This window comes from Phacochoerus africanus, chromosome 4 (genome assembly GCF_016906955.1).
Source record: "Phacochoerus africanus isolate WHEZ1 chromosome 4, ROS_Pafr_v1, whole genome shotgun sequence".
NCBI lineage: Eukaryota > Metazoa > Chordata > Mammalia > Artiodactyla > Suidae > Phacochoerus > Phacochoerus africanus.
In genome coordinates this window covers 13525028-13664995 of record NC_062547.1, presented here as the reverse complement: position 1 = coordinate 13664995, position 139968 = coordinate 13525028, and the positions used below count along the sequence as shown (strand labels likewise).

The following is a 139968-nucleotide window of genomic DNA, read 5'->3' as shown; positions in this document are numbered from 1 at the left end:
ACAGCCTGACAGCACCCCAACATAGAGCCTGCAGTCAGCTGCATCCCAAGGATGCTCAGGGGTTTCCAGGTCTCATCCCAGAAACCCACCAATCACCATATCGGTGCAACGTTTGTCTGAAGGTCAAGGGTCACCTCCATGCTCTTCAATCCTGGCACCTTGAGATCACTGTCCCCAAGCCCTGGGTCACTGCTGTCCCTGCTGCCAAAATCTTTTCTCTGCCAGAGAGACCTGACCCAGCTCACCCAGAGTGAAGCCTGGGTCTCCCTTGTCGTAAGAGGCCACTTCATCCACATCCTACAGGAAGACCTCTTGAACCTGTGGAGATATTCCAGACCCAGAAAAAGATTGCCAAAATTTCTTGGATGCCCTTAAACGTGGCCCAGATCTTCTCAGGGACCAGAAGAGGGGTTTCTCTTGAGTGTTTTTTATAAAGGGGGAAATCCAAGATTTTATTTTCTATTCAGTCGTGCATCCCGACCTTCACGAGGATGGAGGTCGAAGACAGAGTTCCCGCTGTGGCACAGTGGGTTAAGAACCTGACTGCAGCAACTCAGGTCACCGCAGAGGCTGGGTTCCACCCCCGGCCCAGTGCAGCAGTTAAAGGAGATGGCATTGCTGCCACTGTGGCGTAGGTAGACAGCTGAGGCTCAGACTCAATCCCTGGACCAGGGAACATCCATATGCTGTGGGTATGGCCATTAAAAATAATAATAATAAAAAAAAATAAATTCCCAGAAACTGCTTGACTCAGTGCTGGCTCAAGTTAGCTCACCAATAACTTCCCCCGGAAGTCAACCAACCCTGTACATCAACATCCAGCCAAAGCGATTCAAAGACATAATTTCCAAAACAAACACTTGAAATGGGTCATTGAAAAACTGTAACTTGACAAATTCTACTCACAAAGATATCAGCAGTGCCCCCAGAGCATGGTCCAAACCGTCCTGGGTTTTGTCTCTGTGGTTCCCCAGGGGCAACTCTAGGACGACAAGGCCGGTTGGTGTAATTGGGTCAGTGGTTAGGAATTTTAGTATTCATCAATCCCCACACACCTCCTCTGGCACCAGTATTTACTTCATCTTTCTGGGGTCTTTAAAAAGCAATCAATTTGGATGCTTTAAACAAAAATCAGGTTTTCTCACTTTCCTCCTACACTTTCTTTATCCAGCTGTCTAATCGTTTAAGCAAACATCCTTTAAGCACCTGCCACATTGCAGGCACTGTGAATACGAAGATGTGTAAACATCGCCCTATGTTAGGGGAAGTGCCCGCAGAGCAGAGGACACAGGTAAGTATCCAGGGCTGTTACAGTGCCGCCAAATATGGGCTCTTCTAGGAGCATTTTCCCAGTGCCCAGGGGACATCCAGTGGAGGAGTAGGTGCTGGCTGAATAAGGTAGTTCAAGCAGATTTGGGGAATCCATTTCTGATCACCCCTGTCCATGTAGGAAGTAGCCTCAAGTAGGCAAAACACGCCATCCAGCTGAAGAGTGAAGTACAGAGCAACACCAGGTAAGATGCTTGTTGAGCTCTATGCTTTTGTCTCCTGTCCCCAGGTTTCCAGCTGAATAAGAAAATGAGCCCTGGATGACCTTGGAGGTGGAATAGAATGTCAGATATTGAAACTCCAGTAGCCCTGAAGGTGGTGGACTCATTCTTTCTGCCAGTGCATTAGCCCTGCCTGTCATCACTCAGAGGTGTTTACAGTAAGACAGGTGTGTGTTTGCCCAGCATCCTGTTCTTCCTTGCAATGATGCTTACCACATTTTATTATTCATGGTTAAACTCCCAGAGAGCAGGAATAACTTGCATGTTATTTATCACTCTATCCTTATCATCTAGCAGGCGCCTGGTATGTAGAAACAAAAATAGACTTGTTAAAAAAGGACATGAAACAAAACACTGGACCAGTACTCCCCAAAACTCTCTGGGTTATGAAAAACAAAGCCTGAGAAATTCACAATCAAGAGAAGCTTAAAGAGACACAATGGCCAATGCTATGAGGTATCCTGGATGGTTTCCTAGAAGAGAAAAGGGACAGTAGGTAAAGAGTAAGGAAGCCTGGGAGTTCCTGTCATGGTGCAGCAGAAACAAATCCGACTAGGAACCATGAGGACTTGGGTTGGGTCCCTGGCCTTGCTCAGTGGGTTAAGGATCCCACGTTGCCATGAGCTGTGGTGTAGGTTGCAGATGTGGCTCAGATCTGGTGTGGTGTGGTTGTGGTGTAGGCCGGCAGCTGTAACTCTGATTCAACCCCTAGCTAGAGAACTTCCATATGCCACAAGTGTGGCCCTAAAAAGCAAAAAAAAAAAAAAAATTAATTTTTTTGTCTTGTGTCATTTTAGGGCCTTACTCGGGGCATAGGGAGGTTCCCAGGCTAGGGGTCTAATCAGAGCTATAGCTGCCGGCCTATGCCAGAGCCACAGCAATACCAGATCCGAGCCGCGTCTGTGACCTACACCACAGCTCACGGCAAAGCCGGACCCTTAACCCACCGAGCAAGGCCAGGGATCGAACCCAAAACCTCATGGTTCCTATTCACATTTGTTTCCACTGAGCCACGATGGGAACTCCAAAAAAATTTTAATTTAAAAATAAAAAATAAAAAGAAGGGAAACTTGGAGTTCCCCTCATGGCTCAGTGGTTAACGAATCCAACTAGGAACCATGAGGTTGTGGGTTCGATCCCTGGCCTTGCTCAGTGGGTTAAGGACCCAGCGTTGCCGTGAGCTGTGGTGCAGGTTGCAGACGTGGCTCGGATCCCGCATTGCTGTGGCTCTGGTGTAGGCCAGTGTCTACAACTCTGATTAGACCCCTAGCCTGGGAACCTCCATATGCTTCGGGTGTGGCCCAAGAAAAGGCAAAGAGACACACACAAAAAAAAAAAAAAATAGGGAAATTTGAATAAAGTGGACTTAGTTAATAGTGATATGTAAAATATTTGTTCATTAGTTGGGACAAGTATCGTGTCACGATAACACAAGATGTTAATGAGAAAAGAAACTGGGAGTTCCTGTCATGGCTCAGTGGAAACGAATCCGACTAGGAACCATGAGGTTGCGGGTTCGATCCCTGGCCTCACTTACTGAGTTAAGGATCTGGCGTTGCCATGAGCTGTGGTGTAATTCGCAGACACGGCTCAGATCTGGCGTTGCTGCGGCTGTGGTGTAGGCTGGCAGCGACAGCTCTGATTCAACCCCTAGCCTGAGAACCTCCATGTGCCTCGAGTGTGGCCCTGAAAAGAAAGGACAAAAAAGACAAAGAAGGCAAAAAAGAAAAGAAAAGAAACTGGATGTGGAATAAGTGTAAAATGAAAAAAAAAAAGGGACCTCTCTTTGCTAAGCTTGGACCCATGAAATGTGCTCTTGCCTAGCAATAAGAAGCCTAAGTTCCTCTGCATCACCCCACTGTATAAACTTGTATAAATCATTTGTCCTCTGAGGGCCTTAGTTTACCCACCCATCCAAGGGATGCTAAGATCAAAAATTCTTTCATTTTTCTGTGGAAAGGTTCATTTGTGCCTTATATTAGATTCCAGATGTAAGTGATATCATATCTAACTTACTTTCTGACTTACTTCACTCAGTATGAGAGTCTCTAGTTCCATCCATGTTGCTGCAAATGACATTATTTCATCCTTTTTTATGGTTGCGTAGTATTCCATTGTGTATATACCACATCTTCCTAATGAATAGACTTGTGGTTGCCAAGGAGGAGGGGAAGGGAGTAGGGTGGTTGGAGAGCTTGGGGTTAATAGATACAAACTATTGCCTTTGGAATGGAATAGCAATGAGATCCTGCTGTGTAGCAGTGGGAACTATGTCTAGTCACATAAGATGGAGCATGATAATGTGCGAAAATAGAATGTGTACATGTATGTGTAACTGGATCACCATGCTATACAGTAGAAAAAAAATTGTATTGGGGAAATAACTATTAAAAAATAATAATAATGACAACAATAAAAAAACACTCTTTCAAGTTGTTCCTTGACAACAAGAATGGTGTCTGGATCAACGTGGTGTCCCCAGCTTATAAGACAACCCCAGGCACATAGCAGGCACCACATAAAAGTTTCCATCGTGGCTCAGTGGTAACAAACTCAACTAGATCCTGGATCCTGGCCTTGCTCAGTAGGTTAGGGATCCAGCATTGCTGTGAGCTGTGGTGTAAGTTGCAGGCCCTGCTCAGATCCCACGTTGCTGAGGCTGTGGCTGGCAGCTTCAGCTCTAATTTGACCCCTAGCCTGGAAACTTCCATATGCCTCAAGTCAGCCCTTAAAAGTAAAAAAAAAAAAAAAGAGAGAGAGAGAGAGAGTTTGTTGAATGAATAAATCAATGAACATTGCTTGATCCTCTAACTATTACTGGAAACTTCAGCATCGGCTCAACATCTTCAAATCGTCTTTCTGGTGAACTTGATTTTAAGCTCCTCCTGAATCTTTCTCCACGTTGCTCACAGTGACTTTATAAGCTTTTGCACAGAAATTGAGAAAAGCAATTGAGAAGGTCAGAGCCAGCAAGCTTTAAAACTCCCTGGAGTTCAGAGACACAGTAGTACCAGCTGAGATGGCAGGAACGTCCCATCCTGGGCCTGTCCTGCTGAGTGTCACGTGGGCTTCGTGGGCTGGGATCCATCAGCCCTTTCTCAGCACATTTTTCCAACAGGCACGAGGGGGCGGAGAACCCCCAGCCTCTGTTTAGAAGACCCTGGCAGATCTCTTAGAAGAAGAGAGTTCAAAGCCACGGAGGAAAGAAACTGGAAGTCACCTCCCCAAATCGCTGGTTCCCCGAATCATCCCCAAACCCAGATTTTAGTCGCAGCCCCAAATCGGCTCCTCCTACACCCTTGGAGACCTGAGCAAGTTTTTCTCTGTGCCCCTGGCTCCCTTCCCAGAGCTGGGGTGGGGCTGGGGGTGGGGATGGGTGCAAACAAGAGTGAGAGCTCTGTATAGCTCCTCAGAGGGGCTGTGGTCTCTGCTACCCCTGGTCTCTGGGTGTTCCTCTGGCAGAGCCTTTTCCCCGCATCCCACTCACCCTCCACCCTCAAGAGAGCAGGCTCTTGGCATGTCATGTCCCCCTCTCTCTCGTTTCCCCCACTTGGACTCACCCATGGTCTCCACTAGGCCTTCGGAACTTTCTGCACACACCCCCTTCTGAGACTGACCCCACTCCATTATACCCCCGCTCCTCCAACACTCTCCACCACCCGATGGGAGCCTGCTACACTGGTTCCCCATTTGACCCTGTGTGTGCCCAGTGCACTGCTTGGCACACAGGTAATTAGGCATCGCTGAAAAAAACAGAGGAGTAAGTGAACAAATGAAGAAAGCTGTGAACGAACAAAATTGTGAAGAATTCTGCAACCTTACAATTTTGGATGACCTTCCTCCAGGCTCCCGGCAGAGCTGGTGAGGTTCTGCTATAGAGTCTGCAAAAATTTTTTAAATAGAAAAAAGAAATGGCTCCAATAGCTTGTCGTTAGAATTGTAAATTCCTGCAGGTTCTCCCTGGTGCGTTTCAGAGGAGAGAAAATCAGCCCAGATACCCAGTCCTGCAGCTCCCTCGTCGCTTCCCAATCCCCACCCCCACCCCCGCCTCCCCGGGTCTCTTGGTAGCTCCTTCTCTCCTTCCTGATTATCTCTCTGTTCTCTTTTGCTCTCTCCATTCCTCTCTCTCTTCTCTCTGAATCTTTTTTCTGCTGTTGCTCTCTCGTTTTCTGTCTCTCTGACTCTCTTTGTCTCTCCCTCTTTTTCTACTGTCTCTCTCTCTTCCCTTTCTCTCTCTCTTCTCTCTGTCCCTGTCTGTCTCTTTTTTTCTGCTGTCTCTGTCTCTCTCTTCCCTCTCTGTCTCTCTTGTCTTTCTGTGTCTCTTTCTTTTTCTGCCTCTCTTTGTCTCTCTTTGTCTCTTTTTCTGCAATCTCTGTCTCTCTCTCTGTCTCTATCTTTCTGTCCCTGTCTTCTGCTGTCTCTGTTTCTCTGTCTCTCTGCTCTGTCTCTGTCTCTCTCACTGTCTCTCTCTCTCTCATGAGTTTTCCACCCCTCCTCTCCCTGCTTCAGTCCCCCCTTCACTGAGCGCTCTCCAGGTGCGCCAGGCACCTCATAGACGAGACCTCATGTTCCTTTTCAACAACCTGGCACTGCCTCGCTTGGACATTGGGAGAAACGGTGGTCAAGAGTGTGGCTTTGGAGTTGGACAGACTCAGCTGGTTCCACGTTCTTCCATGTACTAGGTGTGCAAACTTGGTCCAAGTACTCACTAACCTCTCTAAGCCTCTGCTTTCTTATCAGCAAAATGAAATGCAAGTGCCCCTCTCTGAGGGCTGCAGGAGTTCAGTGAAAATGCTTAGCGCCACGGCGAGACAGTGTCATCTCTTCCACTACTTTGAGGTCATCTGCAAGCGCTATTAGTATCTGGAAGTCCTTGGGGAAGATGGTGACCACTCTGGACTGACTATGTCCCCCGGATCATTGCAGCCCCTTCCTCCCCCAAACCAGTGACTACCAGAGCCTGGCTTCCTTTGGCTCCGACTCTCCAGGTTTGAGCCCACTTTAATGTGGGCAGGATCTGTCTGGATGGACACATCCCATCCCCACACCAGGCTGCCCCCAGAAATCATCTGAGGATGATTAGTAACTGTGAACATCTGGGGTGATTTCAGCAGATTCTGACTCCAAAAATCCAGGGTGACACCCAAGAATGGGTATCGATACCCACACAGATTGATTCTGATTGGAAGACAGGTCTTTGTGGTGTTTTGTTTTGTTTTGTTTTGTTTTGTTTTGTTTTGTTTTTTTGTCTTTTCTAGGGCCGCTCCCGCGGCATATGGAGGTTCCCAGGCTAGGGGTCTAATCGGAGCTGTAGCCACTAGCCTACGCCAGAGCCACAGCAACGCGGGATCTGAGCCGCGTCTGCAACCTACACCACAGCTCACGGCAACGCCGGATCATTAACCCACTGAGCAAGGGCAGGGACCAAACCCGCAACCTCATGGTTCCTAGTCGGATTCGTTAACCACTGCACCACGACGGGAACTCCCAAAGACAGGTCTTTGAATGTCTGGTGTAAACTGAATGGATGCTCATGTAACACTGAATGAATGAATGAATCAATCAATCAATAGCAGATGATAATGAACAAAGGGACAAATAAATGAAGGAGTTATAATAGCAGATGATAAATGAATAAAATGATTGATTGATTGATTATTTAATTAATGAGTCATAGGTCTACCTATGAGGGTAGAAATGTTGGTATTCCGCGCCCGCACCCCCAGACCTATGCTCTGCACTCCAACACGTGTGCCCACTAGTTCCACAGCTTTTCGAGGACAAAAGCTTAGCTGCTCCCCTGTCCCTTTGTTTCCTTTGTTCTCCCTGAACTCACTCCCATCCTCTCCCTTCTCTGCTATTTCCTCCATCTTCTTGCTGCCTCCCCAGCTTCAGTTCCAGTTTCCTGCTCGGCTCCTTTGAGCTCCCTCTTCTTCCTGCTGCTCCCCTACGACCCGATCCCCCCACCTCCCACTGTAACATTTGCACACTGGGGGCCTCTTTCTCCTTCTAAGACACTTGTGTGAGAAAAAGCTTCGGACACAATAGTTACACACGCGCACACACACACAAAGGTTTATTTGATGAACCTCAGTGACTAACAGGGTTACAAAATAGCACAGACATTCCAAAGAAGGGGCAAGCTGCAGCCTCCTCCACCGTCAGTCCAGGACCTCCGAAGGGCCTCAGAGCCCTCTTCCCTTCTGGAAGCTTCCTCCAGCATTGACTGGAGACGTTGGGGACAGCCCCAGGCAGAGAAAGTGAGTCTGTGGAAGATTCTGGCTTGAGATGGGAAGGATAAGCTGAGAGAAGCCCCTTCTCTTCCCCCCCTCCCTCTGCTTCCAGAGCTGGCTCCATCCCAGCCATGGTCAAGACGCTCACTGACCTCAAGCTGGGCTCTTCCTGCCTCTGTGGGCTCATGTCTTGCCCTTCAGGTCCAGGGTCCTCCAAGAACAAAACCCGGAATACACACACCCCACCCTCAGCACACAAAGGCCCCGCCATCAGCTTTATCCTCAAGGCTTCTCTGGTGGCATGGCTGTCATGCCATCAGCCCTGCCACGGTAGCTCCGGTCCCCAGTTCCCAGCCCCCCAGGCCAGCAGGAAAAGCCAAGGAGTTCAGTCCTGGTGGAAAGTGAGAAAAAACCCACCCAGTGCTTTTCATCCCGTGGCAAGCAGGTGCCCTCCCCACCTCAGGAAGAAAGCCACTGACCTTGGAAAAAGAAGGAATGATGAGGGAAAAGCTTATAAAATCAAAGCAAGCTTGCTAGGTGTGGGAAAGGGGCCAAGGGAAGCTCTTCACTTGCCTCCCATTTTCATCGTGGAACTTGAGATGGCAGAGGGACCCCCCCCCCCCAGCTTTGGGCATGAGCTGCTTTGGGGAGTGCTCTCCCTGCAGAAAGCCTGGGTACCAACATAGACGTCTCTTTTACAGCACGGACCAGCCGTCAGAGCCCCCAAATCCAGTGGGGGGTGGATGCAGAAGGTCCCTTCTTCCCTCAAGGATACTGTGTGAAGGGCAGAGATGAGTGGGGGGAGGGGTGTTCATCCAAGTGACAGGTGACACAGGCACACGGCGCTCCATGTTATGCTCATGCACACTAACACATACATACATACACAAAGCAAGTCCCCACCCCCACCAAAGTGACTTGGCACCAACTCACATCAGTGCCCAAGGAAAACGTCCTGGAGATGTCGGGATGCAGTAGAGGGACAGGGAGAGAACTGCAGGTCCCAGTTCTGGAGGAAAGTGGAGGAATGAGGATTTGGGGAGGGAACCCAAGCAGCATGGAGACTAAATACAGACACCCCTCTTTCTCCCTCTTCCCTTCCCCACTCCCCAATGGTACAATGAAACCCAAGAGCCTGCTGCTTCATCAAACCCACTGCTTTCCAGTCCCCCCCACACAGAGGAGAGAGGGTGAATGAAAGGCTCTGAGAAAATTGGTAGAAAGCATATCTAGCTGGCCTCAGGCAGCGGCTGCAGGAAGGGAGTCCCCCTTCTGTGGACCACGCCACCTCCCATGCCCGAAATGACAGCAAACCGGTCCAGTTTGGAGGGAAGCTCTGGAGCTCCCAGCTGCAGAGACTTCGGAGCAGTAACTTTGCAGAGCTGCAGAGGATCAGAGCGGTAACTTTGCAGACACCCAGCCCACTTCCCTCTAGGGGCCCTCAGGGAACAGGATAAAGAGCTGGAACTGGGGCCCTGTTTGCAAGCTTCAGGATTCTTAACCCTTAGGAGCCCTTCAGAACAAGGAGGTAAAAGGGGGAAGGAGGGATTGAGAGAGAGGGACGAATTCTGAGGGAGGGGGTGGGAGACAGAAGGTAAAGATTCAGAGTAAAAATTGCGGGGGGGGGGAGTGGCTGGGGGGGAGTGGCGGGAATAGAAGGAGAGTGAGGGGCAAGAAAACCAAAAGGAAATGGGAGGGAAAAAAGAACTGGAGAGCAGAGAAGAATGAATTTCGTGGGGGAAATGAATTTTTATTGAGCCAAGATGCATCCATCATTTCATTTTCTCCGTTTTATACAAATGGAGAAACTGAGGCTCGGGGAGGTTAAGAGACCGGTGCAAGGTCCAGCTCACTGATACTGAGTGGCCAAGCCTGGGTCTGCAGGGCTCAATTCCTTGCCACTAAACCACAAACCTCTTAACCAGAACCAAGGGGGAGAGAGGACCATACAGAGGGCGGGGGTTGGGTAGTGATGGAGTCAAGTGCAAGAGAGAAGGTCTCCTGAGGACCCGACCTTCAGAGGGCAAGGGCCAAGCAGGGGACCCCAGCCTCCAGGGATCCCTGGCCCTAGTCAACCACGAGCGTCTCTTGGCTGTAGGGAATGGATTTCTCCTGCGTCTGCTCTCCGCCCTTCCCCAGGCCAGGGCCAGGCCCCTGGCTGTGGCCGGAGCTGTAGCTGGCTGACTTCTCCCCACTGCTGCTGGTGGAGGCGCCCCCGCACTGGCTCTGGCCCCAGCAGAGCACTGAGGTGCAGGCCTGGCGGAAGCGGGGGTCGAAGAAGGCGTAGAGGAAGGGGTTGAGGCAGCTGTTGATGTAGCTGATGCAGGTGCAGTAGGGGAAGACGTTCATGAGGAAGATGTCGAAGTCGCAGGGCCAGTGCAGCAGGCTGCCCAGCATGTAGAGCGTCTTCACCAGGTGGTAGGGCATCCAGCACAGGGCGAAGGTCACCACCAGCACCACGATGATGCTGAGCAGGCGGCGCCGCTTCCGCAAGCCCTCGATGCGCTCCTTGCGGAAGTGGCCGGCGATGGTCTGGGCGATGAAGAAGTAGCAGGTCAGCATGACGGTGAAGGGCACCACGAAGCCCACGGCGGTGGACGAGACCCCCAGGCCCACCTCCCAGGCCCACTCGGAGTTGGGGGCGGCCACCATGGAGTAGTCCATGTAGCATTGCACCTTGGTGCCGTTCTCGGCGTGCAGGATGGCACCGGTGGTGCGGAACACCATGACCGGCATGGCCAGGAGGGCGGCCAGCACCCACAGGACCGCCGTGGCCACGGCCCCGCTGACCCGCAGCCGCAGCCGAGCGTTGGCCACCGGCCTCACGATGGCCAGGTAGCGGTCGAAGCTGAGGCCGGTGAGGCAGAAGACGCTGGCGTACATGTTGACGAAGATGAGATAGCTGCTGAGCTTGCAGGCGAAGGCGCCGAAGGGCCAGTCGTAGTCCCGGTACGTGTAGGTGGCCCACAGCGGCAGGGTCACCACGAACGTCAGGTCGGCCACTGCCAGGCTGGCGATGAAGATGTCAGCGGAGCGCCTCTTCTCTCGGCTGCTTCGAAACACGGTCCAGAGCACCAGGCCGTTGCCCGTGGTGCCCAGCAGGAAAACCAGCATGTAGATGGCAGGGATGAGGGCCCCCGAGGACTTCCAGTCCGTGTACTCACACTCAGACTGGTTGTCCACCCCATAGTAGTTGTCGAAATCGCCGCCTTCCTCCATGCCTGGGAGCCGAGAGAGGACAGGGCAGGGGGTCCTGGGGTACCAGCTCCGTGGCTGTCACCCGCTCAGCAAGCACCCTGAGCCTCTGGCTGGAGCCTCCCAGCGCAGGCTAGGAGGGCTGAAGGTGTCCGGAGTCTTTTCCAGCAGCAGGAGGAGCTGCCTCTGAAGCCCCAGGACCCAGGAGGATGCCTGACTCCCCCAGGCTTCCCTCCACCGCCTCCTGCCCTGCCCCAGCCTCAGCTCAGGCACTTCCTCACCCTCCTGAGTCTCTGTCTCCTCCTTGGCTTGTCCCTCCCTCCTCCCACCTCCAGACCAACCCCTCACTTGTGAGTCTTAAGATCTTGAAGTTACAGCCCACTTTTTTTTTTTTTTTCCCTTCTTGTCACTGGGCAAGTGGACCAAATTGACCCCTGCCGTGCTGGGCAGAATGTTATCTGTGCTTCGCAGCCTGCTCTCCTCAGGGCCCAGCCCCTCTCCCTCTGGTCTCCTCCGGTGTTCCTCGGTCCTTTGCATCCTCCGGTTGTCACCCTCTCCCAGCCAGTCTAAATGGGACAAATTATGCAGATTGAAATCCAGCTGGAGCCAGAGCCAGGGAGGGTAGGGGGTGTGAGATTTCGCAGGATGGTCTGAGCATCTGGCAAGCCCTCCAGGCAGGCCAGTCTGTCCTCCACACACCGGCTCCCACTCTCCCAGCCCCCACCCAGTCCAGGCTTCACTGTGTCCCTCCCCCCACATCATCCTTCTTTACACCTCGGCTCTGACTCTCTGGATTTCTGTGGTTCACAGACCTGGTTATAGAGGAATTTCTCTAGAATTCCTAAGTAGAGTGCAGTTTGCAGATGGCATAGGACGTTTTAGAGGATCGAAGACAGTCACAGAAGAAAGAAACCCCAGCTTAAAGGATCTCTAATCAAGTCATTAATCTAGGGAGAAACTGAGGCCAAGCAGGTAAACGTCTTCCCTATGTTCACAAGGTAAATTTTGTTTGGGTTTTGCTGTTTGCCTTTCTTCTTCTCCAGGCACCTAAGCTGGTGCCTGGCATGTGGTGAGTGATCACTAAATGGTTGTTGAGTGGGATGAGTAAGTAGGTGGGTGAATTAGGGAGTGAATGAAAGGAGGAGTTCATATATAGGAGAACGGGTTATGAATTCCTACGCAGTGAGAACACATGTACATTTGAGTCCTCAAGTCTTTACTGCCCTACATGGACCAGGCAGTTTCTATAAGACCATGTGGGGGTCAGGAAGTTATAACTGAAGGGGGAGGCAGAAAAAAGAGGCCACTGAGCAGATGCCCTGGGCAAAGTCCCGGAGAAACTGACTTGACCCTCTCTGTTCACCTCTCCCAGGGCCTCTGGGCAAGAAGAAGGGGGCTATGCACAAGAAAAGATGAAAAATTGCACCCCCAAGAGGGACAGAAGCCATTGAAAGTTCGGCAAGAGTGGGATAAAACTAAATCAGGAAATGAGTCTTGGCCACATTCAAAAAGCTTATAAGGGAGTTCCTGCTGCGACACAATGGGCTAACTGCGGCAGCTCTGGTCTCAGCAGAGGCACAGGTTTGATCCCAGCACAGTGGGTTAAAGGATTCGGTGTTGCCACAAAGGATTCAGTTGTGGCTTGAATTTGATCCCTAGCCTGAGAACTTCCATATGCCATGGATGAGGCCATTTAAAAAATAATAATAATTTTAAAAAAAAAAGTCTTACAAAATTAGGATCCACTATCTTAAGGGAGTTTTGGTCAGAAAAACCTCCTGCAGTGGTCTTAAAACAGGCACCCCAAACTCAAATATTCTCAAGGACCAGGCTCAGAAGGAATATCGGTAAAACAACCAGTCTGAGACAATAGGGAGTGGTGAAGACTGTGGCAAACTGGAGCAAGCACACTCCATCAAGAGAAGGCCTCCTGAGCCATCCAGCCTCCGGTTGCCAGGCAGAAATGTAGAACCCAGCATATAACCATGCCTTGTGGTTTTTCCACATCATTTCAATTTCTGGATTTTGCGAGAACTTTCCAGATTTGTAAATTGGAGAATTAGTTCCATTTTGGGGGCAGAACAATTAAAACGTGTCCTCAGGCCCTCGGTTGAGGCTCTTTGAAGAGGAGCTTGAAAGATCAGAAGGGGGCAGAAAACCAGGGAGGAAGAACTAGAAGAAGCAAAGTTAGGGAAATGAAAATAAGCATGGCCAAATCCTCAGAGTGCAATGAGGAAAAGTAAGAAAGCAGTCTGGAGAGAAAGATAAGAGAGATCCTGAGGGTCTCAGGTGAGTTTTCCCTAAAGGCAATGTGCATATGAGAGCATGTTTCTCATGAGGATTATATATTGAATACTTACTCTGTGCTAGGCATTCTTCTAAATGTTGTTTGTTTGTTTTTTTATTTTTGTATGTCTTTATCGTCTCTTTTAATCAGCAGAACAATTTTAGAAAGTAGGTACCCTCATTCATCTGAATTGACAGATGCAGAAACCGGGTACAGGAAAGCGAAGTGACTTGGCCAAAGTCAAATCAGAATTTGAAGCAAGAATGTCTCGAGCCCATGAAATAAACCACTCCAACTCTTTTTCAAAAAAAAAAAAATGTATTATAGTTGATTTACAATGTTCTGTCAATTTCTCCTGTACAACAAACTGACCCAGACATACATATATATCTATGAAAAAAAAAAAAATGGAGTTCCCGTCGTGGCGCAGTGGTTAACGAATCCAACCAGGAACCATGAGGTTGCGGGTTCGGTCCCTGCCCTTGCTCAGTGGGTTAAGGATCCGGCGTTGCCGTGAACTGTGGTGTAGGTCGCAGACGCAGCTCGGATCCCGCGTTGCTGTGGCTCTGGCGTAGGCTGGTGGCTACAGCTCCAATTCGACCCCTAGCCTGGGAACCTCCATATGCCGCAGAAGCGGCCCAAAGAAATAGCAAAAAGACAAAAAAAATATATATATATATCTATGCTCTCTTTTTCTCATATTATCTTCCATCATGGTCTGTCACAAGAGACTAGATATAGTCTCTTGTGAGTCTCTTGTGCTGTACTGTAGGACCTCATTGCTCATCTATTCTAAATGTAATAGTCCGCATCCACTAACCCCAAACTCCCAGTCCACTCACTCCCTCCCCCTTCCCCCTCGGCAACCACAAGTCTGTGAACGCCAACTCTTTTTAAATTGGGGGGTTTGTCATCTGTTGAGCATTATAAAAATGCAGGACAGTGCTGGGATACCTATGATTTACTTTGAAATAAATTCCCTTGGCTGAAATTAAAAATAGATGGACTAAGGACTTCCCCTGGTGGCTCAGCAGTAACAAACCTGACTAGTATCCATGAGGACACGGGTTCCATCCCTGGCCTCGATCAGTGGGTTAAAGATTCGGTGTTGCCATGAGCTGCAGTGTGGGTCGCAGATGCGGCTTGGATCTGTTGTTGCTGTGGCTGTGGTGTAGGCTGGCAGCTGTGACTCTGATTTGACCCCTAGCCTGGGAACTTCCATATGCTGTGGGTGCGGCCCTTAAACAAACAAACAAAAAGCCAAAAAAAAATAGATTGACTAAACTACTTTAGAAATGCTCCCCATTCTGGCTTGAACGACATTTAAGAACCCTGCCAGAAATCAACTATACTTTAATTTAAAAAAAAAAAAAAAAAGCACAATGGAGTTCCTGTCATGGCTCAGTGGTTAATGAATCTGACTAGGAACCATGAGGTTGCAAGTTTGAGCCCTGGCCTCTCTCAGTGGGTTAAGGATCCGGCATTGCCGTGAACCGTGGTGTAGGTCACAGACACGGCTCAGATCCTGCATTGCTGTGGCTCTGGCATAGGCCGGCAGCTACAACTCCAATTAGACCTCTAGCCTGGGAACCTCCATATACCACAGGTGCGGCCCTAGAAAAGACAAAAAAAAAAAAAAGCACAACATTGTAACTCAACTGTACTTTAATCACAAAAAAAAAGAACCCTGCCAGGCAACAATCTATACCTCAGCCTGATGTAGACACTGCCCTGTGACCAGCCATTCCCAAGGAGGATCCCCAATTGCCTGATGCTAGCTGGTAAATTAACGGGACCAGCCTGAAGCATCACAGGAGTCTGCATAATGGTGGCTGGAGCTGCTTTGGTCTCACAGGACTGGGGTAGGAACCGCTTGGGACCAGCTTGCTCCTGCATGTTTGTCTAACAGAAGTCTGTGCAGATGGCAGGACGGCTGTCATTATAACCTGACAGCAAGCTTGAGCAGAAACATCTCCGCTGCAGCCGTGTTGGAGGTCTTCAATGATTACCTTGACCTACCAAACAGAACCCAACGGTTGTACAGGTGCCAGTTTGGGTCAGGTCACAAGAGATGGCCCCGTTATGAATACCAATGACTGCTCGGGACGTACCCCGAGAAAAGCCAAATTTGAGACCACTCCCCGGCCCCACCCCACCCACCCCGGGAGTCCAGATTTCCTCTGGTTCACCCAGAAACACCCTTTGCAGTTAGGATCGTAGAGAGGGGAGCACGTGGGCCGGGGGTGCCCCCAAAGTCAGGTCCTTCCCCCAGCTGTTCCCGGCTGCTCCCACTTGAATTCCGGAGCCTAGAGACCCTGCGGGAGAGGATATGGATTCGTCTCTTTAATCCTCTGGCCACCAGGCTCTCTGACTCAGAGCAACAGTTAATCTCACCAGAGGAACCAGGCTCACCCAAATGGGAGGGATTGGGAAGCCAAGGCTGGGAGGGGGCCACTGACTGGGGCCAGAGCGGGTGGAGTGCCGATAAGATCTGCCCCCTCCCTGTCCCCCTCCCCATCCCTCATCCTCCCTCCCACCACGAACCAGCTGGAACCAGAAGGCCTGAGTGCCCACTGCCATGGCAGCCTGACCTGAGCTGAGTCAGCCCGCCCTGCTCCCCACCCAGCCTGACACCCAAGGTGCCTGGGTGTCCAACCCAGAAGATGAAAGTTTAATACATGGGACCAGTAGCTGAAGGCGGACCGTCTGTTCTTCCCGGGCCCAGAAGCGAGCCCTTCCCAGAGAGAGGGTACCTGGGCAGGACCTGCTTTTCATCCCCATACTGCCTCTGCTTGGCACTAGTACACATCTGCTGAATGCCAGCCAAAGGAATGCACTCAGGGGAAAGGATAGAAAAGGCTGGGTCCTCACCCAGCTGCTCCACTGCGTTAACAAGGGCACCTTTTTTGCTAATTTGAGCCCGAGTCAGCTACCCTGAGCCATCTGGCAAACCAGCAGCAAGGCCGGACTCCTGGCCAGTGTCCCTGGGGCTGGCCAGCCCTAGAAAGGCCGAGCAGGTTTCCCAGGGGACCCCTCTTGCTCCTGGGCGACTGCCTTAGGGTATTATGATGATCTGGCAGACCGGCGCCCCAGACCTGCTGTGGGCCCTTTGAGGGGAGCCCAAATTGCTGGAGAGGAGGAGGTTTCTCTGCAGCCCTCACTCACCCCACCCCCAGGTTTGTCCCTGGCGGGGAAAGCAGAGACCGACTGGGCCCGGGCCTGTGCTGTGTGTGGCTGTGGGGCTGGCTTGGGAGCAGAAGGGACTTGTGTGTGGCAGGGTCTAAGGATCTGCATAAACAGCCTCCTCGGAGTCCAGGAGGGCGGTTCAGAATCTGCAAGGCCTCGGGATGAGGGAAAAAGCCCAGACCTGGCCCCGAGCCTGGGTGGAGCACATCAAAGTGGAGCTTGCCTTTCTCTGCCCCTCGCTGACTTCTCACCTCCGCCCCTCAGCTCGGGCTCCAGCCCCCTCACTTCACAGGTCTGCTTTGAACTCCAGGGCTTCGGAACTCTCCCAGGGCTTCGGCCCTTTTCTCCCCTTCCCTAGAGGACACAGCAGCTGTGTCCCTAACAGCTGGTGGTGTCATCTGAGGGGAAGGGGAGGGCAGGGCAGCGAAGAAGCAGGCGGGGTGCCCAACCCACTCCTAGGATTCCTCTTCCCTTCCTTAGCTGCACTCCCTTCCCCATTCCCCGTTTCTCTGACCCAAAGCAAATGGCCAGCTGCCTTCTGATCATTAAACCAGAGCCCCGCCCCGGGCCATTTGTTGCCCTTCAAGCTCCCAGGCCGTACTCTGGAACCCCTGGATCTCCTGGGCTCTGGGGAGAGCAAATGCACCAAGACCCACCAGCCAGGCAGCCAGGAAGCATGAGTTCCAGTTTCATCTTGGTTACAAATTCATTCGCTTAGCAAATACTTATTGAGTGGCTACTATTTTTTTTTTAGGGCCACGCGCACAGCCTATGGAAGTTCCCAAGCTAGCGGTCGAATGGGAGATACAGCTGCCGGCACCACAGCTCACGGATACAACCCACTGAGCAGGGCCAGGGATCGAACACACAACCTCATGGATACTAGCTGAGTTCATTACCTCTGAGCCACAGTGGGAACTCTTTGAGCAGCTACTACTGTATGAACCATTCCGGCCATGTTCCTGACCTCCTGCACGTACATGCTAGTGGTGAGGAAGGGACAAAATAGATGAGCAGTAAGTAAATGCAACGAACTGAGAAGGTTACGGATAATGACAGAGAATAAGTGGCAAGGGGACAGCTTTCAACAGACAGGGTGGACCCCAGGGCTGGGGTCCGGGGTGGGGCGTGCTCTTGGGAATCTCCCAATATTCTAGCTGAAACCTGAATGACTAGCTTGCTGTGTGACCTACCCTCTCTGAGCTTCAGTTTCCCTGTCTGTACATGAGGACACTGAACCAGACTGAGCTAGCTCTCCGTGACTCTAGGAATTATGCCCCTGTGGCTCCCAGAGGTGATTGGAGAAGTGGATTTCTGGCTGAAAGGGTCAAAAGAGGGAGGAAAGCTGGCTCACTCGGTGGACGTGGTCAGCGATGGGTAGAGTCAGGTCAGAATCTGTTCTCCCACCGTGGCACCAAACCCCACCCGGTTCGTTCAACTGTGAGTAATGGGGGTTTGGAAGCCTTTCTGAATCTCCTCACCCACCTCTCTACCCCTTCACCCCCCCCATTGCCCACCCCTTCATGACTTAGCCCAGCACCCAATAGGTGGTGGGCCTCCAACAAATACGTGGGGACCATGTGGCTGCAGCCATTAGAACCAGCATTTCTATGCCTTGGGATTGTGGGTTCAGGGGTCCCCCGGTGGTGCAGCAGGTTAAGGATCCAGCATTGTCACTGCTGTGGCTCTGGTGGCAGGTTCGATTCCTGGCTCTGGACCCTCTGCATGCCACGGACATGGCCATAAAAAATTAAAAAAAAGGAGGAGGGAGTGGGGACTTGGGGATAGTAGATGCAAACTATTATATTTAGAATGGATAAGCAGTGAGGTCGGGCTGTACAGCACAGGGGGCTATAGCCAGTCTCTTGGGATGGAACATGATGGAAGATAATATGAAAAAAAAGAATATATATATACGCACACATACATATATATGACTGGGTCACTTGGCTGTACAGCAGAAATTGGCACAACATTGTAAATCAACTATACTTTAATTTTAAAGAAATTTAAAAATACAGAAGAGAGCATAATGTGAGGGAAAGAATGTGTGCAAATATATTTATACGTATATATATACATATGTGTATGTATAACTGGGTCACTATGCTGTAAAGCAGAAATTGACAGAACATTGTGAATCAATTATAATAAAAAAATAAAAATCTTGGAGTTCCTGTGGTGGCTCAACAGAAACAAAACTGACTAGGAGCCATGAGGTTGCAGGTTCGATCCCTGGCCTCACTCAGTGGGTTAAGGATCCGGCGTTGCCATGAACTGTGGTGTAGGTTGCAGATGCAGCTCGGATCCTGCGTTGCTATGGCTGGGGCGTAGGCCAGCAACTGTAGCTTCGATTGAATCCCTAGCCTGGGAACCTCCATATGCCGTGAGTGCGGCCCTAAAGAGCAAAAAATAAAAAAATACAAAAATAAAAATCTTTTTAAAAAAATGCATTGATGCAAATTATTGCATTTGGAGTGGGTAAGCAATGAGATCCTGCTGTGTAGCACAGGGAACTATATCCAGTCACTTATGATGGAACATGATGGAGGATAATGTGAGAACAAGAAAATATGTGTGTATATATATGTGGGTATGTATATACATGACTGGGTCACTTTGCTGTGCAGTAGAAATTGACAGAACACTATAAATCAACCATAATGGAAAAAATAAAAATTATTTAAAAAAAAAATTTTTAAGTGTATTGGGACTGTTGATTCCCAAGCTGAGGCCAGGCACCCTAAGAAGGTAGTAATGGGAGAGGAAGTAGCCCCCGGCCAGCATCGGCATTTCGTGAAACCATTTGGAAACGGCCCTCTTCCCCGCCTCCCCCTTAATGAGATAACTCTTCTCCACGTCAGCTTGGATTTTCACACCTCCAAGTGGCCCAACTCTGGTGGCTCCACACTGGTCAGGATGCCTTTGATGAATAAAAGCTGAGAAGACGAATTCCTCATTATTTAATAAACGGAGGGGGCTAGATAAACAGAATCCTCCAAAGTGATAACTCATTCCTTGGGGGAGGACAGGAAAGCAGGCCAAGTGGCCTTTGCCGGCCAAAAGCTTGCAGCCACTAATGTGTTACACATACTTGACTCTGCTGATGAGGAAAACGAGGCCCAAGGAGGGCAAGGGAATGGCTCTAGGTGACCCCATGGGGTCCAGCACGCTGTCCCCCGTGCCACTCTGCCTTCCCCTCCCATCCCTAAAGATTGCATCCAGAGGCCGCCTCCCTTCTTGGCGTAAACGTTCCTTTGTGAGACAGAGAGGGGAGCCTTGGGCAGGAGGCAGCCAGGACAGGAAACAGAGCAGAGGCCGGAAGGAGGTCAGGAAGAAGCGGACGGGACCCTGACCCCTGCTCACACCCAGCCCCATCAGCCTTCAGGAGAGCAACACGGAGTTTCCAAAAATATTTACAGTGAGCCTAAATTAACAAGGTACTGTATCAGTGCTGACAATGGGAGGATGTGGGGCTGGGCCCTCCAGGGGAGAAGACCAACGCAATCAGCCCAGAGGCTGCACAGGGGTGACAGGGGCTTGGGGAAGGCCAGCCTTGCCCTGCTCACGCTCAGCCACAGAGGAAGTCAAGCCCTTCACCCCGAGGGCCAGAGGAGGAAGACCAGAGGCTGCACAGGGGTGACAGGGGCTTGGAGAAGGCCAGCCTTGCCCTGCTCACGCTCACTCACAGAGAAGGTCAAGCCCTTCACCCGAGGGCCAGAGGAGGAGACCGCGCTGCTGGTTCAGGCCGCCTGGAGTCCACCCTCCCCTGGGACGGGAAGATGGCCTAGATTCTCAGACTCGCAAAGAGCATCATCCACCCCGCCCCAGTCCAGTGCAGAAATCTCCTCGATTGCACCCCAATCCGGGGGCCATCATTCAGGGGTCTCTTGCATACCTCTGCTGGCCAGACACTCACTCCTGCCCCTGGCAGCCCCCCAACCCAGTCCACCTTGGGGACTTCCCTGCTCATTCACACAGTGTCACCTTCAACAGAGCAGAACGGTCCAGAGCACAGAATGATGGCTCACAAGTCACGTTGCCATGGGCCAGCAGCCCAATCATTTCAAGCCTCAGTTTTCCCACCTGTGCAATGGGAGTCATTGTAGTATCAACCTTATGGGGTTGGTATGAGAAGTCGACAAGACAATAGAGGCAAAGCACCCAACTTGGAGAGAATGCCACACAGCACGAAGACACAGGCTGAGGTGTAGAGATGAAAAAGAAAGAGCTTCACATGCCTTGGGAATAAAGCTAGATGAGGCTGGGAAAGCCAGCCACCTTTTGGTTGCCATTAAAGTGACAGTGAAGAGCCAGACCTGCAGTGCTCAGGGGGTTACCCACACACCATTGAGGCTACCAGGGGACCAGGGTGAGCAGGGACAAGCTGCACACTGGGGAGTTCCCATCGTGGCTCAGTGGTTAATAAATCTGACTAGGAACCATGAGGTTGTGGGTTCAATCCCTGGCCTCGCTCAGTGGCTAAGGATCCGGCGTTGCCGTGAGCTGTGGTGTGTGTAGGTTGCAGACTCGGCTTGGATCCTGCCTTGCTGTGGCTGTGGCGTGGGCTGGCGGCCACAGCTCCGATTAGACCCCTAGCCTGGGGACCTCCAAATGCCGCAGGTGCGGCCCTAAAGAGACAAATAAATAAATAAATAAAAATACACACTGGGTTTCAAAGGACGAAGAAAGGAAAGTAAAACAGAGCATTCGTAAGTTTTTGTATTGATCACATATCCAGTGATAATATTTTGGAGATATTGGGGTAAATAAAATATACTATTAAGATGAATTTTTTTTAATAAAAAAATTAAATGAATTGTCCTTGTTTCCTTTACTTTTTTACTGTGACTACCGGAAAAATTAGAATTACAGGTGGAGTTCCCTTCTTATTCCCATGGGGCAGTGCTGAGCCAAAGGATCAGACCTAAGATTTAAGATGTTCCATCTGCAGGCATCTTTGGGGGCGGGGGCGGGGGTGGAATGGGGACACTCAGCAGAAAACAGATGCAGTTGTCTGAACAAAAGCCCTGTTCTAAGGAGGACTCAGATTTTTTTTGGGGGGGGGAGTGTCACAAGGCAGAACGGTGAGGGATGTGATTTCTCACTAATATGTATGCTTATCACATCCTTTTTCTTCTCTTTTTCTTTTTTTTTTTTCTTTTTGGCCACAGCATGCAGTGGCTTGATATGGGATTTCAGTTTCCCGACCAGGGACTAAACCCAAGCCACAGCGGTGAAGGCATAGAGTCCTAACCACTAGACCACCAGGGAACTCCCTGTCACATCCTGATAGGTAAAGTTTATCAGGCACTGCATAAACACATTTAAATACTTTCCCCAATATAATTTCCTAAATATTTTTGAAATTCATAAACATTTTATTAGATAGTTTACATTATCGAAATAATCCCATTTTACAGATTAGTAAATCAAGGCTCCAAGAGATACCTCGCTGGCTCAGGAGCATGTGACTTACACGTAACAGAGAAAGGATTTGAACCCTTGTCTTTGACTCCAGAAGTCTGAATGCTCTACAGCCAGGATACACCCTCCTGATGCAGGGCACTGCTTCTGTACCCAAAGAGGGCCTGTTAGTGCTTCACTGAAGCAGAGCCTACTTTTTTCTGAGCTGGAGCATTAGCCCAACTGCAAGCAGCCTGTCTGCACCTTGAGGGTGAATGAAGAAAAACTCACCTAGAGATATCCTCCAGAGCTCCCTGGAATTTACATATAACAGCAAAACCATCATTCGCAAGACTTGCATGCCTTGCCATGATTAAAAAAGTAAACTCTGGGAGTCCCCTTATGCAGCAGGTCTAGGATCTGTCACTGTCATTGCAGCAGTCCAGCTTTCTCTGTGGCTTGGGTTTGATCCCTGGCCTGGAAACTTCCATATGCCGCAGGTGCAATTTTAAAAAAAGTAAACTCTGAGGTCAAAATATCTGGTTTCAAATGCTGGCTCTGCTACTGTACCTCTCCAAGCCCTGGTTTCACTGACCATAAAATGGGAACAATAACAGAGGTCAGAATCTGAGATACTAAAGAAAAAATTTCCGTCTGTGTCTGGCACAGAGCATTGGTTAAGTAAACATTGCCTATTATATCTCATTTTAACCTTACAATATGGGATAGGAAAGGTCCCATTATGATAAATGGGAATGATAATATTCCCAGTTTGCAGATGCAAAAATTGAGGCACAGAGAAATCTAAGTTCCTAAATTTCTAAATATTAGAAGTAAGACTCAGATCTAGGGTGGCCGGTTCCCAGATATGCAGTCTGAATCACCACGGCATATCGTTCACGATCTTGAACAATTCGTGAAGTCATTTTTTTTTTCCTGTTCTTTTTTAATGAGGCTTTCCTAGTTTCTTGAGGCAGGAAAGTGCCTGCTCTACCTGCCCAAGGCTTTTTTTTTTTTTTTTTTTTTTTGTCTTTCTTGGGCCGCTTCCACGGCATATGGAGGTTCCCAGGCTAGGGGTCCAATCGGAGCCGTAGCTGCCAGCCTACGCCAGAGCCACAGCAACACCGGATCCGAGCCACGTCTGCGACCTACACCACAGCTCACGGCAATGCCAAATCCTTAGCCCACTGAGCAAGGCCAGGGATTGAACCTGCAACCTCATGGTTCCTCGTCAGATTCGTTAACCACTGCGCCACGACGGGAACTCCACCTGCCCAAGGCTTTAAGAGCCGCTGGTGGGATAGTCAACAGCTTGATGCGAGCGCTGAGGGCAAACTACCTCCAGATGCCACTGATCAGCCCCAGGGCTCCATGGGTCCCACATGTATCCAAGAAGGCACAAAGCAGGTGCTGCAGCATCTCCCACCCTTGTGACTACTGGGATCCAGGGGTGGTTGGGGAGGTGGAAATAAGCACTGGACACGGGTGTCACTACCAGACAAGAGAACAGAACGTCCTCTCAAGTTAACGGCCAGGACCCAGAAGCAATGCTTCTGACTGCTGGGCGATGCTGACCTCTGGTGGACATGAGCTGGTACTCACCCTCGCCCATTCTCAGCTCTGGCTTCTGGGTCTTGCCTCGGGTGCAGAGCGTCCACAAGCTGAGCCTCCAGGGGGCGCAGGTAAGCCAGACCTCGTCTTCCTCTAGGCTCCCATGGCATCTGGAATTGCCAACCCCAGAATCCTCCAGCTCTGCGGCTGTGCTAAAAATCCTTAGCCAAGAGGACCTGGCCACAGGCAAATCAGCAGACGAGTCTGGGGCTGAACAGGTCTGAGAACCCAGCTCAGGCCCCCGGTCTCCTAGAAAATCCGGCACTAGGCCCCAGCTCAGTATTCTGAGCTATGCAGTCTCTCCTGAAATGTGGTGACACTGCGCTGCAATTATCCAATATCATATTATGACACTGATATAGGAAAAGAAGCATTCTTGTCATTTTCTCTTTGGATGGCGCAGGAGTAAAACCCAGACATTGAATCATCCTCGGTATTATTCATGACTTTGTCAAACGTGTCACTCTGTAAAGATGTACATAAAAGGGGGAAGTGTAGCTCTGTTTTATTAAAGCAAATTATGGACTAGAAAGAGACTAAAGAATCTTTGTTCAACAAACTGACAATTGATAAGGAAAAAAAGGTGACAGGCAAGACCCCAAAAGCAAGAATCTCATTGCTTAGCACTCAGCGCCACCTGGTGGTTACTTGCATGATAGCAGCCCCACCCTCCACTGTGGCTCACTTCCTCACCCACCACTTAAGACAGAGAGAGAATTTCTTTTGGGGGGCGCACTCCTGAAGTTCCCCGGGGCCAGGGATCAAACCTGCACCTTAGCAGGACCTGAGCCGCAGCAGTGACAAAGCCAGATCCCTAACCTGCTGAGCTGCCAGGGAACTCCCCGTACTGAGAATTCATCTTATCAGAACCTTTCTATCTGCATCAAATTTGTACTGAAATCTCTCCTATTACACCTACTAATTTTAGCATGAAAAAAAAGGTGGACACACAGTTGAGTGGGCCCAAGCCAGAAGTGCAAATTTAGAAATATTCTTCATTCATAACCCTTCCAAGCTATTCCAATCTTAGACCGGGGACACTGATAGAGATTGAATTGATCACATCTCTTAAAATGTGTGCATGCCTTCTCTCTTTTCCTCTTTCTCTCTCTGGAATTACATTTCCCTAGTTCTCAGGCACTAGCCGCTCAGTTAAAAAGTAAACTTCAGAGAGAATTTCTGTCGTGGCTCAGTGGTAGCAAAACTGACTAGTATCTACAAGGATGTAGGTTCCACCCCTCACCCCACTCAGTGGGTTAAGGATTCTGTGGTGCTGTGAGCTGTGGTGTAGGTCAGAGACGTGGCTCAGATCTGGCATTGCTGTGGCTGTGGCGTAGACCGGCAGCTGCAGCTCTGATTCGACCCCAGCCTGGGGAACTTCCATATGCTGCAGGTGTGGCCCTAAAAAGAAGAAAAAGGTGGGGGGGGGGAGAGAAGTTAACTGCAGCATAGACAGATGTGGGGACCGAGCTAGTAAGTGACTGAGCCAGGCTGAAGTCTCAGGCTCCTGTGATTCAGGCATTTAATGAAGGTTTATTGCATTTCTCCTCGGTGGGAGGCCCTGTGCTAAGCTCCTTGGTGAGTCAGAACACCACCTAGGCCTCTACGTTCAAAAGACTGAGAGCCTTGTGGGGGAGACAGACATCTATTAACTAATGATGTAAAAAAAGCAAAGCTGCAACTGTGGAAAGTCTTACAAGCAGAGTTATTTCCAGAACCAGAGTTTTCGAGTCTGACTCTTAGAGGCTTTAAGGACTGAAAAGATTATGACCTCTTCCAAAACCAATTTAGAATAAAAACGCAAAGTGTAGGGAGTTTCCTGGTAGCCTAGTGCTTAAGGATGCAGTGTTGTCACATCTGTGGCTTGGGTTCGATCCCTAGCCAGGGAACTTCCATGTGCTGTGAGTGCAGAAAAAAAAAGCAAGTGTAGTGAAATCTCCAAAGAGTCTTATCGTTCCCGTGGTGACTTCTCTGAAATTAGCATCTTAGGAAAACTGAGGAGTGACCGTGTTTTACAAAATCCTGAAATATAAACTACATACTTAGTCTGCCTCTTGGGGAATCCAGGACTGGATACCTATATAACAGGAGTTTGTCCCAGTTGAGGAAATCAGGAAAGACCTCCCTGAGAAAAGGGTAACTGCTCTGAGAGCTTCAAAATGAGAAGGCAGCTGGGAGGAAAGACTGGCAAGCACTGGGCAGAGCATGTGCCAAGGTCCTGTGGCAGCCCAAAGCTTCAGAAAGCCAAGGCCAAAAGGAGGCAGGTGAGGCTGCAACAGAAGATAATGGGGACCTTGTTCCAAGAGAAGGTGAGGAGCCAGGACACATAAGATTTTGTGGGCAACCTTGAGGCGTTTTGTCTTTATCCTCCAAGCAATGGAAAGCTGTCAGAGGATTTAAACGAGCAGGTCATGGTGACAAGATCCAGTAGGTTTACTCCAGCTGGGTGTGGAAAATGGATACGAAGGAGGACAAGAGCTCACTGAGGAGATATCTGTGCCCATGGAAGATAATAGGAGCTCTGAGTAAGCGCATCGTCCAAATGGAGAGAAGCAAATAGATGAGGGGCTATTTGAGGTCAGGTGCAGGTCTAAGGATAAGGGTGCCTCTTAGATTACTCACTTGCTGGAACTAAATGAGAAGGAGTGTCATTCATGGGAACAGGATGTGGCAGAGAGCAGCAAGTGAACCCCCGCATCCACTCTCCTCTTCTTCCTTTAGTGGGTGCAGAGAGGCCTAGTCGGGGCCCCCTTAGGTCTCCTCCAGCCCCTCTACCTTTGGCTCCAGCTCTGCTGGGCTCTGAGGCCCCTCACCGCTGGCCCAGACCCCACCTCCTCACCTCCAGCGCTGGGGCTTCCTGTTGAATTGGGTGCGCTTGTCTTTGCCTGCAAAGTCAGAAAAACAAAAGGGTTAGTGCATCACGCGCACCCGCCCTACCACTGGGGGACCAACTTTTGACCAATGGGAGACAGGAGCCAGTGGAAATTTTCTTCCTGCATTTTTTTCCCCGAGGGCTGGTCCTCAAGGGAAGTTTACACAACTTGGAGAAGTAGCCCAAGTTCATATTATGCATCCTCCTCATCTTAAAACTCTCTCCTTCCTGCCTCTCTCCCTTTGTTAGTTACTCTTACGCCCTGGGATTTTGTTCCCTAATAAAACAAGAGCACAGGCGTTCCCTTTATGGCTCATCAGTTAACGAACCGGACTGGCATCCATGAGGATGCAGGTTCGATCCCTGGCCTCACTCGGTGGATTAAGGATCCAGCATTGCCATGAGCTGCGGTGTAGGTCTCAGATGTGGCTCAGATCCCTGGTGTAGGCTGGCGACTACAGCTCCAATTGGACCCCTAGCCTAGGAACCTCCATATGCCTAGGGTGCAGCCCTAAAAAGAGAGAAAGACCAAAAAATAATTAATTAATTAATTATTAACAGCACAGAGGTCCCCTGCCTCAGACTCTTCTCTGAGAGGAAGCCAGTCTAGGCCGTAATATAGCCCCTACATTGTAACTGAGGACACGGCTGCAGGACTGGCCATGGGGAATGCTCAGCCCCCTCATGGCAGAGCCCTCCCCAACTGCAGGCTCACAGCCAGTGCACAGGATGTGAGGAGAAGGGATGGGCTATTTCTGGGTCATGTCCTTCCAAAAGGAAATTCCTTGCTCTTCACTTCCTTCCTTTTCCCGCTCCTTGGGCTGGGACATGGGCATCGGACAGGTAAGCCAGCTTTGACCCCATGAATGAAGACAACATCCGAATGGAATGGCAGAGCCACTGGATACCTCATGGAGAAGGGCTTGGAGCAGAATACCAACTCGGGTAATCAGTGGAGGAGCATGGATTCTTTGATATGGCTATTGATTAACATTTGTGGTAAGTAACTGGGCAAGGCCAATGGGAGAAAACCACATCTTTATGGACCCCACATTGGTACCCCCCATCTTTAAGGGATAAAAACTCCTATAGGACAATAGAGAGTGGGGGCTCTTCTCCCCGCTCGCAGCAGCTCTGGGAACTATTTGCTTTCCTGTTATAAAGACTTTGCTCGCTTGCTGCCTGTGTGTTTGCAGAGTTCATTCTTCGACTGCGTGAATAAGAACCCAGATTCCGATAGCATCTTTCTGGCATCAGGCTGGATTACCCATCTGTCCTTCCATCTCACACCTTAGCCTGTACCATAGCCAACAGATAGAGAATTGTAGGACAAGACCAGGTCTGGGAAAAACCCATGAGTCCATTTTCAGACCTTTTATGTTGGAAGAGCCTTGGAGAAATCCAAATGAAATGGCAATTGATCCGTCAGATGTGAGTCTGGAATACAAAAGGTAGGCCTAGACTGAAAACAGAAGTTCGGAAAGCATCCCCCTCTCATGTGTGGCTGGTAATTAAAATCTAAATGTGTCTGAGGTGGTCTAGGAAGAGGGTGGATAGTGAGAAGAGAAGACAGCCTGTGGCAGGCAGCTTCTAAGGCGGACCAGTATAACCCCCACCTCCCAGTATTTATACCCTGGGCAACACTCCTTGAACGTGGGCTAGACCTGGTAACTTGCTTCTAAAACCTAGAGTGTGGTTGGAGTTCCCACTGTGGCTCAGCAGTAACGAACCTGACTAGTATCCATGAGGATGCAGGTTCAGCCCCTGGCCTCGCTCAGTGGTTCAAGAATCTGGCATTGCTGTGAGCTGTGGTGTAGGTCGAGGATATGGCTCAGATCCCAAGAGCTGTGGTGCACGCTGGCAGCGGCAGCTCTGATTCAACCCCGAGTCTGGGAACTTCCATATGCCACGGGTGTGGCCCTAAAAAGACAAAAACAAGAGAAAATAGAGTATGGTAGGAGTTCCCTGGTGGCTCAGCAGGTTGAGGATCAGGTGTTGTCACTGCTGTGGCTCAGGTCCAATCCCTGGCCGGGGAACATCTGCATGCCATGGGCACAGCCAAAAAAAAAAAATGGAGTATGATAAAAGTGATAGGATGTCACTTCTAAGATGAGATGACAAAGACTGGCTTCCATCTCAGGTGCCCTCTCTCTCAGTCACTCGCTCTGAGGGACCTCAACTGGCATGATGTAAGCTGCCTGCCCTATGGACAGACCCACGTGGCAAGGACCTGAAGGAGGCCTCTGGCCAACAGCCAGCAGGAGACAGAAGCTCTCAGTCCTACATCCTGGGAAGAAATGAATCCTGCCTGTAACCACATGGAGGAGATTGAAAGCAGATTCGACAGTCTCGGTCAAGTGTTCAGGTGACGACACGGCCCCAGCCAACATCTTAACTGCAGCTTTATGAGACTCTAGCCCAGAGGCACTCAGTTAAGTGAGAACCAGATTCCTGACCCAGAAAAACTGAGGTAATAAAGGCTTGTCGTTCTAAGCTGCTAAGTTTAAGGGTCCTTTGTTTCTCAGCAGCGGATAACGAAGGCAGAGCCGATGGCAGAGCCTTGAGTATCCGTCTGCTTTGATGGCTGGCAGAGGGGAGAGTCTGCAAAGGAGGCAAAGAACCAGCAGTCCCAGGCCCTGGAGGCCGTCCAAGTGGGTGCCCAGAAACAGGATCCAGGAGCAGACAGTTCAATGAGACGGGAACAGCCAACAATGGTGGGATGCTGCCGACGGATCAAATGAGATCAGAGAACCTTGACCTTGAGATGACCTTGAGATGTGGAAGTCACTGGTGACCTTAGGATATAAGCTGTTCTTTCAGGACAAATGGGCCTGGAAAACCTGCTTAGTGTCACTGAGGAGAAAGCTGGAAAGGAAGAAATAGAGAACATTTACTAGGACTTGGGCAGTGACAGCAAAAAGAAATAGAACAGCAGTGGGAGCAAGGTAGAATGTTTTTTTTCTTTATCGGCAAAGATTTGAGCTTGTAAAAAGCCAGTGGGGACTTGCAGGCTGACAGGATGAGGACTTCCACCTGCTCCCCAGGACACAAGCTTAACTAGTGAAAATTATTAAACCCAACCATTTAGTCTTTGGAAGTTGTCCTAAGGGAGTAGAGTAACTGAAGCAACATTTATTCAAGAACTAAATCTCAGTGAGGACAGTAAGCGTCTGTGAAATTTGGGGCCCTGCTCCCTTCCTCCCTCCCCCCTCCCTCCACATCTCCACCTGCTCCAATCTGAGCTGGTGTGGTTTAAAGAGAAAAAAATAGGCCTTCCTCTTTCCTAAGTTCCCAGTCAAGGGATAAAGTATTTCAATGGGTAAGGTAAGCCACTACAATTTCTCATTTCCCGAAACTCCGAGCTGCAGAGGCTAAACTCCTGGTTAAAGCCACCAAGATATCAGGGGCTCACTTCTTTCACCTGGTCCTCACTCAGAGATCAGAGGCTCAACCCCAGGCACAGCAGGCCAAGTACATGGGGGACCTGATTGCCGTCACCCCAGTTTAGTTGCAGAGTGGCAGCTCCGTGCTAAGGGAGGAAAGCTGAGAAGACTCAAGGCTACCATCTTCACTAAGTGCCCTGCTCATAAATCAGAGATCACTCTGAAAAAGCAGGCCATTGTCCCTGCCCCCAGCTCTGGAGAAAGCATTCAGAGATTTGCCCAGGAGGAAAGGCAGTTAGTAAGAATGAGAGTTCTGGAGTTCCCTGGTGGCTCAGCAGGTTGAGGATCTTGCATTGTCGCTGCTGTGGCTCTGGTTATTGCTATGGTGCAGATTCGATCCCTGGCCTGAGAACTTCTACATGCCTTGAGTAGAGCCAAAAAATAAATAAGAGAGTTATATAAAGAAAGATAGGATTAGCATATATATCAATGGATTAGAATACAGCCCCCACAAATAAACTCACATTTATGGTCAATTGATTTTTTGGCAAGAATACCAAGACAATTCAATGGGGAAAGAAAAATTTTTCAACAAAGGGTGCTAGGACTCCCAAATACCCATCAAGTAAAATGTGGCATAGCCATACAATGGAATATTACTTGGCAATAAAAAAAAGAATAAAGCAGTGGGAGTTCCCTGGTGGCTCAGTGAGTTAAAGACCTGGCATTGTCACTGCTGTGGCTCTGGTTACTGCTCTGGCACAGGTTTGATCCCTGGCGTGGGTACTTCTTTGTGCCAGGGGAGCAGCCAAAAAAAAAAAAAAAGTGATACATGGTACAACATGAAAGCATTATGCTAAGTGAAAGAAGTCAGTAACAAAGAATCCCAAGCTGGATGAGTCCATTAATTTAAAATATCCAGAATAGACACATCTATAAAGACAAAGTCTATTTTAGTGGTTGCCTAAGACTGTGGAGAAAGGGCGGTAAGAAGGGGAATATTTGCTGGTGGGTATCAGAGTTTTATCAGGGTGATGAAATGTTTTAAAATTAAAAGTAGGGCTGGTTGAATAACTCTGAAAATACTAAGAACCACTGAACTGTACACTCACATAGGTGAATTGTGCAGTCTGTGAATTCTAGCTCCCAAAAACTGTTGTTGTTAAGATAAAAGTCAACAGAAAAGATCCTGTTGAGAGAAAGTAAAATAGATGAAGGCCAAAAGGGATAAAAGTTAAAGGAGGAAGGGCCCCAAAGCAGAGGTGGAGGGAGTAGCCTCAGGTGGAAGGACAGAGACCGCTTCTTCAGCGCTGGGATGGATGCGGATGTTGGGACTTTAGATTTGGATTTGAGAAGATGGCCGCTCTCATCTGATGGATGAACCGGAAGACAGGGCTCTGGAGGGAACAGAAAGGGTGTGAAGTGGTTGTGGACAGTGGGAGGAGGATTGCTGGAAACACTGCAGCCGACTTGCCCTCCAACTCACCCCTTTCCTGCTTGTCTGCCTCTGGTCCTCCCATGCATGATACATGAAGGGCAGAAGCATCTATTAGCAGATGGGGGGAAATGATGACCAGGCCAAGGAGAAAGAGGCAAATGTATTCAAATGTGGGAAGCGGTGATGGAGGAGGAGCCCAAAACAGAGGAGAAAGTCAGGCAAAGCAGAGCAGAGGGAAACACTAGCTGCCTGGACTTCTCTGAACCAGGGCTCAGACACACAGGCCGGCTTGTACTATGCACAGGGTCCTGTGCTTAAATGGTTCCTTGCCTGGTTTACTGCTGGGCTGTCCCTGTCTTGAAATTCCTAATAATTTTTGAGCCAGGGCTCCACATTTTCACTTTGTAATCGGCCCCACAAATTATCCTACCCCATAAAGAAAACTCACCCAGGAGTTCTCACTGTGGCTCCATGGATTAAGGACCAATGTTGTCTCTTTGAGGATACAAGTTTGATCCCTGGCCTTGCTCAGTGGATTAAGGATCTGGCATTCCTGCAAGCTACAGCATAAGTCGCAGATGCAGCTCAGATCCGTCATTGCTGTGGCTATGGTATAGGCTGGCACCTGCAGCTTCAATTGGACCCTTAGCCTGGGAACTTCCATATGCAGCAAGTGCAGCTGTGAAAAAGGAAAAGGGGGAGTTCCCAGTGTGGCACAGCGGAAACAAATCCGTCCAGGAACCATGAGGCTTCAGGTTCGATCCCCGGCCTCACTCAGTGGGTTAAGGATCCGGCGTTACCATGAGCTGGTGTAGGTCACAGATGCGGCTCAGAACCTGTATTGCTGTGGCTGTGGCATAGGCTAGCAGCTATAGCTCCAATTGGACCCCTAGCCCGGGAAACTCCATATGCCGTGCATGCGGCCCTAAAATAAAATAAAATAAATAAAAATTTTAAAAAGAAAAAAAAAGAAGAAGAACAAAGAAAAGAAAAAAAAATTCACCTATCCAGATCATGGCCAAGAATAGCTACACAAGCAAAAATAGCTTCTTTACAGCTGGGCGAAAAATAACAAAGCTCAAATTTAGATTAAACCCAGACTGTCTATCTCCCCACTATCTCCCCATCTGCCCATGTGAGTAAGTCGGCTTTCTTACTCTCACTTTGCACAGAGTTCCCGTGAGGAACTGCAGTAACTTGTGCTGTTCAGAAACATGGACTGGCTCTCCCTGGGAAGGGAGGTTGTGTTTCTCCACCCCACTGGCATCTGGCTCGGTCAGAGGATTTGCTTTAGAAAAGGGAATGTATCACTTCGAAGCAGAAGACCCAGCACGTGGTTTAGCAGGTTTGACTTTTCTGCTGTTGCTAGAGCAGCCACATCCCAGATCTAGGCCATCCCAAAAGCTGATCCTGGCGTGAAAGTGGCATGAGGTAATGGTGCCGGGGACCTGTGAGGTGAGCTTGTTGCTGTACACCGCTGGAATTCTAAGCTTATTTGTTACTGCAACACAGTCTCACTTATCCAGACCAATACAGAACGGCCTCTGTTTTCCAGGACCACATCAACTTAAAATCAGCCAATTGGAGTTCTCCTTGTGGCCCAGTGGGTTAAGAACCCAACATGGTGTCCATGAGGATGCAGGTTTGATCCCCGACCTCGCTCAGTGGATGAAGGATCTGGCATTGCCACCAGCTGCAGTGTAGGTCACAGATGCAGCTCAGATCCCATGGTGCCGTGGCTGTGGCTTAGGCTTGCAGCTTGCAGCTCCAATTCAACCCGTCACCTGGGAACTTCCATAGGGCTCAGGTGCCGCCTGAAAAAGAAAAATAAATAAATAAAATAAAATCAGCCAATGATGAGATCCTAGAGGGCTTTTCTCTAACCTCTAGAATCTGACTTGACACATAAGTATTTGCTGAATTCATAGGAGGGGACTCCTATGACTTCCATGTAATGTCCAAACACCTTTGTATTCAGAACCCTCCACCATCAGTCTTTACAGCTTTATCTCCCACTCCCCTCAAGCAACTGATTTGCTCACCTCCCCACACTTTTCATTTTTCATTCATTCATTCATTCATTCATTCTTTTACCCAATATATTCTGTGCCTAGTCTTTCACAGGAATTGTGCTGGATGCAGAAATGTTTACCAGACATGCTGTCCCTGACCTGCTGATTCTCAGAGTCCCCAGACCTTGGTCCTGCCATTTCTCTCCGCCAACAGCATCATTCTGACCCCTTTCTGCTTATTTAAGCTGCTAACCATTCTTCCAGACACAACATAAACCCCACCTCCTTCTGCCAACCTGCTCATCACCCCACCCCCAAAGCCCCACCCCCGTCCCCCCTACCCCTTACTCCGCAGCACCCTCCCCTCCTCTCAACTCCTACCCCAGTCAAGTTCTTCCAAATCATTTGGCAATTAATTACATCTTGCCTGATGGCCTCTCTCCTACCATGTTTTGAAGGGCTATTTAAATCTCATTATTAAAAGATTTATGCTTTTTGTCTTACATCCTTAAACAGGCACCTAGAAGCAGCACATTGCTTCCCGCAGACAATTAAAGTCAAGCCTAACTTATCATGTAAGTCTTAAGTTCAAACAACTTTTGACCTAGAAAAACGGCAATTTCCTATGGATCAGCCTAGTAGTTCTACCATGAAAAGTAATCTGTTGGCTCTGGAGATCTCTGGGGGAGAACGCGCACAACCTGTCCTCACTGGGGTCCTCGCTCGCTGCCTCTTGTGTCTGAAACCTCCGAATCCGAGTGAGCGCTGACATCAGCCTCCCCCAGAGAGTGCTGGTAAGTATGCAGGGAGAGAACTGCTTCTGGGGATGTCAGCTTCTTTCAACCTCCTGATCAAGTCCTTCCCTCTCATCCTACACGAGGAATGTTTCCAAGATCCAGCAGAAAGACAAGAGAAAACCATAAACAGGGAAAGTGATATTTGCAGGGCATCTGCGGTTAGCCAGGCACTTGTGCCAGTGTGTACACATGTGCGTTTTCTCCTCCCCAATGACCTTCAAAGGTGAGTGTCTTGGAGTTCCCTTGTGGCTCAGAGGGTTAAGGATCCAGCATTGTCCCTGCTGTGGTGTGGGTTCGAGCCCTGGCCCGGAAATTTGGGTCCACTGCTGTGGCACATGTTCCATCCCTGGGCAGGGAACAGGTTCCCATCTTGGCCTTGGGTGCAGCCAAAACAGAGCCAAGGTGGGGAGTTCCCCATCATAGCACAGCGGAAACAAATCTGACTAGGAACCATGAGGTTGCAGTTCGATCCCTGGCCTCACTCAGTGGGTTAAGGATCCCGCATTGTGGTGAGATGTGGTGTAGGTCACAAACGCAGCTAGGGTCTAGCGTGGCTGTGGTGTAGGCCAGCAGCTGTAGCTTCAATTAGACCCCTCGCCTGGAAACCTCCATATGTGGCAGGTGCGGCCCTAAAAAGTAAAAAAAAAAAAAAAAAGCCAAGCTCAAGATCACTCAGCAGCAAGCACTAGCGTCCCCTTGTCTGTGCCATCCGTGCAGCCCGTCTAACCGGCGGTCTCTGAGAGTACTTTCTAGGTTGCAAGCATCTTGCTGACCCCTCGGAATCATCTGCTCAGTGGGTATGGTCCCCATCTCACAGACGCAGAACCAGGCCCCCCAAGACCTTGAGCCTCTCCTCTGCCATCACGCAGGGACGGGGGAACAGAGAGCTTCTTCCACGGGGCACGCCAGTCAGCCTGGTGGATTTGGCACAGCTGAGCTGGCAGCCACGATGCCCCTGCCGGGAGGCTGAATAATCAGAAGCAGTGCAGCCAGAGCTTTAACCACTATCATTTTAAAGATTATTATTCACAGTTATTTCAGCTAATTAAGCCTTGAGCGCCAGCCAGCTTGGCTTCCAGATCAGAGAGGTGATGCGGGAGTTTCAACTCGCTTCCCCTTTGCTCTTGTGGGGAAAGCAGAGCTCATACCTGGTGGCCTGTAAGGACCAGGGACCGGGCGGGGCCCACGGGTCGGGGTGGGGGGGAGGTGGCAGAGCAGGAGGGGTGCTCAACCTCCCCCCCACCTCCTATCAGGGAAACACAAGGTCCGGCCCCTGCCTCTGAAAATCCCCTGACAGTTGTCATCTCCCAGGAGTGGACAGCCTGTCCTCTCTGGGGCCAGCAGGGAAGAGTCAGGACAGGCTTGAAGTCTGGGGTGAAGGTTAGGAGCAGTGATTTAGAGTCCCAACAACCTGGCTTAGCAGCTAGAGAATTTGGAGAATCACATTTCTCATCTACATGCTGTCTGAAATTTAGCTTTAGCACAGAAATCAGGAGGCGGGATAGCTTTGTGCTGTGTCGGTCCAGCAGTGTAGCCGTGAGCCACAAGAAGCTGTTTTAAGTTTAATTTTACTTAATTAAAATAGATGAGGAGTTCCCGTTGTGGCACAGCAGAAATAAATCCGACTAGGAACCATGAGGTTGCCGGTTCGATCCCTGGCCTCACTCAGTGGGTTAAGGATCCAGACATGAAAACTCAAGCAGTTTGACACCAGCCTGGTTAGAGATCTTACCCTTCACTCACTCATCCCAGTACAAGTGGAGGCAGCAGGAGGAGGACAAAGCCCCTTCATCCCCAGGGCCTCTTTCTCCCCACTCTCTTCCTCTATTGTCTCTGTCCCAGGAGAGGAGAGTGAGGTTGTCTCTCCCAGCTTCAGGGGGTGGTAGGAGGGACATAGGAGGTGAAGCATCTAGGAGCCCTCTGTCAGGCATGTGGCAATGACCTGTGGCCCAGGCACCTTTCTGTGCCTGTCACTGTCACCCTGTATTAGTCTGCTCAGGCTGCCATAACCAATTCCACAGACTGCGTGGCTTAAACTACAGAAATGTGTTTTCTCAGTTTGGGAAGCCAGAAGTCCAAGATCAAGGTGTCCCAAGGGCTGGTTCCTTCTTAGCACTGTGAGAGAAGGGTCTGTTTCAGGTCTCTCTCCTTGGCCTGGAGATGCCCATTTTCTCCCTGTGTCCTTTTTTTTTTTTTTTTTTTTGCCTCTCCTGTGGCCTGCAGGCCAGGGATCAAGCCTACACCACAGCAGTGACAACAGCAGATCCTTAACCTGCTGCGCCACCTGGAAACTCCATCCCTGAGTCTCTTGGTCTTCCCTCCACACATAGAAATATCCCGACGTCCTCTTCTTGTTAGGACACGAGCCATACTGCATTAAGACCCATCCTAATGACTCATAGTTTTTTGTTTGTTTGTTTGTTTGTTTTGTCTTTTTGCTATTTCTTTGGGCCGCTCCCACGGCATATGGAGGTTCGCAGGCTAGGGGTCTAATCGGAGCTGTAGCCGCCAGCCTAAGCCAGAGCCACAGCAACGCAGGATCCGAGCCGCGTCTGCGACCTACACCACAGCTCACGGCAACGCCGGATCCTTAACCCACTGAGCAAGGGCAGGGACCGAACACCCAACCTCATGGTTCCTAGTTGGATTCGTTAACCACTGCGCCATGACGGAACTCCCTAATGACCTCATGTTAATTAATTGCCTCCCGAAAGACCCTGTCTCCAAATACAGCCACGTTCTGACGTCCTGGGAGGTAGGGCTTTAACATATGCATTTAGGAGTGAGAGGCAGAGTTCAGCCGAGACCACACCCTATCTCTGTCCTCACTACCCCACCCAGGTCTTAAGAACCTGGAGGAGCCTATGCGAACTTGGTTCTAGGGGCAGAGAGCTGCAGGGAGCAAATGAAGAGGGAGGAAGCTTCAGAGAAGGAAAGAGAAAATTCTGGGAAACCAAATAACAGTGCACATCACACTTGATGATGATCAGGATGGAAACTAAGGGGAAGGAAATTGTTATTTACTGACCATCTTCTCTGCGCTGGGCCTTTGACACATCATCTCATGCAATCCCCTCAACAAGACTGCAAAGGGAATATTCCTATCCCATTTTATAGATAAAGAAAATGATACTCAGGGTGAGTTTATTTATTTATTTTTTTGTCCTTTTAGGGCTGCACCCACAGCATATGGAGGTTCCCAGGCTAGGGGTCGAATCAGAGCTGTAGCTGCTGGCCTATGCTGCTGGCCTAGCAACACCAAATCCGAAGCGCATCTGCAACCTACACCATAGCTCATGGCAACACTGGATCCTTAACCCACTGAGCAAGGCCAGGGATCGAACCTGTGTCCTCATGGATACTAGTCAGATTCGTCTCTGCTGCACACCACGACAAGAACTCCTCAGGGTTATTTTTAAAAAAACATCTTGGATGAGAAAGCCATGGAGTTAAGGATCACAGGTCCCAACTTCTCAGTTCAATGGCCAAATAATTTGTTCTATTTCTTTGGTTACCTTGCTCCTTCCCACCACGGAACCTGCACAGATGCTATTTCCATCTGCCAAGAACACTTCCTGATGTTCTCACACCATGTGTCCTAGTTAATTCCTGCTCCTCCTCCAACTATGAGCTCCAGCATCTCCTCTTCGGAGAATCCTCCCCTAGATCCCGAAGCCGAGTTCCTTGGTTATTTGTTCTCCTAGCACCATGATCCTCCTGCCCCCATCGGTTATCTGAGATGTCTGGTGCCCCTGTTTCCACAGGACTCTCAGCTCCTTGAGGGACCATACCTGTTTGTAAATAACTGTGTATTCCCATCACCTAGCACAGTGTACGACGCATAGCAGATACTCAATCGATACCTATTGGAATGAATGAATATCACCTCCTCTCAACAGCCTTAATGAACACTCCTCTCCCTCTGAGACCCAGGCTTCCTTTCTCCAATTAGTTCCTATGACAGTTTTTATTTCATCTCGGAACATCTGGGCTATTCTAGTTAGGTTTGTCCCTCGCTTTAGACCATGAATCTTTGAAAAGAACACCCAGGTCCTATTCCTTTTGTATGCCAGGATCCCAGCTTATAAACTGCTGCAGAGAAAGTAATCCATTGTGAGTTGAGAGGAAGGGTGGAGAGTGGAAATGCATTCTGGTGGTGAGATTTCTCCCACCTAATGGTGTTCAGAGAGCCAGATGTGTTTTTTTGGAGAGCCACTGGATCAATCAGGACCCTCGAATCTCTGAAAAACTCAGTCACCCTTCAGGTATGGTTGGATCCAGGAGCTCATACACATGGCATCAGGATATGATTTCTGTCCTTCTCTCAACACTGCTTTGCTGTGTTAGCCCTGTACTCACTAGCTTCCAAAAGCTCCAGGCCCCATATCTTCTTCACTGTGAGTCCAGTGAAAAGAGAGAGAGATTTTATTCCCAAACAGTTCAAACAAAAGTTCAGAAATTGAATCCCATTTGACCAATTTGGTCACATGTCTACCCTGAACCAACTACTGTGGCCTACAAGAACTGATGCTGGGATTAGTCAAGCCCTGGTCATTTGTCCAACTCTGGAGCTGGAGTCAGCTCTGCTGAACCTATTGGGTTTAGAGCTGGCTTGGTAAGCAGGAGACAGGGCAATAGATGCTGGGCAGAAAAGACCCACCATATTCACTCTGACTGCTATTTACAGGTCAGCTCCTAACACTCCTGTGAGGCTACAGCAGAGGGTGGTACTTCCCATTCTCCCCGGCTCTGAGATGTAACTTCAGCAAAGCTCTGCCTGGCTTCCCACCATCCTGCCCTCCTCACACGAGCTCAGAAACCTAGTGGGCTGCCAGCCAGAGACCCCTGGACTGTGGTGCACTAGAGCGTCCCGCATCCAGCCCCACCAAGCTCTTCACACAGGAGAGGACTTGCCCCAGGAGAGGCACTTAACCTCCATGCTCTCTTCTTGTTGCTGACCTTCCTACCAAGACGTCATTGGTCCTGGCTCCCTTCATGACTTTATTTTTTCTAGCTCCCCCATTAAGGAGGCAGCAGAACCGTAAAAGGGTTTCTCCAATAACCCCAGTATTTCAGGCTTTATCTCCCTGTGGGTTAAAGACACCCTTGCAAGAGTCAGAGAATGATTTTTTTTTTAATTTTGTTTAGATTGTTGCATCTATGATGGATCCATGGATGCATGGATGCATGGTATGCAGGCTGGATGAATCAATCCTAGGTGCCTTCAGAACAGCCTATCTCTGTGTCTTTTCTTATTTACCATCTTCAGCTCCAGATTATTATAAGGATGGAAGAGAATTTTCTTTGTCCTGACATCAGTGGACATTCCTCCATTGTCACAACGACCATATGTGGCACTTACCCTACTTGAGGCACTTAGCTAAGCACTCATTCGATCTTCACCACAACTCCACGGGCCAATCTCGATGCTGATAGTGTCTGAAATTTACAGTTAAGGAAACCAAGACTTAGTGGTCAGTTGTCCCAGGCACACAGCCAGTCAATGGCAGAAGCCAGGACTCAACGCATGTGTCTTTAACCACTGTGTTAGAGAGTCCTGTGCGCAGGGAACCTCAGCTCCAGCCACACCAGTTTTCTCATCCTCCCTTTGATACGGCGTATCTTACTCATGCTGCTCTGCCTGGAGGAAGGTCTTCCATCCTCCCCTCCAGTTACACTAATAATAGGAAATATATTTGTTGGGGCCAAATATATTAAGGCTACATCACTTAACAATTAGTCCAAGAGTTCCCATTGTGGGCACAGCAGAAACAAATCTGACTATTATCCATGGGGATGTGTGCTTGATCCCAGGCCTCGCTCAGTGGGTTAAGGATAGGGCATTGCCGTGAGCTATGGTGTATGTCACAGATGCTGCTCAGATCCTGCATTGCTGTGGCTGTGGCATAGGCTGGCAGCTGCAGCTCTGCTTAGACCCCTAGCCTGGGAACTTCCATATAAGGGTGCGGCCCCAAAAAAGAAAAAAAAAATTAGTCACCACATTACAGTAGTTTATCAAAGATTTCTTTCTTGGAGTTCCCTTGTGGTTCAGTGGGTTAAGGATCTTGCCTTGCCACTGCTGTGGCCCCAGTCGCTGCTGGGTTGTGGGTTCAACCTGTGGCCTGGGAGCATCCACATGCCACAGGTGCAGCCAATAAAGGGGAAAAAAAAAAAAGACTTCTTTCTTATAGATGACCTCCAGCAGAGAAAAAAAGAGATGGATGGGGAAACACTGGCTTTAACTGCCTCATCCTGGAAGGAACCCATGTCGTTTCTGCTTATATTTCATTAGCCCCAATCAAGCAGTATACAGACATTCGGTGAACACATCCTGCCTCTGCCCCCAAGAACCACACGGCTCCTGCCAAGGGCAGGCAAAAGGTCAAGGGCCTGCCAGCTCAGCCCATCAGTGCAGAGGGGAGAAGGGGGCTGAAGGCCAAAGGACCAAGATCTGGGCTGGTGGTTGGGAAGTGGGGAACAATGGGTGGGATTCAGGGATTAACCGAGTGTCACAAGCTCCAAACTCCAATGTTTGGGTGGTGCCCCGTTTCTATTGTCTTGACTATTTCTCCGAAGAAGTGAGCCAACACTGAACTTCTTGGCTAAGACTCGGAACTCTTATTATCTAGGTTTTGGGGGCTGCTAATTACAGGATCTGACCTGAATTAAGGGAACAATGTAATAGGAATAACAATTCCTGACTTTTTAAACTTCAGAGTTTACAAATCATTCTCACAGCCATAATCTTATTTGACCCTTACAATAGCCCCATGACGTAGATATGTTATCTCCATTGTCCGGTAAGGAAATGCAGAGAAAGATGTTGTCATGGACCAAAATCACACAAAACCTGAGCAGGCTAGCGTAGTCCTCGGTGCCAGTTTTCTGAACCCAGGCTCAGAGATTCTCGTGCAGCTCAACTCTTCCCATGCAAATTTCTATGGAAAGTGACAACATGAAAATGAACTTCAGCCAGATTTGGATTCAAGAGCTTGGGTGCTCTGGGTATTCAAGAAGGAGGAATTTCTTTTTTTCCTTCCCCTTTTTAGGGCTGCACTCAGGACTTATGGACGTTCACAGGCTAGGATGTTCTTGGGGTCGAACTGGAGCTACAGCTGCCGGCCTATGCCGCAACCACAGCAATGCCAGATCCAAGCCGCGTCTGCAACCTACACCACAGCTCACGGCAATGCCAGATCCTTAACCCGATGAGCAAGGCCAGGGATCGAGCCTGCATCTTCATGGATCCTAGTGGGGTTTGTTAACTGCTGAGCCATGAAGGGAACTCCCAAGAAGGAGGAACTGTAACATGCGGGTGTCGAAGGTAGACAAGCTGGGTTTGAATCCCAGCCCTGCCACCTGCAATCTGGGTGAGGGTTGGCAAGTTCTCTCTGTGCTCACTTCCTTCATTTGCTATTTTTTAGTATTAGTTTTCTTTCTTATTACAGTTGATTTATAATGTTGTGCCCCCTTCTGCTAGATAGCAAAGTGATCCAGTCACATATACACATACATTTTTCTTCTCATACCATCTTCCATCATGTTCTATCCCAAGAGATTGGATCCAGTTCCCTGTGCAGCACAGTAGGACTTCATTGCTTATCCAATCTAAATGTTATTGTTTGCATCTGCTAACCCCAAACTCCCAGTCCATCCCACTCCCTCTCCATCCGCCTTGGCAACCACAGGTTTGTTCTCTATGTCTGTGAGTTTGTTTCTGTTCTGTAAATAGGTTCGTCTGTGCCATATTTTAGATTCCACCTATAAGTGATATCATATGGTATATGTCTTTTTCTTTCTGACTTACTTTTGCTTAGTATGAGAATCTCTAGTTGCACCCATGTTGCTGCAAATGGTATTATTTCATCCTTTTTTTACGGCTGAGTAGCATTGCATTGTATATGTGTACCACATCTTAATCCATTCATCTGGAATTACCTTCCTGGCTCAGTGGAAACAAATCTGACTGGCACCCATGAGGACATGGGTTCAATCCCTGGCCTCGCTCAGTGGGTTAAGGATCCAGTGTTGCCCAGAGCTGTGATGTAGGTCACAGATGCAGTTCGGATCCTGGGTTTCTGTGGCTGAGGCGTAGGCCAGTGGCTACAGCTCCAATTTGACCCCTAGCCTGGGAACCTCCATATGCCATGGGTAAAAAAGACAAAAAAAAAATCCACTCCTCTGTCGATGGACATTGATGCTGCTTCCATGTTTTGGTGATTGTGACTAGTGCTGCTATGAACATATGGGTGTATGTGTCTTTTTGAATTGTAGTTTTGTCCAGACAGATGCCCAGGAGTGGAACTGCTGGATCATATGGCAGTTCTATATTTTGTTTCCTGAGGAACCTCCACACTGTTTTCCATAGTGGTTGTACAAATTTATATTCCCACCAGCACTCACTTCCCTCATTCGGAAAACAAGAATGAACTGTGCCTCACCAGAAGGATGTGGTGGGGACTTAGTGAGATAAGGAATATAAAATGCTGAGCACAATGCCTGGTTCAATGTGAGATGATGCTACCGAGATCCTTCTTAGAGACAAAACACGGCCCCATCTCCTCCTTCCTCCCCAGGGCATGACGGTGCCTCACTACTTTGCTTTCTTGGCTTCAGTAAGGGAACAATCTGACCCCCAACTGTCCTTAAGGGCAGCTGCCTGCAAGAAAGGACTATTCTTTTGTTTGTTTTGGGGTATTTTTGGTTTTTTGCTTTTTAGAGCTGCATCCGTTGTATACAGGTTCCCAGGCTGGGGGTCAAATCGGAGCTACAACTACCAGCCTACGTGCCACAGCCACAGCCACAGCAATGGCAAATCTGAGCCACGTCTTCAACCTACACCACAGCTCACTGCAACGCCGGATCCTTAACCCACTGAGTGAGGTCAGGGATTGAACCTGCAACTTTATGGTTACTAGTCAGATTCCTTTCCACTGTGCCACAATGGGAACTCCTGTTTCATATTTTTTTTATTGACGTATAATTGATGTACAATATTGTGATGATTTCTGCTGTAACAGCAAAGTGATCGAGTTATACATATAGATACACTCCTTTTTCTTTTTATGTTCTTTTCCATTATGGTTTATCACAGGACATCGACTATAGTTCTCTGTGTTGTACAGTAGGACCTTGCTGTCTATCCCTCTTTTGTCTTTGTTTAAACCATTTTATTAAGAGTTCCCTGGTGGCTCAGTGGGTTAAGGATCTGGTGTTGTCACTGCTGTAGCTCAAGTTGCTGCTGTGGTGCAGGTTTGATCCCTGGCCAGGAAATTTTGCATGCCTCAGGGCCCCACCCAAAATAAATAAATAAAAAATAAGCCACTTTATTGAGGTATGAGTGGTGCACAAAATATTGAATGTATAAGACTTGTTGCCTTAGGATACACCATGAGAGCATCACCATCATCTATGCTAGTCCATAAATATATCCATCACCTCCAAAAGCTCCCTCCTGTCCTCATTATTGCATGTGTGTGTGATAAGGAAACTTAACATAAGATCTACCCTCTCAGCAAATTTTTAAGTATGTATACAGTATTATTAACTATGCTAAACAGTAGCTCTCTAGAACTTAATTATTAATCTTGTATAACCTCAACTTTGTACCCCTTGATTAACACCTCCCCGTTTCCCCCTCCCCACCAGTCCCTACCCACCACCATTCTGCTCTCTGCTTCTATGAGTTTGATCTGGTTTTCTTTTTATGGCCACACCAGCAGCATATGGAAGTTCTCAGGCTAGGGGTTGAATCTGAGCTACAGCTGCCGGCTTATACCACAGCCACAGCAACACCAAATCTGAACCTCATCTGCGACTTATGCTGCAGCCCATGGCAATACCAGATCTTTGACGCACTGAGAGAGGCCAGGGATTGAACCCACATCCTTGCAGGCACTATGGTGGGTTCTTAACCCACTCAGCCACAATGGGAATTCCTAGATCCTTTGTATGAATGATACTAAATAGCGTTGTCCTTCTGGGACCAGCTTATTTCACTTAGCATCATTACCCACTGGTTTATCCACGATGTTGCACATGGCAGGATTTCCTTATTTTTTACAGCTGAATAACACTCTTTTGTCTGTGTATACCACATCTTCTTTACCCTTTCATCCATCGATTGACATTTAAGCCATATCTCAGCTACTGTGAGCAAAGCTGCAATGAACATGGCAATGCAGATATCTCTTCAACGTCTTGATTTCGATTCCTTTGGCAATGCTGAATCCTAGAGTAGTTCTCTTTTTAATTTTTTTGAGGAACCTCCACACGGTTCTCTTGGCTTGAGGATCAGCACTGGCCATGGCCCCCATCCCTGGGTCGTCACCTCAGTTTTGCTGCCACCTAGGGGCCGTTTCATGCCATGCCAGGGTTACTCTCAAAGCATTCCTTTTAGGACCGTGGTTCTCAAAAAAAAAGGAGGAGGTGGAGGAAAGAGGAAAGCACATCTAACTCTGGAGGGAGAGGAGGCTTCTGAAGTTTGAAAGAGTCCCACAGGTGCTACGAGTGCCTCCACTCTACACCACTTGCGACCCGCTGAGTGAGGTCAGGGATTGAACCTGCAACTTTATGGTTAGGGCAAAGCTCAAGAAAAGAAAAATGACCCTCGGCCATTTCCATTGGCTGGCATGGCTTAGATGGGGAGAACAGTCTTTGGTTGACCACACTCTGGACCTTTACCTGCCCATCTCCTGAAGGTATCTAAGTTGCTGAGCCAGAGAAGAAAAAAGGGTTTCTTTGCAATAAATAATGAAACATATACCAATCTAATAAATGTCAGCGAAGAAATAAAGAAAGAAAGAGAAAGAAAGAAAGAAAGAAAGAAAGAAAGAAAGAAAGAAAGAAAGAAAGAAAGAAAGAAAGAAAGAAAGAAGAAAGGAAGGAAGGAAGAAAGAAAGAGGTGAAGGGAGAGGGGAAGGAAGGAAGGAAAGAAGGAAGGAATGAAGGAAAAGAGAGGAGAAAAAGGAATCAGGAGGACTCTGTTTATTTTCACCAGCACCAGAAATGTACGTTGCTTCCAAGAGGTGTCAGTTCTGCCTTAGGAATGAGGCAATGTTTTGTTTCTGATGCAGTTCTCAAGCCAGTAAACACTGGATCAGGGAAGTTATGAAATCGTCTTTCCTAAACATTCTCAAAAATAAACCAAGAGAGGAGTTCCCACTGTGGCGCAGAGGTTTAAAGATCCAGTATTGCCCTAACTGTGGCGGAGGTCACATCTACAGCTCTGATTCCATCCCCGGGCCTGGGAATTTCCATATGCTGGAAGTGCAGGGAAGAAAAAAAATCAAGCTAAGGGACTTGTATGGAGAGTGTATAAACAACTCTTACAACTCAATAACAAAATGACAAACCAGAAAAGGGTCTGAATAAACATTTATCTGAATAAGATATACAAAAGATGGATACACCGACGAAAAGGTGATCAGAATCATTAGCCATCAGGGAAATGCAAAGCAAAACCCCAAAGATATACCACTTCATACTGTGAGGATGGCTGGAATCAAAAAGACAGATGTTGCCGAGGGTGCGGCCCTAAAAAGACAAAAAACAAAGAGAGACAGACGTCAGGGGAGTTCCATTGTGGCTTAGCGGTAACAACCCTGATGGTATCCATGAAGATGCAGGTTCAATCCCTGGCCCCAGTCAGTGGGTTTAGGATCTGGCGTTGCCATGAGCTGTGGTGTAGGTCACAGACACGGTTTGGACCCCGTGTTGCTGTGGCTCTGGCGTAGGCCAGCAGCTGCAGCTCTGATTCGACCCCTAACCTGGAACTTCCATATGCTGCAAGTGTGGCCCTGAAAAGAAAAAAAAAAAAAAAAAAAAGGGCAGATGCTGGTGTGGATGTGGAGAAATCAGAATCTTCCTACACCCCTGGTGGGAATGTAAAATGGTGCTGCTTGGAAAACAGTCTGGCAGTTTCCCAAAAGGATAAACATAGAGTTACCATGTGACCCAACCACTCCACTCCTTGGTGTGTACCCAATAGAAATGAAAATATATGTCCACACGGAAGCATGCACACAAATGTTTATAACTATTATCCATAACAACCAAAAAGTGAAGGCAATGACCGCCTATCAAATTAAATGGAGTAGAGCCATACAAGGAATGTGATTTAGCAACAAAAAGGAGAAGTACCTGCTACAACCGGGAGGAACCTAGAACTCATACTAAGTGAAAAAAGCCAGTCACAAAAGACCATATGTTATTTGATTCCGGCTTTTTGTTCATTTGTTTGGTTTTGGTTTTATTTGTTTGGTTTTTTTTTTTTTTTTTTTTTTTTTTGCTTTTTAGGGCCGCTCTTGTGGCATATGAAAGTTTCCAGGTCAAATCAGAACTACAGCGGCCAGCCTAAGCCACAACCACAGCAATGTGGGATCTGAGCTGACTCTGTGACCTACACCACAGCTCACGGTCACATCCGAGCTGACTCTGCAACCTACACCACAGCTCACACCGGATCCTTAACCCACTAAGCGAGGCCAGGGATCGAACCCACATCCCCATGGATACTAGTTGGGCTTGTTACCGCTGAGCCATGACGGGGACTTCCTACGTGATTCTGTTTATATGAAATGCCTAGAATACGCACATCTGTAGAGGCAGAAAGCATATTAGTGGTTGCCTAGGGCTTGGGGTCAGAGGAGGGTAGAAGATTATGGCTAAGGCATACAATGTGGCTTTATGGGGTGACAAAAATTGTTCTAAAATTGATTGTGGTGGTGGGAGTTTCCCGGTGGTCTAGTGGTTAGGATTTGGCGCTTTCACCACTGTGGCTCAGGATTCAATCCCTGGTCTGGGACCTGAGATCCCACATCAAGCCACTGCACACCCTAGCCCAAAAAAAGATAAAAAATAAAATTGATCGTGATGATGGTTGTACAACTCTGTGACTATCCTAACGCATACATTGAATTGTACACTTCAAATGGGTCATTTGTACCATACATGAATTGTATGTCAATAAAGCTGCTTAAAAAGTAATCTAAATCAGGAGTTTCCGTTGTGGCTCTATGGTTAACGAATCTGACTAGGAACCATGAGGTTGTGGGTTTGATCCCTGGCCTCGCTCAGTGGGTTAAGGATCCGGTGTTGCTGTGAGTTGTGGTGTAGGTCACAGACGAAGCTCGGATCCTGAGTTGCTATGGCTGTGGTGTAGGCTGGCGGCTACAGCTCTGATTAGACCCCTAGCCTGGGAACTTCCATGTGCCATGGGTGCGGCCCTAGAAAAGACATAAAAATAAAAATAAAAATAAATAAAAAGTAATCTAAATCAGAAATTCCCACTGTGGTAGAGTGGGTTAAGCATCCGACTGCAGCAGTCCATTTCTGGTTTGTACCATACTTTAGATTCTACCTATAAGTAAATTATCTGGTATTTGTCTCTTTCTTTCAGACTTACTTCACTCAGTATGAGCATCCCTAGTTGCATCCATGTTGCTGCAAATGGCATTATTTCATTCTTTTTTATGGCTGAATAGTAGTCCACTGTGTAAATGCACACATCTTTTTTTTTTTCCTTGTCTTTTTGTCTTTTTGTCTTTTTAGGGCCACACCTGAAGTTCCCAGGCTAGGGGGAGAATCGGAACTGTAGCTGCTGGCTACACCACAGCCATAGCAACACCAGATCAAAGGCGCGTCTGTGACCCACACCACAGCTCACAGCAACACCAGATCCTTAACCCACTGAGCGAGGCCAGGGATCGAAACTGCATCTTCATGGATGCTAGTCAGAGTCATTTCCGCTGAGCCACAACGGGAATTCCTGTACCATGTCTTCTTAATCCATTCATCTGTCGATGGACATTTAGGTTGTGTCCTTGTCTTGGCTAAGTGAATAGTGCTGCAGTGAACACAAGCGTGCATGTATCTTTTTTTAATAGTAGTTTTGTCCAGATACACACCCAGGAGCGGGATTGCTGGATCATGTGATAGTTCTATATTTAATTTTCTGAGGAATCTCCATACAGTTTCCCACAGTGCTTGTACAAATTTACACTCCTACCATCAGAGTAGGAGGGTTCCCTTTTCTCTACACCCTCTCCAGCATTTGTTATCTGTAGACTGATTAATGATAGTCATTCTGACCCGTGTGAGGTGTTACCTCATTGTAGTTTTGATCTGCATTTCTCTAATAATTAGCGATGTTGAGCATTTTTCATGTGCCTGTTGGCCATCCATATGTCTTCTTCGGAGAAATGTCTATTTAGGTCCTAAGGGCAGGGACCTCTTAGCAGGAAGAGGAATTGGGGGCCCACGTTTCAGGGAGGCAAGCTCAGGGGCATGTGTGGGAGAGACCCTGTTTCCTGCAGAATCCAGTGGGAGAATCTCTCAGGCATAACAAGTGCATCCTATGTGAGCCCATTTATGTCACATTCAAGGTCAAAACTAATCTACAGTCGGAATAATAGGTACCTGGGGGGTTGGGGCAAGGGGCACAAAGGAGGGAGACTCCTGGGCTCTGTGTGGTGTTTATCTTTTTTTCTTTTTTTTCTTTAATGGCTGCACTCACAGTGTATGGAAATTCCTTGGCCAGAGACTGAATCTGAGCCACAGCTGCAATCCACTTAGCCTCTGCAGCAACGCTGGATCCTTTAACCCACTGTGCTGGGCCAGGGATTGACCCGGCACCCTGAGGCGACTTAAGCCACTACAGTCAGATCCTTACCCCACTGCACCACTGCGCAAACTCCCTGTAGGTTCTCTATCTTGATCTGAGTGGTGATTAGGCAAACGTATTCATAACGTAAAAAGCCATCAAAGCTCTCTGTTTAAAATTCATGAACTGGACACCCTAGGTCAACATAGATTTATTATTATTATTATTATTATTCCAGTGGGAGTATCCTGCCCTCATCCTGGCCCCAGCCAGCTTCACATGCCCTAGAAAAGCAGATTCCCAGGCGTCCCCATCCCTAGTGAGTGGAGCAGTGAGGCTCCTCCCAGAGGCAGGGGGCCTGTTCCACCCGCTCAACTGGCCCTTCTGGCCCCATTTCCTTCTCAGTTTCAGAATCTTAAAGTTAGTGCCAGAAGGGGTAGGCTCTCATTTTACGGAGGAGGAAGCAGGAAGCGGAGAGATAGAGGAATGTGAATGCGGAGGCGGGGGAGCGAGGCAATGGGGCGGCGGCCGGAGGTGGGGACTCAGACCTCCGCAGTCCAGGACTCCGGCTCGACTGCAACTCCATGACCCCCCCCCCGGGGGGGGGGTAGTGAAAACCCTAAAGGCAGAGCTCCACCCCTCTTCCTCCCAGTTAAGAGCAAGAGCTGAGCTCTGGATGGCCCATCAGACTCTGCTTAGGGAGGTCTTTGCACAGCCAACATCCAGAAGGGAGCTTCCCGAAAGCAGGAGGGTTTCCTACTGGACGAGATTCCAGGACCCACCCAGCTGGGCGGGGCACCCACGAAGCCTGGGCAGAGGGCCAAGGCTGGCCCCTCTTTGGGGCGTGGCCCTGAGGACGAGCCCTGGGGGCTGTAGGCCTAAGAGATCTCACCCCTCCCAGAATTTCAAGAGCCACAGGACCCAGAAGGGAAGAGGAGATGCTTTCACTTTCCAACGACAGACCAGGTGCCAGTGACAGGGACGGAGTAGGATAGTTACACAGGTGGTTGTAGAAGTCCCAGTAAGGGGCGATAGACAGGGAAACCTAGGGAAGTTGGAGAGACCACTGCAAGTGAATAATAATCGCTCAAGAGAGTCTTCAGAACAAGGCAGCCTTGCTCAAGAGTGGAGGCAGAGATATGCCTCAGGTCATTGGGTGGGGTTGGGGTGAGGCCTGCATTCAGGTTCAGACTGAGGGCAGGAAGTTAAGGACCACCCTTCTGCTGATTTGAATAAGCACCAGGACAGTCCTCGTTTGACTTATAGGGTCAACTACTCTCTTACCAGATACCAAGGAGGTGCTACCTCTTGAACAAAGAGGAAGAGGTGGGTCTTTTCCCACCCCCACTCCCCTTGGATGATAAACAAGTAGCCCACCTAAACCTCAGGGCAGAGCCTCCTTGTCTGCCCACCCGCTTGCATCTCTCACAAGCGTCTTTTCTTTCTTTCTTTCTTTCTTTCTTTCTTTCTTTCTTTCTTTTCTTTCTTTTTTTTTTAAGTTTTTAGGGCCGCAACCAGGGCATGTGGAGGTTCCCAGACTAGGGGTCGAATTGGAGCTACAGCTGCCGGCCACAGCCACAGCCACAGCAAAGCGGGATCCAAGCCACATCTGCGACCTACACCACAGCTCACGGCAACGCCAGATCCTTAACCCACTGAGCAAGGCCAGGGATCAAACCCAAAACCTCATGGTTACCAGTCGGATTCTGCTATGCCATGACAGGAACTTCACAAGCGTCTTATCTTAATAAATCTCTTTTTTACCTATCACTTGGTCTCTTGCTGAATTCTTTCTGCACTGAGGCACAAAGAACCTGAACCTCAGTAAGTCCAGACACCAGGTGAGTGAAAAACCATGGGTTCAAGTCCCAGGGTGGGTTTCAGCTGGGTCTGAATCCCGCCACGTGGGTTCAAGTCCCAATCTGGCTGGGTTTAAGTCATTAGTGCTGTCAGTTTCACCAGCACTTTGAAATCCTAAAATAGGAAGTTAAATCCTTCCCATCAAGGCTTCTCCTGATCCCGCTCTGTCTACCCCCACCCCCACCAGCCCCATCTCTCCCCGGGTCCACCTCCAACTCCTGAATTGTGCTCCCACCACACGCCCTGCACCCCAAAGTCACATGTTGAAGTCCTGCAATACTTCAGACTGCGACTGCCTAATTAAAGAGGTAATTAAGTTCCATGCGGTCAGGTGGATGGGCACGCATCCAAAATGACTTGATAAAGACAGGAGGACGCAGACGCGCACAGAGGGAGCACCGGGGTGGTGCTGCGCGTGGTGGGGCGTCCCCAAGCCAAGGAGAGAGGCCTGGAGGAAACCACCCTGCCAGCGCCTTGGACTTCCTGCCTCCAGCACAGTGAGAAAACAAATGTCTGCTTTGAGGCTGCCAGGCCTGTGCTCTTGTGTGACGGCCGCCAGAGCAGACTAAGCAAGACAACTTCCAAGGTGAGTGTCACACCTTTTCACACGGCCTTTGCCCGAGCTGAGCCCCTCCCCACCCCCCAGAGGTGCTGCCCTTCCCTGTTCCCCTCACCTCCTGGCAAGCGCCCCCTTCCAGGCTTTGCCAGCAGGTCGATGCTATTTCCCTTCAAGCTCCCCTGAGTCAGCAAATTGCTCTGCACTGTCTCGGCGCTGTACATGTGTCACCGTTATTATCTCTATGATACCATATTTTGGTTTATCTCCTGTCATTGTCTCCCTGGCCAGACTTGGACCCCAAGACCAGGGCTGTACCTGACTCATCTCCACATTCCCAGCATGAATAACAGATGGCTCAATAAACTGTCTGTCTGTTGGACTGAACTGCATGGAGGAGTTTGCTGAGTGCCTCAGCAGGGCCCTGGCAGGGTCTTGGGGCCTCAGACCCCAGGGCACCCCCTTCCGTGCCTCCGCCCTGCTCCCTGCACAAAGGCTCACCAAGACTTTAAGGCGGGAAGGGGTAGCACCGCCTTAGAGATTGTGCAGTCGAAAACAAAAGCCCCAGGGAGGGCAATGCTTAACCCAAAGATATGGGTTGCTGGTGATGACTACGCTGGCTGCCAAGGGCTGAAAATTAGCAGACTGAGGGGAGGGGAGGCTTTTCCCATCTTCCCAAGCCCCTCAAAGCTTAAGTCTGGCTCCTTCTCATGCTGGCCAAAACCAACTCCATCCTGTGAATCAGAGGAAGTATGTGTGTGTGTGTGTGTGTGTGTGTGTGTGTGTGTGTAATGGGAAGGGGGTGGTTATGTATGAGTTGGGAAAGACCCCCAAACTCACCTGCGGCAAAGCAGGGATAAGGCTTCTGGTACCCTGGAGAGAGCACAGCGTTTGACGTGTAGACAGGCCTGGGTTTGGAAGTCTAGCTCCTTTGCTGCCAGCAGATTAAATGAGCGGAACATTTGGATAAGAGGTCCCAGCATCGCTCCTGGCCTTTGGCGGGTGCCCATCGTCCCGGATGTTACCCTCTCCTGATGTCTCTCTTGCACCAGTGCTGAGCCCTGAGCACAGAAGGCGTCCTGTTTGGGGCCGGGCTGGCAAGAGTTAACAAGAGAAAGGCAGGTTGCTTCTCGAAAACAAAGGGCCCGGTCAATAAACACAGAGCAGCCGCCATTGATCAGTGAGGGCAAAGTTTCCAAGGGAGCTGCCAGCCAGTTTCTCTGAAACATTTAGAACAAAGCAATCCGGGAAAGCCAGGTTAAGGCTCAAAAGCCCCCGTGGTCTATCTGCCCTGCAGTTGATATCCGTGGAGCACAGGGCTCCTGTCTCTACCCCCAGGACGCCTGGGGATCAGACTGGAATCTGTGTTGCAAGGACTGGAAGGGACCCCCGTCATCCACCAACTCTCTTCTTAACCTGGGGTCCATGTTAAGAATTTAGCCATCTGCGGAGTTCCCATGGTGGCTCAGTGGTTAACGAATCTGACTAGGAACCATGAGGCTGAGGGTTCGATCCCTGGCCTTTCTCAGTCAGTTAAGGATCCAACGTTGACGTGAGCTGCGGTGTAAGTTGCAGACGCGGCTCGGATCCCACGTTGCTGTGGCTGTGGTGTAGGCCGGCGGCTACAGCTCTGATTAGACCCCTAGCCTGGGAACCTCCATATGCCATGGGAGCAGCCCAAGAAATGGCAAAAAGACAATAAATAAATAAATAAATAAAATTAGCTATCTGCGAACCTGGATTGAGGGGGAAATGTTGGCCAAGTGTTTCACTCTATTATGAACGCAGGCATCAAACCACAGCAGAATTAGGAGGACCTAAGATTTTGTCACTAAGGACAATGACAAGTATCTTCCTGGCTCATTAGCTCATTACAGTTACGGCAGAATTCTTAAAACATCGTTAATATGACTACCTCAAAACTGTGGTAGAGACTAGACCTACCACTAGATCGTGTTAATGCATTAGTATGTATTACTAGAGCACAAATGTGTTCTTCAATATTTCAATAACTGTATTTGGGTATAATTCATTTCCTTTGTCATACTATAACTTGACCAGCCCACCTAAAGTGTCCAGTGGCACAAAAAGGGTTAAAAACTCCTTCTGTTTCAAAACCCACTATAGATGGGGAAACTGAGGCCCAGAGCAAGTAATGCTTTTCATGGATGGATGGATGGGTGGGTGGGCGAGTGGATGGATGGGTGAATGGATGGATAGTTGTCCTTTTGTGTGTGTGCGTCTTTTTTTTTTAGGACTGCCCCCGCGGCATATGGAGGTTCCCAGGCTAGGGGTCAAATCAGAGCTACAGCTGCTGGCCTATACCACAGCCATAGCCATGCCAGATCCAAGCCACGTCTGTGACCTACACCACAGCTCACAGCAACACCGGATATTTAACCCACTGATCAAGGCCAGGGATCGAACCTGCGTCCTCGTGAATAATTAGCCAGATTCATTTCCTCTGAGCCATGACGGGAACTCCCTGGATGGGTAGTTGAATGGATGGAAGGATGAAGGAAGGGATAGATGGATGGATGGATGGATGAACAGGTGGATGCATGGATGGATGGATGAATAAATAGCTGAATGGATGGACTGATGAATGGATGGATGGTTGAATGGATGCATGTGAAAATGAAAACACAGCAGAGTAATAATAATAACCCTTATTGACTTCCTGCCTTGAACCAAGCATTAAGTAATTTAATCCTCACAATGGCCCTATGAGGAAGATAATGTTACTCTCCCACTGAACACGTAAGAAAACTGAGGCACAGAGATGTGAAGTGACTTACTCAAGGCCACACAGCTAGTAAATGGAAGAACTATGATTAAACTCCCTGAACCTTTACTCCAAGCCTCCCCAGCCTATTCTGGACTGGCTCTTCCATAGCCAGCATGATTTAGTGCTGAGCTCTGGGGTCACAGACTAAGGTTTGAATTCCAGTTCTGCCCCTTGCCAGCTGTGTGACTCTGGGCAACTTATTTCACTTCCACCAATTGTAGTTTTCTCACCCGCAACATGAAGAGAGCAGCAGCATCCCCACCACTAGGTCAGGTGTAGATTAATAAGGCAGGGAAAATTCTTAGCACAGTGCCTGGCACATAGTAGGTACTCAAAATTTTTATTTTAATTGACGAAACCAAGGCACAGACTCATTTTAAGTGGTGATATGCGCCTACATGCTAAGATCTCCAGAAATTAAGAAAATAAGTGTCAAGGCTAGACCCCAGATCCCAGCACCTGGTAAGATCAATAGGTGTCAGGAATGAACAAGTGTCCACGGGAATTTTGCTTTCAGTTTGGGGGGGGTGAGGGAGAAAAGGCTGAGATTGGAGGCAAATATATACAAACATCAGAATTAGTACTTCCATACAGTGTGGAAAGTGAGAAAAGAATAACTTCACAGCAGAGAAATTAGATAAGCACTGCCTGGGCCAGCTGATCAAGGTTAAAATGAATAGTGAGAAGTCATACTGATAGCACATACCTTTGTTACGATATAAGGAGAGTGGTGCTTTACTTCCACCTTCCAAAAACCTATCACTGCTGTCTAATCAGGAGAAAAGCATCAGACAAACTCAAATTAAAGGATGTTCTACAAGCATGCCTCGACAGTTGTCAAGGTCATCCAAAATAAGGGAAGTCTGAGAAACTCTTGCAGCCAAACGGAGCCTAGAGAAACGTGATAACTAAATGTCCTAGGGGACCCTGGGTGGGATCCTGGAACAGAAAAGGCATATTAGGTAAAAACTAAGGAAAGTGAATGAAGTCTGGACTTGCTTTAATAATAATGTATCAAATACTGTTTAATTTATTGTAACCTACATACCATACACATGCAAGATAGGAACCTTAAGGAAAATTGGACGTAGGTTCAAGGAAACTCACTGTATTATTTTTGCAATGTTTCTATTCCTCTCATTCTCTTCTAAAATAAAAGCAATCGTTTTAAAAATAGCATATCTAGGTGGTAAAGTTACAGGCAATTTCTTTTCTTAATTGTACTTCCATTTTCTAAGTGGTCTGTGTGGAGTATGTGTTGCTTTGGTCATCAGAAAAATAATTCAATAAACTTTTTTTTTTTAAAAAAAGAATGAATGGATGTTTAGCCCTTTGGAGACAGAGTGCTATATAAATACAAGTATAATTAGAGTTGTTCCTTGGGCAGCGATTAAAACCCACTTTATCATTCTGCACCCAGGAGGCTGCAGCCACGAGGGCCTGGCACACTCCCCACAGGGTAGAGCGGCATGCCTCTGAAACCTGCCAGCAGTTTCCTGTCTGGGATGGGCTCTCGCTGGCAATGGAGGGGCGGGGAGTCAGGGCCGCTGCTGCCATGGCCAGACGCTCGTCCTAGGTAAGTCTATACTCTGTCTAGAGGCAAATTAGCCTCAAGAAAACCCTGTCCACTAGTTCCCAGTGTCAGCCTGCTCTGGACCTAGGAGTCAAGGGAACCAAAAAAAGAGCCTCTGTTCCTACCATATAAACAAAAGAAAGACAAGAGAAATTGTCTCATACCAGCCAGGGCCACTTGCTCTGTCCCAGATATGTTCATTCACCACCATTGACCTCAGTTTTATAAAGCAAATCCTCTATTAATTTAAAATTTTTTTTTTTTAAGGGCCATACCTGCATCATATGGAAGTTCCAAGGCTAGGGGTTGAATCCAACCTGCAGCTGCCAGCCTACGCCCCAGCCACAGCAATGCCAGGTCCGAGCCACATTTGCGAACTGCACCACACCTCACGGCAACACGGGCATACCTGACCCACTGAGCGGGGCCAGGGATTGAACCTGCATCCTCGTGGATACTAGTCGGGCTCTTCATCCACTGAGCCACGACAGGAACTCTTATTTTACTCCTCTTTTAAGGCTGTGGCTTAGAGAAGTCTGAGGGTCAGCAGCAGAAGATAAACTGTGATCTGCTCACTTGCCACCAGAACTGCCTGTCTCTAACCCTCTCGGGGATGGGCTGTGCCCATGGCAAATGCCGGACCACACCGGGGCGGGGGAGAGGATGCAGGAGGAGGGAGTGCTGACAGGGCAGGGGCAGCAATGGTGGGCAGAGGACTTCCCACAACACCCGCCACTACCACCCACATACCAAGGACACCGTGAGCAACAGCCACCTTGTTTCCAGGCTCAACCCCAACCCAAATGTTAATTCCAGCTTTGGGTCATAAGGAATGTGGCACTGCCCCCCACCCAGGGCTGCACTCCTGTTCAGTTCCCAAAGCCTTCTTCATTATCTGGTATCCAAGTCACAGGTGGACAGGCTCTTGGTGGTGACCTCGGAAGCCAGGTATGGGGGAGAGGCAGTGTTGAGACACTTCTAATTATAATGGGACTGGGAAAAGATTTTTGGAGTATTATCAACAAAAACCCCAGCTTTGTAGGAAACACGTAGGAAAGGGTTTGATTCCTTTCTAAACACACTGACTTGGAAGTTCCCTTGTGGCGCAGCGGGTTAAGGACCCAGTGTTGTCACTGCAGCGGCTGGGGCCGCTGTTGTGGCGCAGATTCAATCCCTGCCCCAGGAACTTCCATAAGCTGCAGGCACAGCCAAAAAACCCAACTGACTTGTTAGCTTTAAAGTGGTGCCCTCAGGAGTTCCCACTGTGGCACAGCAGAAACGAATCTGATTAGTATCCACGAGGATGCAGGTTCGATCCCTGGCCTCACTCAGTGGGTTGGGGATCCGGTGTTGCTCTAGCTGTGGTGTAGGCTGGGCAGCTGCAGCTCCAATTCAACCTCTAGTCTGGGAACTTCCATGTGCCAAGGGTGCAGTCCTAAAAAGCCAAAAAAAAAAGGGTGCCCTCAAAGACTGTAAGCTTATGGGGGAGATTCTTCCGGAGTACACTCAGCTCTTCAGAAATTGCCTCTGGAGCCACCTTTGATCAAAACTGATCTACCTGCCTGACTGTCCAAGGTTTTCACCAATACAGGAGCCAAATGACTTTTCAGCCGATGCCAACATCCAAATCCAGGTTCCAAAGCCCTGGCCCGCAGAGGCCACTCCCAAGAACCCCAGGTACAGTCTGACGAATGGCTGCTTGCTAAGAACATCCTTTCCCTGTTGTTGTGAGACACTCTGCTTTTACAGTCAAGTCAAAGCTAATGTATGCTGCCCTCTTCTTTCCCTGAAGCCCAATAAGGGCCCCAAACCGGTTCTCAGACAGAGGAAGAGTGTGGGACACCCCCACCCACCAGACCTGGTTCTGCCTCCTCCGGAAGCAGGACCCAGGCTCTCCTCCCTCCCAGCACAGCCGGGCACTGGGACGGGCCCAGGCTCCATTTTTCCCGGCTAATGAGTCTTAAGTGTTTGGCTTGGGTTCCTGCCAGGCCTACTCCTACGAGGAGGAGGGGGGAGGGGTGGGAGAAAAGGAACAGGACAAAGCTCCTGCCAGCTCGGCTCCACTCGCTCCCAGGAGGGCTGGCACGGACCCACCCAGGGGTACAGCCAGACACCCATTTGAGGACCCCTGTCTTCCCCTCCACTTCAGGGGGCTCCCTCAAATGCAGATTTCTGGGCACACCTAATAGACTGGAATGAGGCTGGCCCAGGAATGTGCATTTTTAATAAGCATCCCAGGAGATCTTGATGTAGTGAAGGCTAACCACCACAGCTCTAGGAATTTAATGATGGGAATTCTGGGCTCGTTTGAAATTGCCTCTATGTGCATTTTTCTAAAGAGTGCACCACAGCTTTCGTCCAATTCTCAAATTAAGTCAACAGCCCCCATAGGCCTTAAAACAAAATCCCAGAAGGCCATAAGCATTTCTGGTTAATGTGGAGTTCCCATTGCGGCGCAGTGGAAACAAATCTGACTAGTATCCATGAGGATGCAGGTTCTATCCCTAGCCTCAGTCAGTGGGTCGGGGATCCAGTGTTGCTGTGAGCTGTCGTGTAGGTCACGGACATGGCTCAGATCCTGAGTTGCTGTGGCTGTGGTGCAGGCCAGCAGCTCTAGCTCCAATCTGACCTCCAGCCTGGGTTTCAAGGTCCCTTAGGGATCAGAGAAACCAACCCCCTTGAGAGAATGGGTAGATTTCTAAATAGTATCTGGTCCTCTCTTTCACTGGCCAGACATCTAAACCACATTTCCCGGTCTGCCCTGCAGTTAGCAGAGGCCATGACTTGAATCTTAGCCAGTGGACTGTGGGTCTCCCACAGGATCCCGGCCCTCTCTCCGCTGGATGCTGCAGGGACGGCTGAGCCACAATGGGGTAGGAACCTGGGTTCCGAACGACTGTAAGGTGCCCCGTGTCCTCACCACTAACCCCCATGCGCCCCGGACAGAGCTAGGGATGGAAAATAAACCTCTGTGTGTTAAGCCACTGAGATGTGTGGGTCATGTGAATTGGTGATCGGCCTATCATCACCCCATACCCCTTCCTCAGAGTCACTGAGCACAGAGAGGGCAGTGGAAGTTCCAGGTTCGGCATCAGAGCCAGCTCCCCATGGGCCTGGGACAGAACCAGCGTTTCCCCAGGTACAGGCCTGGACGGGGATGTGGTGCCACGACCACACACCACCACCTGGGCAGCACCAATTCCCAAAAAACTTTATTGTTTCAAGTGGCAAAATGTTTTCGGTCTCTGTGGGGCACCTGGCAGGGTGGAGGGAGACCTGGGGTGCGGCTGGGCTCGGCCCGTTACAAAAATCAAAGGCTCTTATAAAAAATGCTATAAACTGGTATCAAAAGAAAACCCAAGGAGGCTGGGGGAGGAAGCAGAGAGGGAGGCGGGAAGAGGGCGAGGGAGGGCGGGAGGGACCAAGACCTTGGACCACTAGGGGCGGGCTGGGAGGGGAGGTGTGGGGGAAGTTGGGAAGATGATACAAAGTGCATAACTGTGCCTCCCCAGACGCCCCTCAGAGGTGGAGGGGGCAGAGGCTGCAGCCTGGGGCATGGTGGGGCTCAGCCGTCTCCTCGCTGGGGACCCCACAGGGATGGGCACTGCCTGAGACTGCCAGATGGGAAGGACCTGCAACAGGAGGGAAGAGAAGAGGTGGGTGGAGACGCGGGGGCAGACAAGACACTTGGGCTCTGCCCGCCCCTCCCACCCAGGGGAGCCAGTGTGAAGAAGGCCCTGCTCAAGGACCTTGAACTTGGTGAGTGCCCCCAGGCGGCCCAGACTGGAAGGGCGGGAGGACCACACACGGGCCAGCTACAGGGACATCCTTGAGCCCAGGAAGGAAGTTGGGGATGGATGACCCCAAGTCAAGAGACCCACCAAGGCCCTGGAGCTCGGCCTCAGCTGTCTGCTACCAGCCTCACAGAGAAAGAGACGGAGAGCACAAGGCTGGAAGAGGGTCTGGGGCCTCCAGAGTTGTCCAGGGCGGGCCCTACTCGGCCCTGAACTTGCTCCCAGCCCCAGACAGGCCCAAGTCCACGTCCTTACCTCAGTGACTTCTCAGACCTTCTTCTTCTTCAACTTCAGGGCTTGCAGCCAGTTAGGCGATGATCCTTCTGACCTAGAAGGCAGAGGGCAAGGGTCAAAAGAGAGTCCTGGAGAGAGCAACACCCTTCTCACCGAAGAGGTGGCCTGGGACTTGGCTGCGGAGATCCGCACTCTGGCACCGACCGAACAGCGTTGATTTGGGGCATGTCAGCCACCTCAAAACCTCAGTTTTCCTCTCCTGTAAAGCAGGGTTTGCCTCTGGAGGCCAACACAGGGAGGCCGGTGCATGCCTGGTGCTCACGTCACCTACCCTGAGGATTTCTCTGGCTTGGGAGGTAACACGAGGGGCTTGCCCAGCCCCGGGACCTTGCAGGACTTGGAGCGATGGATCACGGACTCCTTCTGGCTCGACTTGCTCTCTGTCGGCTCCCCCTCATCAGCTGAGCGGTTCCGGGAGCGCAGCTTGGCCTGAGAGACGAGCCCAGGAGCAGACAGATGTCAGAGGGACAGACAGGAACACCCACAGAAGGCTGGGCTTCTCCCAAGGCCTTGCCATCCCCAGAACCAGGCTCAGACCCCTCCACGGTCCCTTTGCCCCATTGGGTGGGAAGTCGCTTAGAGATGCCCTGAGCCATGCCTGGCACACGGCAGGCCCTCGAAAAGACACTGCTGATTTGAATGCAGACTAATGAGGCTGGACAAAGCCTGTCGCGACTCCCCCCACCCCCTGGGGCCTCTTCGGGTTCTGTTCCCCCTGCCTGGAACGCCTCCCCACCGCCCCAGTCCCCACAGCCAACTCCTCTGTGCGCCTCAACGCTGTGATTAAATGCTTACATGAGGCCTTCCCCCATCTAACCCCCCCATCCTCACCATCCCACTGCCCTCAGCCCACCTCTTACCTATACCTCCCAGTGACACCTAAATTTCTCCCTTCACCAGAGCTAAAGACGGCTCATGTCCCCTGCCACCCCGTGAGGTTCTGGGACCTAAACACGCCTCGTTCTTCCCTCCATCCCACTTAACGCCCGGCACAGGGAGAGCAGAGTCAGTGGAAGCAGAAGAAAAAGGGGATCAGGATGGATGGAGAGAAGATGCGAGGTGGCTACTGGTCAGATGGCTGGATGTGTCTGCCACACGGTCAGATGGTACCTTCAGGGCTGACGGGCTCAGGCCAGGGAAGAGGTTGACCTTCAGCCCCTTGGTCATCCGCGTCCGGCGGTTCTGTGGCTCCTCCACCACCTCCTCATCTGAAGATGGCACCCTCGAAGCCCGCGGCTCTGCAAGAGCCCAGAGAGGGGCTCAGCCCGGACCTCCCCGCCCTACACCACCCCCAGATACGACAGGTGTCATCAAATGATACCCTGGCCCTACCTGTGGAGTCCTGGAAGAGCCTCGAGTCCGATTCTGCCGCCTCTGACAGACCCAGGGTCCCCCCGGGCCGGATGGCCGGGGCCCGGTGCCCACGCTTGCGCCCCAGGTTGGCACGGCTCCGATACATGGCACTGTCGAGGATCTCAGTGTCCTGCTCAAAACAATGACACCACCACTGCCATTGCCTTCCTGGACCTGCCCCGTCCCACGGGAGCCCCTCACAGCTGCAGGCTATAGCTTCATGCTTTCCGCCTCCCCAGTGAGACCGCTCCGGGCCACACAGACAGGGGAGGCCCCAGACATGAGGCTCAGACTCCACCCCCCATGACAGCCCACCCACAGCCCTGGGCTCCCCTCCACTGACCTCGATAAAGGAGAAATCCTGACTGGGGGAGCTGGTGGGCGGGCCCTGGGGGAGCTGCCTCGAGCCCTGCTCGCTCTGCCCGGCCGCAGCAGGGGCCCAGGTGCCATCCACCTCTTCTGTCCGGCTGGCTTCACCATCAGGCTGAGGCCTCCAGGAGGGCAGAGGGTCCCTGCCAGGCTCCAAAGACTCTCCCTGGTCAGCACCTGCTGTGGCCCCTTCCTCCTCCAACAGGTCCCTGGGGCCCGAGCCTGCCGACTCCCGACGGGCCGCTGCCTTGGAGCTGCTGGCAGCCAGCGTTGCCTCCAAGAGGGCCTGGGAGCCAGAGGGCGAGGAGCGGGCTGGGCATCCACCAAGGCTGCAAAGGAGACAGGCCAGAGGACAAGGTCACGGGGGGCTGCGTCTCCCTCCCCGAAGCCCCTTCACAGGGCACGTTCCCCACCTCCCCCTCTTTTTTCTTCTATTTCTTTTTGTCTTTTTTAGGGCGCATCTGTGGCATATGGAGGTTCCCAGGCTAGGGGTCAAACTGGAGCTGTAACTGCCAACCCACACCACAGCCACAGCAACTCAGGATCTGAGCCGCATCTGCGACCTACACCACAGCTCATGGCAACGCCAGATCCTTAACCCACTGAGTGGGGACAGGGATCGAACCTGTGTCCTCATGGATACTAGTCAGGTTCCTTACCTGCTGAGCCATGACAGGAACTCCTCTCCCTCTCCCTCTGTCCATGCTTTCCCCAGACTCCTTCAGGAAAAACTCCATCAGGGCCCCCACAACACAGCACAGAGGGCATGACCTGGGTCAGCCCGGAAGGTTCAAATCCTAGGTCCACTGCTTACTGTGACTTGGATGAGCCCCTTCACCTGGAAAAGCCTTGGTGTCTTCTAACTTTACAGAATCACCGGGGGAATGACGTGAACAACTAAAGCACCTAGCACAGGAGTTCCCCTCATAGCTCAATGGGTTAAGGACCCAACGCCGTCTCTGTGAGGATGGGAGTTCCATCCCTGGCCTCACTCAGTGGATTAAGGATCCGGTGTTACCACAAGCTGCTGTGTGGATGCCGCAGCTGCGGCTTGGATCCAGTGGTGCTGTGGCATAGGCCGGCAGCTGGGATTCGACCCCTAGTCTGGGAACTTCCATATGCTGCAGGTGCAGCCACAAAAAGAAAAAAAAATAGGGAGTTCCCGTTGTGGCTGAGTGGTAACAAACCCATGTCCATGAGGACGAGGGTTCAATCCCTGGCCTTGCTCAGTGGTTAAGGATCCAGCCTTGCCATGAGCTGTGGGGTAGGTTGCAGATGCAGCTCGGACCCCGCACTGCAAAGGCTGTGGCATAGGCCGGCAGCTGCAGCTCCAATTCAACCCCTGGCCTGGGAACTTCCATATGCCGCAGCTGTGGCCCTAAAAAACAAAATACAAAAAAGAAAAAAAGAAGGCACCTAGCACAGTCCTAGCACTCCGTATGTGCACTATAAATATTACATTATTATTACTGCTGCCATCCCTGTTGTTGATGCTGTCAGTGTGTCCCTCCCAGGGGCACCTGACTGGGTGGTCACTCTCCTTGGGATGAGCTAGGTACTGGCCCACCTGCCCATCTGGCCTCTTCAGCCCCCACCCTCCACGTCATCCCTCCCTGTGCCCTAGGCTCACAGAACACCCGGCCCTCACAGACGGCTGTGTATGTGGACAAGCTGTTCTCTCCTGGAAAGCTCCCCACCCCCTTCCACTCGCTCTCCCTGCAGTTCAATTCCTCTTCTGAAGCCGGCCTGCTCCCCTCCCCCAGCCACACCCTCCTCAGCCCTGCAAGCCCTGGGTTCTGCCTGTACCAGCCCCTGCCATGGAATCCATGGTTCTAGGTCCCCACTGCCCGTCTGTGAGCAGCTCAAGGGCAAAGACGGGGTCCCCGTGGCCTCTGTGCCCCCAGCACTTGGCCCAGACCCCAGGCAGGAGGGAGACTAAGCAAATGTTTGCCGAGAAAACGAGAGGCTGGGTCACCTTGCACCTCAATGCCACGTCTGCGTCTTCTGCCCGCGGCTCCCTCAAAACACGACACAAACACACCATGCACACCACACACTCGCTAGCTCTCGTACCTCACATGAGGAGCTTGCATGTTGTCCAGCGGACCCCCTGAAATACACAGACACACCTGCACACACGCACGGCACGTCTCCTGCAAGGAAGTGTGCATGGCTCATCTGACTCCCTGACACATGCCTGGTACGCACGCCCACCATGAGCACAGCAGAGCCACACACACACACACACACACACACACGCACCGTGTACATGAGCGTGGGAAAGGAGAGCAGGGCAGTGCCAGGAAGCCAGGCCATGAGTTCCTGGGACTGGAGCGGGAGAGAGGCAGTTGAGTCAGTAAGAGGCCGGAAATGGGGAGGGCTGGAGCAAGTGTGTGTCAGTCTGTCCTTCCACAAGCTGCTGACAGATGGAAATTAAAGCAGTGTGGGGAGGGAGGGAAGAGGCAGAGGCAGCAGCAGAAGAGCAGCAAGGCAGCAGAATCAGGAGCAGCAGCCTGGATGGGGGCCAAGGCCAGCTCACCCTGCTGCTTAAAATCAGGGAGGCCGGGCAGGGAAGGGGCGGCGGCACCCCACCCAGCCTGAGGAGGCCCTGCCCAAAGCTTCTCCCAAGGGCGAGGCTGAGAGGAAGCTGAGGGCAGGTCCAGAGAGCTAAGGGGGTGTGAAAGAGCAGACGGGGCGGATGGAAAGATCCACTTCCAGAGCGAGACCTGGCCTGGCCATGTGGCAGAGGGCAGTGGAGGAGCACAGCGGGCTCTAGGGGTGGCCATGGGGTCAGGGAGGGAAGCGCGGTGCAGACCTGTCCAACCACCACCCCCACCTCGCCCATCTCCCCATCCTGGAGAAGCTTCCTACCTCGAAGGTTCCAGAATACCTATCATCTGTGCCTCTCCCCCGTAGGGAAGCAGGTCAGGAACCTGTCCTGGGCACTGCCCCCTCCAGTACAGATACGACTGCACCCCAGGCCCATGACCTTGGCAAAGTGACTTATCCACTCTGAGCCTCAGTTTCTTCATCTGTAAAATGGGGAGAATACAAATACCTACACGGTGCTGGGTTTGCTGGCAGAAATGGGTGCCCCTGATGAATTTTTAGGATAATCATGGTCACCCTGAACACAGGCTCCCAGCCCAAAGACCTGTCTCATCGTATACCGTGTCAACCACTCACTCATCTGGACTTCGAGGATCCTGAGGGCTGGGACGCTATCCAACCCCACCCCGCCACTGCCACTCCAGGTACGAACATGGGTGGCATGGAGCAGAGCCAAAAAAAAAAAAAAAAAATCAGTTTCCTGGTGTTCGAGGCTCCAAGACCCAAAATGAGAGCGGTCAGGACTGAAGCTGGAGTGATGTGTCCAAAGGGGGGAGCAGCTGACCTTGACCCAGAGGGATGGCCACAGGGCTGGGGCCCAAGGGAATGTGAAGGAAGCCACATTCACAAATTGTGGGGCCTTGAGAAAGTCACACTGCCTCTCTGGGCCTCGATTTCCCCACCCATGGAATTAAGGAGTGGCCTCAGGACCCTCAGTTTCCCCACCCACGGAATGAAGGAGCCGGCCTCAGCTGACATTTTGTGAAGACCCCCTCCCCCCAAATGGCTGGGATGCTTCTGCATTGAGGAGGCAGGTGCGGGGGGAGGTGCAGGGGCAAAAGATGACCAGGAGGCCAGGGAGAGGACAGTGCAGTGTAACAGCTCTCAGGGGGACCCATGAGTGCCACTCCCACCAAGACAAGGTGGTCCAGACATGGGGCAGGGGGCGGTGGGCGGGGGGAGCTCTCCCCCCACTCTCCCCGACGCCACTCTTGTCCCTGTTCTGTAAGACACCAGTTTGGCCAATGACCACCAGCAGGGGAAGCTCTGTCCCACACAGGACAATGATGAAAATGTCCCCCAGGGCCTCATTGTTTCATTTTGTTTCTGGCCTTGTCCACAGCACGTGGAAGTTCCCAGGCCAGGGATTGAACCTGCGCCACAGCAGCAGCCCAAGCTATCACAGTGGCAACATCAGCTCCTTGACCCACTGCGGCCACAAGAGAACGCCTCCCAGGGCCTCACTTTCTGGATAGCTCACATCCATCCCACGTTTGCAAAACAGACACAAAAACCAGTGGGCAGCGTCTGGTCAGTGATGAGCACGTGCCAGGTAGGTTTCTACCACGCCCTGTGTATGAACTTCGAGCCCAACAGCCCCGTGGGTGTCGGGCGTCAGTTACTCCCAGTTACAAACTCAACAGAGGAAGCCTGAGCAGAGAAGGAACTTGCTGAAGGTCACAGAGGTGGTGGCAGAATCAGGACCCAAACCTGGCAGACAGGCCCAGAACCAACCGGCTCTGAGTCGTCCTCAAGGACTTCTCGTTACCAGAACCTCCAAATTTTCCTGTAAAGAGCAGCTCTCCAGAGTGTAGAATTTCCCTAAGTCAGATGCTCAGAGAACCAGGCATTTGGATATCAGTCAAATAAGCTCCAGAGGCATCATGTTAGAGAAAGGCAAATAGGTTTCCTTACTCCTGTGCTTTCGAGGGCGAATATCCAAACTCCCCAGGTCTCCCAAATGCCTGCTGAGGATACAGTGTTTTCCAAACATATAACACAGCCAGGAAAACCCAAGTGTTTTAAAGGTGTGATGGAGACCAAGCTTCGGAGGGCTGAGCGTTGAAGACTCCCCGCCTCTCTGAGGATAACCTCCCCTCCCCAACCCAGTCCCCCAGCCAGCCTCTCCCTCCATCCTCAAGAAGAGGAGATGTGGGAGTTCCCGTCGTGGCTCAGCAGCAACAAATTCAATGAGTATCCATGAGGACTTGGGTTTGATCCCTGGCCTCGCTCAGTGGGTTAAGACAAAAAAAAAAAAAAAAAAAGTAAGGGGAGACATTCTTGCTTTCCCCTCTCGAGGGCCACCCCAACCTTCAGGGAAAGGTAGAGGCTGCGGGTCCCGCTGCTTGGTAGTCTAAAAGTCTTTTTTTTTTTTTTTTAGCTTTTTTGGGCCGAACCTACAACATATGGGGCTAGGGATCGAATCGGAGCTGCAGCTGTCGGCCTACAGCACAGCCACAGCAATGCCAGATCTGAGCCGCGTCTTCAACCTACATCACAGCTCACGGCAATGCTGAATCCTTAACCCCGTGACAGAGGCCACGGACAGAACCCTCATCCTCATGGACCCTAGTCGGGGTCACTGAGGCACAAAGAGAACTCCTCCGAGAGCCTTGAAGGCATTTAAGATACAAAAGTTAGAGAGGCGCTGCTGACTCTGTGACTTTAAGCAGGTCACATCACTTCTCGACCTGCAAACTGGAGATGATACGATCCCCTCTCCTGCTTCACAGGGCTGGTGTGAAGATCAGGGGGATGAGGTGGGCAGCCAAGCGCCAGGGACCATGGAGCGCTGAGAGTGCCAGGAAGAGGAACCACGGGGAGCTCACACCCTCCCCCACTGGGAAGGTTAAAGCTCAGACTAGTTTGGCACATTGTACAGGACCCCCAGGAGCCTCTGGCCTCCTGGTCCCGTGCACTCACCTCCTTCCCTGAGGACTTCACCTCCACCCACACTGCTCCATCTCCCCGTCAGCAGCCTGAGCCCCCAAACACTCCTGGGGGCACCATCCTGGCCTCAGGCTCTGCCCGCCTTCCCTGTCCCTCCTTCTTCTCAACCCCAGATGCCTCTTCGCCCTTCGTGGTCCCTCCTGCCCTCCTCCTGCTATCAGCAGGTGCTTCCACCTATAACACAGCTCCCACCCAACACCCCTGGCCCCTGCCTTCTCCCTCTCAGGCCGATACAAAGCTCCAGGGTTGAAAAATTTCAGGTCAAACTTGCTACTCCGTCAAGAGAATGAAACCCCATCTCAGTGGATGAAAATGGTCGCGAAATAGATGCAATGCCTTTTTAGCACCCTTACCAGGTGCGAAATCACCTCAGTTGCTTTTAGAACAGAAAAATCTCGGAGACAGACCGGGATTGGCTCATACAACTACTGGTTTGGGGTTTTTTTGGAAAAGCTCTTTTCCAACAACTCTGTGCATAGAGGCCAAGTCATGGGGCCAGGTGCCAGGTTTCAATGACCTTCGGGTTCTTAAATGGATGCTCTTTAGGCAGGTAGCACCGAGGTCCTAACCGCTGCAAGAAATGAGTGCCACTGCCCGCTCCACCCTGACCTGGAGTGCTCAGACCAGAAGATGAGCAGGGTTCCTTCCCCGGCCTATGAAAGCATCATCTGCTCTGCTTCCAGAGCACCTAAGGCTTTAGGACAGAGAGGCCCAGGGAACAGCCCCCAGAAACCGTCTAAAGACAAGACATGGGCCACTTCCTTCAACACACTCACAATACAAAGTCACCAAGGAAGCCTAAAGCATGAGTTGCAAAAGTCACACCTCAAACATCCCATTGATCACTTTTTTTTTTGGTCTTTTGTCCTTTTAGGGCCGCACCCTTGGCATATGGAGGTGCCCAGGCTAGGGGTCCAATCGGAGCTGTAGCCGCTGGCCTATGCTAGAGACACAGCAACGTGGGATCCGAGCTACATCTGCAACCTACACCACAGCTCATGGCAACGTTGGACCCTCAACCCACTGAGCAACCTCATGGTTCCTAGTTGGATTCGTTAACCACTAAGCCATGACGGGAACTCCCTTTGATCACTCTGAAAAGGAACTCACCTATGGATCATAGTTCAATCCTTTAAAAAAAAAGGAGTTCCCATTGTGGCTCAGTGGGTTAAGAACCCAACTAGTATCCACGAGGATGGTTCAATCTCTGGCCTTGCTCAGTGGCTTAAGGATCTGGCATTGCTGCAAGCTGCACTGTAGGTCACAGATGCGGCTGGGATCCTGCATAGGTGTGGCTGTGGCTGAAGCACTAGCCGGGGAACTTCCACATGGTGTGGGTGCAGCCCTAAAAAAAAAAAAAAAAAGATGCAAGTAAAAAATCACCTCAGTTTTCCAAACCACTGCCAGCCCTTGGGAGAAAGCAGTTTCTATCCCCCTTAGAAGGGGTGCAGTTTGGGGACAGCCGGCACACCTCCCCTCCCACCTTGGGATGGCACCCCCTTACCTGGCTCGAAAGCCGGGGGATTCCCCTACATCCATTTCGTGGTCTTCAGGGCAGGTCTCCACGGAAGGCAAGGTGTGGTCTTGGCGCTGGGTCTCTGGCCCACTTGTCTCACCAACTCCCAGCTCCCTGGCCCCTGAGGGCTCTCTGGCGTCCAGGCCAGGGGACGAGACGCCAGTGTTCCTCAGGCCTGGTTCCGGGGACTGGCTGACCTCCCCCACCCCATGCTCTCTGGCTTCACTAGGTGCACCCGGGCTCTCGGCATCCTGGAGCTCCGCGTCCTGAGTCCAGTCCATCTGCCCCACTCCGCATCCACGCGGCCCCTGAGAACCCTCAGACTCGAAGTCACGGGGCACCTCCAAATTCCTCAGGCCCAGACTGTCACCCCAGTGCCCCTGGCCCGCCCCGAGCTCCCTGTCTCTCAGCCCCAAGTCAGGTGTCCAGTTGGCCTGACCCACCCCACGGTCCCTGGATTTCAGGAACTCTCCCGCCTCCACACCTGACCAGTCGGTCTGTCCCACGCCACTCTCTCTAGCGTGGCCGTGGCCTCCTACCTCCCCTGCAGCGGCCAGATCTCTGCCCCTCACCCCGACCTCCGAAGTCCAGTCCTTCTCCCCAAATCCAGTTCCCCTGGGCTCCTCAGACCCTCCTGTCTCCAGACGGCCAGCCGGCTCCACATCTTTCAAGCCCAGGTTGTCTGCCCAGCCCATCTGTCCCACGGCATCCTGCCTGCCTTCACTCGAGCCCCCAGAACCCACACAGCTGGACACGTCCAAGTTCCTAAGGCCCAGCTGGTCACTCCAGTCCATGGTCCCAGCCAAGGTCTCCGTAGGAGGAACAAAGGGGCCGCCTCCCATCTCGCAGGAAGGGCTCAGGCCAGCACCGCTCGCTCTGTCATTGCCAATGATGCCAAACTGAAGGCTCCTCTCGGCAGCCTCCATAGAGAAGTCGCTGCTCCACTCTGGCGGCCTCGGGCTGAAGGCCACCTCTGGCTGGGGGACAACACCGAGGCTGAAGTCGCTGGCCCAGCCTCGCTGCCCCACTCCCCTGTCTTCCTGGTGAGCATCGCCGGGGCTCAGGTCCCCTGCCTGCTGCCTTCCCCGCAGCCCTCCAACCTCCTGGCTGGCACCACCGCCTTGCCAGCTGCTCCGGTCTCTCTGTCCCAGGGCCCCATCCTGCGACTGGGGGCTGCTGGGGCCGAACAAGCCCCCAGTCTCGGTCTTTTCAGGCCAGCCTGCATCTCTGCTGGCCTCACCCGGGCTGTCTCTGCCTCTCAGAAGCTTCTTCTCAAACTCCTCGTCCTGCTGTTGGGCTTCCTCGGGGCTGAAGCCAACACTCAGGACTCTCGTTCCGCAGCTTCTGTCCTGGGAGCCAAGGGCCTCGGGGCTGCCCCTGCCACCGTAGCTCCCCATCCAAGCGCTCTTTCCGAAATCCTGGTCCAGCTGCTCTGCACGGTGTCCGCTGTAGACGCTCAGGGAAGAATCGCTCTTCCCAAACTCCTGGTCCTGCTGGTCTGCGTCCTGGCTGCTGTACCCCCCAAGCTGGTCCTTCTTCCCCGGTTTCTGGCTCTGCTCGTCTTCATCCCGGCGGGTGTAAGCACCCAGACAATCCCTCTTCCCAAATTCCCAGTCCTGAAGGCCCATGTCTCGGCTGCTGCAAGTACCCAGAGAATCTCTCTTCCTGAATTCCTGGTCCTGGAGTGCCACATCCCGGCTGCAGTAGGAGCCCTGGGAATCCCTCTTTCTGAACTCCCAGGCCTGGACGTCCACCTCCTGGCCCTGCGGAGTGCCTGGCTGGGCTGGCTTTCCAATCTCCCAGTCCTGGCCCATGAGCCCTCCTGGGGCAGACGCTCCACTCCCATCTGGGTGGCTGACCTGCATCTCCTCCTGGCCGATGCCACATCTGCTGGCCCACTCCCTAGAGCTCCCCTCCCCCACTCCCTGCCCACACTGGCTGGTCCAGTCCCTCTCTCTGAGGCCCAGGTCCCCTCTAGGGCTTGTACTCCCAAGGCTATAGTCCTGAGAAGTGTCTTGGGACCAGCTGGAAGGACTGAACTGGCTGGGATGTGGGTCTGCTGCAATCCCAAATTCACTCTGCAGATCCTTCTGGGCCCATCCAAGGAGTCCCTGGGAATCAGGAAAAAAAGAGAGAGAGAGAGAGACAAAAAAATGATGCTTAGAGTCAATCAAGGCGGGAATCAATCCAAAATGAGAATCAGCACTGCCTAGTGCTCAAGAGCTCCACCTTGGCTCCAGAAAGTCTGGGTTTGGATCCCAGCTGTGTGACCCTGGACAAATCACTTAACCACTCTGGGCCTCAGGGTCCTCATCCTTAAATGAGGCCAATTCCTACAGCATGGGGTGGTATATGAGGATGTACCATAAAAAAGAAAACCATTTAAGCCAAGTACTCAGCATAGCACCTGGCATGCCACGGCCACTCAATTGATGACCCCGTGGTCATGTTTACAGCCCTTGGGCAACACTTGGCTAACCACCAGGAGAAAGGCTGCCTGGCGGAGTGGGCTTCACAGGGGAGTGGGGGTATACTTTAAGCTAGAAGAGATCAAGGCCCAAAGCCCCTCCATCACTTCTTTCCAAGGCAAAATTCCACCCCCACCCCCAACCCTTCTGGCCCCGGGTGAGTTCCCAGCCCCTTCCTCCCTAGGAAAGCACCTTCCTGCCTAGGCCTCCCCAGGAGGCAGAAAGCACAGCCTCCTCCGGCACAGGGGAAAGACCCAACCAGGGCTCCCATGCACCCCACCCCACACTCCCTGACTCACTCCTGTGGGCGGGGGAGCCCTGGGCTCAGGGCTACGGAGCCGGCCAGCCTCATCCCGCAGCGCCGCGTTGGCCAGCAGCCTCTCCAAGACAGACATGCTGGACTCCCTGTCCCCATGCCGGGCCATGGTCCCTGCCTCCTGCCCCCTGCCCGCCTCGGGCTACTGGGTGCGGCGGGTGCCTGGACAGGGCTGGGCCGCTCCCCTCGCCCGGACCTGTCCGACGGCTCTGGCTCTGGCTCCACTCGCCCTGGCCCTGCTCCCTTCAGAGCAGCTGCAGTTCAGGCAGCCCCGCCCAGAAGCCAGTTGAGTCACCCACATCCCGGGACAGACACACCTACTGCAGGAGCCAGCCCGGTCTTAACTCCTTCCTGCTCCTCCTCCCCACCTCCCCCGCCTCCCCCCACCAGGCCCCCTGGCTCCTCCTTCCTTCCAGCCCCACCCCTACCCGCTCAGGCTGGATTTGAAAAATACCGTTTCAAAAGCCACCTGGACCCCAGCCCTGTGATTCCCAGGCAGCCTGGTAGGAGAAAGGGTGCTGGCCCTGGAACTGGAGCTCTGTGCCTGGCCCAGCCACCAACCTGCTGGATAACCTTGCACAAGCCTCTGCCTCCTCTGGGCCTCAGTGGCGTGTTTACAGAGGCAAGTCTGAGCTCAACAGTAACTACTTTCATAAAAGCCGAGACTCGCCAGCACTCATGATGAGCCAGGCGCTGTTCTTAGTACTTTACAGGTACTACAGCTTGTTTAGTTCTCGCCATTACCACAAGGTAGAGCTCCCCATTTTACAGATGCAAAAACCGAGGCACAGGTGGAAAAGACCCATGGTCAAGGTCACACGTGGACAAAGTGCTGAGCCAGGAGATGGAGGCAGGCGGTCTGGTTCCAGGGCCCACGATCTAACTGGTAGCTACGCTGGTGCCCTTCAAAACACCACTCGGAATAATAGACTGAACACTCAGTATGTGCCAAGCACTGCACCCAGCACTTTCCACATCTATCTTCCCCACAATACAAGCCTAAGAGGAACATGTCAGCATGAAAGGTCTCAGAAGCGCAGAGGCTCGGGTATCTTCCCAAAACCCCTCAGCGGGTGGATCTGACTTCTGATATGCACTCGACTAAACTCTAAGCACCATGCCGTACCCTCTGCTCCACCAGCCAACAGCACAGCTCTGAGGGTCCTGTCCATAGGTGCCTTGCTCACGGCTGGATCCCAAGCTCTTGACACATGAAATCCATGTTGAAAGAAGGAAGCTCTCCCATGCCCTGGCTTCCATCCCGAGCCCCGTCCCCACCCCGTGCCCTGTCCTCACCTCAGAGCAGGCACCTGGGGTCTGTGCATCCTTCCGCTCGGATCCGGCTCCCCGCCTTGCACCTCCTGCACTGGGTGGTGGTGAAGCCAGGAGGTCATCCAGCCAGCGGGAGCTGCTCTCAGGGCCTGCAGGCTCAGGGGACACCCTACAGGGGTCTTGAACCTCTGTCCTGGGTTGGGTGGTCTCAGCCCGGGCCAGGGTCATGGCCCCCTCCTTGGCAGGCAGCGCCTGCCCAGGGTCAGGGGTGTCGACAAAGAGGACACAGGGCTGGTCAGGGGGTGCCGGATGCTGCTGCCCCAGGATTGGCTCCAGGACGGGTAGGGCAGCCTCCCTGGTGGCCAGAGGGAGTGGGGATTCCTGTCCAGCCAGGAGCTCGGGTTCCTCGTACCTCTCCTCTGCCTGCAGCAACACTGGTCCAGGTGGGTCCCCTGCTATTGACAGGGGCTCAAGGGGACCACTTGGGGACTGGGGATGGCTCTCCTCATCGCCCTTTTGAGTTGAGGAGATGCCCAGATCATCTACCTGCGCCCAAGAACCAGGCCTTCCTGGGCCCTCTGGAGCTGCTTGTGCCCCTGGCCCCTCTGGAGCTGCTTGTGCCCCTGGCCCCTCTGGAGCTACTGGCATCCCTGGCCCCTCTGGAGCTGCTGGCGCCCCTGGCCCCTCTGGAGCTGCTGGCGCCCCTGGCCCCTCTGGAGCTGCTGGCGCCCCTGGCCCCTCTGGAGCTGCTAGAGCCCCTGGACCTTGCAGGTACAATCCCTCCTCCCTGCTGGACCCACCCCAGTTGTCAGCCTCCACAGCATCCACAGCCACAGCTGCAGATGCAGCCGCAGCCTCAGCGGCCTCAGAGGCTTCAGTGATAGGGGAAGGGGGCGGGGAGTCCAGCCGCCACACCCCCAGACCTGAGGGTCGTGTTGGGAAGGTCCACTCAAAGGACTGTGACAAGCTCCAGTTGGACTCGGTCCCACTCCCAAAGGGACGGTCCAGGGCCGACTGGCTCCCCTGGGTCTGGGGCAGGGCAGCCAGCGAGCCCCCCAGCTTCTCCTGGTCTTGGCCAGGGGGCCGGAGCACACCTTCGGAAAATCGGCGATGAGCCAGGGTGACTGGACGGACAGCCGCATCACCAGTGGCCGCCACTTCCCCAGATGGAAACGTCCGAGGGAGGTTCAGCAACTCTCCACCCTCTGTCAGGGGCTGGGGCGAGGCGGCTGGGGGCTGCTCTGAGCTGTGGTGCCCCAAGACCTCCGGAAGGAGAGGGCTGCCAGGTCTGGGGGCCTCTGGGGGTTCCACAACAGGGAGCCCCAGACTAGGTAGGTGGCAGGAGCCCTCATCAGGCGGGGCCATGGTTGGGGATGCTGGAGTCTTGGGGAGGCAGGGAGAAGCCCCGGGAACCCCAGGGCTCTGGGGTTCTGGAAGCTGTGAGTGGTGAGGAGAACTCTTATCAGGTGAGTAAAGGTGGGGAGACGTGAGGGCTGGGCCTGAGGCTTCCGGGCCGAAGGCTGGGGCGGCAGAGTCTCCATTCTCCAAGGTGGGGCCTGGACTTAAGGGGACCAGAGGCTTGGAAACCTGCGAGAGAAAGGTGAAGAGCCATCACTCACAGCTCAGCAGCCAATCCCAAGGGCCCAGGTTGTGGCTGCCTCATCCTCTCGCTCCACAGGAGAAACCAGGGCTCCGAGGCACAGCCCCTCAGAACAGCAGCAAGAGGCTCCCAAATGACCTTGACTTAGGGTGTCTGGGATTCTTAGGGTTCACAGACCCCCTCCTTCTGGCCCCTTCCCCACAAAATGCACATCGTCTTGTTCACTGAGCATCACTCACGGCACTCCAGGTGGTTCAAACCCTCCCACTCACCCACCCCAAAGCTCTTCCAAGGACCTCCCAAAGGCCCATGGTTCATGGATCAAGAACCCTGGCTTTATAAAGGGAAAAGGCAAACTGGGAACCTGGCCGTCCGTGTGTGCAGAGGTTTGGCCTCAGAGCGGGGCTCCAGGCCAGCTCCCAGGAGCAGCTATGGGGGAGGCATGGAGCTTTCCACCCTGCTCTGGGCATCCACAGGTCCCAGCTCCACCCAAGGAGGTAGGCAGCCTTGGCATGCAGGCAAAAGGCTCCGGGGGACCTGAAGCACCTGGCCTGGAGCCACCCTCTCTTTTAAGCCATACGCCCTCCTGTCACGCTAAGCCCCAGCTTCCCCATCTGCACCCTGAAGCTGGTGGCCACAACGTTAGGTAAGGTTTGAATAAGATTCATGCACACGGCCTCTCGGGATTGGACTCAGGGGAAGAATGGATGCTGTGGGGCACTGGGACCACCAGCACCAGGCATTCCACCCCTCCCCTTGGCCTGTCCCCAGGCAGTGAAGTGAGTCTTGCTTTATCTGACCTCTGCCCCCTGCCCCAGGTCACGCTGGTCCTGTTCCCTCTCCAGTGGGGCCGTTTCTCCCACACCATCACTGCTGGGTCTGTGCACAGGGAGCCATCCTGCCTCCTTCTTGAGGCCAACTTCCATCCCCTCCACCTTCCAACAAATCTCTGGGCTGGTTTATTTATTTATTTATGTATTTATTTATTTATTTATTTATTTTAGGGCCACACCCATGGCATATGGACGTTCCCAGGCTAGGGGTCGAATCTGAACTGCAGCTAAGGCCTACACCACAGCCACAGCAATACCAGATCTGAGCCGAATCTGTGACCCACACAGCAGCTCACAGCAACACTGGATCCTTAACCCACTGAGCAAGGTCAGAGAGTGAAACCACATCCTCCTGGATACTAGTCGGGTGCTTAACCCAGCAATTTAGAGAACTCCTAAATCTCTGGTTTTAAAGCTCATGCCCACAGCAGAAATTAACACATCTTTGCAAATCAGCTACACCTCCGTAAAGCTTGTGCCCTTAAACTCCACCATCCAGAATCCCTCCTGTCTGAGCCCCATAGAGACCCCTCCTTCCTTCAAAAGCAAAGCTCCTGGATCACTGCAACCCTCCCCACCACCACCCCTTGTAATGGGCAGCGATTCCAACAGCCACAGTCGCCCTGTCCGGCACCCTAGCTCTGCTTCTTGACCTGTTTCCCCGATTACTTTGCGATCCAGCTCTCCCAGAGTCATACCCCTGACTGCTGCCCCTCCACAGTCTCATCCTCTTTTTTTTTTTTGTCTTTTTAGGCCCGCACGCATGGCATATGCTAGGCTAGGGGTCCAATCGGAGCCGTAGCTGCTGGCCTGCACCACAGCTCACGGCAATGCTGGATCCTTAACCCACTGAGCAAGGCCGGGGATCAAACATACGTCCTCATGGAAACTAGTCAGGTTCATTAACCACTGAGCCGAGACCGGAATTCCCAAGAGCCTCATTCAAAATGAGTGTCGCTCGCCCACTCCCACCTCCATCTGTCCAGCTCCCTCTGTCCATCTCCTCACTGCCCTTAACTCCTTCAGCCCCTCTGAGAAGCACAACCACTAACCCTCCTTCCTTCTCCCCAGCCCCCAGCCCCCTCCTGCCCCCCCTTCTCTCTTTACCGCCACCCAAGTCCCTTTTTTACACGGCTCACTGAACTCCCTCCCTCACCCGACTGTTCAATCTGTTTACACACAGCTCCTCACAGCCTCAAAGCTGCACCCGGGCAGGCGGCCTGGACATGGCTGCAGAAAAGCATGCAACCGGGAGGGCTGGGTCCCCCTTCAGCTGTGCCACCCCTGCCCTTAGGCGGGCCCGAGAGCCAGAGCGGCCCAGCCAACCCGCCGCCCCTTCCATGCGCCCCCAGCCTCCCAGGCAACGCTTTCCCATCTGGTCTCCTCGAGCTTCCACACCTCCTCCCGGCCTCTCTCAGCCCACGGCCTTGTGGTCCTTCCCTGAGCAACGTCAGCAGAGGACACCCGCACCCCCCACCCACAGCCCTGCGCCTGCACGGGAGCCCAGGCGCTCTGCTCCCTGCCAGAACCAGCCTTGCTCACAGCTAAGGCCAACCCTCCCCTCTCTGTCCTGCATCACTGATTTTTTTCCTTCTGTCCTGGATCATTTCCATCAGCAAACTGCTCTCCTTTTTTCAGTCTTAAAAAAAAAACAACACCCAGTGCTGTCGACCCCACCCTTCTCCCTTTTTCTTAGACACGTGCTCTCCGTTCGGTGTCTGTCGCCTCTCGCCCATTCTCTGCAGAACCCCCTCCATACAGGCTTCTTTCCTCACCTTGCCACCCCACGGCTCAAGGTCACCCAGGACCTCCTGCAGCTAAAGCCCATTCTCGGGGCTCACCTGCCATGCCTCACGGGCAGTGTTTGACCACTGGTCCTGGAAGCTACTCATTCTTTGGCCTCCAGCGCCCCATGCTGGCCGCTCCTTCCTGCTTCTTCCAGGTTCCTCTGTGAGGCCTCCGTCCTATGCCACACCCACTCCCTTGGTGAGTGCAGGGGTCTTTATCACCCTCTGTACACTGACAGGTCCCTGGCACTCCAGATGCAAAGAGGCCACTGCCCACTTGACGTTTCCTGGATGTCTATGAGGCATCCCCAAGTCAACAAATCCAGAAGCAAGCTCCTCCGATTTCCCCCATCCTGCTTCACCATAAAGTCCCCTTCTCAGTAAAGGGTACACTTCCAATCGCTCAGGCCAGAAGCCCTGGCATCATCCTTAATTCTGCACACACTCTCTCCTCCTATCAATCTACTTGCAAATGCACCCACCTCACCTTCAGATTCTAGCCAGAGTCCACGCCTGCTCACCCCCTCTACCCCCAGCTACCTCCAGGGTCCATGCCACCATCATCTCTCACTTGAGTTACCCCAAAGCCCTGCCTGGCCCCTGCTGCTGCTGCCCTCAACTCCCAGCAACCAAGAGGGAAAGGGGACCTTTTACAACCAGGCCAGCAGAGGTCACTCCTCTCCTCCAATCCCTCAAAGGCTTTGCCCCTCAAGCAAGCCAAGGTCCTCCCAGTGGCAGGAACCTTGTGCCATTGGCCTATCCCCTCTGGGAACTGGTCCTCGCTACAGCCCAACGCCTTCTCTCTCACTGCAATGCAGACATCCCAGCTCCTGTGCCGAGAAGGTACCAAGTCCTTTGTACTTGCTGTTCCCTCTGCCAAGAACACTGTTCCCCAAATACCCACACGGTTCACTCCCTCACCCTCTCTACAGTAAGACCTTTTGCAACCACCCTCACTCCAAGCCCTCCAGGCGCCCCCAGAGCCTGTCTGACACACCGCACACTATGGATCTGCTGGTTCACAGGGACGGCTGTGTGGGTACCTGCCTCCCCGCGTTAGAAGGTCAGCTCACTGCCCAGAGAGCAAGGGCAGTGGGTGTTTTGTTCTCTGCTGTTTCCCCAGCCCCCGGGTCACAGGAGAGGCTCAGAAAATACTTCTGGATGGACAAATGAACAGAGCCGGGTCGTGGAGTTCCATTTGTGGCACAGTGGTTAACGAATCCAACTAGGAACCATGAGGTCGTGGGTTCGATCCCTGGCCTCGATCAGTGGGTTAACAAGCTGGCGTTGTCGTGAGCTGTGGTGTAGGTCACAGACACGGCTCAGATCTGGCACTGCTATGGCTCTGGCTTAGGCGATTGGACCCCTAGCCTGGGAACCTCCATATGCCGTGGGAGCGGCCCTAGAAAAAACAAAAAACAAACAACAAAAAATAGAGCCAGGTCGCCCCCATAGGGCAGACAGGACAGCCTCTGACTAGCAAAGGGCACCCTTTGTATTATTTACCCAGGAAAACAAGGCGACCATCCTCTGCCTCCACTGTGGGGGCCAGGGGGTGCCAACAGTAACAGGAAACCCCAAAGAAAGGACTCCTCCTCTCTTCTGAACCCTGAGAAGGTGGTCCAGGCGGTCAGACCCTTCAGATCCTGCCTCAGCCCTGAGTAGTTACTTAACCTTTGTAAGCCCTGGTGTCAACCTTTCCTGTGGGACCAACTCGCTAGAGTTAGCACAGGGATTAAGTCAGTCAGCATTCCTGGGATGCGCCCAGCACACAGTAGGCAGTCAATGACAGTTGTCATGGAAACGATAAGCAGCTTCGGGGCCTGAGCCACACTTAGCCATAGTGGCCTGGGAGTTGAGAAATCTGCGTCCTGGGACCAGCCCTTGGGCAAGTCACCTCCTCCCCGCCTCTGTTTCCCCATCTGAACAGCGAAGTGGCACAGATGATCTCAGATGACCCTTCCAACTCTAAAATTCCATGATTCTGACTCAAAATAGGAGGATAACTCACGTCAGTAGGTGGCTCAGAGCTGGCTGGCGCAGCCAGGTCCCCATTGAAGGCCAGGTCTGAAGGGGAGTTCCTGCGAGGGAGAAAGAGGGGAAATGGAGGCAAAGAATGGAGAAGTCCCATCTGTCCCCCCTCCGTCGGCCACAGGCATTTACTACTGTGCCCTGCTGGGAACCACGGGGGACAGAGACGCTGTGCACTTTCCGCAGAGAAAGTGCCCCGGAGACAGGGCCTGATCCCCATCTGCCCATCAAGGGTTAACTTCCCCCAGCTCCTTGGGGAAAAGCATCCAGCTTGCCCAGACCCCTCCATGCGCCCCCCTCCCCAAGACAACTCCTCCTTCCTTCAGCCTGTAAGGGGTTAATGTTCTCCTGCAGCCAGGGCGAGTGCTGCAGCTGGTCCTGCTGCCCTGCCAATACTTCTTGAGGAATTACAGAGGGGAGGGAGAGGGGGGAAGAGGGAAGAGTGATTTTCCAAGTTGAAGCTGCTCTTCTTAAGCTGGGCTTGGAGCAAGGGAGAGGGGACAAGGAAGGGCGGAACCCTGCCCGGACAGGGTGTGACCTCCTGGGAGCCCAGGCCTGGGACAAAGACTTGATAGGACACCCTGCCCTCCAGTCACTTTCAGGTGAGAAAAGGGAAGGGCTGGTGGCCAGGGCTGAGCTGCCCAGGGTAGGGCAGGGGTCTGAGCCAGCAGCTCAACGCAGGCCACAGCAGCCCTGCCCTCATAGCAGCAAGAGTGGGAGGGGGCCCATGGGCCCAGGGGAGCCACCAAGGGCCCAGGGGCCAATTGGGCCTCGAGCTGGCTCTCACTGCCTGAGGATGGCCGCTGTGTAGCTGAGACCGCTGGGCCTCTTCCCCCAGGGCTCAGCCTTCTTCATATCTGCAACAGTCTCCAACCTAGCTGTACCTTCTGTGCATGGATGTAGCTGGCCCAACATCAAGGTGTGTTCATGACTCATCTCTCCCATCAGACTCTCCCACACAGCCAGACAGTGCCCTCCTCAAACTAACACATGCAGGCACGCACGCACGCATGCATGCACACACGGGCACGCGCACACACCCCAGCAGGTCAGCGCACACACTGGAATCAAACAGATCTGAATCCAAACCCCAGCTCTGTCCTTCACTTGCTAAGGGACCATGGGGGTCACTCTTGAGCCTCAGTTTCCTCCTCTCTCAAAAGGGTCTCATGATGGAAAATAATATTTTAAAAAGAAAGTAAAAAAAATAATCGTAAATGGGAATTCCTGTTGTGGCTCAGAAGGGTTAAGAACCCGACTAGAGTCCACGAGGTAAGGGTTCGATCCCTGGCCTTGCTCAGTGCATTAAAAGATCTGGTGCTGCCACGAGCTGCGGTGTAGGTTGTAGACATGGCTCAGATCCCGAGTTGCAGTGGCTGTGGTGTAGGCTGGCAGCTGCAGCTCTGATTCAACCCCTAGTCTGGGAACTTCCATATGTCACAGATGCAGCAGCCCTTAAAAGAAAAAAAATACAAATCTTTAATGATATATAAATTAATTAAATAAAATAGGTCTAACATCCCCTTCACGAAACAGCCTAGCTGTGTACTGAGTGAGGTCGAGCTTGGCTCTCGACATAAAAAAATTAAAAATAAACTTCCATACTGTACATTTGAACTCTGCTACAAACATACACCAACCTGGTAAAGAAAACTATCATTGTAAAAAGACACAGTAATCATTACACTGCCGGAGAAATGTCCGCCCGCACTCACTGCACAACTAACCTAAGAGGGAGGACCCCCGTCCCAGGTGGGGCCGCCACTCACTTCTCCCTCCAGCCTCCCACCCCTCACCTTTCCTCAGGGGTCTTGCTGGGCTCTCCGGGGCACTCAGCGGGAGGCTTTGCTGGCCCCTCCTGGGACTGTTCCCTAGAGAGGGTCCTGCCATCCGCCTCCCTGGGACCTGGGGCCACACCATACGTCCTGGAGCCGTATCTTGAGCTGCCGTCTTGGTTAAAGGTGAGGCGGGAACCCCAGAGGCGGTCGGGGCTGGCCGGGACCTCCTTCCTCGGCTGTTCCATCTTGGCCAGGATCTCCTCCACGGTGGTGGCCGCAAAGCGCTCTGAGGCTGGACGGAAGGGGGCAGGCGCCTTGCGCACACCCGCTGGGGCCGCACATCGAGCCGGTGGCGTCAAGGGGGGCATCTCTTCTTTAGCAGGCTCTTCTTTCCCGGGCTCCCGGGTGGCCTCCCCTCCAGTAGAGGCCTCAGCCGTAGGTCTGGGTCCAAAGGGAAGGGGACGCTTGCTGCCACCATAGGGCTGGGGGCCCGCCAGCATGTTCATCTTCCGGGCAGAAGGCAGTTCAGCCAGAGGACCCCGGGGGGGCCGAGGCCCAACAGGCACCAGCAGGCTGGGCTTGGCGGGCAGGGCTGGCTTGGCGGGCAGGGCCCGGGGTTTGGGCTTGACAGGGGGTTTGGCTCGAGGGTCACCTACCGAAAGGAAAGGGTTGGTTGGGAGGATATCAGAAGAACAGGCAGCAGAACTTCGTCTCCCACCCTACACACTCGGTGTGTGCGCATCTTTCTAAGTACAAGTCAAATGTCACCTCTTCCACGAGGCCCTCCGTGATTTTCCATACACATCCCAGAAACATCTTCTCCCATCTCCTAATTCCCAACATGTTTAGTCCATCCCCCTTATAAACTGAAACGCTTTAAGCCTGGCACCTATTTCTCCCTGTACCCACTTCACACGTGGTAAACACTCTTATCAAATGAATGAATAAATGAGCAAATGAGCTAATAAATGAACACCTGCCCGTCCATATCAAGGAGCCAGCCCACCACCTGGGCAGTCTTGTCCTTTCCTTTCACATGACTACCAGCCATAAGAAACTTTCCCAGCTCAGCTTCCCTACTCTGCCTCCAGGCTGTGCCCTCCCCCAGTGCACACCCAGGCCACCTTCCCACTGTCATCCAGTGTGCAATCAGGAATGCAAACTTACTATTGACTTAAGCCAAACAGAAGTAAATCTGCTACAGGGAAAAAAAAAAAAAAATCCAGGAGCAGAAACCTACCTTCTATATAAGGCATTCCAATGCCAAAGAAAAGACCTTGAATTACTCATGGCCACGGCCCTTCTAATAGAATCCTTTATCACCCACTCATTCGGCTCAGCGCAAGAAAGGCGTCTAGACAGGGAGCCAGGAGGCTTGGGTTCACACCCATCGGCGCATGGCATTTTCCCTCCAGGCCTCAGTTTCCTCCTCTGTCAAACGCCGGAAGGGCCCACCTCACCGTGACAGTTGGTACGCTCTCATCTGCTGGAGAGCTATGATCTCAAACAGTTCTGAAGGGTCTCAACAGGAGCTGAGAACCTTTCAAACTCATCCCACACATCCTCAGACCTCCTTCTGCCTTCACGCCCACCCTAACAGAGTCATCAGCCGCCCAAGACACAGTAGGGGTCCAAGCCTCAGCCACTCTCACCTTGGCCACTCCCACCCTCCTCCCAGCCACCCCGCTCCACCCTGCACCCATAGGTACCTGGCTCAGAGCCAGCAGATCCCAGCTCCTCCTCCGTCTCCCGGGGCGGTGGGGAAGCCATGGCTGTGCCTTCCCTGAGAGCAGACACTTTCATCACATGCAGCAGACCTGCATGGGAATCGGGAAGGGGTGTGAGCTGGGGTGGCTGAAGACCCAGGGAGAGAGAGAGAGAGAGAGTAAAAGGGCTGGGCGTTGGCAGTAGGCTCAGCGAGGGAAGTCTGGCAGAGGAAAAGTGTGGGACAGGAAGAGGGAACTCAGGAGGGGGTTGGGGGAGGTCAAGGAAGGCCCCTGGCAGCCACATCCCCCACTCTTCCCAGATCACTCTCCAGCTCCTGCCTCCTAACCCTAAAGTCCTGGAGCTTCAGGGAGCCACCCACTGCTCCCTCCTCCGGCCAGCTCTCTAAGGCACCCCACTCACCACTCCCAAGGCACCCCCTTGGGTCCGGTGGCCCCCCCTCGAGGTATCTACGCAGGGGCCGAGCAAGAGGTCCACAAAGTCTGAAGTGTCTCCGTGAATCACCTCATGGGAGACGGGGAAAAAACCTGCTCCTCCCCAACCTGGGGCTCCGCCCCACTGCCTGCCAGCCTGCCTGCCTCCCCCCTTCCTGCTCCCCCTCCTTCTCTCCCTCCCTCCTGCAGCTGGGAGTGGTTCCGTCTCCCCCTTCTCTCCCCCTCCTCCTTCCATATCCTTGCCCCACTCCCGCCTCCCTCAGAGCTGTCTCATCCAAACACGGAAAAATAAGGAATCAAAAGTAAACATCTGGAATACATTTTTTTCTTTAATTTCTCAATCGCTTTGGCTTCAGCTTGGAATTTGATGAGGTAAAGTCAGGGCCTAGTCCTGTTGCCATAGCAATGGCCTCCCACTGGATTTCCAAGGCCTCGCCAAGAGGAAGGAGGAGCCGGCCCGGGCCTGGGCCGGGAGAATGGGACAGGGCTTGAGAACATCCGGGGGGCGGGGTGGCTTGGGGGAGAACTCCCTGGGGTTCCTCCTCCTAGGACAGCCACAGTGGGAAGAGCCACAGCCTATGAAAAGGTGATCTGTGGGCATCACTCACCAGCCTAGGCTTGACCTGAGGGGTCTGCAGGGAGGCTGAAGGAGAAATTGTAAACCAAGCGACACAGCCCTATGTTAGGAGCCAAATGGGTGCCCCTCCTGAGACGCCGGTAACAGGAGCTTCGGATCTGCTAGACCAGGATTCAAATGCTGGGTGGATCTACCGCTTTCCAGCTCTGTGACCTTAAGCATGTTGTTACCGCTTTAAGCCTCAGTTTCCCTATGTGAACGATGCAGTTACTGAGACTATTAAGAAGCTTTATATGAGATGATGCACGTAACTGCTGAGCACAATGCCCAACTCACACGTAAATGCTCAGTAAATGTTGGCCACTATTGGTGTGATTCCATTCAGTGTCACCAATGAGCCAAAAGCCTTGGTAACCACCTCCTCTTCCCAGCATTCCAGACCATACCTTCTCTCCCACAGGCCCCAGTCATATCACCTGTTCTTCAGACACTCCACCACCTTCTCAGTTCCTGTCCTGGTTCCTGAAGCACCAAGGCCCCCCCCCATCCCCGGGCAGTGGGAACCACCTTCCCCAAAGTCACCCCACTCCAGCTGGTATGGAAGAGAGCACCAAATCCCAAGAAGGGACCTCAAGTGCCCAAGCTTTGCAAAACCCACCTGCCTCTCACTTCTGACCCTGCCTCAGCTTGTTTTGAAAATGAGAGGGGACAGGGAAGGGGTAGAGAGAAACCCATGGGGGTCAATCCCCCGGAGCAGGATGCTCCCTGTGGGTGGGTGGGTAACCCTGCAGAGCCTGTCCAAGCGGGCACGGAGGAGAGGCACATGACAGAAAAAATAAAATAAAATAAAATAAACACGAAACTGTTTCCTTGTCCTTGAACATGTTACCAGGGACATGGTGTGGGTGGTGAGAAATGGAGACAAATTGGTCCTAAACCAAGACACCCTTTCAGCTGGGGTCCTAATGGGCACCTCAGCGGTGTGACCCGCGGCAGCAAGGAAGCAGGGTTAGCCTTCCCCAAAGGAAGAGGGGGTCGCGGCAGCCCAGAGGCCCCAGCCCGGAAACCCAGGTGACCAAGGCCAGAGCCAAGGGCTGTAAACTCACAGCAGCTCTGAGCACTCCCCACCTTCAGCAGTCAGGAGGAGACTAGCTGACCCCCGGGAGCACAGGCCTCCAGAAAGGCAGTGGGGGAGGCCAAGCAGCTCGAGCCCCGGGGCAGAGGCCCAGAGAAGCATCGCCGAAGGCGGGGTCACCCCTATGGACCCTGGGATCTCCAGCGGATCTGGGGCCAGAGAGGTCGGCAGGGACAGCCTATGAACTGCTGGAAGAGGGAGGGCCAACGGGAAGACGGAACAGCCCGGGGCGAGGGGCCGTTTGGAGGGGCCCAGTGGGGAGCTCTGGACACAGAGGGGCCGGCAGCAGCCGGAGAGGAGGAGGAGGAACAGGGTGGAGGAGGAGGCGGTGGCGGCAGAAGCGGAGGACCTGTGCGCGGGATGTGAAGCAGCCGGCGAACAGACTGGCGACGCGGACTGGGTGGGGGCGGACTGGGGTGGCTGGGGGCGTGCCGAGGGAGCCGGGGGAGGGGGCTAGCCAGGCCCCGGGAAAAGAGAGGGCGGGGGTCCCTCAAGTAGCTCCGCCCGCCCCCGGCTCCGCCTCAAGCCCTCGCCCCCTCCCCCCTTTCTTCTGGCTCGGCCAGCACGAGCGCCAGACCGTGCACCCTCTGCCCCCGCGCACACGCGCCAGCTCCCCTGTGTCCCCCGCCTCCCACGCGCCCCCCGGCCCCTGCAAACTTTCCTAGTGATCCCCCCTTCCATCTCAACCGAGGTCCCGACTGGAAAGCGCCCACTCCTTCCATGCCTTTCCCCGCTGCCACCACTCCCGAACCCCGCCCCCTCCTTCACCCTCCTGCCCGCCCCCGCGCACTCACGCGCTCCCCCGGGATCCGGCTCCGCTCGGCTCCGGCTCGGTGCCCCAATGCCAGTCTCAGCCGCCGCTACCGCCGCTGCTGCCGCCGTCACCGCGGGACCAAGCCAGTGCGAGCCTTGGCGGGGCCCCGCCCCTAGCTCCACCCACGCCCACGCCCCCAAGGCGCCTCATGAATATCCATGAGCCGGTGAGAACCAGGAGTGGATAGACCCTACAGAACTCGCCAGATCGTATGCAAATAGACGCAGCCCAGGTACTCAATTATTCATGAGCCTTGCAAATGAGGGGCCCGCCCCAGGTTCAGACCCCGGCGAAACTGACGCAATTCAACACAGCTAAAGAGCGCTCGGGCAAAATGGCAACCGAGACGACTGCCTAGAGAGGAGACTGCTTTAGGACTGCCCAATCCTCAGGCCCAGCCTCCTTGTACTGATTGCAGCACCATAGAGTCACGGTTAGAAAGAAGGTAACCGTTGGCGGACTGGAAAGGCTTCCTGTGGCAAAACACCTGAGAGCCTCCGCAACGTGGCCACTCCACGTGTATAATTCCAGGTTTAGAACCACCACGGGGATGACTGGAAGCTGTTTTCCTTGCTCATTTTCATTTACCTCCTGTCATGCCCTATTCCCAGATATAAATCCCTAACTTAAAAATGCGGCATACCCCTTTCCTCCAGTAAGAAAAGCCGCACACATACTCCATTCTTTCCTGCACGCCCTCAGACTACACCCCAACCACCCCCGCCCCCGACACACACACACACTCATCCTCCCCAATTCTCCAGGTTCAGGTTTCCATTCCCACGTCTGCAGGGAAGCTGGTCAATCCTGATTCCATTATCTGAAGCCTTGGTAGACCCTTGACTCATAGGTGATTAAGGATGGAGCCGGTCCTGCCGCCCCTCAGCTTGGCTAATGGAGTGTAACTGTGAGAGCGGCTTTCTAATGAGATCATCTCTCATTTCTGGACTCTCAGGTGGCCCATCCCGGCAGAAGAGAGTGAAAACCAATGCTTGTTGAGCCGAGAACAGAACAGGATGTACCTGCAGACTTGCTTCCCAGCTGAAGGGTCAAAAGAGAGAGCAGTAAACACAAAGAAAAGTGGGGGTGATACAACAGGGCTAGAGAGAAGGCAAAAGAACATGGTTTCCAAAGTCAGTTCCCTTTATTAAATGTTGCTTTTCACAGACCAGAAATACAAAATAAAAGTAGAAATAAGCCCCAGTTAGGAGCTTCAGGCCTGACCTCACATGACCCCTGCTTGCAGCAACTTGAACAGGACAAGCAGCAGCTAGTTTCCAAAGGTCAGGAAAGTAGGACAAGGATTTGGATCCTGTACTGCCCTGCCTCCCACCGGATCTCTCCCCAAATTATAAAGAGCCATCCTTGCGAGGCAGCAGAGTAAGACGCCTCCCCTGCTGCCCCCATGAAGTGCATCCTGGCAGGAGCTTGTTCAGATGGCACAGAATCGAAGGACTGTATTTCACATGAGGAGAAACTGGTACCAGAACACGGGTGGGGAGACTGGGGTATGACCCGGCAAGGCCAAGGAGAGAGAATCTTCCTCCTCTCTACTCATCAGATGCTGACCCCGAGTCCTCAGAGCTGGGGGGAGTACTGGCTAGGTCCTCTTCTTCAGAGTCCTGAAAACCAAAGTTCCCTTAGGAGCAAAGTACAGTGCGAATCCAGGTGTCCCCAAGCACTGTGGTGAAGAGCCCCCACCTCTCCCCCCTGCCTTAACTCCAACACTAGCCTTCAGAAGCAGCGTTCGGTCGAGCCACGCCCCCTCATTATTCTTACAGACCAACCACAACCCCCAGTCCAGAAAGAACTGCCCCACCACCGGTTCAGATGCCCCTCATCCTTCCAGACCCTCAACCCCCAAACTCCGGCCGCACCTCGCTCCGCCGTCTCTTCTTCTTGCTCTTGTTCTCTCCTGAGGAGCTCTCGTCACTGGACACAAACTCTTTGCTCTTAAAGCTCTCACTCAGCTGCCGTGATGAAGACTTGGATGACGAGCCCCTGGAAGGCGTTGATTTCTTCTCCATCTTTACCTTGACTTTTTTCTTCTTCTTTGACTTATCCCTACATTAGCAAAAGGGAAAAGGGGCTGGGCCCTCAGGTTCCCCCCATCATCAAAGCCAAACCTCTCCTGGCTGGAACGGAGCCTTTCCCAATCCCAGCCACACTGACCAGCTCACTCAAAACAGCCAGCCAGGCATGTCAGCCCCAAGTGCCCCCAGGGAGCACATCATAAACGAAGAACCAAAAGAATCAGGGGCTCCAACCTGAAGCAGCCCACATACGAAACATATTTAATGTTGCTGACTTTGTCTTTAAAAATGCATGTGAGAGTTCCTGTCGTGGCTCAGTGGTTAACAAACCCAACTAGTATCCATGAGGACTCAGGTTCCATCCCTGGCCTCGCTGTGGGTTAAGGATCTGGTGTTGCAGTGAACTGCAGTGTAGGTTGCAGATGCGGCTTGGATCCTGCGTTGCTGTGGCTGTGGTGTAGGCTGGCAGCTGTAGCTTTGATTCTCGACCCCTAGCCTGCGAACCTCCACATGCAACAGGTGCAGCCCTAAAGAGACAAAAAACAAAAAATGAATAAAAAATAAAAATGCTTATAAATTATACTCCATAATAATTTTTAATTTCCCATACCTTCAAATAAAACTCACCCTCTTAGGAAAATCAGCCATATTTATCCATGTGACTTCAAAAATTCTCTAGCACATTACCCACACCTGGACAACTGCCTACCCAGATTTGTGAAGCACCGCCCAACTGCAGTCAGAAGCACATCTATTATTTTTAACACCCCAGTTCTCAACCTGGACCTGCAAAAATACCTGCCAAAAAAAGCAGCGAACTAGGCCATTTTGGCCCCAACACTCACCTCTTAGAAGACTCACCCCGGCCTCCCTCATATTCTTTCATGGCTTTTTCATATTCCCTCCTGGCATCCTCAGCCTTGCGATCCCACTCCTGTCACACACACACAGAGAAAAAAGAAAGAAAAATGAGACCTCTTCCCTGAATCAGGCAAAAAATGGAGAAAATCTCCAACCAATGGCCTATCGCTCACTGCCCCTTTTATCAGTTACAAAGTTCACCACTCCTCATGTCTGCTGCCACTCACCTCTTTCTTCTCTTTGGACATTCCTTTCCAGATCTCGCCTGCCTTCTTGGAAAGATCCGTGATACTGATGCCAGGGTGGTCTGACTTGATCTTCTCTCGGCTGGCATTGAGCCACAGCATGTAGGCAGACATGGGCCTCTTGGGGGCATTGGGATCTTTGCCCTTCTTTACCTGCAGAGGAACCCAAATGCCTTCAGCCATCTATTGCCCACAAACCCTCGCATTCTCCCAAATAAATTATTTGGATCTCCTGCTTAGGGGGATAAAATGGAAAAAAAGACTAAACAGCACCAAGCCAGACTGAGAGCTCCCCAAGGGCAAAGACCATACCCTTCTCCCCTCTACACCCCACTGTCACGCTCCTTAGGGGCCCCTTTCCTTGGCTCCCGGGACAGAGGAAGCCTGCTCCTACTTCCGATCTCCCGGAAGCTAATTATCTCAAGGACTTTCAAAGATGCTCCTCAAGGCCATCATCACTGGCTACAAAAACCCACCTAGAGGACCAATCAGCAGGCCCTATGGTGGGGGACAGGAGAAGGTGGCTTCCCTCCCCCCCCCCGCCCCCTTAGAGGAGGCCGCACCTCTGTGGGCTTCTTGCGGCTCTTGCGATCCTTGGCCATCTTGGCCTTTTTAAGCTGCTTCCGTTTCTTCTCATCTCGGTCACTGTCACCCTCATTACTGGAGGAGCTGGCCGAGGCGTTGCTGTCAAACCTGTCAAGGAGAGTGGGTCTTAAGACACCGGGAGAGAAGACAGCACCCCCCAACTTCAGGACAGGAGGAAAATGAGTCCAAAGACACCTGCCCAGAAAGGAGAGTGGGAAAAGGACCACAGACTCCAGCACCAGTCCCATCCCTGCTTCCTCCACGCCCAGCCATGGAGAATCGATCAATGAGGAAAAACAAATGAAGCCGTGGGCTTCAGCTGCTCTCCTTGACTGTAGGCTAACCCAGACCCTAGCCATCCCCATGCTCTTGAGGGACAAAACCATTGTCCCATCTTGCCCAGAAGAGGCCAAGTCCACTTCACTACTTCCTTTGAACTAAACATTATAATCTACCCTATAATCTTTTCTGATGAAGAGATAAGTTACTGTATAAAAAGTGGGGAAAATCACCTTCAGTCCAACCCAGCACCTACCCACATAACAAACAGTTCTAGCCGATACACGTGGAACTCCCCAGAAGATGGAACTACCTTCTGGCTAAATGGTGCTGAACCATTTTCAAGGCATTTTCACAAGCATCTGCTTAATGAACTTCATAAGTATGTGGCAAACAGAACTAGTTAGTAGACTCTAGCAGATTTTTTTTCTTTTTGCTGCCCAACATTAATTTCCAGTTCTTCTAGATTAAGACAGTTCCAAATTCCCATTGGGAACCACCTTGCCCCCATTCAGGAGGAGCTCACTCCAACTACAGGCTCCAAGGGCAGGTATGTGGCTTAACTCTGGCCCATCAGAGCTCACCCCAGTAACTCAGACTCAAGAGGGGACAGTAACCACACTGTTCACCCCACTCTCAGAGAAATGGCGCTTCTGGGGGTTAAACCAGTAGAATTAAACCTGCCCAAAGCTTCTCAGGGTCATTCAGCGCTGTAAGGAGCAAACTTATCTAAGATAAGGAAATCAGAAGAATTAAAAAACAGATTCCCCACAACTTTTGAATACTTGGATCCAGGTGCCTGAAGCCAGTTCTAGCATCAGACTCCCAGTTACATGAGCTTATAGAATTCCTCTTATGCTCAAGTCAGTTTGAGTCCATTTCTGACATGGGCAATCAAGAGTCTCGACGGATACCACACAAAGGGAACACTGGCACTTCACAGGTGAGGCCACCAAGATGCTACGCCTGACCCAAAGGCCCCCCCAGCGGGGAAGCAGGCCAGCACTGGCCCTTATTCCCATTCTCTCTCCACACTCATCTTCCGGCTTCACAATGTCCCTTGTACCTACAAAGCATCCCGACAACTTTCAAAACATTTCCGTTTATCATCACCTCACTGGAAGTCACTTTTCCACCCTCGGTCAGCTGCTAATGCTGAGACATGGGAATGTCCAAAAATCTTCTGGTCCCTTAAGCTTAGAGGCCACCACCTCACCCCCATGAGGTGGACCCAAAACTCACTCCTCTGCCACATCTTCCTCCTCTTCACCTGGGTTGAATGACTCATCTGAAAAAGAGCACAGGACACATCAGCTCGGGCCCCCAGGGAAATCCAGAGGCCCAGCCCTGGCCCCAGGGAGAGCCAACCGCCCCAGTGCCGGGCACTGCCCAGGCAAACTCACCGGTTTCTTCTCCTGAGTCATCGCTGCTGTCATTGGCATTCTCCTCCCGGATCTTGCCCTCCTCCTTCATCCGCTCCAGGTAGGCATCATGCTGGTCTTCATCAGAGTCGGCATATTCATCGTAGCTGGGGTTCATGCCCTGGCCAGGGAAGAGGCACGAGTGAGGGCCGGCCCACCCCGGTGCCTGCACACTCAAAAGCACTCCCCATGCCTGTGAGTAGATCAGAGCAGCAGTGCCCAGAAGACCCTGGGGCCAGATTGTCCACACACAGCCGATGTGTAGGGCCTTGGCCCAGGACCTCCTGCCAAGGCGGTTAGTCCAAGCCCCTCCCTCTCCCAGCCCCACTGGGGGCTCCTAAGGGGTTGCAGAAACTGCTCTAAGGTCATGCTGAGGAAACCTGCACCGGGAGGGGAAGGGTCACACCACCTCTTTTTTCTATAAGGGTAAGAAGAGAAGAGAAAGTGAAAAGGAGGCTGGAGAAAGCCCTGCCCCTTCCCCACAGAAAGAACAGGAGGGGGGCTCACCCTTCTCCACCCACAGAGGTACCTCTTTCAGTCCTCGGTTTTTGATGTTGAGTTTTTTGGCATTGACAAAATCGAACAGCTTCCCGTACTCCTCCCTGTGAGGGGAGATGCACTGTGTGACCAGACAGGTCGGGTCAATGCAGGGGTGAACCTGGTGCTGTCCTGACACTTAGCCAGGGGAGCCGAGAGCTCTTGACCACACGGTCCAACCAAGAGCTCAGAGACCCCCCAGATGATGGCGGTGAGAAAAAGTCAGACGCCAGTCTCCAAGGCAACCTACATGGTCTCAAGAGTTTGGGAAAAGAAAAGGTGGGGGGGGGGACACCTACTTACCGAAACGCACAGGGCAGGGGGAGGGTGTCAGTGGGAGAGGGGGGTTCCATCATCTTTTTACTGGTCTGGATTTCATACTTCTCAGGGTGGTTATGAGGATTAAGTGTGAGGTTGTTTGTAAAACGTTTAGCCCACAGCGAGCACTCAATAGACATTAGCTGCCGTGTTCTTGGGCACGAAGCTCATTCCAGGAAAGAGGGAGATAGTATTTCCATCGTGGGGTGAGGGGAGGAGGGGAAGGGCTAGCACTAAACACACAGAGCTTTCGTAATACGGAGAACCATTCTCTTTTAAGTACAGGAAGAAAAGCAACGGAGAGACTGCCAAAGGCTGAGCACTCCAAGGAGGAGGACCAAATTCCAGAAAGCAGAAGAAAAATTCCGCCCGAGGCCTGAAAAGTCAGTGGGGAGCCCCAGGCCAGACTTCCCGGTCGAGGCCGGGTCAGGATCAGGATGCCCGGGAAGTGACTGGCAGAGGAGCTCACCTCTCAATGCTACTGAAGGTATACTGAGTGCCCTGCTTGGTCTCAATCTCAAAGTCAAATGAACGGGTGGTGGTGGTACCACGGGCGAAGTTGACAAAGGAGATCTCGTCGAAGCGGATGTGCACTGGTGGCTTGTGGACGTAGATGAAGCCCCGCTCCAGTGGGTACAGCAGTCCGGAGCTGGCCTTGTAGGAGCAGGTGATGCACTGGGCCCCCGAATGCCTGGCGGAAGGTAAAGGGCCTCCAGTCAGCGCCCACCTCAGCAGCAGGGGGCACAGGGCCAGAGGGCACACCCCTTGGCAGCCACACCCCAACCAGGCCTCTAAGGGGCTGCATGCCCAACCCGGGAGGCGTTTACTGCGGAGACATGGCACAGCCCATCCCCGGGCCGGCCGGCAGCCCAGGCCTGCACCCTCACCCTTGGAAGTTGCCTGGGACTGTGATCTTGCGGTTCACCAGTGCCTTCATGACCCGGCTGACCATCTCGTAGAGGGATCCTGACATGTTCTTGGTGAGCCGCCCCTCAAAGCGCTTCTCCACCTCTTCCCTGCAAACAAGACGCGTGGTCACAAGCACTGCTGCTTTCGGATGGCACAGCTGCCCAGACCAGGGACACACTCACTCGTTCATGTTGAGAGTCAAGGAGATGTCCTCGTCCTTGGAGAAGAGGAGGATCAGGAAGTGGTAGCGGGTCTGGCCCTGCTTGATGGGGGGATCCAGGCTGATCTGGGAAGGAAGAGCCGACCAAGTTCAGCGGCAGTCAGTGCTCCACCGGGACGTGCGGTTAACTGAATGTGGGTGAGATCTGTCTACTAAAGACGGGGGCAAAACCCAGCACAATGCACCCCCAGTGGTTTCTTACCACAAAGAACATCTGGCGCTGGTCCTTGTGGGGCAGCAAAAAGAGACGCAGCACTGTGGTGTAGGGAATCTTGTAATCGAAAGTCTTGCCGTGTAGGTGCAGAAAAGTGGGGTAGATGCGAATGTCGTAACGGCCTCGGGGAGTCAGACACTGCAGCTCCCGGAAGATGCAGATGGCATCTCCGGTGGCCTGGATCACATCCGCCTTCGACAGCACATTCTGGGCAAAGGCCTATAAGAGCACACCCTGGCAATCGAGCAGCAGAGATCCTGCTCCTGGGCCACCCAGGGCCTGCTCAGCACCATCTGCTCCCAAGAGACCAGGGGAGGCCTCACCTCAACGGGGTCCACGCCATCCTCCTGGGTGGGGGGCACGTAGAAGCGCACCTCCATGAGAGAGACCTCTGCATCGTCATTCTGGTGGAATTCCAGTGTCACCTCGTTCTTGCCCGTGGTACACTGGGACACGTTGCTAAGAGGGATCTCGAAGACCGGCTGGTCACCAATGTCAAAGGAAAGCAGCTGCCCTGTAGGAAAGGGCACACTGAGCCACGAGCTCCTTCCCTCGGCTCCGCATAAACAATGTTCCTTCCCACCAGCCTAGAGGCTCCCAAAGGACAGGGCACTGAGACCATTTTGTTCACACTGTGCCCCAGGGACTGGGCACAGTGCCTCATACAGTGTTGGTCCTCGATAAATACGTGATGAATTACAAACTGGTAGGAAATAAGAAACAGTGGAGGAGAGCAAAACAAGTTAAAGGCTGAAACCCTTCAGCCTACCTCCTCCCCGCAAACCTCAATCTTCCCCAGGACTCACCCCCAAACTTCACTGTTCCCCAGTTCCAACCCTTCACACAGAGGTCCTTTTCCATCAGCTCAAGGCGATAGTGAGTTTTGAAGAAATCAGAGAGTTTCTCGAACTCCTGTGGGAAGAGGGGAGAGAACAAGCCCAGTGAAACCCCAGTAGCCTTAACACAAAACTTGAGGGTCCTGAAATTATCTGCTTCTGAGAAACGACCCCAATAAACTTTCATCAGAAATCCACGCTGACTTAGAGCTATAATATTGTTTAAAACACTGTTGAAAAAGGCTATTTCTGGGGACTGGCTTGACTCGGGCTGGGGGAGGAGTAAAGTAAGGGACTGACAGCAGGTCTCTTTAGTGAAAGTGGAAATGAAGTAGTCTTTAACACAAGCCGTTCAAAATGGAAAAACAACACCAACCTAAAACCTCAAGGTAAGCCCCTGAACCTGGATAAGGCAACAGGCAGAAACCACCAAAAAAAAAAAAAAAAAATCAAAACAGTAGAAAAGTTTCTGGAGTTAAAGCAGAGACTCTGCCGCCCAAAGCTGAACACTGACTGCTCAATGGCTTCCACGGTCCTGCTTTAAGGATCCCAAACTAGCAACTGCACGGTTATCAGAAGGAGCCCCACTTCTCTCAAGAAGATTAAAACTAAAGGAGATGGCACAGTAAAGGGGGCTATGGCACGGGGCATCTCACCGATTCTCGGAAGCCGTCGTACTTGTAGACGTGGCCATTTTTCGTGAGCAGTTTAAGTCCGTGGCCCAGAGCTACTCGGCGCCAGATCCCTTCGGTCAACTCCCCAGCCTGGATGTTGTCCACTTTGCCCGTTTTACTGTTCTTGAAGATGATGCCCTGGCGGCTCAATCTCAGCCGACCATCATTCTGTTGGGAAAACAGGCCCAAATGCACGGGATGACCATAGCGTAGAGCAGGGACGGTCCCACCCAACACCCATTCTGGGCTGGTCAGGTATCAGGCAGGAGCAATAATAGCAAAGTGGTGAGGGCGGGCAAGAAGAGACGAGTAAGGCCAGAAGATCTGGATTCTAATCCTCGCTCTGGCATCCAGAACCCGTGCAGGTCCTCAGTTTAGGGATTCAGGATTGAGCAGCAGGTGTAGTCCCTTCAAACTCTGACATCCTGTAACTCTTGTATCCTCACTCAGTAATGCTTCTTGTTGGGGAACTACCAAATACACATCGAACTGATTTCTTTTCCAAAGTAGCAACATCATCAGGACAAGCTCTTGCGAGTGGATAAAAAGTCTACTCCGCCTCCCTCCCTCCATCTGTTTCAAAAGCCCCAGTCCTTCTTACCATAGAGCCTTTCACCTCCTGATACACGTCGTTGAACTCCAGTGTTTCTGCCATGCTGACCTGCCCCTGTAGGCCTCAATTGGGAGCTGGGCCCCAACTCCTAGGTACGTTGTGCAGATACACAACGCAGGTTGGGAATCTGAATTGAAGAGGGATAAGTGGATTGAAGTTAAGTGGAAAAAACAACACCTCATGCTGGCCACGGAGGGAGCCTAGTGGCAACCCTTCCTGTGCCTGGGATGTCTCACGATCTCCCTGCCTGGGGACCCTGCAAGCCGGTTCTGCAGAACTCCAGGGCCAGGCCCGGCCGGGGCTTAAGAAGCCGGCCCGAAGTACCTCTTACATCCCAACCAGACACCCCCTCTGGGCGCTCCACCGGGCGCCATGGCAACGAGCAGCGGAACCCCTGGGCCAACCGGAGCCCGCACCTCGCCCGCGCCCCAACCCCGCTCAAAAAGCAGGAGTTCCCTCCCAGCGCTCCCACCGCGCCGCGGCCCCAGACCCACAGTTCTCCCCTCCCGCTAAAATGGATTCGCCCGCTGCCCGCGGATTCCAACGCGGAACAGTCCATCCCACGCGTCCCGCGGGGGAGCAGGGCCCTCGCCTTCCTGGGGCGCGGCGATAGCGACCACCTACCTTCTCAAGCTGCGGCCTCAGACGGCCCGCAAGCGGGCGGTGGGCTCGCTGGGGGACGCAGCGGGGGTGTAGGGTCCGGGGGGTCCGGGGGGGACGCTGGGGAAGCTTTTCCCGCGTGCGCGGCCCCGCGTCCCGCCACCGGAAACCCAGCACGGACCATAGAGAGGAGGAGCCGGCTAGAGAGGCGCGAAACGCGGCCCGCCTTCGAGGCGGTCACATAGAGCGTCCACAGCGCTGGAGGACCTGAGGGAAGCCAGGTTACACTGATGTCCCGCCCGTTTGGCGTCCGACTAGAAAATGGGAGCGTGTCGGGCTCTTTAAAAATCACAGACACTCCTTCCGGGAACGACAAGACTTTAAAGAGAAACTGTGTAGTTGCATTTTATCAGACTTGCCAAAGATGCGTGTGCGTGCGTAGCAATGACGGGCGACTCTCTCCCGCCCCATAGTGGTTTCTGTGGAATAGAAAGGAGTTTGTAGGACAAGTAGGAAAATATTTAACGACTTGTGGAGAGAAATGACCCCTCCCACTGGCTTCGAAGAGAATGCGAGTGTTGGTATCGCTGTGACTATACTGCTCACCCCTGTCACAAGGGATTGGATCCTTTTTGAAGTGAGTTCACTGCACCCCAAAACTTGACATCGATAAATGCAAGGTTTGAGTCTCCTGGAAGAGGCTGGCCAGCGGCGGCGGCGGCGGTATCAAGTTCAAGTGCTGGTGTCACATTCACCGTGGAGCCAGAACTGATTTGAAATCACAGCAGCCTGGGCTTTCATAAGCCAGATCCCCCTTATGGAGTCCTAGGGTGCACCTCGCAAAATCAGAGGAGGCTGGACGAGTAAGAGATGTTTGGATTCGTCTGCTCCAGCTTCCTTTTGAAGATCGGGAAACTGAGGCCCTAAGAGGAGTGGCCTGGGGAACAAAACCCCAAATCTACTTAGCCCGTCTAGTGATTCTCCATTCGGAATGATTGATAATAGATGTCAAGTATACAAAACATTGAGACAGAATATTTAAACTCCAGATTTCTTTGACAGTCTGACCTACAGTTACCCCAGCTTGGGACACAAGATGACGTGAATGCACTGTTGCTCCCTGAACTCTCGACTTTAACAACCTCTGGGTAATGGCTGTTCCCACGCTATCTAGCAACATAAGTCCAACTAGATTCAACAGATATGTATTGAACTCTAACACAGTGATAGGATTTGTGGAAACTAGTAAACAAGACGGAAACAGCCCCAGTTTTCCAGGCATGTGACGTCTAATAAATGATTCAAATAAGTAAACTGATGGTAAAACAAAATAGAACAAGAAAATACCCAATGTGGGAGTTCCCTTCGTGGCTCAATGGTTAATGAACCCAACTAGGATCCACAAGGATGTGGGTTCGATCTCTGACCTCCTTCAGCGGGTTAAGGATCTGGTGTTGCTGTGAGCTGTGGTGTAGGTCGCAGAAGCAGCTCGGATCCCACGTGGCTGTGGCTGTGGCTGTGGCTGTGGCATAGGCCGGCAGCTGTAGCTCTGATTCGACCCCCTAGCATTGGTAACCTCATATGCCATGGGCGCGGCCCTAAAAAGCAAAAAAAGAAAAAAGAAAAAAACCCAATGTGATGGTGCTCTGCAGGTAGAGCTTCAGTCACTGCCAACATGAGTAAGAAATAGGAACTATGTAACCCCAATCACCCTCACCCAGGAGACCAAGGGAAACATTCAGGAGACCCCTCCCCTTGACCCATGTATTGCCGGTAACTCAGGAAGGGAAGAGACGCCTGCAGAATTGAACGGCTTTAAGGAAGACACTCCGGATTGAAGGGGATACTCAGCTCAGGCAGGCTATTAGGTGGCTGGGGAGTGGTGTGTTGCAAGGGGCTTTAAAGAGAGCATGAAGCAGCTGGTGAGCCGGGATGAAGATGCAGCATAAGAGGATGGAACCGAAACGATAGACAGAGTGCAGATAAAACATGAGTCCCAGAGGGCCCTAGCCAGCTGCATCCCAGGCAATCAGGAGCCTGGGATTGGAGACCCCACCCCTACCATGACATCACAGGGGAGTGGGGTGGAGACGAACAAAAAGGGGGTCCCCCGCCCTGGCCTTGGACTCTTGGCAGCTCAGAGTGTCAAGAGCAGAGAGGGGCTGGGCACTGGGCTTAGGTGCCTGACTTAAAGGAACAGCCTGCCCTTTCCTTGAGCCCCTCTAAGCTGCCCCCTCCAGACCTTGATCTCTGTCTCCCCATCTGATGACCTCTCCCTCCTGAGGCCACCCCTGGGTCCCTTCTGAGGGGTCATTCTCAGCATGAACTGCATCTCAGATTTCTTCACCTATGAGACCACCAAGTCCGTGGTTGTGAAGAGCTGGACCATTGGAATCATCAACCGAGCAGTTCAGCTCCTGATCATCTCCTACTTTGTGGGGTGAGTCTGTGAACCTTCAGGTTCCAGGAAGGGAGGGCTTCCTGGGGTCCTGTCCCCTCCCCCGCCCCGGCCCCTCAGTGTCGCTGGCCAGCTGCCTGAGCGTCTCCCCTCTGGGTGCAGGGGGTGGGGTGGGAGGGAGTGCAGGGAGAGTCTACTCTGTGGGACCACATCCCAGGAATTGGCCTCTGCTGCCACCACTGGGCATCTGGTCCCCAGATGAGTTCCTTTTCCCAGTGAATCCTCCGGAGTCCACAGCCCTCGGAGAGGAGTCCTTGTTCGCGGACCCCCCTCGGCCAGGAGCAGTCCCAGTGACCACAACCTTCCCCTCTCCCAGCTCCCCCTGACCCCCAACCAGAGAGCAGCCAGACCCCCCCCCTACACACACACATTCCCCTCAATCAACTCTTTGGGGGTCTCAGAAAGGCGAGAGAGCCGGGAAGAGGGAAGGGAGGATGCTGAAACAATGGAGATGTGCCAGTTGATGAGGCGGATGGCAGAGTGGGAGGGAGAGGATGGACCCGCTCTTGAATCAGGGACTCCCCTCCGGCGGGGGCGCGCGGGGGGGGGGTGGACAGTGCGAAGAGGATGTGGAAGGGGAGAGGAGGCCCTTGCTCTTGGAGGGTAGGACAAAGCAGGGGTGGGGTGGGGTGGAGGAATCTGCCCCAGGGGTGGGGGAGGGGGGAGAAACCCAGATACAAATACCAGTTAGGGAAAGAGTTATTGGGAAGAACAGTGGCTTTTCCAAACATCATGTAGAGATCCTCCTTAAGAATCCAACAACGCTCCCCTTTATCAGAAAGCACACAGTTCCGACTCTACCTGACTCTGTACCCTCTAACCCGTCCTGGGAGTTACTTAAGAGCTGGTAAGGGCTGCGCACCCCTTCTCGGCCCTCACCTCTTGGAGGCACCCCCCCCTACCTGCACACACACACACACACACATGCACGCACACACGTGTGCGCGCGCGCAAAAGTCCATGAGCAGACAGTGGCCCAAGGGGCAGGGGAAACAGGTTCTGTCCTTCCTGTGGTCATTCACACCAGGAAAGACAGGCAGAATCCTGGGGGCTTTTCCTTCCTGCCCTGGGGGTCTCTAGCCTCATGCTGTTCCTTGGCCAGTGGGTCTGCATGAGACAGAAAGGCACTGCGGACTGTCACGAGTTAACACAAGGAAAGCAAAGGAGATGTGGGGGTAGGGGCTGGCGTGTGAGGGGCCCCACTGGCCTGCGAGGTCGGAGTAGCGTGTGAAGGTGTGTGCAGAAAGGTGAGCAGGTGCGGATCAAGGGATTTTGGTTTTGCTCCATGTGCTTGGTGAGAAGCCCTGGGCTTCGTTTATGCAGATGTTGTAGGCCAGGAGGTCCATCTGGAGCTCCTTGCAGGAATGTTGGAGAAGGGATTCAAGCTTTGGGGTAGGATTAAACGGCCTTTAAGTTCCCTTCCAACTTGGAGGTTTCCTGAGATCTGGTGTTGGCACGTGTTCCCCATCTGCAGCTCCAGGGCTCAGCTGGGAGTTGGTTCTTAGAGACTCCATGTTCGTGTGCGAATGTGACGCTATTGTCTACAACCACAAAATGGTATGTGGGTCCAGGTGAGTGTCAAAGCTGCCTCAGCACATTCCGGGCTGGCCAGCCTGGCCTTGTTGGCTCCAAGCTGGAGATTGATGGAGGGTAGACATGGCAGGCTCCAGGCCCCATCGGCTCGCCCCCACCCACACACTGCCCTCTGTCTCCCCCTCATCTTGAGCCATCTGATGCTCTATCCTCTGTGCTGGAGCCCCGCCTGCTGGGGCGGGCGTGAGAGGCTCTTTGGCGTCTTGGTACCCAAGCCCATCCATCTCCCAGCCTGACAGCTCCCCACGGAGCAGTGCCTGCCATCAGTGCGCTCTTCGGCCCAGCCCCCTGCCCGGGCCCCATCTTTGTGCACGTGAGCCCAAGCACCGTTAGGATTTACAAATCCATTGTCCTGAATGAAGCAAAAATGTATGGAGCATCTTTTCACGGGAGGCGTTCTGCGTGGAGCAGAAAGCAGTGGGCAAAAGCAGGAAGGGTCCTTACCCTTATGGAGCTTCTGGTGCCAGAGATGGGCATTAATCAAATCAACCCCGCAAACAAATGTCAAATTCCAGCTGTGGCTCGGGGTTGAAGAAGAGACGGACGGTGCTGAGAGGGCGGCTAGGATAGAGGTCCTTGACCTGGTCAGGGAAGGCCAGGCTTTCTGGAGATGTGACATTTAAGCTGAGAGCTGAAGGATGAGGGGAAGCAACCCAGGTGAGAGAGAGGAAGGAAGGGGGTCCAAGGCAGAGAAGCCCAGCTCTGCCAAGGGAAGGAGCCTGGCAGGCGGGGAAGAAAAGGTTTTTGGCTGGAGCAGAGGAACCACAGGCCGGGGGTGGGGGGGGTGTGAGATGGGGGTGGGGTCACAGACAGAGGCCAGACCTGGAGACCTTCAGATCTCTCGTTTTTACAGAAGCAGAATGGATATGGATGAGAAGCTACTGATGTGTTTGGACCTATGTGGGGTGGGGGAGATGGGAAGACCACCCCGGCTGAGACACCAAGGGGTTGGAGCGGGTAGAAGCAGATGCAGCAAAACCTGTGACGAGAGGATGCAGTCATGTGAAGAGAGATGACCATGGCTTAGACTCGAGAGAATCTGAAAGGATTTTGAGGGCTTTGATGTTAATGCTTAACTAATACTTGAATCTCTTCTGTATTAGTCCTGCCAGGTAGACCAGATACATAGCTTTACCCAGACTGTGTGTGACATAAGCCAACCATTTCTCTTTGCACACAACACACCACTGAATCATTTACACACACACACACACACACACACACACACACTCACGCCTCTAGCCTCAGCTGCCTGTCTGTGGTTGACACCACTTCGTCCTGCCTTCCTTATATAACCCAGGTGCACAGAGAGCAGAATGTACTAGGAGTTTCTCACACTGTCTTTTCTGGGCCTAAGTAGTGATGCCCAGTCTCCTGGCAGGGGCGGGGGAGAACTTCCTGGGATCCAGTCCCCTTTCTGGATCCTATGGGCCCCTGAGGAGGAGGAAGGCAAAGATCCCTGGGGCCTGAGTCCCCAGAAGCCAGGGCTTGGCCTGAGGTTGGTTTCCAGGGCCTTCCTGGAGGAAGCCACCACCCTGCAAGCCAGCAGCAAGGGCAGTCCCAGCCCTTCGATGCTCCCTCCACGGGAAGGGCCTGTGGTGGTTGATGGCACCTCTGACCCGGCCGAGCCCTGCTCTCCATGCCCTGTTCAAGGCCCGATCCACAGACTCACCGTTTGCCCAGCCACCCACTTGGGTTCATGATATTCAACCCCTCTCAGGTTTTACATAGAAGGTCAATGTGTAAAGCAGTTAAAAGGGGGTGCTGCCCCAGTTTAAAGAGAGGTGCCTGGAATGCCACCTTCTTGGCCCCCTTCCCACCCTCTCAGCCCGAGGCAGCCCCTGAGGTGACACATGGCGGGGAGCCGTGTGGAAAGCCCCATCATGCAGATCAGGAGGGAGGAGTGGTTTTCGTTCTTGTCTCCCGTCCCCCTCAGCGCAGCCGCACGATGGAAAGACCTAGTTAGAAGCCTGGCCCTGACACCAACCAGGAGTGGAGCCTGGGCAGGTCACTTTACATCTCTACGCCTCAGTCCCCACATCTGGAAAATGGGTTTAGGAACACCTCCTTGGGAGGGTGCTGCCAACGGGAGGGAACGTATGTCAGTGCCTGCCTGGGCGGGGGGTGCCTCAGTGAGAAGGACGCTTATCTCTCAGGCTCCCCGGCATGGCCCCCCACCCCCCAGCCCAGCTCACACCCTCCTCAGACACCCCTCTGCTCGCTGCACACACAACCCACGCCCCTCAGGCCCACCCCCGCCTCCCCGATTCCCCGGGGGGTGGACAGGAGGATGCTGGGATGCTGGCCGCCTTCCTGCACATCCCACCTGCCAAGGAGCTGCCACCCGCCTTCCGCTCTATAAATAATGAACCAGGAACACGAGAAAAAAAAAAAGTCAGAGCCGCAGAGTAAATGCCAAGAATCGAAGTCTCCGTCCTTCTGCATCTCCTCGGCCCTGGCCTCTGGAGACAGACTCAGCCCCTCTGTTCTGGAAATGAAACGTCTCCTTATTCTGAGCGGCCCTGATGATGTCCTCCAGCCCCACGGGGCCTCTGAAACTCTTCCGCTTCTTATTTAACCGGGAGAAAAAAATTCCCCCCCACCAGCCCTCCGACTGGGCACAAGAAGGAGCCTTGAGGGAGGACACGGAACTGGAAAGAGGCTGGTTAACTGTCCCTGGAGCCCTGGGCTCTGCCTCCTGAGACTGTCCTGAGCTAGGAGATGCTGTCCCTGGTGACGGGGCAGGGCCAGGGGGACGAGGACCAGCGTCCCGTCCAGGGGCAGCTGTGGCCAGGTGCTGAGCTGGGACACAGCTGAGGACCGTGAGCGCTCCACGGCCGTCAGCCAGGGTTGGAACCCGCACTCCAGCCTGGGGAGTTAGCACACTGCTCCATGCCTCAGTTTCCTCCTTTGGAACATGAGGGTAATGCCACAGCTATCTCCTTGACTTGTGAACAAATGTTCGATGAACGCTCAGTGCCTAGGGCACTCGGTGTGCTGTGTTGATTAGATAATAATCCTCTGAACCCTACTTCTCATCTGAATGTCCCCAGACTTTAGGAGCAGGGGAGGGGCCTCAGGAAACCATTTCACTTACCAAGCCTCAGAGGTGTAACCATGCAGTGACTGGGCACACGGAGGTTCCAGAAGGGTGTGTGGTAACTGTGTCTCCCACTTGGGTGAGGCTGCAGCAGTGGCAAAGATGCTCCAGCTGGGACCTCACTCCCTTCCCTCCGAGGGTCCCAGCCCAGGAACTGACAATGCTCAGCTGGATGACTTCGCTGTTTCCCGTGAAAGCGATGCTTCTTCCCTTTGGCAAGGATGTCAGGTGGCAGGTAGGGTGTCTCTGGGAGCCACAGACCCTTGGGAGACTTGATGAAACCCCTCCCTGTTCAAATAACAGGAGAGGAGTTCCTGTTGTGGCTCAGCAGTAACGAACCTGAGGATGTGGGTTCGATCTCTGACCTCGCTCAGTGGGTTAAGGATCCAGCGTTGCCGTGAGCTGTGGTGTACGTCTTAGAGGCGGCTCGGATCTTGTGTTGCTGTGGCTATGGTACAGGCCAGAAGCTGCAACTCTGATTCAACCCCTAGCCTGGGAACCTCTATATGCTGCAGGTGTGCCCCCCGCCCCCTGCAAAAAAGAAGAAAAGTGCCCGACCGATTTTCACAGGGGGGTGGTATTCCTGAGAGCATCTTACGAGCACTCAAATGACTTCACTGTACACCCAGCCAGATGTCACCTGGGGTAAGGCAGCCACAACTCGCAGAGGACAGGCCAGGAGCCTGCTGCCAGCCCTGGCTGTGACCCAGCTTTTCTCTCCCACTCAAGACAGCATTCGGGATTCAGGCGCCTGAGGGAAGCCCCCCTGGAGGGAGTGGGGGAACTCTGAACCCTCTCGCTGAAAACTGGAGGAGGAGCTGCTGGCAGATGTCAGCCTCTGTTCCCGTTAACTGGACCCCACAAGTGACTGTGACCCCTGCCTGCCCCCGGAGCTACTCCCCTCTGCGTTCCTCAACAGTAGGGAACCCCAGAGGTCAGAAATCTCCTGGGCCTAAAGTTCCCTCTTTATTTTTTTGCCTTTTTTGTTTTTTTAGGGCTGCACCCAAGGCATATGGAAGTTCCCAGGCTAGGGGTTGAATTGGAGCTAAAGCTGCCAGCCTAAACCACAGCCGCAGGAACACCAGATCTGAGCCACGTCTTCGACCTTCACCACAGCTCATGGCAACACCACTTAACCCACTGAGTGAGGCCCGGGATCAAACCTGGGTACTAGTCGGGTTCGTTACCTCTGAGCCAGGATGGGAACTCCCAAAGTCCCCTCTTCATAAACTCCTCAGGGCAGCTTACTTACTGCCCTCAGCCACCTCCCAGCCTAGGACCTCCCAGCTCTGTCTCCTCTGTACCCCATGCTCCATTCCTTCTTCTCATCTTCATTTGGTGGGGTTTTCCCGCATCAGAAAATGACCCTAGGAGTTCCCACTGTGGCTCAGCAGGTTAAGAACCTGACTAGAATCTGTGAGGATACAGGTTCAATTACTGGCCTCACTCAGTGGGTTAAGAATCAGCGTTGCTGCAAGAAGCTGCACCATGGGTGGCAGATGCGGCTTGGAACTGGTGTAGCTGTGGCTGTGGCATAGGCCGGCAGCTGCAGCTCCTGTTCGGCCCTTTGCCTGGGAATTTCCATATGCTGCAGGTGCAGCTGTAAAAAGAGAAGAAAAAAAAAGTGACTCTAAGACAGCATTCTGAAACTGAGCTCCTAGATGCCATGAGACATTACCACTGCTTCTCCCAAACTGAATGCACAGAATTTTCCAAACATGTGACAGGGTTTTTTTTGTCTGCACTGTGGGGAATATGCCTGCCCGAGTGCTGTCAGGAGCACGTGGGATGGCCCCTCGTTGTATTGAGAGGCTTGAGGGCTGTGATGGGTGATTTCACATAGAAAGGCGGGCGCCTTGCAGAAAGGCAGAGGAGAGACAGTGATGCGTCAGCAGGCCCTTTGTGCTGCTTGGGAAGGCTGGGAGAGTCTGGGAGGGGGACAGGGGGGTGTGAGGGATGGAAGAAGTCAAGGAACCCTCTCTCCTTATGGTCCCGCATGGGCTTAAAGCTGCAGGGGAAAGCCAGTACAGGTAAATGTCCACTGGGTGGCAGCACAGTCCAAGGAGTGAGATTAGAGGCCCCACCTCCCTTTCCACCCAACTCCATTTACCTGCCACGTAAAGGCTCCGCAAGGCCCCTCCCTTCCTCCTCTGTCCCTTCTCATCCCACCCCTGCACGGACGGAGCCTCTGCCAAGCACCCAGCTCCCAGGGCCTTCACTGATTTGTTTGCTGAACACCTACTATGTGTCAGCACATAGAATACAGTCATGAACAAAGCCTGAGATGCAAAGGTCAGAGGCCTGGGATCCTCTCCTCTCTCTGCCAGTCAAAGAGAAATGACAGTGCATGCTCAATGCGGGTGAAAATTGGTTCTTGGGAAGTGAAAAATATCTCACTCTTTTTATGTTGAAAGCAAAAATACACAAACCCTGATAAGCAATGAGGTCCGCCTGTGCAACACAGGGAACTATATCCAATCTTTCGTGATAGAACATGATGGAAGATAAATATGAGAAAAGGAATGTGTATATATATATATATATATATATATATATATATATATATGTGACTGGGTCACTTTGCTGTGCAGCGGGAGTTGACACAACATTGTAAATCAACAATAATTTTTTGAAAAAATATATAAACAAGACATAAATAATATCTACAGTATTAAAATTTTGAGGAGTTACTGCTGTGGCACAACAGGATTGCTGGTATCTCTGCAGCGGCAGGGACATGGGTTCAATCCCCAGCCTGGCACGGTGGGTTAAGGATCCAACATTGCTGCAGTTTCAGCGTAGGTCACAACTCTGGCTTGGATTCAATCCCTTGCCTTCGAACTCCATATGCCGCTGGGCAGCCAAAAAAGAAAGAAATTTCAAAGAAGGGATACATTTAGGGAAAAAAAGTCTACAAGTCTCCTTAGAGGGAATGTGGAGGGCAAGGTGGAGGAACACAAGCCTACACCAGCCCAGGGCTCACTCTTATAGCCCAGCTTCCCCTGGCCGGGCACCTATGTCCTTCTGATGTTAGCAGGAAGGGGACCTCGCCCAGCCTCTGATGGGTCTAGCACCTCCTCTGTTGCTCTCCACCCCTGCTCTCTTGCCCAGGTGGGTTTTCTTGCACGAGAAGGCATACCAGGTGCGGGACACAGCCATTGAGTCCTCGGTGGTGACCAAGGTGAAGGGCTTTGGACGCTATGCCAACCGAGTCATGGACGTGTCTGATTATGTGACCCCACCCCAGGTATGGTCCCCCTACGTACCCCAGAGCCCTGTGGGTGCCTAGACTCAGGGCAGTTTGGAGATGAGGGGGTGCCAATGGGATTCCCAAACCAGATTCTGTGGCATCGGTCATCCAGAAAACCCCTTCCGCAGCGGCTGGGAGGTATTGGGGGCTTGGGCCTGCCTTCCCACTAGCTAGCACCAGGTGTCTGGGTTTCTCTCCGGCTCTGCCCCAACCTGTCCTATAAATGAGGACAACACACAGAGGAAGCAAGAAGGGCCAGGTGGGCGGTTGGAAAAAGCCTGGCTTGGACCCCCCCCTCTGCCTTTTGTCAGCCCTGTACCTTGGCCAGTTCTCTTAGCCTGAGCCTCAGTTTCCTCCTCTCAATAGTGGGAGTAGCAGCAGTGCCTGCCTCGAGGAGTGGCACTGTTGCATTTCTCCCCTCCCTTCCCTTCCCAAGGGCACCTCTGTCTTCGTCATCATCACCAAGATGATCGTAACGGAAAACCAGATGCAAGGATTCTGCCCAGAGGTGAGAGGAGGGAGAGAGGGAGGTTGGATGAGGCAGGTCCGGGAGGAAAATGGGGGGGGGGGAACAATATGGGGGTGGGACGGTGTAAGCAGAGGCCCAGGGTCCAGCCTTGGAGCTGGGTCCCTGGGACCTGCACCCTCCAGAGGTGGTGGGTGGGCTCCCCCAGGGCCAACGCAGGCCCTGCACCCACCTGTCTCCCCACAGAGCGAGGAGAAGTTCCGCTGTGTCTCAGACAGCCAGTGTGGGCCCGAGCGCTTCCCAGCTGGGGGTGAGTGTTGCCCCCTCCCCCCTCACAACCCCAAGATGTCAGCAAGTTCCCCACAGGGGAGAGCCCACCCTAGGCAAGGGAGTGGGAATCGCCCCTTCCCTGTAACTCTGCCAGCATTAATAGCTGCCCACCGTGTGCCACCCAGTGGGGCCGCCCCCAGAGACATTCCCGGTCCAGGTATGGTGGTGACAGACAGGTATGCCAGGAGGTGGCAAGTGCTATCATGGAGGGACTGTGGGATCCCTGGTGTGGGGGGAGATTAGTTCCTAGTGGGTGACCCCAGATGGCTTCCTAGAGGCAGAGTCGTTGGAGATGGGTCCTGAAGTCTGGGTAGGATTTGGCTTCAAAAACGGCATCCTAGGAGGTCCTGCTGTGGCTCAGTGGGATCGGTGGCATCTTGGGAGCACTGGGATGCAGGCTCCATCCCGGGCCTGGCCCAGTGGGTTAAGAATCCGGCGTTGCCGCAGCATCGGCGTAGGTGCAACTGCGGCCTGGATCTGAGCCCTGGCCCAGGCACTCCACATGCTGGGGGGCGGCCAAAAAGGCAAAAAGATAAAGTAAAAAAAGGCATTCTAGGCAAAAGGAGCAGAGGCAGCAAAGGCTCAGAAGAGTGTGATATGAGGGTGTCTTCAGAGTGACTGGGGCTTGGAATGTATGAGGGGAGGGCTGTCACCTCCCTCTGGCTTGGTCTGGGCTATTGGGCCCCAGTTGACCTCCCTGACCCTGCCTGTCCTTACCCTACACCTGTGGGGTCCCTTGCGGGGGGCTGCAGGGCATCCCTGATGAGGAAGGGGTGAAGGGCCAGACATGCCCCCAGCCATTGTCACTCTGCCCTCCAGGGATCCTCACGGGCCGCTGCGTGAACTACAGCTCTGTGCTCCGGACCTGTGAGATCCAGGGCTGGTGCCCCGCCGAGGTGGACACGGTGGAAATGTAAGGACCTGAGCCGACAAAGGACCCGCCCTAGCTCTGCTTTGCCAGCAGGGGGAGCTCTGCATCTCTGAGCTCTCAGGGCTTCTCCTGGGCACCTCCAGCCCTGTCTGCTCCATGGATTCTTCCCCAGCCCACCCTACCTGCTACCCTCCAGTCCCTCTGCCCCTCAGACCCACAGAGGCCATGATCACGTATTTGTTGGGGGACACCCAGAAGGAAGGTGGTCCCTGGGCTGGAAGTTCCTTCTGTTACCCCTTCTTCCAAGAAGCTAAGGCCCCCTGCTCTCTCCCACAGGCCTGTCATGATGGAAGCCGAGAACTTCACTATTTTCATCAAAAACAGCATCCGTTTCCCCCTCTTCAACTTTGAAAAGTGAGTCTGAGCTCCCACCCTAAAGCCCAGAAACAGTGCAGCCATCCCACTCCGCCACTTCGCTCTCCCAGGCGTGGAGACGCACACGCCTTCACCATGATTCGCCCCCTTTCTCCCCCTCCTCCAGCTCCCCTGGGCACATATTCCCGACACACCGTCCCCCCGCAATGCAGGCCATCTCCACCGAGTATTAGGGGAACTCAGGGGCCAGTTTCTCTGCAGCTCTCTGCCCTGGGGCTCAGGACCCCACGTGTGGGTTTTGCTTCAGGCCCGGGGAGGGCCTAGTGTAACCTGGGCCTGGAATTGGGGCGCCTTCAAAAGCGGGGCCGAGGGGCCCCTCCCACCTCCGTTCTCCCCACCTCGAGCCCCTGTGTGGCTGTCCTTTTTCTCTTAATTCAGCCCCTCTTCAGTGACTCCCCCATTCAGCGACTCTTGGGTGGGTGCCGGCCACGTGCAAAGCACAACAGGGGAGCCATGAGTAAAGACTCCTGCCCTCTGGGAGCCCAGCACACAGAACCTAACACGGGAGGGGGTGATGGCAGTTACCAGAAAGATGCAGGGACGGAGGTTAGGGGGAAGGTGGGTGTCCAGGAGGTCGGGCCCAGAGGGTAGATCGGCCCGAGAGGCTAGAGGAAAGTCCAGTCGTGCCGGTTCTCAGATTAACCTTGGGCCTGCCCTGGCTCCTCTCCTCTCCAGGGGAAACCTCCTTCCCAACCTGACAGCCGCAGACATGAAGACATGCCGCTTCCACCCCGACAAGGCGCCCTTCTGCCCCATCTTGCGGGTGGGGGATGTGGTCAAGTTCGCGGGGCAGGATTTTGCCAAACTGGCCAGCACGGTGAGGACCTAGGCACTCTTTCTTTCTCCTGCTTGGGGGCCCTTTGGCAGGTGGTGAGGATGCTGGGGAAGAGGCCCTGAAGGGCGGTAGCGCCACCTGCTGGGAGAGGCCTGGGCCTGCAACTTGGCCTTGGGCCTGTTCTACCCACACCTGCCCTGAGCCGTCTGGCCTCCCTCTCTCTTCCCTGCAAGCCTCGGTTTCCCATTCCTTTCTTCACGCTTTACCTGCAGGCAGAGGCCGCAGATCTCCAAAAAGGCCCACACCTTGGGAAAGTGGATCTGTGGCCACTTTCCTGGGTTGTAGCAAAGGAACTAAAGATACCAAAAACAGAGTTTAGAGGCTCAAGGGTTTAAGTTACTGTACTTCTTTGCTAAGCAACACATGACAGTTTACTCTTCTTTCTCCCTACATCCATCCTCCACCTAAAGGAAGGAAAGAGGGGGAGTTCCTGTAGTGGAACAGCGGAAATGAATCCGACTAGGAACCATGAGTTTGCAGGTTCAATCCCTGGACCTACTCGGTGGGTTAAATCCAGCATTGCCGTGAGCTGTGGTGTAGGTCACAGAAGCAGCTCGGATCTGACATTGCTGTGGCTGTGGCATAGGCCGGCAGCTACAGCTCTGATTTGACCCCTAGCCTGGGAACGTCCATGTGCTGCAAGTGGGGCCCTAAAAACAAAAATGAAAACAAACAAAGAAGAAAGGAAAGAAATCATGTGTATAATTGTCACAATTCCCCCACCCCTGGGGGGCCTCATCCCCTCCAGCAGAGGATAGGGAGCTGGCAGGCTGTGGGAGGGCTCAGATCTGCCCCCTTTCTTCATCCAGGGCGGAGTTCTGGGCATTAAGATCGGTTGGGTATGCGACCTGGACAAGGCCTGGGACCAGTGCATCCCCAAATATTCATTCACCCGACTTGACGGCATTTCTGAAAAGAGCAGCATCTCCCCTGGCTACAACTTCAGGTAACCCCCGTCCCCTGGGATATCGGGAGAAGCAGGCAGGGTTGACCTAAAGAACTAGACCTCCAGGAGTTCCCGTCGTGGCGCAGGGGTTAACGAGTCCAACTAGGAACCATGAGGTTGCGGGTTTGGTCCCTGCCCTTGCGTAGTGGGTTAAGGATCTGGCGTTGCCGTGAGCTGTGGTGTAGGTTGCAGACGCGGCTCAGATCCCGCGTTGCTGTGGCTCTGGCATAGGCCTGTGGCTACAGCTCCGATTCGACCCCTAGCCTGGGAATGTCCATATGCCGTGGGAGCGGCCCAAGAAATAGCAAAAAGACAAAAAAAAGAACTAGACCTCCAGCAACAATGCATCCTGGGAAGAGAAGCTCCCTTGTGCCCCCCTCAGGTTTCAGCTAAAATTAGGGAGGACTTTCCAACAGTCAACCCCTCGGAGATGGCAGGCCATCCTGTGAGCCAGTGGCTCCCAGTCACAGGGAGGGACTGTGAGGAAGAGTCATACTCCCAGGTGGGCCACGTGACCAGGGTCTCCTGAAATGTTGGGTTCTGTGATTCTGACCCGATTCTTAGCTCTGGCTCTGAGGCTGTAATGTGCCAGGCAGCCCCACTCCTTCTCCTGTCCCTGAATTTTCTGAGATTTTCTTGATCTGCAAAGCTCTTAGAGTGGTAGCTGGTATCATTTTACAAGGTGGGCATTTTACCTTTCTGTCCATAACCAGGAGATTTCATCTGAGTCACAAACGGCAATTACAAAGGTTCATCGGGGTCTTTCTAAACAAGAACTCATGCCAATCTTTAAATATTATCTAATTTACATTCCCAATGGTCTTGAGACATGAGGGCTCCCCCCCCCAACTTTGAAGAAAAAGAAGTACTTGGAGATAAACTCTTGGGAACCAGCTGAAAGCCCTTGAAAAGCTCTTGACCTTCTCCCATCCTCATTTCCCCAGCTCTGAAATGGCAGTGGTATCATTATTATCTTGAGGAGTGTATCAGCCAGTGTGTGAAAAGCTTCAGCTCTCTGGAGTTGTTGCTTTTTTTTTTTCTTTCTTAATTTTTTAAGATCTTGAAGTTTCTGGCAGGACCCTGATTATGTACACAGTGCTGTGTATACACTAAACAGACTAAATGAAATGAATAGGCAGGAATCAGGGAAAAAATATATTTGAGAATATATTTCAGCTATATATGCAAATTCCTTTTGTCATGGGGTAGTTTGCAAAATAATGGCACTCATAGCCAAAGAAGTCATTTCACCTTTTCTCACAATCTTTATTCATAGTTTTAAAAAAATAAGTATCCACCCATTCAGCTTTGTATTTAATAGTTTAAAATAGATGTGTATTCTCTGGAAAGAAGAATTTTTTAAAATTGAAAGTGCCTTCATAATCAACTCTAAACTTAAAAAAAAAAAAAACCCATAGGAAACAACACATATTTTAAAGTAGGTTAAAAATACTGTTTGGCTCCCTGGCAGAAATTGGCATATTTATTCAGTCAGTACATCACACTGAAATCAATACAAAGGGTATTTGTACGATGGCTTAAAATAGTAACGTATTAATAAAATTCGTGTGATCTAAAATGCAAGCTTTCCTCTGCATAACTTCCCTCTGGCCATGGGGAATTCTTCAATCCTCCAAATTGCTCATTTGAAAGGAGAGCTTATGAAGAATACAGCTAATATGAAGACCCCAACTCTTGGTCTCATACAGCTTTAGAACAAAGTCTTTCATTTAAATAGAAGACTTGATTTGGAGTCCTTTCTCGCAAATTTGTAGTGCCTTGGCCTGTGCACGTGCGCGCGCGCACATATACACACACGCACACACACTGCCCCTACGACCCCAGACACAGCAGGACACAAGACAGACCAGGTCCTAAATAAGCTGGGGTTATATGTGGAGAGACAAGTTAGGGGGTCTCTAAGGACCCCGCAATGTAATCCCCAGGGGCCCAAGGAAAACCCCCTGAGAGGTGTGGGTCCCAGGTGACCCGCCCCTCACCCCAGACCTCTGGGCTGGAGTATGAAGAGGCAAAGCTGCTGGATTCTACCCTTGTGATTTGAGTTTCCAGAGGGTCTGAGAAGTAGCCTGGGCGAGGGGGAATCTCTGAGGCCGTGGCGGGCAGAGGGCTCTGCCCAAGCTCCCTCCAGTCCCTCTCCTGGGTGCCCACCCACTGCCCTCACGCTGCCTTCAAGTGGCTGGCACCACTCAGACACCCAAGGCTAAGCTAAAGGCCCCCACAAGGAGGCTTCAGGCCACCTTTCTAGATCCTCGGATAGAGATAAAGGGTCATAGCCAGGTTCAGCCCCTCCACAGCACAGTTCCTAAAATGCTCTAAGATGTGTCTGCTCTAGGAGTTCCCGTCGTGGCTCAGTGCTTAGTGAGCCCGACTAGTATCCATGAGGACAAGGGTTCGATCCCTGGCCTCGCTCAGTGGGTTAAGGATCCGGCATTGCCGTGAGCTGTGGTGTAGGTCACAAACATGGCTCAGATCCCCCATGGATGTGGCTGTGGCTGTGGTCAGCAGCTACAGCTCCAATTTGACCCCTAGCCTGGGAACCTCTACATGCTGTGGGTACAGCCCTAAAAAAAAAAAAAAAAAAAAAAAAGGATGTGTCTGCTCTGTAGACACCCTCAAAGCTCTCTGCTAGAGGCCCCATCCTGGCCGCCCCATGTGCAGAGCCTCCTGTGTGCTTTGGCTTACAGTTCCTCCCCAACACCTCCCCCCCGCTCCGGGGAAAGGGCTTCGGTGCCCCCATTTCACAGATGAGAAAAAGGAGGCTTTTGACTTAAGTAATTCTCTCAAGGTCACAGAGCCAGGAAGCATGGGCACCTGCTGCAAACCTGTTTTCTTGGCTGCTTTCCATCCCAACTAGGAAGGCTCGGGACAGTCACCTTTGTTCAGCCTCAGAAAAACGCCATCAGTGTGGTGGACACTTTCATCCGCCACTTAAAGTTGAGGAATCTGAGGGCCAAGGAGGCGAAAAGATTAGCAGCTGCTCAGGCACCATCCCTACCCTGGCCTTTTGTCTCCCAAGCAAATTAATCTCTTTCTCCCGCTCCAACAGAGGCCAGACCTTTTTTTTTTTTTTTTTTTTCTTCCTTGCCAACATCCTGCTGTTGCTCTTTGCTCTGGGGGACATGGACTCATTCAGCCAAAAGTCAGCCTTGTTTTAATCTGCAAACTCCAGACATCCAGAGGCAGCTAGAGATTCACGCTTCCATCACTAGTTACTTCTGCAGCTCCTTTTCCAAATGCCACCCCCCACCCCCGCCCCAAGCCTTTGAGGACCTTGGCCTGCAGCATCAGAGACCTGGAGAGTTTTTAGCTGTTGAAGACCCTTCGAAAACACCTAGACTAAGGTGGTCATTTAACAGATGAGGAAGCAGTTAACAAACCCGACTAGTATCCATGAGGACATGGGTTTGATCCCTGGCCTCGCTCAGCAGGTTAAGGATCTGGTGTTGTGCCGTGAGCGGTGGTTTAGGTTGTACACGAATCTCGGATCTCGTGTTGCTATGGCTATGGTGTAGGCCGGCGGCTACAGCTCTAATTAGACCCCTAGCCTGAGACCCTCCATATGCTGTGGGTGCAGCCCTAAAAAAGCAAAGAACAAACAAACGAAAAAGCAGATGAGGAAGCAGACCCTCCAAAGGAAGACATGATGACGCCTGGGGTCATGGATGCATCTTAGAGTAGCCTAAGAGGTCATTTTCTCCCAGTTCCTGCATCGGTCTCTCTGTGGTGCAGCCCCCTCCCCGTCCCCTGCCAAGATGGCCTGTCCATCACTGACAGCTCCGATTATTGGAAAGGTGACCTCATTTTCAGCTAAAATCTGTCCCCCTTCCACTCCCACCCAAAGCACCTGGTAGCTGTCCCTCTAAGTTCCTCCTTATCTGACTGATCTCCTGAAGGTTTCCATCGGTCCCTACATGAAATTTGGCGCAAGATTTTATTTTTACCTCCTCGGTCTATTCTTCATGGCTCAGGATGCCGGGGGCCACTTTAATTTGGTGTTTTTATGACACCCCTTTCCAAGTACTTTGAGAACACGCAGTTGGTGGGTTCATCCAGCAAGGGTCACCAGTTCCATGGTGCGCAGGGTGACAGGCAAGGGCACCCTCAGTTCAGCAGAGTAGGATTTTAACCAGGGCACCGCGTTCCCCCAAAGTGCTGGGAGCAGGTGGCGTTGTTGTGTGAGTGCTGCATGTGAGTTTGCCCTTGAGCAGTCATGTGTGCGCACGTGCGTGTTTGTGAGGGAGTGTGGGCAGGTTGGGTGTGAGTGGATGTGTGTGTCAGCTGTGTGAGTAGGTGAGTGTGTGCCAGTGTGTCAGTGAATCTACGGGAGCGTGTGTCGGTGGCTAGGCAGAGATGATACAAACTTCAAATACGGTATCAGTCAGGGTCCCAGCAGGAAACAGATGGCTCATGCAAACTGGGTAATTTGAGGAGAATTTGAATAAAGGGACTGTTTCAAGGGAGTAGAGAGAAACCACAAATGATGGTGTAGTGTCTGGAGGCAGTAACAGAACATTGGTGACCATGCAGCTCTGAAGGGACGAGGGCAGGAAGCAGCTCCTGGCACCTGGACACAGAGAGCTGGGAGGAGGGACCCCCTGACAGGAGCTGTGACCCTGCTGAGGTCACAGCCAGAAGCAAAGCCGAGGCAGCAGGGCTCAGGGTGGGCCAGGGAGGAGCGTGATGAGAGACAACCAGTTCTCGAGGCCTGACAACTTCCCTTATGTAAAACCACAGCCCTGCTTCACCTGTGGAGGCCTCTGCCCCTTTCATGCCCCTGGCAAAAGCTTTGATTGCTCAAGAAAAATACACGGATGGATTCATACCTGTGGGCAATTTTGTGCGCAGTTTCTTTTTACAAAGATACTTTATGGAGTTCCCACTGTGGCGTGGTGGAAGCAAATCCAACTAGTATCCATGAGGATGGCGGATGGATCCCTGCCCTCACTCAGTGGGTTAAAGATCTGGTGTTGCTGTGAGCTGTGGCATAGGTCGGCAGCTGCAGCTCTGATTCGACCTCTCACCTGGGAACCTCTATATGCTGTGGGTGCGGCCCTAAAACAAGCAAAAAGGGGGGGGATTCTTTTTTCTATAAATAAGGTGAAATCCATCCTCTGAGTAATGAATTCAAGCCAGCCAGCCAGCCAGATACTTACAGATGAAGGACATGGAAACTCCCTTTCTTCCCCCAGTTTCGCTCCTTTGGCAGGAAGTGTTTGTTTGTCCTTTTTCTCTGCATTTATATTCATGCAGCATAATATTAGGATTTTCGAAGACCTTTCAAAGCTTACCCCAGGGTTCCCTTCTGGCCTAAGAGGAAGCATTCAGTGTTGTCACTGCTGTGGTGTGGGTTTGATCGATCACTGGCCTGGGCACTTCTTCATGCTGCAGACGTGGCCAAAAAAAAAAAAAAAAAGTTTATCCCTGCACCCAGATTGAGAGCCTCTAGAGTTGAATTTGCAAAGCTCTTTCACACCTGCTTTGGACGAGATTTACAGCTCACTGCCCACCCCGCACCCCCAAGGTAGACTCAGAAAGACACTGAGATTTGCCCAAGATTATACAGCCTAATGGAGAGGAGCACCGGTCCTCAAACCCAGGAACCAAATTTATCACTGTTGTTATAGAAGGAAGGAAGCCAAGCACACCTTCTACCATCTCACTGCTTACGGGGAAAAAAAAAGGCAGCCGTCAAGAATATACCTCTGGTCCCGCTTGCCGGACCCAAGCAGAACGATGCATTTAGCAATGTCTGATTTCTTGTTTCTCCTGAGAGTTCCTGAGACAGCTTTGCTACTAAAAGGCAATGCAGTTTTGGATTTCCTCTCTTGGTGTCTGGGACAAAAAACACCCGCTCAGCTGCTAGATGTTCCTCGTGCCGGAGGTGTTTCTAGTGATCGTTTAGCGTTGGAAACGTACCCACGGCAGCTTTCGTGAAGCTCTGAAATTTGGCGCATGCTCTGCTTCCAAGCTGCAACGTGCAGATCAGCAAGATCTTAGGCCAATTGACAGAGACGGAATCAAAGTGCGCCCTTGGCTCTAATCGCTCTTTCTGCAATCTGGATTTTTCTCCTTCCAAAAGCCATAGAATATGTGTTAAAAAGCAGCCTTTTCCATCATTGCCACAGGAACACGTGCAGGGCCCTTTTGGATGGGGCGAAGTTGCTTGAAATCTCCCCGATCTGTTTTCCTCTTCACTTTCTTTAGCTCACGGTGGGAGGCGAGGCAATTGGAGTGATCCTGAACTTATTCAGCCCTTTGTCATGTTCATGTCCAGCCTGTCTTCCCAACAACCGACACTACAGGTAGAAAATATTGGCTAACTCTCATTGAGCACTAACCAGTGAGCCCGGGACTTAGCAAGTGCTCTTATGTGGATTATCCCGTGGTCTCTGAAGAGGGAACATTTTACAGCTGGAAATCTGAGGCTCAGAGGTTGCCAAACAGCAAACAGTGCTAGAGCTGGAATCCAAACCCTGGCAGGCTGGCTCCAGAGCCTGGGCTCACAGCCATGAGTATCCTGGTAAGACCACTGGGATTACCCCCATTTTACAGATGAGGAAACTGAGGCAAAAAAAAAAAGATGCTGCAAGAGCAGACAGCCAGTAACTGGCTCTCGGCGACATCTTCTAACTCTGTGTCCATGTGATTTTTCCCCTGCCTCCTTAAAGATTAATCAACAGTAAAATGCTAAATTTGTAAAAGAACCCGTATTTTAAATATCTGCCTTTGGAATTGATTAGGTTCCTGGAACACAAGTAAATCAATATGGCTTTGGGACCTTTCTCTAAGGGGAAGTGTCCCAGCCCGCTGGGAGGATGTTCCCTCACCTCCTTGCAGCGAGCCTGCCAGGAGATATTTCCCCATCGGTATCAGATCAACTGTAACAGTATATTTCAGCTGGCAAAAGTACTTCCCGCCAGGCAAAAAGCTTTGCTGAGAACACCACCTCCTTCACTTAGACACCCAAATTCCGGGCCCAAGTCTTCCCTCACAGGTCCAACCAGATCCTGTAAGTTTGTTGCTGTTTTTCCTGCTGTTGTAACAGTTACGTGTCCCTGCTTTAGGAAGGAATTTCCACCCCTCCCTGGGAGATGGATGGTTTCTAAACAGATGTCTGAGCGCCTCCAAGGGATTTGTACATGGTGATAAAAAACCCTTCTCCCTTCAGCCAACAATTGTTGGCTGCCAACGGCTGCACATGTCAGCTCAGCGTGAGGAAGCACTGCTAAGGTGCGAGCCATCCAAAGCTGAGTTGGGCGGCTCCCATAGGTAGGGACTCTCTCTCCCTGGCGGTATTCAGGCAGCGGCAGGAAACCTCTCCTGGCTAAGGTGGGGAGGCCTTTGCGCATCTCTTTTAACTTCCAGTTACATCTCATGCTGGGCTTTGTGTGGCTGACACACAGGTGAACAATACCGAGTTTCTATGACCAAGGAATTTTTTTTTTTTTTTTAGGAATTTTTAATCTAGTAGAAATGATCAACGTGAACCCAAATAACAAACATGTTTCTACAGGTGTCCCCGCCAGGGTGCAGTGGGTTAAGAATCCAACTGCAGCAGCTTGGGTCCCTGCAGAGGTGCGGGTTCAATCCCTGGGCTGGCGCAGTAGGTTAAAGGATCCAGCACTGTTGAAAGCTGTGGCGTGGGTTGCTGATGTGGCATGAATTCAATCCCTGGCCTGGGAACTTCCATATGCTGCAGGTGTAGCCCTAAAAACGAAAACAGAAAACATGTTTTAGAAAAATTTTATGGCTGTCTGTGGAAGTTCTCAGGCTAGGGATTGAATTCAGGCCGCACGTGCAGCCTCCAACGCAGCTTGCAGCAACGCCACATCCTCGAGGTCAGGGATCAAACCCTCATCCTCATGGACACTGGTCGGATTCTTAACAAGGAGAACCCCCTAAGAAATGTTTACATGAGCAACTTTTGATGCTGGGGCAAGCCAAGGATAATTAAGAGGAGGCAGAGGTGAAGCAGAAGGAGGACCCAGGCTGTGGGTCAGGAGACGTATAGGCTATGGTTCAGGCCTTGCCAGAGGTGCTCACTGTGACTTTTTGACAGCTCTCATTCCCTTCGTGGGCCTCAGTTTCCTCCTCCGTAAAATGGGCTGGTTAAAGGGGATCATCTCCAAGGCTCCTTCAAGCTCTAAAAGTCTGAATCAGCGCATGTGGGCGTCTGAGGAAAGGCTTTGGAAGCTTGGGCTGCTGAAGCACGCACTCTTATTTATAGACCTGTGGTAGATATCACAGTGGAATGGAGCTTCCACTTGGCCCTGCAGAAGCGCCTCTGACAAGTGATTTATTGTGGCAATTGACTTTGTACTTACTCATTCTTTATCTATCGCTGCATGTACGCACATGGGCACACACACACCCACCATACTGTCAGGCTCCAGAAGTGTTTGATTCAGGCCTGCGTTTGGGGGCATCCTGTCTGGTCACAGAGCAACGGGTCCAGTGAGGGGCCTGGGGGGAAAGCCCGCTCAGCTTTGTGAAGAAACACACCCAGGACCTTGCAACATGGGAGCGGTTCCCATTCCTAGACCCCCAGCCAGTGGAAGGAGTGGGAGCCTGACTGAGAGCAAGGGTCCTTGACAGGAAGGAGCAGCAGCCATGGCCACAGGCAGAACCACAGCAAAGCAGGGAAGCAGTGGGTGGGGTAAATATCCCTTCAGTCTCCTTCCCATCCTCTGGTTCCCTGGCCAGTGCCTCCCATTAACCAAACGCCCCGGAAACTGGAGGGGAAAAGTTCTCATTGTGGCTCAGCAGGTTAAGAATCTGACTAGTATCCATGAGGATGCGGGTCTGATCCCTGGCCTCGCTCAGTGGGTTAAGGATCTAGGGTTGCTGCAAGCTTCAGAGTAGGCCACAGATGTGGCTCGGATCTGGCGTTGCTATGGCTATGGTGTAGGCTGGCAGCTGCAGCTCTGATTCGACCCTTAGCCTGGGACCTTCCGTATGCCGTAGGTTCGTCCATAAACAAACAAACCAAACAGAGGGGAACTGGGCAGGAATGTGGTCTGTGGAGGTCGGTCCGCAGGAGGCCACGACCAGAGACACACTGGTGTTGGGTCAGTGGGCGGCAGTCAGCACCCTGGGTGATCGCCCTGCTTCCTTCAAATCCGGGGCTGGCGGGGTAGGGGGGGCTCCCAACCCCACTGGCTCCAGCCCTGCCAGTGCCTCTCTCTGTCTTCCCCACCCCCAGCTCAGCACAGACAGGTGTCGGCTCTGTCCTCTCCTCTGATCGTTCTGGCATGTCATGGTCAGAGGCGCGCTGTGCTTGCCTCCACAGCTGAGGTGTTTTCACAGGCACCAGCTGAACAAGCTCCCTGCCGACCCAGGCTGCAGTGAACTCTCCTTTCTGGCTCTTCCGGCAGGGAAGCAGCAGGGGGTGGGCAGGAAGCTCTGGATTCCAGAGGCCTGAGTTAAGATCCCAGCTGTGCTCCTTGCAGGCCCTGTGGCCAGAGGAGAGTTTCAGTGCTTCCCTAGAGCCTGCGAATCTGGACAGTGTGGTCAGGTGGTCGGTAGATAATGCTCACTGAAAGCTCTGTGCTAGGGCAGTAGAGCCTTCATCTCCAGCAGCTCACCAAATCCTCTCCGACAAGCCTGCCGCTATTGCTGTGTCTCTATGTCACATCTGCGGAAACTGAGGCTGGGGGCGAGGCACTGTAACCCAAGTTATGCAGCTAATTCTAGTGGCACAGCTGGGGAGTTTCCATTGTGGTACCTTGGAAACTAATCCAACTGGTATCCATGAGGACTTGAGTTCGATCCTGGGCCTCACTCAGTGGGTTAGGGATCTGGCATTGTCATGAGCTGTGGTGTAGGTTGCAGATGCAACTCGGATCTGGCATCGTTGTGGCGGTGGCTCCAATTCGACCCCTAGCCTGTGAACTTCCATATGCCGCGGGTGTGGCCCTAAAAAGAAAAAAAAAAAAAAAGTGGCAAAGCTGGGATACCAGCCCAGGACTGTCTCCTTTCAGAGCCTCTAAGCCACCAGCTATCCTGCGCAGCCATGGTTGTGCGGCCTCAGTGAGATAATGGGAGTGGAAGACTCCAGCCTAGTTCTCAGCAGGAGTACACGCTCCACTTTACGTTTTACCGCTTCTTGTCCCCACATTTCCCCTCTGTAGGAGCTGGTTCCCGCCAATAGCACCTACCTTCCCGCTCAGCCAGCTGTCAGATCTAAATGTTTCTGTTGGGGAGAGAAACAGCCTGTTGTTATCACATCATATCAGCTCCACCTAAAGAATTGGGAGAAATGCAGAAATGCCAGTCAGGAGGAGGAAACCCAGAGGCCACTCTTGCTAAGCTTTATCTAGGAGATGTCAAGAATGTCAGGAAATCCATTTATCCCTCCAGCAAGTGTTTACCCCTCTCCTTGCTGCACTGGTTAGGCCTGGGGCAAAGAGGGACAGCGAGACCCGACTCATAGTCCACAGTCCCAGTTATTAACTAGAGTCTGTCGTGGCGAGTACTGGAGGAAAGGCCTGGATCCCAGCAGAGACAGGACAGGTAGCCCAGGGGGCTTGTACAGTCTCAGCGCTACACTGGTAAACCAGCTCACTGGGGAAAAAGAAACAGAGCACTGAGGAGTTCCCGTTGGGGCTCAGCGGTAATGAACCCAACTAGTATCCATGAGGATGTGGGTTCGATCCATGGATCCGCTCAGAGGGTTAAATGACCTGATGTTGCTGTGAGCTGTAGTGTAGGTCACAGATGAGGCTCAGATCTGGCATGGCTGTGGCTGTGGTGTAGGCCGGTGACTACAGCTCCAATTCAACCCCTGGCCCTGAATCCTCCATATGCTGCACGTTTGGTCCTAAAAAGCAAAAACAAGCAAACAAAATAAAACACTGAGCATCTTCAAAAAAACAACAACAGAGCGCTGATCTGTAGCACTTGCCAATTTCCATGGTGTAAATACTCCACCATGGTCAGTTTCAAGCTAAAGCGTGAAGTCCCTGAATGTGGAAATGGGAAAAGAGACACACACTGACTCTGGCAGCCAGGGTGAGCTGGACCCAGCCCTGCCTCTTCCATCTGACTCTGTCAGAGCTTCTTCAAAAACACTACATCCTTTTGCATGAAAGACTTGCAGACCCCTCAGGCAGGAAATCTGCCCCAGCTCTGACCTTCTTCTTACCTTTCATCTGTCCATCCTCGAAGTCTCAGCCTTTGTGCCACTTTCACAAAGAGCCTTCCTTGACCCACTGCCCCAGTCCAGTGTCTTCACTAGCTGTGCTGAGAGTGGCACTCCTTTCCTTCCTAGCCCAACATCTGAGTTTACCTATTTATGGGATTGCATGACTCATTCGTATCTCTTGTCCTTGCATGAGAGCAGAGCTTGCCGATGGCTCAGCAGTGCCTAGCACTGCCCCTGGCACAGGGCAGGGGTTCTCTAGAGATCCGTTGAATGTGGAAAAAATAAGTCACTGAGCTGGGCCCTAATGGATGAATAGGAGTTTTCATGGTGGAAAAGGGAGGGTTGGGGAACAGCATGGGCAAAGGCACAGAACTCTCTGTCTATGGCGTGTGTTTGGGGAATACAGGAAGCGGGTAGCATGATGTGCATTCGGTGAGGGGGTCTGCAGGTGAGGCTGGGAAGGTGGACCCGGCCAGGTTGGCGGGGCCCGAGACCCCAGGCCAAGGTGTTGAATGTCAGTATCATCCTCATCAGCACCACTTCCCAGCTGTGAAGACCACGGCAGAGAGCTAGGAATCAGAGGACTGGGGAGAAATCAGGGCCCAGGCATGCGGTAGCTCATCCCCTCCCCTTCCCCTTCTCCTTCCCCGAAGAGGAGGCTGGGGGTCCTTCTTTGGACACTTCATGGCTCTTCTCAGCTTTCTGTTCTACTCCCACTGGATAACTCTGTGTGTCAAGACCCCCTTTTGCAAATGCAAAAGGGGTTCCCAGCTGGAGAACTGAAAGAAATTAGCTAGGATCTAACAGAAATCAGGCAACAACAACAAGAGCAGTCTAGAATACTGGCCAAGAGTGTGGGCTCTGGAACTGGACTGTCTGGCTTTGAATCCCATCTTCACTGACTATTGGCTGTGTGACTTTAGACAGGTGGCTCAACCCCTCTGATCCTGATTCCTTATCTGTAAAATGGGAGTCACAGCAGTACTGAATTTCATGGGGCAGTTGTATGTGTTAATAGGTGAAGAGAGCTTAGTACAGTGTCAGGTACACAGTAGGCATTCAGTGTATGTTGGCTGTTACTGTTGCTAATGTTACTATCTCCAGGAGACAGGAGAGTGTAGTGGTGAAGACAAATCTAAGTATTATTTTACTTTACCTTGATTTCAGGATAAGAAAGAAAAGGAACATGCTTTAAGCACTTTATCTAGACACCATCTCATTTCATCCTTCCTGTAGCTCTTTTTACTCTCACCTCTCAGTTGAGATAAAAAGCTCAGAAAGGTTAAGTGACTTGCCCAGGGTCAAAAATCGAGTTAGGGAGTTCCCATTGTGGCTCAGTGGAAACGAACCTGACTAATATCCATGAGAACGCAGGTTCCATCCCTGGCCTCGCTCAGTGGGTTAAGGATCCGATGTTGTCATGATCTGGGTGTAGGTCGCAGACGTGGATCAGATCCTGTGTTGCTGTGGCTGTGATGCAGGCTGGTGGCTACAGCTATGATTTGACCCCTAGCCTGGGAATGTCCATGTGCCAAGGTGCCGCCCTAAAAAGACCAAAAAAAATAAAATAAAATTAGGAGTTCTCATCATGGCTCAGTGGTAACAAGTCCAACTAGTATCCATGAGAATGAGGGTTCGATCCCTGGCCTCGCTCAGTGGGTTAAGTATCTGGCATTGCTGTGAGCTGTGGTGTAGGTCACAAATGCGGCTTGGATCCTGTCATTGCTGTGGCTGTGGAGCAGGCAGCAGTTGCAGCACCATTTCAACCCCTAGCCTGGGAACTTCCATATGCTGCATGTGTCACACACACACACACACACACACACACACACACACACACACACACAAGCAAGTTAAAAGAAGCTGTAGAACCACATCCAGGTTATTAGCAGGTTATTAGCAAGTTATTCCTGAGAATGTGGCATCACTAGAATTTGCCCTCTCTCTGTTGAGTCTTGAATTACTTCCCAAATTAAAAAAAAAAATAGGGAGTTCCCGTCGTGGCTCAGTGGTTAACGAATCTGACAAGGAACCATGAGGTTGCAGGTTCAATCCCTGGCCTTGCTCAGTGGGTTAAGGATCTGGCATTGCCATGAGCTGTGGTGTAGGTTACAGACGCAGCTCAGATCCCGCATTGCTGTGGCTCTGGTGTAGGCCGGTGGCTACAACTTCAATTCGACCCCTGGCCTGGGAACCTCCATATGCCGTGGGAGTGGCCCAAGAAATGGCAAAAAGACAAAAAAAAAATTATTATAGTCGATTTACCATGTTCTTTCAATTTCTGCTGTACAGCAAAGTGACCCAGTTTTATATTTATATATATATATATATATATATATATATATATATATACACACACACACACATATATATTCTTTATCTCATTTTATCTTCCATCGTGTTCCATCCATGAATGGTGAATGGATATAGTTCCCTGTGCTATACAGCAGACCTCATTGCTTATCCACTCCAAATGTCATAGTTTGGAATTACTTCCCAGGTTGTTTTTTTTTTTGCCTTTTGTCTTTTTAGGGCCCGACCTGTGGCATATGGAGGTTCCCAGGCTAGGGGTCAAATCGGAGCGGTAGCTGCCAGCCTACCCAGCAGTCATAGCAACTCAGGATGCGAGCCAAGTCTGCAACATACAAAGATCAAAGCCACAACCTCATGGTTACTAGTCGGGTTTGTTAACCACTGAGCCACACTGGGAACTCCCTACTTCCCAATTTGAATGCGTTCTTTGTTCTTTCACAAATGTTCCTTCTCCCTGAGCCTCAGTCTTCTCGACTATAACGTTATAGGAGTTTGGAACAGTCAGCTAAATCTTGTGAACTGCTGTAACAAACAACCCCCCCTCATCTCAATGGCTTAGCACAGAGGTTTGTGTCTTGCTCTTGGCACAGTTCCCTGTGGGTTGGGATGGGTGGGGAGCTCCATGCAGTCATTCAGGGATCTAGGCTCCTGCCACCTACTGATCAGTCTCCTCTAGAGCCTGAGTTCTCCCCTGGCCCCCAAGCACCAGACAAGGGAGGCTGAGGAAGCTCTACCACATCTCTGCCCTTCCATCGCAGTCCATTGACAAGAACCAGTCATGGGGCCCCAGCAGGATGCAAGGAGGCTGGGAAATGTGGTTCAGCCCTATGCCAAGAGAGAAAATCAGCCAGACTCCAGTGAGCACGGAACCAGTCTCTGCCACAGGGTTGGGCTGGATTCCCTGACCCGCACTGGCCACACCCAGGGCAGAAGTCAGGATGCATAGATCCTCCCCTCGCCTCCCATCTGCAGCCTGGGCCTCCCTCCCTGAATGCTGTTCCTCCTCCCGCCTGCCCGGGAAGAGAACCAGTCAGTCCCTGCCAAGCCTCCTCCGAGGGTGGGTGGTGATGAGATAATGATCTTATCATGCTTATTGCCTCTTGGAAGGCAGGTGCTGGAGGAAAACCAAGTCCGCTTTGGTTTTCCTCCCTGTTCCCTTCACATTCCTTCCCAAGATAAATTTAGCCAGCCTTGCTTTGAACGGCAGTGCCCAGGATGCTGACTTTTTGTTCCCCGAGTCCATGTCAGAGCAGGATTCATGGCGGCAGCCTCAGGACGGTGGTGTAGACCTCAGGACATGGTCCCAGGCTCTACCCTGCCCTGAACATCTGTGGCCCACCTCCCACCCTTGCCCGGCCTCCGTCTCTCAGCTGCTATATCGCTCAGACAAGGGGCCTGGATTCTCCAGTGATAGGAGACAGAACACGGAATACAGAAACGCTTTGAGATCCAGCACAGGGCTGCCTGTGTTCTTCATGGCCACTTAGAGCACAGAGGCAGGACAGTTCTGGGGTAAGAGCACAGACCTTGGAGTTGTAAGTGAGGATCAGAATTCTGGCTCAGGCAAAGTACCTTCTCACTTGCCTCTCCACCTGAAAAATGGGTCAGTGGGGCCCTGGTAAGGTTACTCGAGAGGCTTATCTTAAGAGATGTGCATATTTCTCTGGTGCTCTGTAAACGTGGGTGCAGAGGTGTTGAAGGTTCATACTTAGCCTCAGGCCAACCTGAAAGCCACAGTGAAGACTTCCAGGGGCCTTCAGCCCCTCCCAGGTACTTCTTTCGAAGACTGGCTTAAAATCTCCCCAGAGGCCTCCTTGCAGAATTAGGTTCCGCGGCCTCCGCATCTTTATTGACAAGATTTCTTCCTTGGTGTCTGTCTGACTCTGCTGCTGGTGCAACTTGAGTTGGCTGCATTTTGCTTTGCTCTGAGAAGCTCTCTGCTGCCGCCACCCAGACCATACTTAGCTTATTTCTAAGGAGGGTGTAGCGGGCGCCTCTCTCCGTGTCCTCCAAGCCTTTGTTCTTAGGGTTCAGTAGTTGTCCTTTCAGCCTCCTCCAGGGGGCGCTCTCATTTTTACTCTGGGTCTCACTTTCCAGAAGATCATCCTGCTCCCCCTGTCCCGCCTCCACCCCCTCTCCAGCTCCAAAGCCCCCAAGAAACACATTCGCAGGTCAGGCTCCCCAGAAACCTTTTTCTCACCAAATAGTTTACAGCTTTCTTATAGCCTTAATGGGGTAACAGGTGCTTTATTGAGCCACATGGGTCCTGCTATGCCCAGGCACTGAAAGAGACAGAAAACGTGCTACCCTCCTCCTGAACTTCTCCCCCAACCCAGATAAACCTCTAGAGACCTGAGCTTCCTGCTCTGTAAAATGAGGCGTAGTGAGGGCGGGTGTCCTGGGAAGAAACAGTCAGTGATCTTAAAGGGGTGACTGAATGGCAGTTCCCGTCGTGGCTCAGCGGGCTAAGAACCCGACTAGTATCCATGAGGATGTGGGTTTGATCCCTGGCCTCCTTCCGTGGGTTAACAATCCAGCGTTGCTGTGGCTGTGGCATAGGCTGGGAGCTGCAGCTCTGATTCGACCCCTGGCCCAGGAACCTCCATATGCCACAGGTGCAGCCCTAAAAAAAGAAAAAAAAAAAGAAAAAACCAAAGGGTGACCGAATGAACGGACTCTTTGCAAAGATACATGCAGGGTAAAGGAACCTAGAAGCCTGGGGAAGGACCAGAGGGGCCTCAGGAGGGCTGATACCACCTTCTCAGGTGGCAGGGCAGGGGGAGGGAGCAGTCCCAGACCCTGGGAGGGATGGGGCTGTAGGCAGGCCACCCACAGGCTCTGGGCCCTAGGTGGGAAGTCAGCCCTGTTAGAGGCCCAGCAGAGGAGCTAAGAGATTAAACGCCCCACTCTTCTTCCCTCTCGCCCTCTGGCTGCCTGGGGGGCGCCTCTCACTGACTGAACCCCTACTGGAAGCAGAGGGCAGGAAGCTAGGTGGAAGCCATCTCTGAAGAGCAGGCTCCTGGGACCCCCAGAGAAGGGCAGAGACAGGGTGTAGAGGGGCAGGCAGGATGTCCAGCGTGAGATCCAGAGAGCACACACCTCCATGGGCTGTTCTCGGTGGTCCCTCCTCTCACCAAGAGTCTTGCAAGGAGGGCCTGGGCACCCCCATTTGATAGACCTGGCAAGTAAACCCTGGGGGCTAAGTCGCATAAAAGGCCCCACACCACCAGCAAGTAGTGGAGCTGGGGCTTACTTCTGCCTGACTCCACAGTTCCCCGGGGGCAGCCGGAGCAGACTGTAGGGACATTTAGGAGGTAAAGTGGCTCTTCCTTGAGTGCTTGTTAACCCTCCTGCCTCTTTTATTTCTCTCCTGGGCTGAGTTCTTGCTGCTCCCCTGCAGGACAGTTTGAAATTCTAACATCCTTGGGAGGGGCATCACAGTGGCAACTCCCTAGAGGAGAAATTCTTGAACAGGGCAGGCGAATCCAGCACTGAGTCACAGCCAGTTGGTTAACCCTGGACCAGTCACTTAACCCTGGGAGCCTTATTTGAAAAATCGAGGAGTTCCCGTCGTGGCTCAGCAGTTAACAAACCCAACTAGTATTCATGAGGATGAGAGTTCAATCCCTGTCCTCGCTCAATGGGTTAGGGATCTAATGTTGCTGTGCCTGTGGCATAGGCTGGCGGCGAAAGCTCCTATTGGACCCCTAGCCTGGAAACATGCATGTGCCACTGGTGTGGGACAAAAAAAAAAAAAAAAGAAGAAGAAGAAGAATAAGGAATAAATATTGAGCAATCACATCCTTCTCCTACAGATTTGTGAGATGAGGGGTCTGAAAGTATCTTTTTAAACTAATCTATAAACTGCTCTAGAAATTTCTTCAGCAGTATCAACAGCCAACACCAGTGACCGTTTCCTGGGCGCCTACTTTGTCCCAGCCACTGTTCTCAACCCCAGACAGGTGTGGTTTCATGACAACCCATTGATACAGGACTTCTGTATTACTCCCACTCACTCATGAGGAAATTGAGTCTCAGAGAGGTCAAATAACTGGCCCAAGTTACATGGCTGGCAAGTGGCATAACCAGGCTTTGATCCCAAGTAGGCTGAGAAGCCCGTGGAGAGGGGAGCACCTGCTGGACCCTGGGATGCTCAAACAGAGCAGGAGAAACTTGGAGTCTGGCAGGGCACAAACTTTCATATAGATCAGAATCATTTAGAGCAATTATTTAAAAGGCAGAGTCCTGGGCTCTACCTCCAGAGATGCTGATTCCAAGGGTTCAGGGTGAGAGCCTGGGAATCTGCCTTTGTAACAAGCCCCTGAGGTGATGCCTGTCCAGGGGACCAGCTGACCACACAGGGAGGACCATGGCAGGTGTCCCACCAAACCATCAGTAAGGGTTGCTCAGTGGGCGAAGGTCATAGGGCTCTAGAGGACCCCGAAGGTCCAGGCAGGAGAGACAGGAACCCCCAGTGGGACCCACCTACCCCCCTCTGGCCTCCAGGTTTGCCAAGTACTACAAGATGGAGAACGGCAGCGAGTACCGCACGCTCCTGAAGGCTTTCGGCATCCGCTTCGACGTGCTGGTATACGGGAATGTGAGTCCTTCTTCTGCGCAGATGGGGTACACCAAGCCTGGGCCCTGAAGAGGCTCCTCAAGGGGGTGGGGTCCCTTCTGATCACATGTCCATAGCACGTGGGGTCTGCTCATCCATCAAGAACCCTCTGGCTCCACCATCTCCCAGGCCGGGGAGTCCAGGTTCAGCCTCAGGACGCACCAGCCCTGCTGGACCTTCTGCTCACTCGCCCTGATCTTTGCGCACACAGGCCGGCAAGTTCAACATCATCCCCACCATCATCAGCTCCGTGGCAGCCTTCACCTCCGTGGGTGTGGTGAGTTCAGTCCCTCCAGGCTCAGACAGGAGGCTGCTCAGAGTGGAGGCCGGGCTGGCGGGGGTGGGAGGGAGTGACTCTCTTCTGCCCAGAATGTGAGCTCAGCCTCTTGCCACCACCACCCTGCTGGGTCCACCCTCGATGAACATCTCCAATCATGGAGCCTTCACTGCCTCAGAGGCAGCCTCCCACTTGTTACCAAGTGCCTGTTCCTCACCCTGAAGGCGGGGAGGAGACGCCCAGGTTCTCAGACCTCAGAGCCTGGATGAGGAACAGAGCTGGCTGGCAAGGCAGGGAAAGAGCCCAACCCCCAAGGATTAGTACCCCCCCACACCCCCACAGTCCCTCTGCTTCGCCCTCTGCATTTCAGTCTGGGCTCACCCCTAGGGGCCGGGGAGGCGGGTCCTGAAGACATCTGCAAAGCCCTGTAAAGCCCCTGCAAACCCCCTGGATGGGAGTTCCCGCTGTGGCATAACAGGATCAGTGGCGTCTTGGGAGCCCTGGGGCTCAGGTTCAATCCCCGGCTGGGCCCAGTGGGTTAAGGATCCAGTGTTGCTGCAACTGCTGCTTAGGTCACAACTTCGGCTCAGATCTGATCCCTGGCCTGGGGACTCACCCCACTCTGACCTCTCTCTGCCTGAGGGCAGGCCTGCCCACTGCCCACACTTCCTGCCACCCCACTCCGACCCTGCAGCTCCTCCAAGCCACCCTGCCTTTCCTCCTCCAGGGGACTGTCCTCTGTGACATCATCCTGCTCAACTTCCTCAAGGGCGCTGACCAGTACAAAGCCAAGAAGTTTGAGGAGGTGAGTGGGGCCAGGGCGCGTATCTCGAGAGGTAGAGCGGCAGGGCAGGGAGGGGACCTGGGCCCGATGCTCTCAGGAGCTCACCTTTTGGGGGCTTTGCAGGGCAGTTCACTGGGCCTCAGGGCATATCTTGGGTCCGGATCAGAGGCAGTCTGGCTAAGCATGGGCTCTGTGGAGAGCCCTGGGGGCTCTGTGGTCATCATTGTCAATGTCCCCATCCACACATTGTCCCCTCTCTGTTTCTGGGGTGGGACAAGTCCTGCTATAGGTGAGCTCCGGTTTAAGAATCTTAGGATTGCTCAGACTTACTCTAACTCCTTTAGTGACCAGACCTTAAGCTCTAACTGCACAGTTCCCATTGTGGCTCCGTGGAAACGAACTCTGCTAGTATCCATGAGGATGCGGGTTCGATCTCTGGCCTTGCTCGGCAAGTTATGGATCTGGTGTTGCCATGAGCTGTGGTATCGGTTGAAGATGCGGCTCGGATCTGGCATTGCTGTGGCTGTGGTGTAGGCCAGCAGCTTCAGCTCCAATTCAGCCCCTAGCCTGGGAACTTTCGTATGCCACAGGTGCAGATCTAAAAAAGCACAAAAAAAAAAAAAAAGCCCTGACGGCTGGCTGTCAGATGGGCCCACAGTCACAGCGCCGTCATGCCTGCCCTCCTGCCTGCAGGTGAACGAGACCACGCTGAAGATCACAGCCTCGGCCAACCCGGTGTACCCCAGTGACCAGACCACGGAGGAGAAGCAGTCCACAGACTCGGGGGCCTACTCCATTGGCCACTAAGTCCTCTTCCCTGGGCCCCACCCTCAGCCTTGGGCTCCAGGCCTCCCCACCTGGGCGGGGGTGGTATGGGAGGGAGAGGGGCTCTCCTTTTTGCTGCTCACCCGACGAGGCCACCCACAAAGTGTCTGACCCCACCAATCCTTTACAGACAGGTCGTGCTCCCTGCCAAGACCCCAGTCTCACCCGCACCCCATTGCCTCACCCCTGTCTGCCTCCCAGGACCCTCAGGGCAGTGGTACCTAGTTGCCCCCCCTTCCACAGAGTAGAGATAATAATAGTAATAACTAGCGGCCACAAGGCCTACCAGGTGCCAGGCACTTTCACACCCATTATCTCCTTTAATCCTGAGAACAGTGCTACGAGGTAGAGATTCGTTTCCCTAGTTTGAAGATAAACTGAGGCTCAGAGAGACTGAGTCACTTGCCCCAGGCCACACAGCCAGGAATTGAGTGAGCTGGGATTTGAACCCAGGTCTGATTAACTCCATCACCCACACCCCACAAGGAGAGAACAAACGCCCAGGAGGTGTCGGCGCTGCTGCTTCAGGCTCCTCTGCTTTGACCAGGATTGGGGTCGGCTTCGTAAAGTAAGCCCCAGCCCATCCCCAGGAATGCGGCAGGTCCCATTTTAGGGGCAACCAGCCAGACCCCAGTGCAGGGCCTCTTTCTCAGACTAGAGTGGGTCCCCAATTCAGAAGGAAACAGGAGGCGTAACTGTCAGTGAATTTTTCCTTCCCTCAGCCCAAGCCAGAGCAGGGGCCATTCTTGCTTTCTCTGGGACCCCCACGTGCCCACACACATCTGGGCCCCTCACTGCACAGCTGTGTAGGACACGCCCCCCCCCCGCCCCCCTCACAGAGTGGGATGGGATTCCCGGACCTGGGAACACAATGATGAAAAGGTCCAGTAAGACCCAACACCCTGCACCCTGCCAGCAGGAGTTCAGCAGGGCTTTCCCCGTGGGGCCCTAATGAGATGGTCGGTCTTCTAATGTCAGAAACTAAAAGGGTTTTAGGAACCATCTTGTCTGATTCTCTTGCTTATGGAAGAGCACACTGAGGCCAGAGAGGGAAAGTGACTTGTCTGGACTCATACAGTTACGGGCCCAAAGAGACCCAGGTGTCCTGCTGCTCAGGAAAGGAGGTGGGAGCAGGCGGCTGCAAAGGCTGTTGAGCAAGACAAGCCCACTTGCTTCCCTTTGCTCCCGACACCCCCTCCCATTTCTAGGCTTTTCCACAGTGGAGACCCAGGAATCTCACCAGGGTAGAGCTCAGGAGCAGATCCAGGTTTTCTGAAGCCTGAAGCATATACAATATGGGTCTTCTTTTTACAAATGGTACAGAATTAGGTATTAGAAGGGACTTCGGTGGGCCCTGGAGTATACAGTCAACTTCTTCTTTTTTTTTTTTTTTTTTTCCTTTTTAGGGCTGCACCGAGGCATATGGAAGTTCCCAGGCTAGGGGTCGAATCAGAGCTACAGCCACAGCAACTCTAGATCTGAGCCACATCTACAACCTATACCACAGCTCACAGCAATGCCAGATCCTTAGCAGGAACTCCCTATACATTTCACTTCTCACTTGCTTCCCAGTAAATGTTCTGGAAAGGTTGGAGCACAGGCCTGATCATGAGGTCTTAGCAGAAAACAAGTTTGACTCTTTGTGGAGGCGGCCCCTCTATAGAAGGTGCGGGAAATGGGGTAGGGGCAGCCTGGGGAGTAGTTTGGGAGGACCAAGCTGTAGGCACTTGCAAAGGCCCACCCCAGTGATCCCCCACCCCAGGGGGAGGGGCAGTAAGATTCCCCCACACCAGGCCCATCACCCCTTTCCCTGCTCAGCCTTCACCCCCCACCCCATCCTTAGGATGGAATGGTAACACTTCCCCAGGGGCAGCCTAGGGGTGACGTGACCAGTAGACACCTGAGGGAAGCAGTCCTGGATTGGCCAACCAGGAGTCCCACAGGCATCCCCAGTGAATCCAGCTCTCAGGAGGCTGGGCTGAGGGTAGGATCACAGGAATGTTCTGGGATCTTGACTTCTGTGCCACAACGGCCTGGGGAAAACTAAGTTTGTTGGCACCTTCTTTTCCATAGGTGTTCAGCTAAGCCAGGTTTTGCCACGGTAACAAGTAAACTGCAAAATCTCAGGATATAATATAAGAAAGGAGGCTGGACAGCCCCCTCCACCTGGCAGCTAGGCCACCTGAGACACACACGGCCTCCCAGATCACTGTGGCAAGAACGTGAGAACTGGAGGAACACGGGGACCATTGAAAGCCTGGGCCCGGATGGGGCTTCTGTCACTTCCAACCACATTGCACTGGCCAGACTGAGGATGGAGCTGCAGAGCCCAACTTTCCTAGAAGAAATACTGAGGAATGTAGTCTTCCAAGGTCCCAGGAAGAGGAAAAGGCGAACACAGCACTCTCTGCTTCATTATCTCCATTTTAATAGCTTTTCTTCTCCACTTTCCCCACCCATGCCCACTAACAGTTACACACATTTTTCCCTTCTGTGTGCCTTCTCACAAAACCTTGTTCTCAGCAGGTTACCAGTGAATCTCCCAGAGGTATTAAGAGATAGCACACTCAAGAGTTTCTTCTCCTAAGAATAGGTGCTCTTTAATCAAGGACTTCAAAACTGAAAGGCCTTAAACAGCCAAAGGAATGAATATATAATGGTTGAAGTTGAGGCTGTGCTGGATAGTTAAAGGACATCTAATTTACTGTGGCCTGCGTCAAGCAAGCTTCAGTCTGGAAGGGTCTAGGCACCCTCCCCACCCACCACTCTCCTCCCTCCTTCTACCTCTGGCCTTGGCTGGCAGTATACTGGAATACTGGCAATGGCTAGAGCCCACTCCCCAGGAAGGAGATAAGTAGAGGCTGATAAGAGGAAGCTTGCCATTCAAAGTACCAGTCTCAGAGCCACCTATGCGGAGCGCATCCTCCCTACCCCCACTCCCACTGCTCCTGATGCTTTAAGAATTACAGTGTCAAGGAGTTCCTGCCATGGTAAAGCAGAAACTAATCCGACTAGGAACCATAAGTTTGTGGGTTGGATCCCTGGCCTCTCTCAGTGGGTTAAGGATCTGGCGTTGCCGTGAGCTTGTGGTGTAGGCCAGTGGCTACAGCTCTGATTAGACCCCTAGCCTGGGAACATCCATATGCCACAGGTGTGGCCCTGAAAAGACAAAAAAAAAAGCAAAAAAAAAAACAAGCAAAAAAAACTTAGCCTGCTGGTGTTCCCATCGTAGCTCAGTGGTTAACGAAACCTACTAGTATCCATGAGGACACTGGTTCAATTCCCTGGCCTTGCTCAGTCGTTAAGGATCCGGCATTGATGGGAGCTGTGGTGTAGCTGGTAGACCCGGCTTGGATCCCACATTGCTGTGGCTGTGGCATAGTCCGGCAGCTATAGCTCTGATTCAACCTCTAGACTGGGAACCTCCATGTGCCACTAGTGTGGCCCTAAAAAGACCAAAAAAAAAAGAAAGAAAGAAATACAGCATCAAGAATTAGCCTGATGCAGTACAGGATGCAGGGACCTGGGGGGAGCCCTGACCCCAACCAGCACCCCTTCCATGCCCTTGGGAGACTGACAGGCAGTGATCGGGAGCTTTCTGGACCAGTCTCCATCCAAGGCAGAGGCACAGACCCCTCTACTGAGGACAAGCCTCTTCACCTAGAGGCAGGCCCTGGGGCCCAGCGCTGGTGAGGTTCAGGGCCGTGCCAAGGCCCATGCTCTCGTTGCCAGAGGCCCGCTCGTGTTCATCCCTCCTGCTTCATCACCAGCCATTTCCCCTGGGCTTCTCCAAACCTCTCCTGTTCCAGCAATTCCAGCACCTTTAGCAACAAAGCGCATCTGGCAAAGCTTGAATCTCCACCTCTTATCACGTGGCTGTTCGGATACACAGCCATGTACACACGCAAACGAAGACCTGCACACGCGTGTGCTCAGACACACACTGACATGCGTTCACACTCCCGAACACACTGGCCAAAGACACAGAGGCATGCACATATGCATGTGGACACAGATTCGGGTGTATCAGGAACAAAGCTACCCAGATACACACCCTCAAAATGGACACACATACAGGCACATCCATGCGCAGAGATGGAGAAAATGTACAACTTCCTGTTGTGGCTCAGCAGGTTAAGAACCCAAGTAGTATCCACGAGGATGCAGGCTCCATCCCTGGCCTCTCTCAGTGGGTTAAGGATCTGGTGTTGCTGCAAGCTGCAGCATGGGTCCTGGATGTGGCTCAGACCTGGCATTGCTGTGACTGTGGAGTAAGCCTCAGCACAGCTCCTATTCAACCCCACCTGGGAACTTCCTTATGTCACATGTGTGACCATAAAAAGACCAAAAAAAAAAAAAATGAGCTCTCATCGTGGATCAGTGGAAAGGAATCTGACTTGTATCTATGAGGACCCAGGTTTGATCCCCAGCCTGGCATACTGGGTTAAGGATCCAGCATTGCATGAGCTGTGGTGTTGGTCACAGACGCAGCTGGCTGTGGTCTATGCCAGCAGCTTCAGCTCAGACTTGACCCTAGCCTGGGAACCTCCACATACCGCAGGTGTGGCCCTGAAAAGAACAAAACAAAACAAACAAAAAAAAGATTTGGAGTTCCCACTGTGGCACAATAGGATCGATGGAGCCTTGGGAGTGCTTGAACACAGGTTTAATCCCCAACATGGCACAGTGGGTTAAGGATCCAGTGTTGCTACACCTGCAGCTTAGGTCATAACTGCAGCGCAGATCTGAAACCTGGCCTAAACTCCTTATGCCACGGTGTGGCCGGAACAGGAACAGGAAAAGAAAAAAAAAATCTATGGCGTTCCCATTGTGTCTCGGTGGGTTCTGTTGGGGAGATGGCTTGGATCGTCAATGTTGGAAAACGAGACACGTGAACACAGGGAGATCTCAGCAAGGCTCTTTACTTCTGCAGAAGGGCCCAAGTACCCAAAAAGCAAGGACAAGGAGAAAAGGCCCCTCCCTATTATCCATAACACAGTTGATGTACCTGCCCCTTCCCATTGGTCAGGTCAGGAGGCACATTTTTCTCGGTTGGCTAATTTGAAACAAATTGCTACTGGGGGGGGGGGGGCGCATCCCAGGAAGGCGTTTCAGCCTAAACCAGAACAAAATGAAGTAAATAAGATTTCCTTTGATGGAAAAGACATTATGTTACATTCCACAGATAAAAACCCAACTAGTATCCACCAGGATGCAGGTTCCATCCCTGGCCTTGCTCAGCGGGTTAGAGGATGTAGTGTTGCCTTGAGCTGCAGTGTAGGTTGCAGACTTGGCTCAGAGCTGACATGGCTGTGGCTGTGGTGCAGGCTGGTAGCTGCAACTCCTGTTAGACTCTGGCCTGGGAACTTCCATATGCCACAGAATACTGCTATTAAAACAAAAAGTGGGAGTTTCCCGTCGTGGCGCAGTGGTTAACCAATCTGACTAGGAACCATGAGGTGGCGGGTTCGGTCCCTGCCCTTGCTCAGTGGTTAACGATCCGGCGTTGCCCTGAGCTGTGGTGTAGGTTGCAGACGCGGCTCGATCCCGCGGTTGCTGTGGCTCTGGCGTAGGCCGGTGGCTGCAGCTCCCGATTCGACCCCCTAGCCTGGGAACCTCCATATGCCGCGGGGAGCGGCCCAGGAAATAGCAAAAAGACAAAAAAAAAAAAAAGTGTTCACACGAACAATGCAAATACATGCTGACTCACACACAGATGTATGCATTTGTACAAATACAGACTCACCTGCATGCGGTATGCACAGGCTTACAAAGACGGACTCAGGTACACACCAAGATACACGTCCACCCAGAAATACAGGTCCCATTCCCAAGAAGTCACCCAGGCCTCTCTGCCCGCTGAATACCCAGTTCAAGTCTGAGCCTCCCACGTCATCCAGCTCAGACCCTGACCAGATAGAGCCCAGGCTGGGACAAAAGTCAAGAGCAGCAACAGCTCTCTCTCCACGTCCCTGGGGTCGGAGAAGGTGGAGAAGCCTGGGGCTGTAGCACCAGGACTGCAGCCCCATGGCTACCAGAGGCCCTGGATTTGGCCTCAAGGTACAGGGGTGAGGGACAGGGAGCGCGGGGAGGGGGGGGGGGGAAGAGGGGGGGCGGAAGGGGGCGGGGGGGGCGGAAGGGGGCGGGGGGGGGGGCAGCTCCCTCCTGAGAATGTGGTCCCTCTAGGGAGGGAGGCGGGGGGTTGGGCTGGGGCTGGGGCTGGGGCTGGGGCAGCCACCCTCCTGGGAATGGACTAGGGAGCCCAGCTCAGAGGACGTTGGGGCCTTTCCACTCACCCACAGGTGGCTGGGAGGAGAATGGGAACTAGGGGCCACCATCAGAGGGGAGGAAGACCCAGGGCCAGAGAAGCCAGCTGCCCCTGGAGGCTCCTTTCTCCTCCCTCCCAGCCATTACCGCAGGGGGGACCTCCCTGCGCCACCCAACTCTTGAATCAGCAATATCGCCGCCTTTTGGTAAAACCGCCCCCACCTCCCACCCAACCCAGCATCCCTTCCTGAGACCCAGCGAAACTGGAGGGCCAGTGCCCATGCCCTCACCAAAGGCGCTGCTCCCCTGGAGGCATGAGGGAGGGCCTTCCGCAGGGAGACCGCCCGCCTAGTCCACCGCTCCGCCCCGGGGTGGCGCTGCAGGAAACCATCCCAACGCGCCACCCCGTCCCCCTCAATCCCGCCTGGCGCTGGCCTCAGAGGTCTTTTACTTTCCTCAGAGCCCACCCCCCACCCCCCACCCCCCCACGAAGCAGGAGGGCGTGCTTCGAGGGTTTTCCAACCCAGAGGAGTCCTGCCAAAGCGCACGAAGAAGAAACAAGGGTCGGGGAAATGCTGTGGGAAGTCTCGGCTTTATTAATCGGCTTGGCTGGGGCACAGGAGTGGGTGGGGGCATCCAGGAGGGCGTCGAGGGAGCGAGCGGCTCCAAGGCAGGGGCTCCTTGCCTATGGCTTAGATAGAGCAGACGAAGGGCAGACTCTTTAGGCATGAAATTAGTCGCCAGCGACCTCCTAGCGGTGGAGAGCACAGTGCTGTCAGGGATGTCAGCTACTTGGGAGTGGCCTGTGCCCCTCCTTCCTCCACAGGCACCTCCTAAGTCGGCTCTGCCTGTGGTCCTCCGGATCTGACAAGCCTGACTCCCACACCCCTCAGCCAACGTCTGTCCATCTCTTCCCTGGCAGAGCAACGCACTAAGAGCTTTCCATGGAGGATGGCTTCATCCTCCCATGCCTCCCAGAGGTCGGTGCTCTCATCACTCCCATTTCACAGATGAGGAAGCTGAGGCTTGGTGGGTGTGATACCTTGCCTGTATCTCAGCCGGCAAGTGGCAGAGCCGGGACGTCAATGGCCGCATTCTGACTCCCAGCACCATATGGTCTTAGCCACTGTACCAAGTCCGCTCCCTTACAACTGGCCAGCCGTGCTGTCCAGTCATCTGTCCGCCATCCCTAATTCCCACAACTGTTCCTCCTCCCTCAGCCCTACCTTACACTCACATCTGTTTCGCCCATCTCTCCCAGACTCACTCCTTTGTCACCATCATCTCCAAGAGGGGAAAGGAGTGCCCAGGCCCCAGGCCTAGCTCTGTGCCCCAACTAGCCCCTGCCAGGGCACCCCATCACCTGATTTTGCTCTGAGGCATCCTGACATCTCAGCCCTTCTCACAAACAGGACGTTGTTTCTCCAGGTGAAAGAAGGGCATGGGTTTGTGGAGGTGTGTTCAGGCAGCTCAAAGGCTCATATGTGTGGGAGTCCACCTTGCCACCCCCTTCCCCTGGACTGCTGCCCAGACCCACTCACCTCTGGCAGTCATGGACACGCAGTGACCACTCCCATTCCTAGGCTGCCCTGGGGCCCAGAATTGAAAATTCAGTGACTCCCATCAACTCCACTGAAATCTCCTGTACCGGGTCTGAAGAAGAGATAGGCTGGGTCAGATGGGTGGTGTGTGGGGAAGACAGGCAGATTCTGGGGCTCCAGGGAAAGCACACGCAGTTTCCCTTTCTGGCACTGTAATCTCCTCTCACTGCCCACCTGGCTAGGGGCCAGGTACCTTAGAGATGCACCCCTGAGGGCTGTAGGCAATGACAATGGCAGACAAAGCATCACTTGCAGCCTTCCCACAGGTTAACTGCACAAAACAGATTCTCCTAGGGATCTTCGTTCAGTGCAGATTCTGATTCCAAGGACCCAGCATTGTGCATTTCCAAGAAGCTCCCAGGCGGATGTCCATATGCTGGCCCAGGCAACACACTTGAGTGGCAAATATGACGGCACTTACTCATCCACAGTCCCAGGGCCACTCCGAGAGAAGGACCCCACTTGAGAGATGAGGAAACGGAAACTTGGAGGAAGTCCTTCGGCTAGTAAGAGACACGAGCGGAGATGGGATTTATCTCCTCACTCCAGGGATGTGCTGGTAATCATTTAACAACCAGCCCCGGGGGAGGGAGAGAGGCACCGGGAGGGAAGAAACCTGATTTGTAACAACTGCCCATTCCTTTGTGCAAGTACATCCAGCGGGGCCAATTTCAGGCTACAAGCATGTCATCCCTGAACATGGAGTTGGGAAGAGAAGCCCTCAGTTGTCAGTTCGCCTAAGCCAGGGCTAGCCAGCTAGAGCACGGCACTGTGCGCCACTCGAAGGCCACTTCAGGCGCCAGAATGAGGCCTGATGCCAGCCAGTGTTCCATTGGGGGCAGTCAGAAAGACTACCCTGTACCTGGGAGTCAGCCCCTCACTTACCAGGGCCCTAGGAAGCCTCCAATCCAGACGTGCTTGGTTGCGCAAATGGTCGCATTCTGGATGAAAGAGTTTCTTGTAATTGTGGATGGAGATCAGGTTCCCTCGGTAGCAGGTGCTGCAAACTGCCTACAGAGAGTGCAGAAGGGATGTAGAATTACTTTTTTTTCCTCAACAATACATGCCAAGTATCATTTAATCCTCACCACATCTCTAAGAGGTGGTACCACACATTTCCATTGACATGAAAACACAACAGCCCTGAGGGGCGAAGTGACCTGCCCAGGTAAAATAGCCAATGGCAGGTGGAGCCAGGACTTGGTACAAGTATATCTTACACCAAAACCCTTTATCAAACTAAACCAGTGCTTCTCAAAGTGCAGTTGCCAGGCCGGAATTATCAATACCTGGGAATTGGGTAAAAATGCAACTTCTTAAGCCTTGGACTTACTCAACCAGAAACTGAGAGTTCACAGGCCAGGAATCTGTGAAGGGCTTTTTGGGGGTTGGGGCATTGGCCATACCTGTGGCATGTGGAAGTTTTTGGCCAAGGATCAAGCCTGAGCCACAGCAGTAACCTGAGCCATATGAGTAACAAGGCAAATCCCTAACTTCTAGGCTACCAAGGAACTCCCCAGAGACCTGTGTTTGAATAAGACTTCTAGGAGAGGCTGATGCATACATTCTAGGCTTGGAGAACCACTGCTCTATATAGATAGAGAACTGAAGGTTGAATCCACTCTCTTCTCCTCCCCCTGGCTCCCCTGCCACTCACCTGAGCTTTCCCAAATGTCCTTGGTCTAAAGGATAGGGAACAGAAGGATGATCCACTCTCTTCTCCCTCTGCCCCCACATAGTAGCCTCCATGCCACTTACCTGAGCTTGCTTAAATGTCCTTGGGCTCCCACCAACAGTAGATGGGTCAGGCCCCCAGTGCTCGCCTGCATTTGAACTGTCCTCTTCCCTGGGACACTCCACATTCTCATCTAGGGCAGCTTGGTCTGACTCCATGGCCTCCTCATCCACAAAGGCATCTTGAGAGCTGGGAGCCCTGGCCTCTCCCTCTGACTCAGGCACTTCATCATTCAGGGCCAGCTCTCGCTCCTGTTCTCCTGAGCCTTCCAGATCCTGCCTCAGGTCTGCTTGAGTCTCTCCTCTGCCCTGATGGGGAGCATCATTCTCTGGGAAGAAGAGGTAAGCTGCCCTCAGGCCCGGGTCCCCCTTCTTCCAGGACCACGGACAGCTCCAGTGGCCCCACTCAGCCTTCCTAGAATGCCATCTAGAACCAAGCCTGGAGGAATCGCCCTGGCCTTGGGAGACACCAGAACTCTTGCAGTACATGGACAGCTGCATGCGTGCGAAGCTGATGCTGCCTGACACCACCTGTGTGTGTGTGTGTGTGTATTTGCGGTGGGGGAGGGGGAGGAAGCGCCTGTGGGAAGTCCTTCCTCTTCACACATGGGCATTTCCCCTCGCAAAGGAGCCCCGAAGGAAAGCTCAGGTCACACTTCTGGGGGTCCAGGAGAAATCTCACTAGAGACGGGCTGGGTCACCTGAAGAGGGGAGGCTGTGGCCCTGGCCCCAAGAGCAAAAGAAGTCGCAGG

At 52.5% G+C, this 139968-nt stretch overlaps 5 protein-coding genes across 7 annotated transcripts in view; 1 reads left to right on the top strand and 4 right to left on the bottom strand.

Moving 5' to 3' along the window:
- Nucleotides 1–7598: 7598 nt before the first annotated feature.
- Nucleotides 7599–11276, bottom strand: APLNR (apelin receptor). The gene has a single exon (XM_047775708.1). It carries the CDS (start codon nt 11000–11002, stop codon nt 9851–9853), a length of 1152 nt encoding a protein of 383 aa, XP_047631664.1. The 5' UTR covers nt 11003–11276; the 3' UTR covers nt 7599–9850.
- Nucleotides 11277–58543: 47267 nt separating this feature from the next.
- Nucleotides 58544–85102, bottom strand: TNKS1BP1 (tankyrase 1 binding protein 1). Of its 2 annotated transcripts, none has more exons than XM_047775706.1 (12): nt 84985–85102; nt 82029–82136; nt 80338–80971; nt 78522–78591; nt 72315–73877; nt 68223–70345; nt 61134–61488; nt 60770–60920; nt 60548–60675; nt 59709–59866; nt 59399–59471; nt 58544–58981 (listed from the first exon to the last, which is right to left on the bottom strand). In XM_047775706.1, exons 2-11 carry the CDS (start codon nt 82120–82122, stop codon nt 59411–59413), a joined length of 5337 nt encoding a protein of 1778 aa, XP_047631662.1. In that variant the 5' UTR covers nt 82123–82136; nt 84985–85102; the 3' UTR covers nt 58544–58981; nt 59399–59410. The 2 variants fall into 2 exon arrangements, with proteins under 2 accessions (XP_047631662.1, XP_047631663.1); XM_047775707.1 differs by lacking the exon at nt 84985–85102 and adding an exon at nt 82447–82587.
- A 1027-nt stretch (nt 85103–86129) lies between these two features.
- Nucleotides 86130–95541, bottom strand: SSRP1 (structure specific recognition protein 1). Of its 2 annotated transcripts, XM_047775704.1 has the most exons (18): nt 95374–95541; nt 94738–94876; nt 94119–94304; nt 93433–93538; nt 92950–93140; nt 92615–92845; nt 92375–92478; nt 92171–92299; nt 91753–91974; nt 90958–91030; nt 90838–90846; nt 90411–90549; nt 90250–90295; nt 88707–88836; nt 88126–88296; nt 87883–87971; nt 86882–87068; nt 86130–86626 (listed from the first exon to the last, which is right to left on the bottom strand). In XM_047775704.1, the coding sequence occupies exons 2-18, from the start codon at nt 94789–94791 to the stop codon at nt 86555–86557; spliced, it is 2139 nt and encodes a 712-aa protein (XP_047631660.1). In that variant the 5' UTR covers nt 94792–94876; nt 95374–95541; the 3' UTR covers nt 86130–86554. The 2 variants fall into 2 exon arrangements, with proteins under 2 accessions (XP_047631660.1, XP_047631661.1); XM_047775705.1 differs by lacking the exon at nt 90838–90846 and having other exon boundaries at nt 95374–95540.
- Nucleotides 95542–96960: 1419 nt separating this feature from the next.
- P2RX3 (purinergic receptor P2X 3) lies at nt 96961–130613 on the top strand. The gene is made up of 12 exons (XM_047775703.1): nt 96961–97789; nt 105612–105747; nt 106187–106258; nt 106463–106526; nt 107366–107459; nt 107754–107831; nt 108528–108669; nt 109497–109633; nt 127617–127710; nt 127940–128005; nt 128733–128810; nt 129483–130613. Exons 1-12 carry the CDS (start codon nt 97671–97673, stop codon nt 129594–129596), a joined length of 1194 nt encoding a protein of 397 aa, XP_047631659.1. The 5' UTR covers nt 96961–97670; the 3' UTR covers nt 129597–130613.
- A 5554-nt stretch (nt 130614–136167) lies between these two features.
- The window catches only part of LOC125124434 (proteoglycan 3-like), a 4389-nt gene continuing 588 nt past the window's right edge, over nt 136168–139968 (bottom strand). Inside the window, exons 3-5 of the mRNA XM_047774543.1 lie at nt 139241–139545; nt 137423–137498; nt 136168–136187 (exon numbers count right to left, since the gene is read on the bottom strand). Coding sequence (XP_047630499.1) covers nt 136168–136187; nt 137423–137498; nt 139241–139545 — 401 coding nt within the window. The remainder of the gene's footprint in view (nt 136188–137422; nt 137499–139240; nt 139546–139968) is intronic.

Bases quoted from the DNA above. Each gene is read 5' to 3' on its own strand.
- APLNR (XM_047775708.1), bottom strand. From the start codon at position 11,002: ATGGAGGAAGGCGGCGATTTCGACAACTACTATGGGGTGGACAACCAG.
- TNKS1BP1 (XM_047775706.1), bottom strand. From the start codon at position 82,122: ATGAAAGTGTCTGCTCTCAGGGAAGGCACAGCCATGGCTTCCCCACCG. The intron at 73,878-78,521 runs GTGAGTTATCCT...TTTCTCTCGCAG, and splicing joins GCTCTGAGCCACCTACTGAC to GTTTCCAAGCCTCTGGTCCC. The intron at 59,472-59,708 runs GTAGGTGACGTG...TCTGCCTTCTAG, and splicing joins AAGCCAGAGAAATCCTCAGG to GTCAGAAGGATCATCGCCTA.
- SSRP1 (XM_047775704.1), bottom strand. From the start codon at position 94,791: ATGGCAGAAACACTGGAGTTCAACGACGTGTATCAGGAGGTGAAAGGC. The intron at 91,031-91,752 runs GTGAGCTCCTCT...CTCCCCTCACAG, and splicing joins ACCTTCAGTAGCATTGAGAG to GGAGGAGTACGGGAAGCTGT. The intron at 90,296-90,410 runs GTGAGTTTGCCT...GCTCTTTTTCAG, and splicing joins TGACTCAGGAGAAGAAACCG to ATGAGTCATTCAACCCAGGT.
- P2RX3 (XM_047775703.1), top strand. From the start codon at position 97,671: ATGAACTGCATCTCAGATTTCTTCACCTATGAGACCACCAAGTCCGTG. The intron at 128,006-128,732 runs GTGAGTTCAGTC...TTCCTCCTCCAG, and splicing joins CCTTCACCTCCGTGGGTGTG to GGGACTGTCCTCTGTGACAT. The intron at 128,811-129,482 runs GTGAGTGGGGCC...TCCTGCCTGCAG, and splicing joins AAGCCAAGAAGTTTGAGGAG to GTGAACGAGACCACGCTGAA.